The sequence below is a fragment of the Nomascus leucogenys genome, chromosome 8 (genome assembly GCF_006542625.1).
Source record: "Nomascus leucogenys isolate Asia chromosome 8, Asia_NLE_v1, whole genome shotgun sequence".
NCBI lineage: Eukaryota > Metazoa > Chordata > Mammalia > Primates > Hylobatidae > Nomascus > Nomascus leucogenys.
In genome coordinates this window covers 38,871,648-39,015,826 of record NC_044388.1, presented here as the reverse complement: position 1 = coordinate 39,015,826, position 144,179 = coordinate 38,871,648, and positions in this window count along the sequence as shown.

The window sequence follows — 144,179 nt, the reverse complement described above, 5'->3', positions numbered from 1 at the left end:
GGCATACATATGGCCAACAAACATAAGAAAATGCTCGACATCACTAATCATCAGAGAAATGCAAATCAAAACCACAGTGAGATACCATCTCACACCAGTCAGAATGGCTATTAATAAAAAGTCAAAAAACAACAGATGTTGGTAAAGCTGTGGAGAAACAAGAATGCTTACATACTGCTAGTGGGAATGTAAATTAGTTCAACAACTGTAGAAAGCAGTTTGGAGATTTCTTAAGGAACTTAAAACAGAATTACCATTTCACACAGCAACTAAAACAAAATAAATGGTTCTACCAAAAAGACACATGCACTTGCATGTTCATCGCAGCACCATTTGCAATAGCAAAGACATGAAACCAACCAAGATACCCATCAGTAGTGGACTAGATAAGTAAAATGTACATATACACCAGCCACAAAAATAGAACTACTACACAGCCACAAAAAAGAGTGAAATTATGTCCTTTGCAGCAACCTGCCTGCAGCTGGAGGCCATTATCCTAAATGAACTAATGCAGGAACAGAAAGCCAAATACCACATGTTCTCACTTACATGTGGGAGGTAAACATTGGGTACTCATGGACATGAAGATGGGGACAACAGACACGGGAGACTACCAGAGGCAGGAGAGAGGGAGAGGGGCAAGGGCTGAAAAACTAACTACTGGGTACTATGCTTACTACTTGGGTGATGGGATCAATCATGCCCCAAACCTCAGCATCACGCAATATAACCTTTTAATAAACCTGTCCATACTCCCTGAATCTAAAGTGAAACTTGACATTATAAATAAAACAAAATAAAATAGGAAAAAATTTTTAAATCATCTTCCAGGCTGGATGTGGGGGCTCACACCTGTAATTTCAGCACTTTGGGTGGCTTAGATGGGCAGATCACTTGAGCTCAGGAGTTCAAGACCAGCCTGGGCAACATGGCAAAACTCTGTCACTGCAAAAAATATGAAAATTAGCCTGGTATGGTGGTGGGCACCTGTGGTAACAGCTACTCAAGAGGTTGAGGTGGGAGGATGGCTTGAGCCCAGGAGGTGGAGGTTGCAGTGAGCTGAGATCATACCACTATACTCCAGCCCAGGCAACAGACCCAGACCCTGCCTCTGATTAAAAAAAAAAGAATCACCTTCCAGATTCAGAGGTGACAGAGGCACTTCTTCAAAGGGCCAAGACAGACCGAAATGTGAAGTCTGCTTTTCGATAAGAATGCCACCAGCTCTAAGGGAGGGCAAGAGGCTAAATGTCCACAATGTCTAGCCAGACTCATGGCCAGGTGAGAAGCCTCAGACCAGGGCCAACACCATGCCTTGTTATAGGACCACTAGGTTCAATTGCCTGTTGCACAGTAACATACCAATACATCAAAACGGCAGGAGTTGCAGCACAGAAACAGTTTAATAATTGAAAGGCAGCCAAAAAAAAAAAGAGGTGGGAGAAACTTCAAATATGCTTCCCCAAGAAGTTTTGGCATGGAGTTTAAAAGGGAATTTTGGTGGGTAGTGGGCTGAGGGTCTGGGTGTTGCTGATTGGTTTGAGCATGAGGCGTGAAATCATAAGAATACAGAAACTGCATTCCCATGCTGAGTGTGTTCTTCAGTGGGGGTCTTCAGACTGGCTGGCATCAGTGGACCCATTGGAATGCAGGATCTGAAAAAATATCTCAAAAGGAAAATTTGGGGTTTCTTAATGTTAACGATGTTATCTGTAGAAGGTAGGACTCTATGACAGGGTCTATGTGACTTCTAAACAGCAAGCAGCTATAAGGAAGTGGGCTATAGAGCAAGCTGGTTAATGCTTAGCTACACTTCTAGTCGAAGTTTTATTAATTTCACAAGGACAGTTTCAACCTGATTTCTGGAACTGGCAGAGCAACTTCTCTGTCAAAAAAGTGGTGCTCACCATCACCTGAAGACCAAGCCCTTCTGCTTGAAATTTTGCCTCAAGGCCTCTGTGAATCTACTCAGATAGTTTTGACTTTGAGTAATTCCCGAGCCAACTAATTCCTAGCCAGAGCCCATGTCTATTCACAACTTTAGCTCCTCTTGTTCCTGCTGGTTCCTTACCTCCTCCCACAGCCATGCTCAAGAGTGGTGGCCCAGTTCTCAGGTTCACTCTATGACAGAAATTAGCATGCAATATTGCTGCTTCTCTCTTCTCACAGCACAGAGCAGCTAACAGAGAGTTAAAAGTATCACTCGAAAAATGCACCTTATTTCATAAAATACACACATTAATGAACTTGAACCTCTTCTAATCCCTGCTAGAAGGAGGGGATCTGATAAAACATGCATAGCCACATCTTTCCCTATGTTAAGTCCCTCATTTTAGAAGGAAGGAGGCAGGCTGCAACACTTCGGGTTTCCTCCAAAGGTGACTCCCATCTCAGTTCTGCTGTTGATACAGTATCATTAATGCACCTAAACTACTTAATTGGTTATACAGACATCCAAAAGAGGGGAAAAAAGGGAGACTCAGATTCTGTCTGATCACTCGTCCCAGACCACTCCTCCTTGAATTTCTCCTCTTCTACTGTTTACTTCTGTTTCTTCTTTGACTCCTCTGTCTGCATCTCCCAGAGTCTAATTTATGATGAGGCAGAAAGTACACGTTGTACCAGTCTCAGACACTTGAGCTGCCAGATCTGATTTCCCTGGTAGATGTGGAAGATTGAGGAAAGAACAACTGTAGCTGACAATTAGATTTATTTTTCTGCATATGTCCCAACCCTTGACATGGAGCCCAGTAGGCCGCAGGTAACCTACTGTCTTCAGCAGAACTGGGAGGATTTTATTGGCTCCATGAGTGGGGAGACAGAGTTTCCCAGAGTCAGGTCAGGCCCTCCCTGCTGGCTTGTCAGCTCGCTCAGCATCAGTCATAACAAGTACGGCACATCCTTGAAGAAAACACAGGGAAGAAGGCAGTGGGATATCTCTGGGAGGCAGAATGTGCTAGAAGAGGCACATAAAACTTCCGTTAAATGTTGCATTTTTTTCTCTTATTCCTGACTCCTTCATCATAGACTCTACTGGCCAAAGTGTTTTACAAGCAAATACGACAGTGACTGTACTCCACAGCATCATTCCCGAAGTCCCTTTCCACTCCCCATTCTTGTCACTTGGCTCCTTAAGAACACTTATGGTTTGGGCAGTCATTAACACATTAGTGAAATGTCATAAAAATTTCCTTTGGGTTGGAAGGAAATCAGAATATGGAATATAGAAAAGCAACAGTACTTTTTTATTATTTTATTTTGCCAAAGAAAGTGAAAAGAAAGAGAGAATCAATTTGTTATTCACTCTGCATCAGGCACTGAAATGGAGGAAAGGGGCATATCACTTTTTTTTTTTTCAATAAAAGGGGTTCCTCCTCAAGGAGAGACTGAATGTCAAACAGAATTAAAGAAAATGAGCAAAATAAGCAAAAACTAATGAGGGTAAAATCAACCTGAGATGCCTCTGCTAGACAGATATAGTGCAGGGCTGCTTTTATTATTTGTTTCTGCTCCTTGATACATATTTTCTTGCTAAAATAGTCTCACATTTTGGCTTATTCATACTCAAATTTTATCTTAGTCTTTTAGAAAAACTAAATTTGGCCGAGGGGCCATGGGCCCTCCTTCCTTTCCCATACCTCCCTGTTCCTACTAGCCTCTAGCTGGAGATGCAGCCTGACTCACAGAGAACTCCTCCAGTGTCCCCCTGCCTCTGAATTTTGAGTGGCTTTGCCTCCTGCCAAGGTTAAATAGATTTTAGATCTAGATATTATATTTGAGAATTATAACTGGACACTAACTCTGTGGCTCACGTTTATCTGATTTGATACGACTCCAAAGGCTGAGGACTCCAAGGAAAAGGGCACTGTCAGAGCCTTAATACCAAATGCTGCAGCCTGTAAATGGACAAAATGATATCTGTTTTGGTTGCTCATTTTATATAGTAAACACACTTGCCCAGAAGACGCAGGTCTTTTTATATACTTTTCCACTATTATTTTATGCATCAGATGCTTCTGAAACCTAATCTGAGATGCCCAGATTCCTATTCATTTTTCATCTTTAAAAATCAAGTACCCATTAGAGAATTCTGCCATTGCTCCACAGAGACTGGAATGGAAATGAATAAATAAACTTTTAAAGATAATTGGCTTCTAAAATATCCTCATGTCTCTCCTTCTCTGTTTTTTGACAACCCCTCTGGGAACTGCATGATAGCAACCTGGGAATCTTTGGGTGCATGATGTGTGAAAGAGAGCCAGTCCACAGAAACTAATCTCTTGGGAATTAGTGTAGTCTGCACTTGGCTACTGCATGCTGGTGGAAATGCACTAGCCCTGCTCAGATGCCTGATTCTGATCTGCTTCTGCTAGATTCTTCTTATCCACATCTTGCTCCAGTCCACACTAGCCACTTGTTCTGACACAGTTCAAAACACATATTTTGAATCCTCAAATCAAAAGGCCTTCCTGCAGTTTATTTACCATAGGATACATTTTCCATTTGTTTCTGTTTAACGTGATGAAGTGAACTGTTTACAATCTTTTTTCAGGAAACTCTCAGGACACACAACTCATTCACTTAACACATATTTGTTGATTAATTATTTTGAGGCATTTTCTCCAATTGTTGAAGATACAGCAGTGAAAAAGCAAGTGATGCTCCTGCCATTAACAAGCTTGTGTTCTAGAAGAAGTGGTCAGAAAATAATCAAGAGATCAAGGAAATAAGCAATAATAATTTCAGATTATTCAAAGTGATAGAACTAAAATGAACAGGGTCTTATACTAGGAAGTGATGTTGAAGAGAGGGTGTTTGCCGTATGAGACAATACCAGAACATTTCAATTTTAGATCTGGTAGCAAAAAAATGGCCCCTCTGCAAAGGTAATATTTTAACTAAAATATGAAAAATTTAAATCATTGAGCTCTTCAAAACACAGGGGACAAGGACTGTAGGCAAATGTTACAATAGTGCAAAGGACACCAGTCAGAACAGCTATTATTAAAAAGTCAAAAAATAACAGATGCTGGCAAGGTTGCAGAGAAAAGGGAATGCCATTGCTGGTGGAAATGTAAATTAGTTCAGCTGCTGTAGAAAGCAGTTTGGAGATTCCTCAAAGAACTTAAAACAGAACTTCCATTTGACCCAGCAATCCCATTACTGGGTATATACCCAAAGGAATATAAATTGTTCTGCCACAAAGACATATGCATGAGTATGCTCAGCACAGCACTATTCATAGTAGTAAAAGTATAGAATCAACGTAAATGCCCATCGATGGTGGATTGGATAAAGAAGATATAGTACATATGTAAATGGAATACTATGCAGCCATAAAAAAGAATGAGATCAGCCAGGCATGGTGGCTAATGCCTGTAATCCCAGCACTTTGGGAGGCCGAGGCAGGCAGATCATGAGGTCAAGAGATCAAGACCATCCTGGCCAACATGGTGAAACCCCATCTGTAGTAAAAATATAAAAATTAGCTAGGCATGGTGGCATGCACCTGTAGTCCCAGCTACTTGGGAGGCTGAGGCAGGAGAATTGCTTGAACCCAGGAGGCAGAGACTGTAGTTAGCCAAGATCACACCACTGCACTCCAGCCTGGCAACAGAGAGAGACTCTGTCTCAAAAAAAAAAAAAAAAAAAAAAAAAAAAAGAGAGAGAAAAAGAAAAGAAAAGAATGAGATCATGTCCTTTGCAGGAACATGGATGGAGCCATTACCCCAAGCAAACTAACACAGGAACAGAAAACCAAATACCACCTGTTCTCACTTATCAGTAGGAGCTAAACATTGAGTACACATGAACACTAAGAAGGGAAAAATAGACACCAGGGCCTACTTGAGGAAGGAGTGTAGGAAGGTGAGGACTGAGGATCAAAAAACTACCTATCTGGTACTATGCTCATTACCTGCATGATGAAATAATCTGTAGGCCAAACCCCCATTGCACACAATTTACACATGTAAAAACCCACACATGTACCTGCTGAACCTAAACTAAGTTGGAAGGAAAAAGAAAGTGCACAGGCACTGAGGAAGGGAAGATTGACAGTGTTAGGGCAAAAAGTAGGCTTCTCTGGCTGAAATATTGTGAGAATGGAGAAGTAGGCAGTAGATCTTGCAGGACTTTGCTTGCCATAATGAAGAGGTTAGACATTATCTAAATATTATGAGAAAATATTTTAGCAGCTATATAACCACCAGCACATGCCCACGGTTAGCTGAAAGTATCTCAAATACACGTGCCTGTAACCAAGTTCAGGGGAGCCACCATCTTACAGCGCTGCTCCCACTGAAATTGACAAAAACTAAATGAAAACGAAGAGGGATTGTAAGATGTATAAATGAACATGTCTCCACATCATTTTCCATTTAGCCTGTAAAATGAGTTCGTCCATTGTGGCCAAACATCTCTAAAACAACATCAGTTTTTAGTGCTGAAAATCATAGAACATCCCTTAACCTTGACTAATTTGGACTGCTTTAGGGCATGTGTTATTGGATAATTTTGTCAATGATAATAAAAAGTTGCTGTTTAATTAGCAGGGAAAAAGCCAAAATTTGCAGCAAGATAATAAAGGAATCCAATAAAAGTCCATGATGATCATAATAGGAGACAGCTGTCCCCAAATTTTCCCCATCCTAGGTATCGTTATTGGCAAGCTGCCGTGCACCTGCTGAGCAAGAGGAAACACACCCTGGCCAAACACCTGGAGAAAGGTCTTGCTGGTGAAGATCAGCTACAAAATGGGGAGGAATAAACTCACAGTAAGAATACTTTGAACTTTTGTTATGCTTTCCACCAGAACATACTCCCCAGATGATGTGAGTGAGTCACAGAAATGGAGCAGCACAGGAGCTGAGAGTTTGGGCTGTGGGATCAGGCAAACCAGGTTTACACCCTCACTACCCCACACTTACTAGCAATGTGACCTCATCTTGCACTGCTCCTCATTTCAGCAAATACCACCTCCATATTTCCAGGGATTTAAAGTCATCCTTGACTCCTCTTTGCATCCCACAACCAATCTGTCAGTAAATCCTATTAGTTTGTATTTTTACCATATATCCAGAACCCAACTATGTTCCCCTGCCTCCACTGTGCTACCCCAGTCAAAGCCACCACAATCTCTTGCTAGATTTGTGCAGTGGTTTCCTAGACTTTTCTCAGCACCACAGCCAGAACAATCTGTCAAAAAGTAGGTCAGGGAGGTATAAATTAATTCACTTCCCTTTAAGTGTGGGCTGGATTTAGTGACCCAAATCCAAAGAATAGAGAAGGCAAAGACACAAATAGTAACCTTACAGTAGAGAAATCAGGCAAACACCACCATAACCAAATGATCATATTGCATCTATTATATGTTTTATTTATTTTGTTTATCCTTTGCCTCTCCTGCTATAATGTAAGCTCCAAGAGGCAGAGATTTTTCACTGCTATATTGACTGCTATATCCCCAATTTCTAGGGCACATGGTAGGTACTCCATAAATATTTTCTAAGAAACAAAAAGACCTTGGGTATTTACCTAACCTCTGAATCTGTTTTCATATAGAGTGAAATAATTACCTGTACCACAGGCTTATTGTAAAATTTAAATGTGCTAAAAAATGGAAAGTGTTGTACACAATGTTTAGCATGTAAAAGATTTAGGAAATTATACATTACCACTTGTTACATTTTCGTTGCTATGATCACTACTATTACTAGCTACTATTTCCATTATTGATTGTTCACAAGTGACTATAGATTTTACATTAAATTGGGACTCAGCTGGAAGATTTATAAACTTCAATTAACCCCTAATACACACAGGTCCATAAATGTGGAAAAAAATCTATGGCTTCTTCCTCCATCAGAATAAATGATGGTCTGCCTGTGTCACTGCTATAGGAGAGAATGTTGAGGGAAAGGACTGAGAAATGTGAGTTTTAAGTGAAGACTTTAGGATTTATTTCTGGACATTAAAAAAAAAAAAGTTCTGTCATTCTTCAAATGGTCTCATCCCCTAGTGAGCTCCTTTTCAAAATGGCAATGGTGGTACCCACCCTGACTTCTAAAAATGAGCCCTAACTTGTTTGTGTCTGTCCATACCTACCTCATGCATAACCATCTAACTGGCACCCTCTGTCCTAGAGTGGCTTATAATCTAGTTTAGGGGCATACATGAGTGAAAAAATGAATTTAATGTTATCATACAAAGAAAAGATTAAACAAATTGCCTTTGTTTTGAGAAAAAGAAAGAGAAGAAAACTATCTCTGTGAGAGTCAGAAAGACTTCACGTCTGTGACTTTCTCTTAGGTCTTTGGAAAAACAGTTGTGTGTGTGTGTAATGATATATTTTGTCTCACTTCTTGGCCCTTGATAATGACGATAATGATAAAAATGTTTATTATTAATATTCTTATTATTGGTATCCAGGGATGTAAATAAAAGATATCATTGCATATTTATTATTAATTGTTAATATGTTATTATTACTGTTATTATTCTATTATTAAAAACTATGTACCAGGCCCTGTGCTGATACATTGCATGCTATGTTCTCATTTAATACTCTCACCAAAGTCATGAGACAGATACTACTTTTATCTTCAGTTTGTAGGTAATAAAACTGAAGTTTAGCAAGGTTGAGTAACACGCCTAGAGGGAGGATGGAACTAGAACATCTCCTAGGCTCCAGTCGCTTCCCCTGTATTTCGGGAGTACAAAGTTGAGCCCCAGTGCTTGGAGCACAACTGTTTATACATGCTAATTGGGATTACGCTTACATTTATTCTGCTTAGGTCACAAATCTTATTGTCCAGGCATACATGTCAAGTCTGATCAGCAACAACTGGAGCTTGGAATTGAATTTCCTGTGCTCTTTGCCCCCAACAGCTTGCAGGTTAAAGCTAAACGTATGTGTTATCCATCTCCACAGCTGGGATCCAGGGACATTTATTGGCCTAAAAGTTAAATAGCACAGGAGACATTCTCATCCAAACCAGACTCTTTTGTCTTCTTTAGTCAGACTCGTGGTGACATTCAAGGAAACTGTGCCCCAAGCAAAGTAAAGGTACTTTTCCAGGGATCTTCTCTGGGAAGGAAAAAAAAAGGATGCCTAGACAGAAGCACAATCATACAGTTTTGGTAGTCTCTTTCCCTTCCTGATAGAAGAAACTGAGAAACAAGGTGAAACTAATTTATTGATAGACATCAGATACAACCAGATTTACGTTGCATAAATGAACGCAGATCTGGTGGTCCTGGCCCTTCCCCGCAGGACGGAAATGTTAGTCCACAGCTCATAGTGCCAGGTGATTGATTGCAGGGTCTGACAGAGGCCTTCGTCAGGGTCAAGAGTGAGTTACAGAAGCAGAGTTCTATGTGTGTGCTCAGTACCAATGATGGTCAGCCCATAAACCTCAGGCAGCTCCAGCCCACATTCGCTCCCACATGTGAATACTGATTTCGTGCTGGTTGATTTTATTCTTATGGGCCTAAAGAGAGGACAAGAATGAAGAAGAAACCATACAACTAGAACAACAGAAATCATAATTACCAGTGTATTCTGCACAATATTATACACCCTAAGAATGGCAGAGAGAAGACAGAACTATTCCTCATTGGTTTCATTCTTCTCTATCAAGGTTAGTTTTTAAAATACATAAAGTATGGGAACAGAAAACAAGACTGAGAAGGAATTACAGCCTGATATGGTTTGGCTGTGTCCCCACCCAAAGCTCATCTTGAATTGTAGCTCCCAGAATTCCCATGTGCTGTGAGAGGGACCTGGTGGGAGGTAATTGAATCATGGGGGCGGTTTCCCTCATACTGTTCTCGTGGTAGTGAATAAGTCTCACAAGATCTGATGGTTTTATAAGGGGTTTCCCTTTTTGCTTCTCATTCTCTCTTGTCTACCACCATGTAAGATGTGCCTTTCAACTCCCACCATGATAGTGAGGCCTCCCCAGCCACATGGAACTGTGAGTCCATTAAACCTCTTTTTCCTTATAAATTACCTAGTCTTGGGTATGTCTTTATTGGCAGCATGAAAACGGGCTAATACATACCCCTAGCTAGAATAGAGCTTCATAATATGATGTAAACTGATCTCCAGTCCCAGAGGAACCTCCTAGGTTTAGATGAGGTCACAGGAACGTTTTTGGTTAACCTTGTTGACAGTGAACTCTGGCATCTCTCCAAAGTTGCATACTTATTCAGACAAATTTTGCCCCAATTCTTAATATACAAATATAGAATCTAAAAATATTACTTTATAATCTCATTTCCAGAAATAATGGGAGATGTATTAGTGAACAAGTGTGGGAACAGAGGGACCCTATACTGCTTTTCAATAATCATTATGCTTTTTCAGAAACACAATCTACCCAAGTCCTGTCATTCCCTTTTGTGTGGCTGTGATGGAGCCAGCGAGAGGAATGCTGTGTGTGGACACCATCAAACATCTTGCTGAGATCTGGAGACAAGGAGTCTCTCCAAGTGTTTTTGTGAAAAAAAAAAAAAAAAGAGAGAGAGAGAGAGAAAAACATTCATGAAAGATAAATCACTAAGTTACATTTATTAGCAAACTGAATTGAGTCTATGTTTCTTGTTTTGCATTTTTTAAAAAGTCTTTCAAAAAGGTATCTTTTGTCTAATTTGCAACTGAGGCAAAGTTGAAAATCAAATAATAAAGTATTGAGAAACAGGATGAAAAAGGACTGCCATATTTGTAAAGTAAAATCATGAATTAAAAAACTGAAGTTTAGCAAGGCTAAGTACCATCAAATAACACTAAGCTAAGAAACATACTTGTAAGAAATGCACAGGAAAAGAGACAATATTCATAACAGGTAAAGTTTTCCCACAAGCTAATAAGAAAAATACTAAAACTCCAATAGATAAAAATACATAATTCATTAAAAAAAGATTATATACTAAGCTGTTCGGGAAATATGTTGAACTATACCAATTAAATAGTAAAAATAGTAATATCCTATATTCTCCCATTAAAATATCAATATATCAGGAACTTATGATGTTTCATTTTAGTAAAGATAGATTTGATGAACTTATGATAGAGAAATTTAACAAATCCCAGTCAGTATACTTTTGGCACAGCACTCCTTTGACACATTTTTTCACTTCTAGGAATCTTTCCTAAAGATATATAAAACCAGGCCAAGATTTACATGCCAAAATGCCCACCTCCAGCATCACACATGCAAGCACAGAGAAAGAAGAGAAGGAGAAGGGTGTGGGAGAGAGAAAAGAAGGAAGAAAGAAGAACAGGTGAGAGGATGAAAAGAAGAAAAACAACATATCCAAACTTAAGAGTATGGTTAATTAATTATAAGACATTCATTAAATGGAACTTTATAGATGACCATAAACCCAATGCTTTTCAGTATGTTAAATTACATGAGAAACTACTATGATTAAGTGTTATTTAAATCCTAGTGCCAAATTTTCATTAATCTCTATTAAAAATCATCTCTACCAATATCATTTAGCAAAGCTGTGATTTAACAAAATTTTATATGTAAAAGATGAATAATTTATTCATGCTACTAGACTGTGAGCAAGTTTCCAAGTAAGTGCCACAGCTTTTCGACAAATTATCTAGACTGCATGAAAAGCACTTAGTTAAGTGTTTGTCGCATAAATGATTACAGACTCAGTATGTGGCTTAGCCCAAGCTCCCTAGAAGATAAAGCCCAAGACAAAGCTTAGATGCTTTGCTCTCATAGAAATACTAGGGCAGCAAGATTGGACATAGGGACATGAGGCGGGGAAGGAGAAAACCAAATAAAAGGCTGTGAGTAATAATGTCACCCATATTGGCACAAGAAAACTTAGCTGATTGTTCCTTCATGCAGAATGTCTCCATGCACTTTGAATTGATAAACACATTAAAACATCTCATCAGAAGAAGGAAGGACAAAGAAATATACTGGCTCTCTTCTATCTTTCATCTGTCATTGGTCAAATTTTATCCTGGGGGGGCATTAATGTTCTCACACATCTATCTGTATCACCTGGCCCTTCAAGTGTCCACTGGAGAAGCCAGATCTCATGCCCCAGGGCACTTTATCTGGGTCCTGAAGCCATGAGTTGAACCAGAGCTTCTCTTGCTGTAGATGGGTTGAGTCTGAGTATTTGAGGAGCTGAGACTTCTGCCAACAGGGGCAACAACAAGGGTAGTGCTGGAGAGCAGCCTAAGAGAGGGGAGGGAGAGACGGCTGGAGAAGTCATGAGAGGTGTCACCTGCATCAAGACCCTACAGAGCAAGTGGCAGAGACACCTGGAGGCAGGTGGAACCAAGCAAAACTGGAGAGGTACATAACTTGGGTCTGATATAATTTGTGTTATTATTTTGATATCACAAATCTGACATATTTAACTGCAACAGTAGAAACTATATCCTGGACAAATCTCATAATCAGCCTCTTGTGACTCTCTAAAGTCAAACCATAGATGGAGCACTGGGTTCACTTCCAGTTGTCCTAATATAAGAAAAAGTAAACAGAAAAAAGACATAAAAAGCAAGTGACAGCCATAATAAGGGAAAGTCAAAAACACACTATTTGGGTAAATGTTGAAGGCACTCTGAGTATGTATCAAGGAGAATAAGAGGAAGAGGAGGAGGAGAGAGAAAAAGAAGGGAGGAGGAGGAGAGAGAAAAAGAAGGGAGGAGGAGGAGAGAGAAAAAGAAGGGAAGAGGAAGAGAAGGGAAAGAAAAAGAAGAGAAAAAGGAAAAATTGTTAATAGTGTTTAAATTCTCTATTAGCTATTATATTACGAGGTTATTCAGATATTCAACTGTGAAGTATGGAAGTAAAGAATTTGAAGCCTGGCTAATTAAATGCAAACAGGATCAACAGGATGTGTTTCTTATTCAGAGAAGCTAATAAAATTTTTACCATTGCTTTGCTTTACTGGGCATCAGTTACCTCTGACAATATATAATGCTATTTCCAGAAAGAACATAAAAATAGTAAAATAATAATAAAATACTAATAATAACAACAACAATCATGAAATAAGGTGATTGTTTTGCACACATACAGTATACCAGAGGTACAAACAATACTGATGCCCTATATCTTTTGTTTTTTAACAACTATCCTGTCTTAAGCAGAAGAGATGAAACTTGGAGTGACATAAAAATAGGAAGAATAATTCTGGAATACGGGGATTGTAAAAATGACTGCAGCCTCAGGAATGAGAAAACTACGTAATTATTTGTTTTCTGTTAATCTTACAGGCAGCAATGTCTTTGTTCCTGGGTTAAATGTGAGAGTCTCAAATCATCTATTTCCTATCTTACCCTCTCAGGCTGTCAACTGTAATACCCATGCTGAACTCCAACTAGTCATTTTCCTAGGCTTCTAAGAGACATCAGTCATTTCTGATGGGACAATTTCTGCAAACTTCCTTGAGTATTTTCATGCAGTTTCATTCAAGTACTGATCACCTCTCCATCCTCACCATTTTTCTGAGCCCCATCAAGATTGGATTATATTCCTCTTTCCTTGACTATCTCCAAAGCTTAGCATCTCTTATCTGCCTCTTGTCTAATGCTTTGGGAGAATTTTCTCCAAATCTGTTTTACCCAGAATCCATTAGATGTAATGTTAGCTTGCCTGATCTCAAATTTGAATATTCAAATTGAACCTATTATCTTTGCTGCTGTTGCCTTTTTTTTAGTGGTATATGACATTTTTAGTGATATATGACTGTAAAGCAATTAACCTATTGTATTAGTCCATTCTCACACTGCTGTAAAGAAATGCCTGAGACTGGGTAATTTATAAAGAAAAAAGGCTTAATTGGCTCATGATTCTGTGGGCTATACAGGAAGCATGATGCTGGCATCTGCTTGGCTTCTAGGGAGGCCTCAGGAAACTTATAATCATGGCGGAAGGTGAAGGAGGAACAACAATTCACATCACCAGAGCAGGAGGGAGAAAGAGAGTGGAGAGGGGCCACACACTTTTAAACATCCAGATTTCATGAGAACTAACTGTTGCCACAACAGCACCAAGAGGAGATGATGTTAAACTATGAGAAATCATCCCCATGCCCAGCTCCAGCACTGGGGATTACATGTCAACATGATATTTGGGTGGACACAGAGATCCAAACCATATCATCTACCACGATTTAAATTTTGCAAGACGTATCGCCTCCAATAAACTATGTGCTCCTACTCGGCTGAGAACTGGTTTTATTTTAACCTATATTTTAGGTTCAGGGGTACAAGTGCAGGTAAACTTGTGTCATGAGGGTTTGTTGTACAGATTATTTCATTACCCCGGTGTTAAGCCTAGTACCCATTAGTTGTCCTCCCTGATTCTCTTTCTCCTCCCACCCTCCAGCCTCTGAAAGATCCCAGTTTGTGTTATTCCTTTCTGTGTGTCCATGTGTTCTCATCCTTTAACTCCCACTTATAAGTGAGAACATGCAGTATTTGGTTTCCTTTTCTTATGTTGGTTTCCTAAGGATAATGGGCTCCAGCTCCATCCATGTCACTGCAAAGGACACGATTTCATTCTTTTTTAATGGCTTTATAATATTTCATGGTGTATATATACCACATTTTCTTTAGTCTATCATTGATGAACATTTAGATTAATTCTATGTCTTTGCTATTGTGAATAGTGCTACAATCAACATACATGTGCATGTGGCTTTATAATATACCCAAAAGAATACAAGCCTATTATAAAGAACTGGTTTTCTTTAAATACTTTCTTCTCATATCACTATTCAGACAAAGCCTCTCATAAGGCCATTACACCTGCAGAATGACATCCCAAAGCCTGAGCTGGCAATTCAGGCGCTCTGCGACTCTTCTGCCCATTCATCAGCACCCTCCACATTGCCCAACTAAATATGTCTGATCACATTAGACCTGCCGCTGTTGTGCCTTGATTTGTGCCCTTCTTCCTTCTCATGGTGCCATCATCTTCCCATAACTTTCTAAAGTCTCCCAATTCTCCAAACATCACCAAGTCAAATGTCCTCCTGGCAGCCCTCCATGATTCTTTTATCTCACAGTGGTGTCTCTCTCTCTGTCTCTCCCTGCTTAAGATTTGTTACATTTATTTTTCGGACCATTCCTATGATAAAATGGTCAAGTTCTGCTTGGTTTTGCAAAATACCTTTTTATGGATATGAGTTTCATTTGTGTCTACTAGATTTACTGTATGATATGTTTCCTTATAATCTCTAGAAGCTGTAGCAGATATTTGTTGCATAGGATTCAATTTAGAATTATTCAGGTGTTTATTATTTTTATGCCAAAGTTTAATCATTTTATATATGCCATACAAACATACACACACACACACACACACACACACACACACACACATACACACATCAATAAGACACATCTAAAAGTGCAATTTATTACTCCATTCTCTCACTACTATAAAGAACTACCTGAGACTGGGTAATTTAAAAAGAAAAGACGATTAATTGGCTCACAATTCTGCAGGCTGTATAGGAAGCATGGCTGGACAGCCTTCAGGAAACTTTCAATTATGGCGGAAGGGGAAGCAGGCACATCTTACATGGCTGGAACAGGAGAAAGCGGAGGTGGGGTGGGTGGACACATGCTTTTAAAAAACCAGATCTCGCAATAACTCACTCACTATCATGAGAACAGCAACGAAGGGGAAATCCACCCCCATGATCTAATCACCTCCCGCTAGAACCCACCTCCAATATTGGGGACTGTAATTTGACATGAGATTTGTGTGGGACACAGACCCAAACCGTATCATGCAATAATAGTAGTCTTTGGGAATGAGAGGGAAAAAAAAATTCTCCTCCTTCCCAAAAAAGTCTGGCCTGAAAAACTATTTACCAAATGAGCCAGTTCTTAATTGTTTTGCCTATATATAGTATTATCTAATTTAACCCTCACTCTAAAGCCTAAAACACAAGTCTTAATCTCTCCAAGATTCCGTTCCCTCACCTATAAAATAAAGATAAGAATTTTATCATTACACAACCAGTATACAACAGAGCAAAGATCTGAACCAACTTTTATCTGACCCAAAGTCCCTGCTCTGCACACCATACTATGCCACTGCCTGTGAGAATTAGGAAACTTAAATTCTACACTTACCTTTGGCCACCAACCTTCTGGGTCATGTCCTTGAGCTTCCGAATCCTGAATTCTAAAATAATAGAGGCTAGACTACATCAACAGCTTTAAAATATATATATTTTAATATGACCCACAGTAAGAAATTTTACATTAAATTTCAATCTCTCTCTATATATAAATACCTATAAATATGCATATATGTACATATACACACTATATTAGCCCATTCTCATGCTGCTATGAAGAAATACCTGGGACTGGGTGATTTATAAGGGAAAAAGTCTTAATTGACTCACAGTTCTGCATAGCTGGAGAGGAAATGTGAAACTTACAATCATGGAAATTTACAATTATGGCAGAAGGCACCTCTTCAAAGGTGGCAGGAGAGAGAATGAGTGCCAGCAGGGGAAATGCCAGGTGCTTATAAAACCATCAGACCTTGTGAAAACTCACTCACTATCATGAGAACAGCATGGAGGAACTGTGCCCATGATTCAATTACCTCCCACTGGGTCCCTCTTGCGACAGGTGAAGATTACGGGGATTACAACTCAAGATGAGATTTGGGTGGGGACACAGCCAAAATTATATCACATGCATATGTAAAAATACACAATTATATGGAGAAAATGTAAACCTTTTTATTAACATTTACTATATGAATATGATCTATTTCCTATTATTCTTTTTTTATCCTATTCTATCCCATTTTTTAAAATGCTTATCTACAATCCACTAAGTTCATTTTAAAACCACTTAGAATTTGACCCCAGACTAGAACACTTCTGAAATCCCTTTTTTCTATACAGTGTAAGATTCTGACTTTCACCTGGATGACAGCTGCAGGGTAGAATCCAAGTCCATGGACCCAGTCTGCCTTCACTTACCAATAAAAATACAGGTCAACAAACAGATGAAGCTCTGGGCCATGAGGTTTCATGCAAGCTCAATCGCTGACATATCCTGTGGACTAAGGCATACCACCTGTATCTAAACCTTTATCTATAAATTGAGAAGAATGAAAACCCTCACTGATCTCACAGAATTGCCACAGGGAAAACTCAGGATGTCTGCAAGCCCTTTGGAAATGCCAAATGACTCCTTTCGAAGTACTTCTTTCAATGCAACAAAAATGTTCTATAGCGGGCACCATCATAAAAGTGAATAGAAAATATACGGTCTATATCTTATCAAATTCTCACCTCTGGGTCCTTGGCAAAACCTAGGTAGATGTTTTCATAGTGCTCTATCCTAAAACAAAAAAAACACATGATTCCTTTATGCTAAAAAAAAAAGGGTAGAAAAATGAGAAGAGGTGATCCCTATTTCAGAAACCTTGTGTATAACCTCAGAAAAAAATTTCTTGTTAACTCTATTATGGATTTGAGTATCTTTTCAATATTTTATGAAAAACAGAGCTCTGAGGAGGTAAAGTAAGTTTTGAAATCTAATTCAGTCTATTGGGTCCAGAGGAAGTAGGCTACAATTGAAGGTAGTGTTTCCTATTGCATGCGATGTTCAAGCCAAGAGTGCGTGACCACTTGGTTAAGAAATTGTGAAGAGCTTCAAAATATGCAATGCTGGGGAACTAGGTGCCATTTACTATCACTGATTCATCTGGCAAAAATGTATTTAGCACTATCCAATGCCAGTTGGAAAGAGGGCCAGTTATTCCCTTTTCTGTAGTCATGTCCTTTGCCACGCAACTGCGTCTCTTCTCAACACAGCAAAGCCTTCCCCCTTCCCATGCCCCTGAATCTGGACTGGTGGACAACATTGTGCCCATTCTGAGCCTAGCCTTTAGGAGGCCTCACTCTGTTATGACCCTGACCAGCTGCCATGAGAAAAAGTCTGGACCAGCCCACTGGATGACAAGCAATAATCACCCTCATCACAGCAGCTAATAGTCATCTGACCACAAGACATGTGAGTGAGGCCATCCTAGACCAGCCAGGCAGTCCCCTATTGACCCACCAGCTGACCACAGATAGATTATCAAGCCCTGCTGAGATCAGCAGAGGCTTACCTAGATCAGCAGAACTAACAGACCCACAGCTTTTTTCTTTTTTTATTTTTTATTTTTTTTTTGAAACAGAGTCTCACTCTGTTGCCCAGGCTGGAGTGCAGTGGCATGATCTCAGCTCACTGCAACCTCCACCTCCTGGGTTCAAGCGATTATCCTGCCTCAGCCTCCCCAGTAGCTGGGATTACAGGGGCGCGCCACCATGCCTGGCTAATTTTTGTGTTTTCAGTAGAGACAGGGTTTCACCCTGTCGTTTGGTCTCAAACTCCTGACCTCAAGTGATCCGCCCGCCTCGGCCTCCCAAAGTGCTGGGATTACAGGTGTGAGCCACGGCACCCGGCCTAGACCCACAGACTTTTATACAATAATAAATACTTATTGTTTAAGCCACTGAGCTCTGGGGAGTTTTCATATACAGCAAACCGCTTCCCAGCCAGACCCTGGGCTAGGCTAGACAGCATTGAACAGGATGAACAACTAAAATGTCTTTTCAACCCTAAAACTATTTTATTTTTAAAAATCCCAAGCCCTATAACTTTAAGTACCACCAGTACATGTATATTTGTCTTTCAAATGAGTTAAAAACTAACCATAAATCGAAGCTCTAATGTATTCTCCCTGCCGGCCAGTGAGCATAAGCACACTGTTGCAGAGACCACTGCTCTAGCTTGCTTCAGACCTTGTGTTTCCACAGGTGGCACTGTGATCCCAGCACCCAGAAAAGGCATGGCTGCTGCTCACTTTCACTTCTCCCATCAGGCTTCCAATATGGGAAACCACACAGATCCTCAGAGCAGCTTTGCCACTACACGGATGTCCCCTGCCTTCCCTGTGTTGTTGGATTCTGCTGAGCTCTGCCTCCATTTAAAAAGCATTAGTGCATGTCCACACTGCCTGGAGGGAGACTGGGGCCTGGGAGAGGAGGTCAGCTGTAGACAGACTCCTTCATTTACATCTCCCTTGAGCCCAGGATGGTGTTCATTCAAGCTCTGAATGCTGTTACAGTATAATTAAGAGGATAGCTTAGGATGCTCTGCTTTCTAAATCAAACTAGAAATCTCCCCTTCTTTTTATCTCTATATTATTCTTCCTTACTTATGCCAAGTCGGGGACATCAGAGAATTCTTTTTTAAAATGTGCTCTGTTCTGTAACAACAAAGACAGAACAGCCACTGAGAGAAAGAAACAGAGCTGAGTTCCTCCTGGTCCCTCCCACTCCAGGTGCAATGAGACAGCTCTAGGCTACCCAGGCCTTCCTGTCTCCCATTGTTTCTGGCCGCCTGCATGATTTTACCTTCCTGAAACACTTTGTCTTTGACTTTTCATGAAATGATGAGGAATTAGCTTAAGTCTCATTCAGATATAAAAACAATATCTGTCTCTCTGCTCTGTCTGAATAGGAAGAAATACCTAATATTTTCAGACAGGGAAAAGGGAAAAATAGATGAACAGGATGGACAAATAAACTTTGTAGTTTAAGTAAATTCAAATCCACTTGACATTTCTCATATGCTCTGCAAAGGACAGGGCTTGTGTAATAAACCTGTTACCGGCCACCTTCCTGCCACTGCTTTACAGGAGTTTGTTCTCTAATGATATTGTAAGTGTTGAAATGGCAGTTGCATGCAATATTTTACAAAGTAAATAGTTCTAAGCTCTTGAATAAAGGGAGAAGTTGATAATTGGAAAAAACTATTCACTCAACATTCATTCGGTTATTGGGCATAAATCACATACAAGTGCATTATAGAGGCTGAAGGCACTACAGAAAACGATATTCTAGAAAATGGAAAGGACCCATTCATCCTTAATTCTCTTCCCTAGAAAGAAGGCTTTGGGCAAGGGATATTTAGCTCAGAACAGATGCAGGGAATACATATTTTGGCCTAATAAAACTAATGTCTTAGTTTATAAGTAAAGATATTAATAACAGCCATATTAAATAGCTATATCATATAATTTTACGGCAGGCACTGCTCTAAGTAGCTATATTCTTTTTATTAACAAGAAATCAGACCTTGCTCTAAGGGCTTCTGGTGGATCATTCGTGTGAAATGAATACAAAAGGTAGATTTTGATAAATTTTCCATGCCCTTGTTTTTGGTGGAGTCCAGCCACGAACGAAGCCCAGGCAGCTTGACTTCGGAGGCTGCACTACACATTGTAATGGCTATAGTACACTGCCCCATTCTAGGTTTATTTGACTTAAATATTGTCAAAGATATAATAATATGAGAGAGATTATTTTTTCCTATAGATAGGAAAGGAAGGGGGGTTCTCAGAAGAAAATTAATCCTCCTGATAGGGAGATGTGACAAATTTTAGGGAGTCTAGTGAAAAACTAACGACAGCATAGAAAAACAGACACGTTGGGTTCATCACTTGATACCATATTCACAAAACCAGAGGTAATCTCCCATCCCCATCCTGCCCCCGCACACCTCAGGTGCCAGACTAATTTTTGTCTCTATTAAGCAGCAGTGTGGTATCAGAATAACACCTGAATAGGCAAAATAAAGAAGGTACAATGGCTCTGCACATCAGAGTCACACAAATGTAAATTTGTGAAACCTCATAGAAGCATCACTAAAATTTATGACTATTTCAAGAAGTCTAACATGTTTAAAGACCTCATCCACGAAGTTCCCTATCATATTTCCCCCATTTCTGATCTAGAACTCAATATTGGAGAATAATGAACATTTCCTCCCTCTGTCTGATTAGAAATATTCTCTTTTACATTTTGGGGCCGACCGTAATTTGAAGTGTTATCTCTGTTGCATTTTTCAAATGAAATTACTTTATAAATACCTCACAGGCTATTGTGAGAATCAAATTAGATAGCAGATGTGAAAGTATTTTGAAAAGTTCAAAATGTTATAGAAATATAGTTATTTGACATGCTGTTGCAATGATAACAACCTAAGTGTGCTAATAGGCATTGCTTTCTCATTATCGAGGCATACTGGGGTAGAAATCACACTAGATCGAGTCAGCCTTGTCATGTTCAGATTTCAGCTCTGCCACTATCTAACGAGGTGACCGTAGGCAAGTCTCTCACCCACCCCCAAACTTGATGTTCTCATTAGCAAAGTGAAAAGGTGGAACTAGAAAATTGGTGAGGTCCTTTTGAGTTCTAAATAAAATTTCTTGTTGACACTTTTTCCAACACAATTTTTCAATTATTTCAGGAAGACAAATTTTATATATATATTTGGGGAAGAAAAAAGATATATATCTTATATATATATATATGGATTATAAAAATATGGATTTTATGTATAAAATATATGGAGAGAGATATATATATCTTTTATGTATATAGGGAAGTATATATGGAAGCCACTTTTGAAGCCTGGTTCTAAAACAACAACACAGTAATTCTTATGTTGGAGTTAACTTCATTCCAGCCATTTTGAATCTACCTTCAGTCATCTGGGTACATTTCTTTGTACTGAAATCTGGGTACATTACATTTGACTGAAATGACCCATTTCAGTCATCTGGCCTGTAGCAACTATGTCACCCACCTCTTCTGTGAAGCTTTCTTTAATCTCTCTAATCCTAGTTTAGGGCTTCCTCCTTGATTTTCCTATAGCTCTTTGAGCTGCTTCATCAGCAGTCTCACCATCATCACCATTACCATTTGGACAACAACAATCATTCCTGGGAATCTGTCCACTCTATACTAGGTGCTGTTGTAAAAGCTAATGCATTATCATTCATGCTCATAAGAACTCTGAATGGCTGGCTTAATTCTCCTCATTTCATAGATTAAGAAAATGAGCCTCAGAGGTTAAATGCATTGTTCAAATTCACACAATTCAGAAAGAGGTAAAACCAAACATCACACTCAAATCTAACTGCAAAGACCTTTTTTCTTACTAAATCATAATGTCTCATGACCTCTAGTCTACCAAGAATGTACTGTAATAATTTGGAGGTGGAGCTTGCAGTGAGCCGAGACTGCGCCACTGCACTCCAGCCTGGGAGACAGAGCGAGACTCCACCTCAAAAAAAAAAAAAAAAAAAAAAAAACTCCCTTCTAGGTTGTAAACTCTTTGGTGGTTGAGAATATTTGTTCATTTTTATATTTCTAGTAAATGTTACTATCCCTGATCTGAAATGCCTGGGACCAGAAGCGTTTTGGATTTTAAATTTTTTCAGATTCTGGAATATTTGCGTTATACTTACCAGTTCAGTATCCCTAATTAAAAAATTCAAAATCCGAAATGCTGCAATGATCATTTTCTTTGAGCAACATGCCAGTGATACAGGAGCTAGATAGAAATTATTTAGGCAGATAGGGTAAAGGAGTCCTCAGCAAAGCTTCCCTTTTAATAAAAAGAAGCCCCTCAATTATTTGTTTTCTAACAAAGAGCAGCCTGAAAAACTGAGCTGTAGACATAGACAAGCAAGCTAGAAGCTTGCTCGGGTGAATGCCCGCAGCTGTGCCAATAGAAAAGGGCTACCTGGAGGCTCAACATGGCGGTTCCACCTTCCCTTTTCTTTGTCACCACGTGTACAGTAAGGAACAGGCAACATGGTGCTGGCCAGGTAGAGAACCCATCTGCATAATAAAAGATTAAAGTGGAAGTGGCCAGATTTTCGTGCACTATGCAAATAGCACAACTGGTCTGACCAATCTTCTGTGCCCTATGTAAATCAAACACCGCCTTCTCAAGCTTATCTACAAAACCTGCTACTGTTCACTGTGGAAGCGGCAACCCATTTTCTCTGGGACCCCCCTCTCTGCAGCAGAGAGAGCTTTTCTTTCTTTCACCTATTAGACTTCCCCTCTGAATCTCATCCTGGTGTATCTGCGTCCTAGTTTTCCATGCCCGTGGGACAATAAACCTCAGGTATCACCCCAGACAATGATTCCACTTCACCAGCACTCAAAAAGTTTCAAATTTTGGAGCATTTCAGATTTTCAGATGAGGGATACTCAATCTGTACCCAGCACAATACCTGTAACATAGAAGATGCTCAATTAATGTTTGTCAGTTGAATAAATTATATCAAACACATGGCCATTTTCTTCTGAGTATTATATTTAATACACAGTAACATGATTCCCTATAATAATGCGCCGTTTCATAGTGGCATTTTAAATCAAGTTCTTAGGCCTATAAATTAAGTAGTATGGGATTTCTAGCTGCAGATATTCTAAAAAGCATTCCTAAGTGCTTCAAAATAAATTCTTTAAAGTCTCAACATTACCATAAGCTCTCACTTAGTAAAGCAAGATCTTCAAACAATTATATGCTTCACTGTAATATCACAAGCACATAAAAAATAACTGTAGTACAAAGAATTATCTTTTATCTGTCACAGGTATTATGGTTTCACCTTCAGACTTGCTTCACTGCTAATGTAACCTCTTTCTCAAGCTCACTCATTTTTTCCCAAGTGAATTCTGGACATTTTTATTCACCCTTCCAAGAATTATTTCATGTCTAAAGCCAATCTTAGCAACTTCCTCCCTGCAAGCATAGTTTGTGGAGTTTGTCTTTTATGGTTCCCTGCTACTTGGCATTAAGGAGCTGAATAGATACATGGTTTGATTAAATAACAACAAATAACAGTACTGGCTTTGCTGCTGATTATTTACCTTAATTACATCACTTATCAATGAAGAACAATATGATTTATATCTATTGTTGACTTTCAGGACCTACCTAAGAAAACTTATAAGGACTACATCAGTACAGATATTTTTACTCAGTTGCATGCTGCACATAAATCTGAGTATTTACTAATAGAATACTCTAGGCTCAGCATTGTCAAATACTACAGCAAATATGAAAGGCAGAAGACATGGTCCCTGCTCTTATGACCAGAGAGAGAAGAGTTATACAGAGAGAAAAAAATTAGAGAACAATGCAAGGCAGAATATAATCAAATTCTCACTTGTTTAGAACAGATAATTATCCTGTAGCACTTCAAGAGGAAGAGATTATATTGTCACTATTGGAGCCCATGAACACATGGGAAAGCAATAAACTAATTCTTAGGCTAATGCTTCCTAGAGAAGGCCTATCTGATATAAAACTATTCGGAATCCCTAGGCATAGCAAATGCTGTTGTGGTTGTGTTTGTTTTTCCCATAGATGCCTCTTCCTCCTCATAGCTTCAAACTACAGTAATTCTCAAGGCTTAGCTTCCAGAACTCCATTGATTTGTATCCTCCTTTCTCTCTTAGGGAACTATTCCAATTATAAGCCCATGAATTTTTTGCCAAATCTTTGCTTCCATATTGTCAATCTAACCTCTTTCTCAAGTTCTAGTTGTGTTTCTGAACATTATCATTCACACTTTCAACAATTATATGTAAATTAACAAGTGCAAAAATCGATCATGATGTGTTTCTCCATACAAGAAGCCCTTCTTCCTCACATTGATATTTCTATCAGCCAGGCAATCTGAGGTAATTTTTAGTCCCATCCATACAACTTCTATCCATGTTTTTCATACATTTCATCTTCCTCCTATTGTTTTGTCTACAGTCCTTACTAAGACATTGATCACTAAAATATACTCTTTAACTAGTCTCCGTACATCTGATTTCTAACTCTCCCACCCTTGTTTTCCCAAACCCTCCATCTGTCTCCAGAAATTTATCACCTGTGATGTGCACCAAGGCAGGCAAAGAGGTGGGACTGAAAAAGGACATGCCCTGAAGCCAGGTAAAGATGCATTCACATCTCACCCCAACTTCATTATTTGCCCTGTAAAATCTCAGAGATTTATTCTCATCTCTAAGCTTGGAATAGTATTATATATCTAGCAATACTATGAAGATTTAAATGAGATAATCTATAAAAGCCCAACACAAAAGAAGAGCCTAACTAGCAATCCTTACAATAATAATTATTACTAGAGGATGTAGTAAGGTACTCAAAACCCTCCATGAGATACCTTCAATCTACATGTTTGCATTAGAGAACAATGCAAAGCAGAATATAATCAAGTGTTCACTTGTTTTGAACAGACAATTATCCTGTAGCACTTCAAAAGAGGGAGACATTATATTGTCACTACTGGAGCCCATGAACACACAGGAAAGCAATAAACTAATTCTTAGGCTAATGCTTCAGTACCTAAACCAAGAATGTCTACCTTCATATTTCTGCTTATATTTTTTTTACCATAAGTGAGATGTTTCCCCTCACATTTCTTTCAACTAGAACAAATATTATTTATTCTTCAAGACACTTGTCTTGTCACTGATATCCTTAATGAGGTTTCCATGCCCACTCTAGTCTAAAGTGAGCCTTCCCAACAGATGACTGGATCATTTGTATTTGTTTTCTATACCAGCCTTTCAATTTAAACACATAGTGACTTGTTACACATTTTTTTTACTGATATTTAATGCATGTCATTATATTGGCTTCCCAATTAGAATAAAAGCCCATGAATGTACGGATTACCATTTATACTCATAAGCCCAGTGCTCTTCTCAGAGTAGGCACTTGATAAATACTTGTTGAATTGATAAATATAGGACTACATTAATAAAACAAAGAAGCGAGAGTTGGCACAATAATTAATGACAGAGTCATATTTTTGTGGGAGCTGAATGCTAAGAAAAGGCAATGGCATGATTAAAGTGGAAAGTGGAGAAGTCTGATACATCATTGCTCTCTACGGTAGATTCTGACTGAGGACTTGAAAAGCAGAGAGATTAGACAGGAGTCTTTGTTAAGAATTATAAGAAAGGAACTCAATCTGGAATAACAGAAACATGGTAATAGGATAATTCAGTGAGTATTTTAAAAAAAGAAACAAGACAAGGTGAATCAATAAATACATCTTGAAATGTAAGCAAAAAATAAATGAGTCAATGTTTCAAGACTGAAGAAAGCTGACCCTGTGAAAGAAATGGGAAAAGTCTAAAGACAGTCTTTAGTGAATAAGAACACATTTTTTCATATGCTGTGAATATTGTAAGACATGCAAATATGGATGTCTAATGTGTAAGCTTTGCAGTCAAATTAAGAAAACGCTTTATAAAGTATTGGTGGAATTGGTGAAAACCCCAAAAAGATGGAATTCTGTCTGTCGTCTTAATGCTTTAGATAGTTGCATGATCTTTAAACTTGTTCAACTATGAGACAAGAAAAAGCCTCACAATCATGCTTATTAGTTACCCAATTCAGACCTTCAATTTGTGTAGCTAGTCTAGAAAACCGTAAGAACAGAGAATGTAAATACAATAGTATCATTGTTAAAAGTAGTTCTCTCACTTTCAGACTTTCTCTACCCTTTTCTACCAAAGTTACAAATGGTTGGGCATGGGTTTGCATGGGAAAGAAAGAAATTTACCTAAGCAACTTCTTACGGCTAAAAGGAGTAAAAAGGACTGCATTTACTCTCCTACCTGAAACAACCAAAAAACAGACAAAAGATGTGCAACAATCGTTTTTAAATACTACATATGGACGATAAGGATAGTAATCTCTGAGAAATAAAAAACTATAAGGTGAACCTTACAACTGTCCCAGTTAATTAATGGCCTGAAACATTTTTTAAGAAAACAACACAAGGAGTTTGAGACCAGCCTGGCCAACACAACATGGTGAAACCCCATCTTTATTAAAAATACAAAAATTAGCTCGGCATGGTGGTGCACACCTGTAATCCCAGCTACTCAGGAGGCTGAGGCAGGAGAATCGCTTGAACCCGGGAGGTGGAGGTTGCAGTGAGCCAAGATTGTGCCACTGCACTCAGCCCGGACAATAGAGCCAGACTCTGTCTAAAAAAAAAAAAAAAAAAAAAAAAAAAAAGAAAGAAAGAAAGAAAGAAAGAAAGAAAGAAGAAAGGAAAGAAATACAACACAGGGAGAAGGAACCCAAAATATGGTACAGTCCCAGGGTCGAGGAGCCAGAGCCGAGAGTCCTAGGACATCAAAGCAGCTAGGAGAGGGAAAGCTATCCAAAGAAAATGCCAGAAACCTACAGATGATAATGAGAAAGTCCTCTAGGGCCAAGGAAAGAACCATCCAGAAAGATTCCAGGAAACTGGACCTGGGCTCGAGCAGGTCCAAAATAGTGCCTGTTCCCATCATTCAGAATGAAAAACATAATGACTGACAGGATGTTGTAGTACTTAGAATAGTCTTGTCCAGATAGTGGGAAATAATTAGTCTTAGGCCAAGCATGGCTCACCTAACAAACCTTAAAAGTGAGAGATGAAAGGAACAGATTGTTTCCAAGTAATTTACCTGCAACCCAAAACAAAGCTTAAGAAATAAATGTAAGAATACAAAAATACCTAGTGTCCAAAAAAGTAAAATTCACAATATTGGATATGCAAAGAAGCAGAAAAACACAGTCCTGAATGAGGAGAAGAAGTAATCAATTAGAATGAAACCAGAATGGACACAGATGTTAGAATTAGCAGGCAAAGACATTAAAACAGCTATTATAACTGTGATCCATATGTTCAAATGTTAAGTAAAGACATAGGAGATATTTTAAAAAACCACCCAAGTACAACTTTCAAGGTGAAAACTGCAATACATGAGATGAAAAATACACTAGATGGGATTAACAGCAGATTAGATATTGCAGAAGAAAAGACTAGGGAATGCAGCAATAGAAACTAAAATGAGATTCAGAGAGAAAAAAAATCTTTTTAGAAAATAAAAAGAGCATCAGTGTGCTGTTGGACAACTTCAGCTTCAAGCAGCTTAATAGCTGGATGATCAGAGGCTGTGGAAGAGGAAAACAAGAAGTATCTGGAAAAGAATGGCTAAAAGTTTTCCAAATTTGATGAAAATTATAAACCCACAATTCCATGAAGTTAGATGAACTCCAAGAACAAAACCATGGACAAAATGAAATAAAAGTGCATCATAATCAAATTGCTTAAAACCAGTGATAAGGAAAAAACTTATCAAAATTCAAGCAAGACTTTTACCGATATAGGTAAGATTCTAAAGTCTAGATGGAGAAGCAAACTAACTAGAATAGCTAAAGCAATTTTTCAAAATCAAGAATATAGTGGAATGGCCACTCTACCCAATATTAAGATTTATTATGTAGTTACAGTAATCAAGAACAGCACAAATATGCCCAACTGATTTTTGACAAATACCACAAAGGCAATTCCATGGAAGAAAGACAGTCTTCCACAAATGGTGTTGGAACAATTGACATCCCTAAGCAAAAAGACAAATCTCAAGATCTTATGAAACATACAAAAATGAATTGAAAATAGAACATGGCTTTGAATGTAAAATGTAAAACTATAAATACTAATCGACTACTTCAAAACATTTACATGTGGATGGTCTGCTTCCTCCCACTCGGAGAATGTTCATTACATGACAGCAGGAATTTTATGTTTTATTCACTGCTATACGCAACATCTATAGCTGCTGACACTTAAGTGGCATTTAATAAATTATGTTTAAATATTACACAGAGACTAGAGTATTAAGAGTATTAAATTACTATTCTTTGCAATGCTTTGCAAGGAATTCCAGACTTCTGAAGAACTCTATTCCCAAACAAAGATTAAGGCAGGTTGTAAGGAGAAAACATGTATTAGATTATCAAAGTCTAGAGGCCCAATCTCCCTTCTAGAGAACCAATCTCAGGGAATATAGAAGCTCCAGAGAACCTACTTCCTTTCCAGAGAATCTACTGCAGGAAATATAGATGTTCCAGAGAACCTTCTGCAGGGAATGGTAGCCAATCTTCTAATCCATCTTCTAATCCACTGTGGTGTTCACACCAGGACATCCTTCCCTGAGCTGCTCCTCACCAATCACTGAGAATAAGGAATTACTTGAAGCAGGCAACTTTTGCCTATGGAATTCTTCCAATGGGCAGATTTGGCTTGAGACTCCCCATCAGTCTGGCCAAGACTTTCACAGAACTGCACTGCAATATGAGGCTATTTCTGGCCATTCCTTCCTTCTCTCCCTGTTCTCACAGGTGTCAAATCTGCATAGTGGTCTCAGGGCTCTTTTTGATTCTTCCTGACATTTCTTTCCAGACATCCCCCCACAAAAAAAAAAAAAAAAAAAAAAAAAAAAACCCTGGCACCTCTAATCCTGTTTTCATATCTGATTCTTGGGAGAACTGATCTAACACACAAAGGCACAGTAAGCCTGTTGGCCGTGGAAAAACATCAGTTTCTTCACATAATTATCCTAAACGCAGGGGTCATCACATGACTGCAAAAGGAAGGTTTGCAAAAGTCAGGGAAAGAGTTTTCATTAGAGAGTGTATTAGTCCATTCTAACGTTGCTAATAAAGACAAACCCGAGACTGGGTAATTTATAAGGGAAAAAGGTTTAATTGACTCACAGTAAATTAAAGGGGACATGTTTGCCTCCCCTTCTGCCAGGACTCAGGAAACCTACAGTCATGGCAGAAGGGGAAGCAAACATGTTCTTCTTCACAAAGCAGCAGCAAGGAGATAGTGCCAGGCAAAAGAGTAAAAAGCCCCTTATGAAACCATCAGATCTCATGATAACTCACTATCAGGAAAATGGCACAAGGGTGACCGCCCCCAGGATTAAACTACCTCCCACTGGGTTCCTCCCATGACATGTAGGGATTATGGGAACTACAATTCAAGATGCGATTTGGGTGGGGACACAATCAAACCATATCAGAGAGTTGCGAACTAACTAGACCACAGGGCTTCATTTATTTGGGAGATCAGTCCCAGGTAGGGTGTTCCTGCTTTGAGTTTATCTCAGCATGCAGAATGGTTTTTCTTTCCATTCATGGTATGTGATGTGATTATTCTTTATCCAATAGGGCAAGGTGTAGATTTTGCTTTCTCAGAGGATACCTCTGAGAAGTTTCATTGCCCTGGGTTTCTTCACACTGGTTCCAGTTTGCTGGTTACCTTTAATACACTCTGAGGCAAGTCCACTGAACACTTCTGGGCCACAAATATCATCTGATCAAAATCTCTACTGTTAGAGATGAGATACCCTAGGAGCCATTTTGCTGATTCTGCAATCTGTAAGGCAATAGAAAATAAAACAGCTAGTACTATCAAGATCTTGCCATTTTGGTAAGCATCTCAAAAGGGTAAAAATAGAAAAGTGTTTTGAAGCAAATTGTGGCAGTAGTGTTTTCTATATTGTGTTACTCTGAAATGTGTGCACGTGTTTCTGGTGGGGGTAGGGGGAGGTAGGCATTTCTCAAAGCAAAGTCCTCTCCAATTCCTAGTGATGCTTATGAACACAGGCAACCCAGCAAGAAACCCCTGAATTAGTTTCTCAAGCATCGTGACCCCTGACCGCCAGACTCTCTGCATTAGGCCCCAACTAGCATTAAAACTGCATTGTCTCTTGAACGCCCTCACAGAACTCAGTATGAGGCCTTCAAAACCATTGTATTCCAGCCTTTGTTTGAATGGGGTTGTCTTTTCCTCATTCAGTCTGCGGTACACTGTCGGAGTGAATCCCACTGTTAGCCAGACAGGGGTCCCGAGAGAGGACATGTTGGGTTCTGTATGTTTAACTTTTTATCCTTTGTGTCAACCAGTTATGTTTCTAAAACATTTCCAATCCCCTAGCTTCACAGAAAACAAATAACTGTGCACAGCCCCGCTTCTTCCTTCATCCCTCATAAATAATCCCCAAGAAGGAAGACGGCCGCAGAGAAAGGGCCTGAATGCTGACAAGCTTGGTATAGCCAGCTCTAGCTCCACCTCAGAGAATCATTTTGCAGCCAGGCCATGAAGCATAGGAATGAATTCCAAACTTCTAGTGTGAAACAGAACAGAGTACTACCTTCCAGGCACAGTAGCAATAATTTTTTTAAGTCAAAATCCTATGTCATGGGAAGAGTTCAGGGCATAGAGTAATGGTTCCAATTTGGTTAAGTGTTTTATATATGATTGAGACAAGCTAAGATGATTATCTCTCTAGGCCTCAATGTGTCTATGTGTTATGAAGCAGTATTACATACTGGTTAAATATGTGACTTTGCAAGCCAGAATGCTTAATTTTGAATCCAAGCTTTGCCACCAGGAAACCTTGGGCAAGTTACGTGAAGTTTTTGTATTAAGTAGCTTATTCTTTCTTATGCTGTATAACAACAACAAAATCTCAGTGCTTATCACAATAAAGGTTTATTTCTCACTCATTTGCATTATGGCTATAGAATACCTATAGCTCTGAGGCTTGGCTCCCCATATCTTCCTCACTGAGGAATTTAGCTGAGATAAAGCCTACATCCTGGCCACATAGCAGATGTGTGATATAAAAAAGCCAGGTCCAGCCATGTGACGGCTTTTCCAGCATTTGGCTGAGAAGGGCCTATTATCTCTTCCACTCACATTTCGTTGGCTTCAACAATGATATCAAAATGCAAAGGAGTACCATCAGATGTCACTTAACAATGAGGGTATATTCTGAGAAATGCATCATTAGACAATTTTGTCATTGTACAAACATCTGAGTGTACTTACACAACTGTAGATGGTGTAGCCTACTACACACCTAGGCTGTATGGTACAGCCTTTTGCTCCTAGGTTACAAACCTGTGCAGCATGATACTGTACTGAATATTGTAGGCAATTGGAATACAATAGTATTTGTTTATCTAAGTATAGAAAAGGTACAATAAAAGTACAGTATAAGAGATAGAAAATAATACACCTGTCCAGGGCACTTACCATGAATGGAGCTTGCCGGAGTGCAAGTTGCTCTGGGAGGGTCAGTGGATGAGTGGTGATATTGTTTGGATTTGAGTCCCTGCCCAAATCCCATGTTGAATTGTAATCCCCACTGTTGGAAGAGGAGCCTGATGGGAGGTGATGGGATCATGAGGGCAGAATTCCCCCTTGCTGTTCTTGTGCTAATGAGTTCTCAGGATATCTGGTTTAAAAGTATGTAGCATCTCCCTCTTCTCTCTCTTCCTCCTGCTCCAGCCATGTAGGATGTGCCTGCTTCCCCTTTGCCTTCCGCCATGATCATAACTCTCCTAAGGCCTCCTCAGCCATGCTTCCTGTACAGCCTGCAGAACTGTGAGTAAATTTAACCTCTTTTCTTCATAAATCACCCAGTCTCAGGTAGTTCTCATTCATAGCAATGTGAGAACAGACTAATGCAAGGGGTGAGTGAATGTGAAGGCCTAGGGTATTACTGTACACTGCTATAGAATTTATAAACACTACACTTAGGCTACACTAAATGTATAAAAAATATTTTTCTTTCTTCTATAAATTAACCTTAGCTTACTATGACTTTTTTACTTTATAATTTTTTTAACTTTTTGGCTGTTTTCTAATAATAATTACCTTAAAACACAAATACATTGTACAGCAGTACAAAAAGGGTTTTCTTTCTTTTATATTCTTATTTTTAAAGTTTTCTATGTTTTAATTTTTTTTTTTTTTTTACTTTTTAAACTTTTTTTGTTAAGTACTAAGACACACACCCACATACACATTAGCATAGGCCTACACAGGGTCAGGATCATCAATATCCCTGTCTTTCACCTCCACATCTTGTCTGGAAGGTCCTCATGACAATAATACACATGGAGCTGTCATCTCCTCTGACAACGATGCCTTCCTCTGAGAAACCTCCTGAAGGACCTGCCTGAGGCTGTTTTACAGATAACTGTTTTTCAATAAGTTGAAAGGGTACACTCTAACATAATGATAACAAGTATAGCAAACATATAAGCCAGTAACAGTCATTTGTTATCATTATCAAGAATTACATACTATACATAATTGCATGTGCTAGACTTTTATGACTGGCAATGCAATGGGTTTGTCTACACGAGCATCACCACAAATGTGAGTAACACACTGCAGTACCACATTATGTTGGCTATGACAGCACTAGGCAATAGGAATTTTTCAGCTTCATGAAAATCTTATGGGACCACTGTCCTAGATGCAGTTCATCAGTGGCACATGACTGTATATTCCCTTCATATGAAGGATAAACAAACAGCAAAGGGCAGGGATCCTTGGTCCTCTTACATGAAAAGAGGTAAATGCTTGTGTACAAAATGTAATCTACCTCTTGCATCTCACTTCCTCTATCTGTAAAATAAAACTCATAATAATAGTACCCATTTGATCAGGTTGTTATAAAGATTAAATGAGTTTTCATACGAAAAACATTTAAAACGGCACCCAGAATACAGTTAACCCTCATTCAATGTTAGTTGTTATCCGTCCAATAGGAATAATGTAACTTTTTTTTCTACCTCATGGGGATATCTAAGGAGATTATTATTAATGTTTTTGTTAGAGATACTATGTGAGATGAGAGAAATCCTATTAAGTACCATATAAAACTAAGAAATTTTATTATATCAATGGCAGTTAATAATGTAGATGTGTGCCCTTTACTCATCTCCATGGAAATGTTCATGGAGAAGGCTTCAAAGGGTGTTGTTAATAGCACAATATATCTTGGAGATACCATCATCATCATCATCAATAGCAAAATAACTCATTCATGAAGTCTCTATTATACATGAAGGCTTATACTCAGCGTAAGAGATGTGAAGATAAATAAGATCCAGCCCTCTACGTGCTTACAGCCTTCTAAGAGAGACCTTTTTTCTTTATGTGCCTTAACTAAGTACCCACAGAAGAGCTCCATGGGTGGTGGAGCAGGCCATAACTGCTACTGGAAGTCAAAGGGGGAATGACCCAGAGAGCCACAAGCTGGGAAATAATTCTCAGAGAACAAGACACTTGAACCAGCCTTTTAAGGAAAATGGGATTCATCTAACCAGACTAGAATAAAGACAAATAAGGAGAGGAAAACATAAGGTACAATGTCCCCATTTTCAGGAAAAATTGAAACCCTGAGAAAGCGCAAAAGATGTTATCAATTGGCAAAATGAAAAAAAAAAAAGGATAAAACAAAATTAGGTTCCCTGGCACCTGGTACTGGATGAAATTCTCCTCTAGACCTCTGGGTTTCTGGATAAAAGTGTCTCATCTTCTGCTGGTTTACTTAATGTATTTCTTTCAAGACTTCGTCTTTCTCCCTGTTATCCATCTTTTTATACTTTCATGTGACATGTGAAACACATTTTAATTCAGTTACAATAGTATTTATCACCTGTAAGCATCTATAATGTATCTTTTATAAATAATATTTTTTAATCCTCATAGAAACCAGTGACTTATTTAACATTATCTCCAAATTCACCTACTAAAGGGCCACATGAGTTTTCAGACAGAGGCACTTTCTCCCCAGGGCTGGTGCTCTTTTCCACATCACTATACTCTCCCACTAGAACAGAAGGCAAAATGTATGTGTGTGCATGTGTGGGTGTGTACACATGTGTGTGTGTGCAGATCCATAAGCATGTTCTGCCACATGTGTGTGTATCTTCATGTTCACCTGTTTTGACATGGCCAAAGCACCACTGGAAATGCCTTCAGTTGGTCAAATGCTTCTTCCCACTTGTTAAATGTCAGTGCATCTGACCCTGTTGATTGATTGCAAGTCAATTGCTGACTCTGAAGAATACAGAAAACCATAAGAATAATTTTCTTGTTAGTTTATGTCAAAGCCACCGATGATTCTGCATCATGGTCACATTTTGGAGGCTAATGAGCCTAAGTGATCTAGGCAAGGGCAGTGGATTACAGGGAGCCTGCTTGGAAGGCAGAGAGAATTGTTATGCCTCAGGTGTCTCATCAGGGATAATGGGGAATACCTCAACTCATGTGTGTCTCAGCGGTTCAGTCTCTCTGGTGAGAGCAATTTAGTAACAGCCAAGTAATTCTTGCTGTCACACAGCTGCCTTGTGATCATGCGTAGCCCTTTAATATGAACCCAAGAGCATATGGGAGAAGATCTGAAAGTCAGTTCTAATAAGATTCCCGGCATTGTCCACCTCCATCACCAAGCTCTCAGTGCATGTGGGTGCAGTGAATGCACTGTGCAGACACATGCACACATACAGAGCATTCCATAGGTCTCTTAATCATACCAAGACCTCATAAGCTCATTAAGTTCATTATTCCCCAGATTTTGTTATATAGTGCCTGAGTTTTAATTGGAACTTAAAAAATTTGTGGAGGGAAGAATGAGAAAAAAGGAGGAAAAAAACTACTCACACAATGGAATGTGGAAAAAAAAAGGATTTAGAACCCAGTGCTTAATCTACAGTGAGATTTTTCATTATAATGTCAAGTTCTTTACTCATGAAATTTTCTATCTCTTTCCCTCAGGCCACTGCAGATCTGCCCATCCGTTTTAATTTGGATTACCACAAAAGCAGAACTTGATGCAGGGCATTTGAGCAGGCAGTTTATGTGGCAGGTAAGCCAAGCAGAGTGAGAAGCTGACAGAGTAAGACAGGGCAGGAGGTAAAGCTAATATAAGGGTGAGATACCAAGGTCACCCCTGTGTAATGGGAACTAGATTTTTCCGGGATCTTCTGAAACATACTATTGCCATAATTGCCAACCAGAAACTCAATGGAGCTCCATTGCCAAACTGGATCAAGGTTTGATCATGCACCGGGAAGGCTGAGTGGGCTCCTTCAAGCATCCTACATGACAGTACCAGAAAGTTCCTAGGGAGTAAGCAAAAAATCCATTGTGTAATTGAAGCTCAGTGAGGTCATCAGAGACAGAAATCTAACCAAGAAATCTATCAAAGAAGTCTAACACAGTCCATTCCTTGAGCCACTTGGATCTAAGTTTACGCCCTAAATAGATTCTTGCCATCACAGAGCCCTTAGGTTGGTAGTAAGCTTACTCTTCACAAAGGACCCAACATGAAATGATTAAACGAGTTAGTCGTTACTATGGCAACTAGTCCCAGATCCATAACTTATATTTAATTCATCATCCTCTATTTCCACCACCCATTCCAAATGATCCTTGCCCTCAGCCAGAATTTCAGTGGATCTAGATGTTTTCCTGTTAGGGTAACACACATCTTTTTTTCCTGAGAAATTTCATTTTCTAATTGCCCTACACTCAGGAGGCTGTGTTTACTGCAATTGTCCATTCATCCTTTTTACTGAGCATGAAAAATACCAAAAGACACTCCAGTGTACCATTGAGTTCCTTGAATAATCCTCCCCATCACTAAATGTAGTAACAAAGCTAGATCTTTATAAAAATCAGGGTGAATAACATCCCATTGGAAAACCTTATTCATCCCCTCACGTAAATGTTTTATTCTCTGGGAACCAGAACCTCCAAACTAAAAATGCCTAAGGTTGTTGCATGGATGAAAAAGATAAATTCCACAAGTGGATCACTTACAATTATTGTAAGATGAACCCATCCAAATTTCATCTTTTGGTTCTTTGAGCTGTGTTCCTACCTAATGGGGACACAGTATAAGATATTGGTTTGTTGGATATACTGAATCCTAGAGGAGAACACTCCAACTCCACAGAATTTGTCTTTAAATTGTCATTTTATTTTTTTAAATATAATTTTTAGTTTTTATTTATGAAAATACTGGCAGCAAGAAAAACAGGCGTGGGTGGGTTTAGGCACTGGGTACAGTAGCTCTCCTATAGGAGGTGTTCACATGGCTCACAGGGAACTGCCTACGTCTCTACTTTTGCAGATAGGGAGGGGAGCAAGTCTGATTTTTATGCCAAGAAGAACTCCAAAGCCTCCTTTTCCTAGACATAGGGTTTGGAGACCTTTGTGCCAATCAGCTGAGCTGGATTTTCCAGCTGGCCTAGGTTCAATATATGTCTATTAGGTAAATAAGTTGTCATTTTAACTGACCTTTTAGAAGCCTATTTCATTATTCCATAAAGCTAGCTAGTTCTGTGTGATATGGAATAGGATTGAACCAGTGATTTCCATGGTTATGCACATCTGGTTCCATTTTCTCAAACTGGCAAAATGCACACTCATAGGAAAATTAAGTGTAGTTAGGGCGAGAATGAGGAAGGAAACAAGTGGTCCTAAGAACAGATGATAATCAGTTGGAACAGATACTGCATCCCCTGAAAGGAGGAATGATTGACAGACTCAGGTAAAGCAAATGACAAAAGGAACCCAGTTTTTGAATTAATATAAGGGAATTAAAAAGATTTTCAGAGCATTTTAACACCCACATCTTGGTTTCTGCCACGACTTTCCAATAAAAAGAACTAGGACATCTTGGAGAAATAGCAGATTTTAAGACTGTGGCAGAAACTTTACAAGATAAACTGGAACATCTTGTAAGGTAACAATGTAATACAACACACAATGATGGAGTTATGTGGAAAGGACACAGAACACAACTGAAAGAGCTCCAATGCTCAAAGAAGAAACCACTTGTGCAAGAAAGTAATATTGGATTACAACCCAAACTATAATAAATGTCCATGAGTCCATGGTGATATAAATAAATAACTAAAATAAACAAATGGGGCAGAATAGACCAATCTTCTGGTCAGAAGAATTTCAAATAATTTATCCAGATAGTTTTGCCTCAAGGAGATGGAGCATATCCCTCCTATGTGGGCTATGCATAAAGACTTCCTTCTAAAGAGCAAAGTGTAGAAAGTGGAGAAGAAAAGCAATGTTACAACGGAGAAATCTGACGAGTCTAAGGTGTAATGACCACTAAATGTAGTGAGGCATCTTGCTTGGGATCCTGAAACAGAGAGAGTATTAGGTAAAAACTACGGCTATCCAATATACTGAAGACTTTAGTTAATAGTAATGTATATCCATTCATTCATTAATAGCAAAAAAATGCACCATACTAATATAATAATAGGAGAATCTGGATTGGTATAAGATGGAGAAAGGATCCCAAACATAAAAATAAAGAAAAATCCTGAAATTCCTTCAAGAAAAATTCCAGGCATCCAGCTAGCCCCAGAAGTGATTGAGTAACTTGTTAAACAAGAAGGTAATAGTAGCTGAAGAACAACAGCCAAGGAAGTTAAAGCTGCAGAGATAGATGTTTGCTTTCACTATAGAAACTAAAGATAACATCATAACATATGTCCCTTAGTTGCCTTTCAGAGGCTTTCATTTAGGAACCCCACCAAATGGATGGGCCTGCTCTTCAACCCCAGGTAAGGAGGCAATGAAGACTGAACTTTAACCATTGTTCTTTGTTCAAAATTTCTTCCTGAGGGACTTGGAGCAAGTCACTCCCTCTAGCCAGTTAACATTTTTCTACAAATATTACCCCAAATTTTGTAAAGAATCTTCTCTTCCTTCACCAATTGCAAATCAGAAAATTGTTAAATTTATCTCTGACCTGTAACCCCCATTTCAAGGTATCCCATCCTCTTGAGTGTAAATCAATGAGTAACCTCCATGTATTGATTTATGAGTTTGCCTGTAGTTTCTGCTTTCCTGAAATGTATACGTACCTTTACAAATCTTTGCCTTCAAGCCATTTGGGAAGTCAGGATTTGAGCATTAGCTGCCTGGTTCTCCTTGCTTGGCACCCTGCTGTGAAAGCCTTTTTTTTTTTCTATTACTGCAAACCTTGGTGTAGTTATCTGACTGTACTGTGCCAAGTGAGTGGACCCCAGTTCAGTCCAGAAACAGGTATTTGGCAGGTTTGTGAGAACTCTCTGTGCTATTTCACAATTTTTCCATAAATACAAAACTGTTATTAGTTTATTAAAATAAATTGATTATTTTTCTTTTCACAAAGCTTTTTACCAGAGAGGATAGAAAAGGGAAAAGAACACTTGAACTTGGAAAAGGAGAATGAATGAAGATCAAAACTATCTTAGCTAGATTTCCTTGACAAAGGAGAGAATGAGGCAAGGACTTACATTGTTACAGGAAAAGGGGCTCCGATCCAGACCCCAAGAGAGGGTTCCTGGATCTCGTGCAAGAAACAATTCAGGGCGAGTCCACAGTGCAAAGCAAAAGCAAGTTTATTAGAAAGTAAAGTGGTGAAAGGACAGCTGCTCCATAGACAGAGTAGGATGTTCCCGAAAGTAAGAGAAGGAACACGTCTACCCTAGGTACAATGCTGCTGTATACGGGGAGATGTGTTTTGTGATAAAGGATTACTTTTCTTAATTACTATATTTTGCAAGAATTGATATTATTATCTTTAAAGCAAAATTAGGAATGCCTTAGTTTTCCAGATACCAGGATATCTGGACACTCCCAAGTCTGGGTCTGTTTTAGTAAACATTATTAATTTTTTCCCTTAACCATCAACATCTAGAGGCTAGGAACACCTAACTTTCTGGGAATGTAGCCCAGCAAATCTCAGCCTCATTTTCCCGTCCCTCACTCAAAATGGAGTCACTCTGGTTCAAACGCATCTGACATATACCCCTCTCCCTTTACAAGAGGACCCTTAATCCTAAGAGATGCAGAGGAATGAAGATCCATCTTCTGTAACTTCTTCAGGCTGAATAGGGGCAATGATATTCCTGCCTAACTATTAGGGTCTCTTGCATTCAGGGTAGAGCAAAGCTCAGTCAGAGCATTGGTATGGTGAAGGTTGTTCATAACTCCAAGTTCTTACAAAAGGTGATATCTGGAAGATTAATAAGTGTCCAATTTAAGAAAGCATTGAGTAAGCTTGTTTTACATTCCTACACAAAGATTATAACCACAATATATTCCACAACAGCAAAGCAAAATAAGTGAAATCATTCCAAGTAAACTAAACAGGAATGCTTTCCGAACAGTGGGCAGTTGTTGGAACCAAGCCTATATACGGTCAACTGATAGTGCATCAATGGCAGAGATGTGAGTGTCTAAAGCTTTCATAGCCTGGGTAAAATTATGTGAATAGTCTGGAACATACACACAACATTCAGTTTTGATCAAAGCACAAGTTCCCCCTTGGGCCACTGTTAAAATGTCCAAGTCATAGGGTTTTGTAAGGCTGCCTGCCTAATCTGAAAAGTTTCCTCAGTTAGGAAGGTAAGGGCATGGGATGTATTATTAAAAACCACAGCCATGTCCTTGGCTAAGGCTTAAACTCATAACTCAATACTGACTGCAGCTGCCAGTAGGGAAAATATAGCCATTGGACAGAACCACCAAGATCCACATTTTTGTTGCTTATGGCAAGCTTTTACAACTTCCCAGTTAGATGGGAGAGAGTCCAATAAGGTGAGGATACAACCCAGCAGATAAGGACAACCCCACATACACCTTCCCGTACAGTTGTAAGGTAAGTATGACCAGCCAGGAGTTCCACAAGCCCATAACCATTCCCAAGGAGAAGGATAGGCATTCATTTCTGGCAAATTTTCTTGCCACCCCATCCACATCTGGTCTGTTACAAGAAGGTCTGATTACATTGTTGAAATTGCAGCCATCTCATATCATGGGCTTCTGTCTGGTGGTGACTATTATTGTGCCTTTCAAAACACAGAGGCGCTTTGCCTGATACCTGCACTTGAACAGCTGTCATTCACTCAAGTTCATTACATATAGCATAATCTAAAGTTGGGTGGAGTTTAGCTGTTTTCTAATTAGATTAAAAAGGTACCTTCTTGTCTCTTCATAGGAAGGGAAGGGGCTAAGGTGGCTATGATACATGGGAAAAGAGGGGCTATGTTTATAATGTTCAGTTTCCCAATCATAATAAAATCCCCATAACCTTAGGTTGGCTGGTTGAATATGCCAGGGCAACCCAGAAGTAGAGGAAAGTAGCAATTCTCCACATACCCAACAGTTTGTCTGATTATGAAGCAAGGCTAAAGTCTATGCCCACTCAGTAAATAAGTTACTTTCTGCATGATTTCAGCTTATACCTAAAAGTAAAATGCCAATCCATATCTTTATGTTATGCATCCCTTTTATTTCTTCTGAACAGGAGTTGGAGGTCACTGATTGACTCACAGGAATAAATGGGATTATTCTCTTGTGTTCCATCGGTCTGTGGGACTTCATGAGCGATAGGTTTAATTCGAGACAAGTGGACCCAGCTGTTTATTCCCAGAAGTTTAACTGCGGTTGGGGTACTAAGGAGAACTTGATAGGGTCCCTTCCATATTAGGGAAAGTTAATCTTCTGGGGATCCTTCCTTCAAAGTTTTTAATAGGACCCAGTCTCCCAGCTGTGTTGTAACAAGATTCTCTTCCTTAGTGGGGGAAGAGAGTTTTTTATTTCCATATTCAAGGAGTCTATTTTGCACTTGTCCTAAGTTGATCACATAATTCTGTAGCTTGAAAGTATCTATGTCTATTAGGAGGTCTGTAGTTAAGAAAGGCCTTCCACACATAATTTCAAAAGGGCTGAGCTGCAGATTTCCTTTAGGGGCCACTCAAACCCATAATAAGGCCACAGGTAATAAAGACAGTCAGGTTTCTGATGTCTCTTGGCATAGTTTAGCAAGAGTCCTTTTTAGAGTTTGATTTGCTCTTTCTGCTAATCACTACTTCAGGAGGCCTGAAGACTGTGGCCTCCATGCTGAGTAAAGGCGGTACTGAATTCTTAGGGCTGAAGATATGTTTTGGATAATTGTCGCTGTGAAAGATGGGCCCTTATTGCTCTGTAAGCTTTTAGGCAGCCCAAATCTAGGAATCATTTCCTTTAGTAAGAGTTTGGAAACCTCAATTATCTTTTCAGACCAGGTAGGAAAAGCTTCAATCCAACTGGTAAAGGAGTCAAAAAATACTAACAAATATTTAAATCCTTTACATGGGGCCATCTGAGTATAGTCTACTTGCCAATCTCCACCAGGGTAAGTTCCCCTAAGCTGAACAGGCCTTACTAGAGCAGGAGGTAAAGATTGGTTATTTGGGTTATTCCAGGAAGATAGTTCACAGGCCCGAGTTACCTGATTCACTGTTTTAAGTAAGCCTTTTCCTATAAAAAGCTGGGACATTAATTGAAACAGAGACTCTCTTCCCAAATGAGTAGAATCATGCAAATGCTGAACTATTTTCCACTGATTAAGCACCTTGTATTAACAGTTTGTTGCCCTGTCTCCCTGGTGCACAAAGCTACTTCCATCTGTAAACCAGGATTATCTAGAGGCTCATCATTTAAATCTGGATGGCTGGAGTAAACTTGCTCCATAACTTGTACACAAGAATGATCTAGGGTGCCTGTGGGTTCAGGCAAATAGGTAGATGGACTCAAACTCTGGCATAGTTTAAGAATTATATCAGGAGCGTCTAGCAACAAAGCCTGATATTTATTCACAGGAAAGAAGGAGGAGCAACTTCTCATCTACCTTGTGATTTCCTAAAGATACTACTGTATGCAGCTAAGTTAACAAATCGCTTCCCAACAAAGGGGTGGGGCATTCAGGAAAAAACCAAAGCCCCTGAAGAGCACCTTAAAGGACAGGTAAAATGGCACATATGGGCTTGTCCATCTATCCCCTTGACCATACAGTTTTGGGGTGAATAGACCCATTATAATGGGTCAAAACAGAGTAAGCATTCCAGAAGGAAGTTAATATTCTTACCTGCCATGTCAAGGGTTACCCATGTCTCCTCGAGAGATATGGCTAATTGTCTCACAGGAGCTGTGGCGGAAGGTCTCGGGCCCCATCACTCTTGGGCTTGCCTGGCTATTTCAGCCATCATTGGTTTGGGTGCCAATGGCTCCCTTCAAAATGCTGGGCAATCCCTCTTCCAATAGCCAGTTTTCCTAGAGTGTACACACTGATTTATGCCGAAGGCACAGTGACTCAAACACCCAACTTTGGGCTTCCCACCTTTCAGCTTCCCTTGCTTAGGCCAAGGGTCAGGAGGGCAGCCCCCTGTGGGAGGTGAGCTTAAGGCTGCAGCCAAGAGCTGCACCTTGTGGAAGGTCCTTCTTGCTCTTTCTGCTTCCTCTGCTTTGTCCCTGTTATTAAAAACTAAAAATGCCACATCCAAAAGCTGCTCCATAGGAGTTTGGGGACCCATAGCTGCTGTTTGTAGTTTTCTACAGATATCAAGAGCAGACTGGGTTATAAAATGTACTCCCAAAAGGATTTGTCCTTCCCTTGAGGCAGGAAAAGTGTTAATATATTTCCTCATTACTCAACGAAATGTTATTGAAACAAAACTGGATTCTCATTTGTACCCTGAGAAACTTCCTTAACCTTTTCAAAATTAACAGGCTTTTGCATACATTTCTTCAACCCTTCCAACAAACAAGTGACCCTGTGGTCTCTCCTCCCCAAGTCCTCACTGCTCCTTTGATAGTTCCACTCTGGGTCTCGATCTGGAACTGCTACACCTACTGCTTGATATATATTATAGTTCGGGTTATGAGCCAATACCTCCTCTGCTTGGGTCCTATCTGTCCCCAAAATGCATTGTTTTTCTTCCACTGTACAACACAGATACAACAAAACATGCAGATACTGCCAAGCTAAACTATAGGTCGGAATTAATTTCTCAAACTCATCTATGAATTTTCCTGGATCTTCAGAGAAACCACCAAGCTTTTCTTTACATAGAGTCAAATTGGACATAGAACAGGGAACACGTACTCTTCACAGTGCCTTCCTCCCCATTTGCTGCCTCTTTAAGTGTACAAAGGTTTTTCTTTGGAGGTTGATAGGAGGCTCCACTAAGAGTAGTACTCGCTGGCTAAGTTCCCCAGGGAATGGTGGGTAAAGAATGGGACTAGATGGGTAAAGAAGGAGGGGACGAAGGGTTCTCAATAGAACTTTCAGGTTAACTAGAGGGAGAAAGGACTGACACATCTGAACCTTCAGAGCTGACAGAGGAGGTTTTGCTCCACCCAAAACTGCCCACTGAATTGGGGAAGGGGGCTTACATTAATGGATCATCTCATATGTCTAGCTCTTTTTCTTCTTTTCCATTTATCAAACATGCACACACCTGCTGCAGGGTTTTATCCTGAATGAGCAGGAAAAATGCTTGGACATACGGTATTTCATCCCATTTTCCCTCCCGCTTACAAAACAAATCAAGTTAAAGTATAGTATTAAAGGCCATTTAATGGCAGGAGGCCATTTTTCTTGTTTTTCCGAATAATACCAAGGCCAAACAGTATTACACAGAAACACCAGTTTTTTCTTAAGCCCATTCCGTTTAAACTGGTCCCAGTGTTGAAGAATGCATCCTAGTGGCGAGTTCTTTGGAATCGATGCTGTCGTTCCCATGAAGGAGTCAGGTGACATTGAAAGAAAAGTTCCAAACCTCTGAGATTGGGTTGCCAATGGCCAAGTAAAGGATGATAGAGGTTTTTAGACTGGCTGCATTAATGAAGGGATCCCTGCTGAAAATTGGATTCTGTTATTCACATTATCCAAATAACATAAGTGAGCCAAGCCGTGAGTCTTAGATAAACCACAACATGGACTTCAACAAAAATATCAAATAAGGCAAAGAAAATAAAGAGGAGATTTAGATGGGAATGACTAAGCAGGTTCTGGGAAATAGTGGCAGCAAGGATTGGACAAGAAAAGCTGGTTTGCCCAAATCCAAGAAAAAATTGTTTTTTTTTTTTTTTTTTTTTGGTTGTGTGTGTGTGTGTGTGTGTGCGTGTGCAAAATGAAACAAAACAGCAAGAAGAAAAGTCCCCTGATTTCTATCCTAGTGCTTCTCGATCACACCTAGTCAGCATAGCAGCAACAAAACATAACCACATCTAATCTTATTGCTCATAGCTACTAAATACCAAATCTCAATCAGCAATTTTAGAGACAGAGCCTTCAATGCTTTTTGTTCCCAATGTTTCACAAGCAAACAGATGGGAAATTGGGAGGGACACGGAAGAATAAGTTAAAATCTCTAAGTCCAGTTAAATGAAATCTCCTGAAAATGGCAGTGAAACAGAGACAGCAAACCAAGAAATTGATTCATGCTGCAAGGAGGACAAGGCAGGTTAATACCTGTTCTCATGAGAGTTCATGAAGGAGATTTGCAGGCATGCTCTTTTTTTTTTTTTCTTTTTTTTTTTTTTGAGACAGTCTCACTCTGTCACCCAGGCTGGAGTGCGGTGGCACGATCTCCGCTCACTGCAAGCTCTGCCTCCTGAGTTCACGCCATTCTCCTGCCTCAGCCTCCCGAGTAGCTGGGGCTACAAGCACCCGCCACCACACACAGCTAATTTTTTGTATTTTTAGTAGAGACGGGGTTTCACCATGTTAGCCAGGATGGTTTCCATCTCCTGATCTCGTGATCTGCCCACCTTAGCCTCCCAAAGTGCTGGGATTATAGGCATGAGACACCGCACCCAGCTGGCATGCTCAATTTATGACAAAGACACAAGGCATTATAGGTCATTCTAGGTGAGAAAGAAAGGAAGAGAAGGGAAGTAGAAACTGATTCAAGATTCATTCAAAAGGGCAGATCCAATTCAATGAAAGGCTTACTCCAGAGGTGTGAGTAGGTTGGCCAAGCACCTTTTCATGGGGACACTATTTTCTACCAGAGGTTTGGAAGCCATTGCTACAGTGAGCAGCACAGAGTAGCAAAAGACCCAAGCAGTTCTTTGCAGGTAGTTCATCATGTGCTAGCTAACATGCACAAAAGTGGCAGGAAGAAAGGTCAAGGCAAAAACTCTAATCCTTGACAGGCTTCTCAGTTGAGGTGCTGTCCTGAAATAAGCCAGCACACTAGGAAAGAGGCTGGCTGAAATCTAGAGCAGCAGCTGAGATAAAACTTGCAGTGATCACCAATTTTTCCAGTTCTATTCCTTCTGGATACACACCAGCATTCTATTGCCCCATCAGACTTCAAGTCATGCTGGCCATGTGTCTTGCTGTGGCCAATAAAAGCGATGTGAAGAAGAGACAGATACAGGACTTCAAAGAAGAAGTCTACAAATACTAGTGCATCATTCAATATATTTTTTTTCTTCCTCTGTCCCAGTGACTGATGACATTTCAGATGGCACAGGCGTCTGTGGTATTCACATCTGAGTAAGATATGGAGCAGAGCTCCCAGCAATCTGAAATGGGTTCTCCAGGGGAAAAATAAACAGATTTTTTTTTACTAAACTGCTAAGATTTGGGGGCAGTTTTTTACTTAAACATAACCTAGTCCATCCTGAGAGACAGAGAAAAGCAGGATATAAGCTCAACCAACCCAAAAAAGGGGAGCACAGTGAATTAGAGTGAGCCCTATGTCCCAGGACTTAGAAACACCAGGTGGCTCATTTTCTTGGCAGCAAAACATCTCCAAGAGAAAGATGAGAAGCCAGCAATCATAACTGGGCCCCCGGAGCCCAGGCCTTATTCTATGCTCCTGTGCATGTGTCCAGCAGGGTCATATGAGAAAGGTACCAAGGTTGCCACTACACTGTCCATCTCTGGCCAACCTGGCGATATGGTTAGCCTTTGTGTCCCCACCCAAATCTCATCTTGAATTGTAATCTCATAATCCCTATGTGTCTAGAGAGAGGCCTACTGGGAGGTGAGTGGATCATGGCGGTGGTTTCCCCTACGCTGTTCTTCTGATACTGAGTGAGTTTTCATCCACGAGATCTTATGGTTTTATAAGGGGCTTCCCCCTTTGCTCAGTACTCATTCTGCCCTGCTGCCCTGTGAAAAAGGTGTCTGCTTTCCCTTTGCCTTCCACCATGATTGTAAGTTTCCTGAGGCCTCCACAGCCATGTGGAACTGTGAGTCAATAAAACCTCTTTCCTTTGTTAATTACCCAGTCTATGACAGTTCTTTATAGCAGTGTGAGAATGGACTAATACACCTAGCCATGAAACTAGGTTAGTATTTTAATCCACAGATGGGGACAAATCACCAGCTTACCCATGAGGACCTGGAAAAAGCAAGGTCAGAAAATAAGAAAAATTAGGTGGTGGATGGCCGGGCGCAGTGGCTCACGCCTGTAATCCCAGCACTTTGGGAGGCTGAGGTAGGCGGATCACGAGATCAGGAGATCGAGACCATCCTGGCTAACACGGTGAAACCCTGTCTCTACTAAAAATACAAAAAATTAGCCGGGTGTGGTGGCGGGCACCTGTAGTCCCAGCTACTTGGGAGGCTGAGGCAGGAGAACAGCAGGAACCTGGGAGGTGGAGCTTGCAGTGAGCCAAGATCATGCCACTGCACTCCAGCCTGGGCGACAGAGCGAGACTCCGTCTCAAAAAAAAGAAAAGAAAAAAGAAAAATTAGGTGGTGGTTGATATTTTTCCTCCACTAAATTTGGTCACCAGTCTGTTCTTGAGATCTTTTCTCTCTTTAAAGTTTGCCTTCCCTCTCTTTGGTTCCAATTTCCCATCTAAAGTGAATCTCATGAATGCCTGTGTGCTGCTGTCATCCCCAGGCCAACACCTTCCAACGACCAGAGGAAAACTGGATAAACTCTAGTTTCAAAGCAGCCCATCTTTTTAATGTGCCCACCAAGTTTCTCCTCCCTGTGTAAGGATAACCTTCATGGGGCAGAGATGACTGATCATCAGTGATCCCAACAATAAATCAAGGTGCTCATTCCACTCTGATTACCACCCACTTCTCAATCTCTGTGTGAAAACCCACCACTCACAGGCATCTCTCTCCTTCCTTCTGTCTGCTGCTTCACTTCACCCTCACACTTCTCTACTTTTTCAATATTAGAATTATGTATATAAAAAACAACAAGCCATTTTCAAAAAAAGGAAAAGAAGGTCATTCATTCTTTCACAGGCCCAAGAGAGGGAGCTGGGGAAAACAGCCCCAAAGCATTTTACCTTGGATTGGCTCTCTTAGAATCCTTTAGGTTTTCCTGTTACACACTAAGGACCTCTTCAAAATGGCAGTCTCCATCCTCCAAGAGTCACAAACATAATAGGTTTCTCATATTGCCTGATTTTTCTAAGCTTCCCAGTTCCAATAACCTCTGTCTTCTCTTGCATCTGGAACCTTTTGACTTTACCTATTGATCATGTGACCTCTTCCATTGTGCATCCTCAGCCCATCAGAGTCCCCATCTCTCAAGAGCAGTGAGGACCACTTTGGGTGACTCTTTCAGGCTTAACTTTGCAAGTTCACTTTTCTAGTAGGTTTTGTAATCACGACTCCAAAAAGACAAGCTGTTCTTTACATTTCAGTTTCTACAACGTAAAAGCCAAAGACTTTCCAAGTTTGAGGTACGTCAGTCAGGGGTCACTTAGAAGCCCAACTTAACAAGATTGCTTTCCTCACTGTGTGAGCTATTTAATTCCTTTTAGCTCTGTTCTGCTGCTGACTGATTGGCAGGAGAATTGTTTCAAGGTGACTTCCAAGGGACTGTATGTACCCACATGCAGCATGTTTGCTGGAAATGACAATCGAAAAGAACTATGGTTTAGGTCATTATTTTTACCCAAGTAAATAAGAAAATAAACATACCTATCTGTACTTTTTAATTTGGCTTCATATGTTTTATATAGCCCATATTACTATTATTTACTGTGGTTTTCTTTTGACTATTTCTCTCTAGCTGTACCTAAGTGCTGGAGTTTTCCAAAGTATATCCCTGTTCTGCTTCTTTTCTCCCTTGACATACCCTTCCTTTAAGCTTCTGCACTTATGTCTGGCCACTTACAAAATATGAACAGGTTGATGTGTATCTGTTTTTTCATGCAAACAGATGAAAGAGCTGGTACATAATTATCCATGCTGCCTCTTTCAGACTTACTACATGGAAGGAAATGTTGAAATGGTGGCATGGTAGCAACCTCTCTCAACCTGGGTAACTTAGTGACTGTGATGCACTAATCTCCCTGCCAAATTGACTTAAAAAGAAATAAATATTAGTGTTTTAAGGCTCTGTGATTCGCAGCTTGCTTGTTAGAACATAGTAACCTACCCTACCATGACTGGTTAGTGGGATCCACTTACCTCTGCAATCGAATATCACTAATGCTTTCCTTTCCTTGACTTTCTATACCCACGTGGTAAATAAATCCTGGTAGTTCAAACTTCCTAAAATTCCTTTGACTACTGGAGTATTTTTTAAATCTGGTTTGTTTATTCATTTTTGTTTAATTTCTAGAAAATCCTTATGAAGGATTTTTTATATAGTCACCTATTTTAAATAATAAGTCTTCAAGAATATCAGCATTATTTTATTTATAGGACATGGCAATCTTAGAAATTGAAGCATGTAAAAGCATATCCAAAACATAAGAAACTTCATCACAGAAGGAGAGTAACTCTTCCCAAACCACTACTTTATGAGATAGATATGCCCATCCTTAGTATATACTTCCGTCAAGAGAGATTGCAGATAGAAAGGAAAATCAGGACAAGAGGATGACAGAACAGAAAACGACCTGCTTTCCCAAGCCTTGCAGTCTCTAGAATTTATGACAATCTTACTTTCCAGAGTGAGCCCAAACACTAAACCTAACCAGAAGCTAACTCATCCTATTTTTCTCAGCACTCTTTCCCTCCTATAGTTAACCACTCCCTGTGAACGCAACAAGCCAATGTTATTATCCCTAATTTAAAAAAATAAATGTAAATAAGGCAGAATGACCATTTAACTAGATCAATTCTGCACATTTATAGCCCAGCAAGGTTGCTTCCCAGGGATTCTGGTTAGCAGCTAATTTCTCCTTGCACATGGACTGTCTCCTGCTGTCTGCCTCCCATTCATTTTGGTGTGGACCTGTAAGTTTAGAGAAAAGTGCTGCCTAAAAATAATATTACTAAGTATTCTTTTTATTAGTTCTCTTTTTATTCCTATAAGAGTCTCTCTAGGGAACCCCATGTTATATTTGGAAGACAGTAACATGGATATGCAAAACAGAATGAGTGGTGGCTGTGTTTTCTCCTCAGCTACTAAGCACCCAGGAGTCTTACCTGGAGCAGTATTTAAACTCACATATTTAAATCTAAAGAATAATTTTTAATGGCTGGTGCCCTACAGGATTTACTATTATTCCCACCTTAGACATAAATAACCAAGTGACAGGCAAAAGAAGAAAATTAGTTGCTGGTACGGTCTCCATAAAAAACTATAGAAATTGCTGAGATTATATTTTCCTAAAGTAAAAATTAATAATAGTAAATTAATATTAATCATTGGTTGATTATTGTTTTAAGGCAAATTCTTCCAAGATCGAAATGCATTTAGGCACCTCAGATTGCTTTTTCTTTCCTATAATTTCATTTTTGAATACTTATTTAACCATTTTAAACAATTTGAAAAATTGCTAGCTATTAGGATTCTATAATTTTTTTCAGAATGAGTATTTTTAAAGTTGTAGATTTAAAAACATAGAAGGAAAATGCTGACATTTTCTTTACGCAAAAAGTTTTTTTTCTCCTCTCTAGCTCCCTGTTCCTCAACACCTCCCCACCTTCCCAACTCTCCACCCCTCAGGAATCTGTATTCCTGTATAAGAGGGTGTGATTGAGGAAGGTCAGAATTTAAAAGATTAAGAGAAAACCCACCTGAAAAAAAAATCCTTGAGAAAGTCTTCCTCAAGTATGCCTACTTCCTCTGTGACATGCAGAACTAACTGGAGGTCTCCTGAAGAAAGCTGATAGAGTTCTCAGGTAGTCATGGAATAGGTGGGCTCTGGCCGGGGAATCACAGCCATAAATGCTGCCAGTAACAGGTTGAGCTTTGGAACTCATTATCTGAGTGGAATGGAAAACCAAATATTCTATGTTCTCACTTATAAAACAAAGGCATAAGAATGATATAATGGACTTTTGGGACTTGAGGAGGGGGAAGACTGGGAGCAAGGTAAGGGATAAATAAACTATATATGAGGTACAGTGTACACTGCTCAGGTGACAGGTGCAATGAAATCTCAGAAATCACCACTAAAGAATTTATGCATGTAACAAAAAAACACTTATACCCCAAAAATTAAAATTTAACATTTTAAAAAATTCATTGAGTGATGAACTAGGGACAAGCTTGCATTACCACTAGAAGTAAACTAAAACCTGTACCCTACTGTATCTCCCTCTGGTCCATTTTGCCTTTGAACACTTGGAAAGTGATCGCAGCTGCTTGAGGCTGTAGCTTCCACACATTCCAGGAAGCACTGCACTCACATCCATCCCCGCTCCCCTGTATAAGAAGTCCCCATACCACCTCTAAAGTCTTCCTTTTTGAACATACAAGTGCCATTTTACGTGCAGTGTTGGCCCTAGTTGTTCGCTACTTTGGGTGTCATTTTCTATCATGGTGTTATTTCACTCATGGTTGCTTTCTCTTATATGTGCTTGGATGAACATTAAGTAGAACTTTCTAGAAAACAGAGGATAGGCCGGGCGCGGTGGCTCACACTTGTAATCCCAGCACTTTGGGAGGCTGAGGCGAGTGGATCACGAGGTCAGGAGATCGAGACCACGATGAAACCCCGTCTCTACTAAAAAAATACAAAAAATTAGCCGGGTGTGGTGGCGGGCGCCTATAGTCCCAGCTACTCGGAGAGGCTGAGGCAGGAGAATGGCGTGAACCCGGGAGGCGGAGCTTGCAGTGAGCCGAGATTGCGCCACTGCACTCCAGCCTGGAGGACAGAGCGAGACTCCGTCTCAAAAAAAAGAAAACAGAGGATAGAGCTATCTGGAAAATCTGGCAACAAGAAATTCAGAAATAATCATGAAGAGAATGGAGCAGAGCTAAGAGATGCCATCAAGAGAAGAGTGACTGTCCAGAAACCTGGGAATCCCCATGGGAAAACATCCAAGTGCTTAGCATGGTCCTCCCGCAACACAATGCAACCCCAGGCTTCCTCCTCACCCTCCCTTTGTCATGCCACCTCTCTTATTTACTAGAGTCAGGTCACATTTTCTTTCTCTGTTTTGTAAATATGCCTATTCTTTGTTGGGATATTTGCACATGTCTCTGTGCTTAAAATACTGTTGCCCCCACAGTAATATTCTCTTGTTTCTATCTATCCTTCAGGTCCCAGATTAAGAGCCACTCCATGTGGGAGGCCTTCCATGACCCTCCAATCTGAACAAGATTCCCTGACTTATATGTTCTCATAGGCCTCTGCACATCTTTACACTTAACTACAGTTTATAATGATATGCGTGTCCTTCATCCACAGCCACGCAGTAGTACATGTAATTTCTACCTCTTCACTATGCTATCAGCTTCAAGAGGTGTGGGGCATTTGTTAGTTTTGCTAACGAATAGAGCTCTGTAAAAGCACAGTGCTTGGTACTTACTAGGATGAGTCATGGTTGTTGAATGAAGAATAAACACTTGAGCAAGCAAGTAACAAACTAGTAAAGCAACAAAGGAGATTATATTGGCAAGAAAGAGTTAGTAGGCAAAGACTATTTTAAATGAAAGCTGCAACAATAATCCTAGTTATGTGCTTATCTTTTTGTACTTCCCAATAAATTTAGCCTCCTTCATTTCATTAGGGACCCAGAAAGAGAAGTATAGTGAATGGGTACATGAAAGGCAACTGGCAGCTTCTGACCTACTCTGGAGATCCTTTTTGTGTGTGTTAAGTGGTTATTTTTAGTAACAAAACCTTGCATTTTTGTCACATCTTAGGCTTTCCAACAAGTTTTTCTATGACTTTTTGACATGTTCACACCTGAGACGTTCTGGTTCCAGCTGGATTTTCAATGTTTCTATAATAGGTTTTGCAGACTTTTCCAATGTTAATATCTCTTAGGAATTTAAATCTTGTCTGTATATTAGTTGGGTTCACTCCAATTTGATCATTTCTGTTCTATTAATACTCATTTTTTTTAAACATGGAAACTATAAAAACAAATGATTTAATTAAAAGTAAAAGGTAGGGTGTGTGCCTTATTACACTAACATCAAACATAGATTTCTTTCTGCTATATCCTCACCTTCCCCAGGAACTGCTAAATCTCACTCTTGGTTATGGTCTTATGTGGCATCAATCTATACTAAGATCCTATAATTACCCTTACCTAATTTTCTTTTTTAATACAGTCCTAATATTTTCTAGAGCTCTCTCCAAAAGGTCAGTACAGACTATCACTGCATTTGTTTAAGTCCACTTAGTAATATTTAAGACTTTCCACTTTCATTGCAGCCGCAATTGCTGCTACATTACTCTTTCCCTTTTCATCCATCTCTGTCTCTTTAAATTTGCGCATCCATGCATTGTATTACATTGTTGCCGGGAAGAGCAGTGTTTTTGTCCAATCTGAAAAACCACCACACTAATTTTTATCTGATGTACTGTGCACATTTGGCTCCTGGCGTTATTCTGTGCTGAGCTCAGTATTCTGTGCACTACAGTAACTGCTGTGGTTCCTTTGCAGTCTTCATTGCAGCCCTCAGGTACAGATGATTCTTTTCAATCTTGTTGGCCACCATGACTACATGGCAAGGAGGTATAATTGTGCTGTCTGTTATGGCTTCACACTGTCACTGTCTCTGGTTTTCCAAGACTCCTGGGTTTCAACAGTCACTCCAGTTTGGTTAATCCTTGGGTCCCAAGGATTTTCATAATCTGATTTAAGGTAGGAAGGAACAATTTATAGGAAAGGTACATTGGGAAAACTACTATTTTCTAAAGAAAAAAACATACACCTCTTTTTTGTATGCTGATTTTATACCTTTTGTCAACATGTAAGAACCCTGAATCATGCTGAAATTGCTACTTTCATAACAGAAGTCCTTAACTATTTTTTCTTTTGATTTTAACTCTTTCCTGAAGTGATCTCTAATTATATTTTCAACTAAATTAACATATTTGATATTTACGTCCATTCTATGTATCAAACAGGGCAGGTACTACTATTTTCTTTTTCAGATAAGAATACTGAACTCAGGATACTTATTTATGTATTAGAGTTGGAGTCCTGCTCTGTTACCCAGGGTGCAGCACAGTGGCATGATCATGGCTCACTGCAGCCTCAAACTCCTGGGCTCAAGCAATCCTCTCACCTCAGCCTCCCAAGTAGCTGGCACTACAGGCATGAGCCACCATGCCCAACTGAACTCAAGATACTTAATTTACCAATGATTACACAGCTTGTTCAAGACAACTAAGAAAATGCAACTCAGTCCTGATTCTAAGCTCAGTGTTCTTTTGGCAACATTATGTAATCACTGTGCTAGAACTAAAATTACTCCCTTTATCAATGGCATTCTGTGCCTTTCCTCATGCACCCAGGCATTTCTTAGGCTTTGGGGACATGCATGGATATGCATGAAGGGAAGAAATGATAAGGAGCAAATAATGAAATATTGATAAAAAGGTAAAAGAATAGAAGGATAGTGGTCTAGAAACTTTAGCATGGATTAGAATTGGGAAAATAAACTTAGAGCTTTCAAAAGAAAAATAAAGCATGTGATTGTGTTTTCTCTCATATATTTCCAGTATACACACTTATTTCAATGGTATAAGCATTCTGCAGGCAGAGGCTTCTTGACATCTTGAAAACTGATGAAGCTAAAATGTACTGATGAGCCAATAATTGTGTGTGGCATTTCTGAACTCTAGTCCTAACTCTGTCACTAGATACATGTCTTCCCATTCTAAGATATTCTATTTTTAACACATTTTCCAAGAAGGAGAAATAATTTTTTTTTCTCCAAAGGAAATGTAGACATTAACAAAATGTTTTGAACAAAACTGGAAAGTCTTTAACATCATTGCTATATCAGTGGAGTACTCCTAAGCCCAATAACCATGAAACCATGAAATTATTCAACCTAACTTATGTTCATCTCAAGAGAACTTATCACACACAAAGCCTGTGTGCCCTTGAAGAGCTTTTCTGTTGAAGTGGGTTGTACTGATTATATACTGTTCTGTTTCAAAGAAATTTCTCAGTAAGGAAACGATAATGACAATGATGAGGGATTTCTGTTTGTTTATTTCACTGTTTTTGAGTTATTAAAATGGTAGCTGTCACTGAAAAGGTGTGGGAGGTATAAATGGGAGGAAGTAGATTTAATAAATAAATGACTAACAGAAGGCTGTTAGAAACTGTAGCCATCTTAGTTAAAATATTTCTCAAGAGCACTCAAGAGAAGGACTGATCAAGTATTACCAAAGGTCAAAGATAGCCATCATCTTTCTTCTCATAGTACACTTAAAAATAAGCTTGACAGTGTACCACAAAAGTCAGTAAACAGGGATTTACAGATAGAAATAACTCTGTCAGTTTTTCTGATTCATCAAATGAGATCCTAGCCTAACAAATGATTCTGGTGAGAATGGTCAGAACCTAGCTGGAAGAAATTGCCTTAGTCATATAGCTTCTTCGGATAACTTTTACTTTTTATTTTCTATTGCCAGGTGTTGGCTGCAGGTTTGATGGTGCTCTAAGAAAACTGCTGACCTAGCGTATGACTCTTAAGCAAAATCAGGATCATTTGGGATTTATTAATGCTGATTTCACTTTGGGCAGGAGAGCCAGGAAGAGTTGTCAACTCATGTTTGTCTCTGTCCCATGACTGAGTAAATGTATGTTATTCTCTACTTACAGAAAATCACTTGGCCTGCTCTTGTGTTGCTAAAATGGATAAGGATGAATGGTGCAGACAGTTCTGTCAACCATACTTTAAGCTGTCTAAATGGTTTCTACAAATTCCCACCTATAATGGACAAGGTCAAAAGCATCAAGGAGGTGTCACCTCATTAAGACTGAAATGCATCTGGCTCCAAGCCCCATGCAACGAACCCTGATGCTAAAATTAGGTGTATATATACTTGAGTACTCCATCTTTCTATCTCACATTTGGTCCCATTAAGCACAGAGGACAGTTAATAAAGGAAGAAAAATTATTCCAGCTAAATTAATTGAGCTCTAGTACAAAGGAGAGTGAGCATTGCCTTTCAGTCTATTTCTGAAAGAACAATGGGGCTTTTATTGTCCATAATGCTGAGTGCCTGCATTCTTATTTAATTCTTTCTTAGGCTTCAGGTATAAGATTCCCCCAGTGGAGGAAGCTCAGAAGTGTGTTTCTGCCTTAGTTCCTTCAGGAGAAAAGTGTGCTGCGTACATCTAAGCAAAAGAAAACAAACACACACACAACTCAAGCACATGAAAAAAAAAACAAGATAACTCATGGTTCATCATATGCTATCAGCGAACTTGCACAGTGCCTTTTTCTGTAGCCATCTGGGGGCAGGAAGTTTAATTAATATGTTCATGACCCCCCCAAAAAATACACAATACTTTCTAAGCATATTATCATCAGAAGAACAAGTTTATCTTCATGCTTACTTATGAAAAGAATAAACCAAGTTTAAGACTGGGAGAGACATGGAGATCATTTAGTTCAACACCATCTCTCAAAAAGTTTAAGTCAGTGAGGTTTGAAGACTCACCCAGTGATCGGCTAGTTCATGAGAAAGCACTGGTCAGACCGGGAGTGGTGGCTCACTCCTGTAATCTCAGCACTTTGGGAGGCCAAGGAGGGTGGATCATGAGGTCAGGAGATCGAGACCATCCTGGCTAACACGGTGAAACCCCGTCTCTACTAAAAATACAAAAAATTAGCCGGGTGTGGTGGTGGGCGCCTGTAGTCCCAGCTACTTGGGAGGCTGAGGCAGAATGGCATGAACCCAGGAGGTGGAGCTTGCAGTGAGCCGAGATGGCACCACTGCACTCCAGCCTGGGTGACAGAGCGCGACTCCATCCCCCCACCAAAAAAAAAGCAGCACTAGTCAAACCCTAGGTCTCCTGGAAGCTGTGACACTGCAATTTCTGCTATTTTCACTGAACTGCACTGCTTCTGGACATACTAGAAAGAGTTCCCTAACATTTTCCTTGAATGTAAAAAAATAATGCATTTTCTATGGCCAAGTTTTCACACTTCAGCAGGCCTAAAAATCACCTGAGGCCTGTAATAAAAATTCAGACTCTTGAGAGATATACCCCCAACCCACCCTCAGATATTCTGATTTAAGAGGGTGATGCCAAAAAAAAAAAAAAAAAAAACTACTTTAAAAATCTACTTTAACAGGCCCTCAGATGCTTTTAATGCAGGTAGACCATGAAACCCACTTTGAGAAACACAGTTCTACATGACTGATTATAACAATGATGAACAGGTTGAGAAACAATAAGATTGTTTTTCTACTTTACGAAATGCAATTAAATAACCTCCCTGTCTTTACCTCATTCCCTGAGTAAAAGTAATTTTTATCTTCTCAACAAAATCTATAATTAGAAAGATTTCAAAGGACTTCTTGTCTTATCCTCTCTGCTTCCTTTCAAATTCTATGCCATTGACTCTATTTTTTTCAGTCACATTCTGATGCTAAAACGAGATTTAGGGATGATCAAAATACAAATATACCTGAAGCCATAATTTCACTTTATCACTCTATTTTCCTTAAGTTAGTTTGACCTTGCATACAAACAAAATAAGTTCAATTATCTGTGGCAGATTCTGTGAGGATACTTAGAGCAGGAGTTCCCAACCCCCAGGTACCCATCTGTGGCCTGTTAGGAACCGGGCCACACAGCAGGAGGTGAGTGGTGGGTGAGGACGTGAAGTTTCCTCTGTAGTTGCTGCCACTCCCCATCGCTTGCATTACCCCATCTACCTCCTGTCAGATCAGCAGTGGCATTAGAATCTCATAGAGCATAAACCCTATTGTGAACCACACATGCAAGGGATCTAGGTTGCACACTCACTATGAGAATCTAATGCCAGATGATCTGTCACTGTCTCTCATCACCCCCAGATGGGAACAATCTAGATGCAGGAAAACAAGCTCAGGGCTCACACTGATTCTACATTATGGTAAGTTGTATAATTATTTCATTATATAAAACAATGTAATAATAATAGAAATAAAGTACACAATAAATGTAATGTGCTTGAATCATCCCAAAACAATCTCCTGCCCCCAGTCTGTGGAAAAACTGTCTTTCATGAAACCGGTCCCTGGTGCCAAAAAGTTTGAAGACTGCTTACCTAGAGACACTAAAATTAGTCCCTTACATAGCTTCAAGAAGTAGGGGAGGTAAGGCACCAGCATCTCTTAGGACATTTACCATTCTTATTGCTGTGATAGAGCAATTGCAGTACAAAGACATGAAAATTCAGAGTGGGAAGAATACTTTTAGCTCAGGGAAACAATGCAAAGCATGTAACAGCCATAGAATCTGAGCTGAGAATTGAAGAACAAGTCAGGAAGGGTAAAGGGGAAGTAGTAATTATTGAATATGTACAAAGTGCCAAGTATTTTGACATGATAGAAAAAGGGAAAGAACAATGCAGTATTATTCCTCTGGGAAGAAAGAATAGATCTCCATTTAGTGATGCTCTGTCATTGATGAACAATTTAGATACTGTGAAAATAGTCTATCTGTGCATGGCCAGGATAAGCTAGGAATGGGCTCCTAGGGAGAAAAAAACCACAGTTTTTACCTTTTTGAAAAATGTATTTGATATGGTTTGGCGCTGTGTCTCCACCCAAATATGATGTCACACTGTAATCCCCACATCAGGGGAGGGTCCTGGTGGAAGGTGATTGGATCACGGAGGCAGTTTCCAATAGTTTTGCAACATAACCGTAGTGCTGTCTCATGATAGAGTTCTCATGATATCTGGTTGTTTAAAAGTTTTGGCACCTTCCCCTTTGCTCTCGCTCTCTCCTGCCACTATGTGCAAAAGGGGGCTTGCTTCCGCTTCGCCTTCCATCATGACTGTAACTTTCCTGAGGTCTCCTCAGCCATGTGGAACTGTGAGTTAATTAAACCTCTTTTCTTCATAAATTACCCAGTCTCAGGTAGTTCTTTACAGCAGTATGAGAACAGACTAATATAGTATTCTTTAACAAAATCAGAGAAAGTTGATCTGCATAATGAAGTTTTTGTTTTTTTGTTTTTAATTTTCTCCAGGTAAGAACAGAAAAAAGTGGGGGCAGCAGAACAAAGTGTTACGTAGATCTGAGTTCAACAGTGAGGCAGAACCAGGGATTAAGGCCAGAAGGCTCAAGTAAAACATGCAAATACTCAAATCCTGAAAGATACCAGGAGGGATGCTAGCCTATTTAATATATAACGGGTGATGTTAATAAACTAAGATTGATTAATGTTAAATTTTAAAGGATGGGTTAATACCAACTGAATGAGTTAACCACACCCCAAGGCCTGACATCCAGGTACCATATTCTGTATCGTCCCTAATACTAACAAACAAGGTAAAACTTATTGCTGTATTTTGTGCAAGAGGAAGCTGAGGTTCAGGGAGTTAAAATGACTTGTTCAAGCTCAAACAGCTAGTAAATGATGTCACTGTACAGTTAGAACCCAAAATGGTCTGACTCTAAACATCCTTACTCTTTCCATTATTTCCTGCCACCTAAGATATTTGAACTTGTGGAAATACAAAGTGAAATATTTTGTTTTGCTTTATTAAGGTGCTGAGTGAGCAAAGCTCTGCCCAACACAGTAGCAACATCAAGAAGACGAGAGAGAAAATATACCACAAGCAGGTTAAACCTCAGTCAGCAGAGTTAAGACTATGGTGACACCAAGAAAAGGACATGGGCACATTTTAAGAACTTTTTTTTTAGTCTCTCAAGAAAAAGAATTAATGGGTTGATAATTGCAGTGTTCAAGCTATGAGCTCCTTAAATGCAAAGGATTAAGTTCTCACACCTTGCAGGATAAATGATAATTTACCAGTAAAGAGAGACATATTAGACCTGTCATAAATGGGTTTTGTAATATTCAGGGCCACAATGGCAAGCGAATGAAAGTTCCACATTGTCGGTTTCAGCTTTTCTGATTAAATTAACATCTCCAACAATACACCCTTCTGGAAGGAGAGGAAGAAAGGACCGGGGAGTTGGTGGGGGGAATATATTCTGATGATGAAAATGTGCTACTAAATTAATCTAACTTTATTTGTTATGAGTAAGAAGAAAACACTGAGACCAAAACACAGCTGCACATATTTGATTATCTAAGCTTGTCTCTGTGTTTCTTTTGTAAGTTGCTGCCACTTCTCTCTACTTCTCCCACGCAATGGCATGACCCTGGAATTATCACTCTCTAATCTTCCATAAGCAATCCCACTCTCTCCACTCTGCCTCTTCTTCCTTTTCTCCCAGAACATCTGTTCAAACTGCAGCTTCCACATCCTCAAACCTTCCCTAAACACCTCAGCTTAACGGTAACCTTTGCCCTGGTCCCACAGCCACCTCTCTTCAGTTGCTCTCTGATTTCTTCCTTACCTTTATTTTTCTTCAAATGTGCCTATCATTAGCTAGAATTGTTTTACAGCTCGATGTGTCTGTTGAGTGTCTATCTTCCACCCACCCAGCCACAAACTCAAGTGCCATGAGAGCAGGGACATTTTCTGCATTGTCCCAGAATCTAGAATATTTTCCAGGACTCAATGCCTAAAAAAAAAAATTTTGAGCATTAAATTGATAAGAGAGGTAAGTATATGACTAGGGAAGGGAGAAGTCACATGCAGAGCCACTGACAATTTTTCTGTTTCCCTTTGAAAAGTGACAGCGTGCTAGCAGCCCTCGCAGCCCTTTCTCGCTCTTGGTGCCTCCTCTGCCTGGGCTCCCACTTTGGTGGCACTTGAGGAGCCCTTCAGCCCACAGCTGCATTGTGGGAGCCCCTTTCTGGGTTGGCCAAGGCCGGAGCTGGCTCCCTCAGCTTGCAGGGAGGTATGGAGGGAGAGGCGCGAGCCGGAACCTGGGGATGCGTGCCGAAATTACGGGCCAGCTGGAGTTCCGGGTGGGCGTGGGCTTGGCGGCCTGCACTGGGAGTGGCCAGCCGGCCTGCCGCCCCGGGCAATGAGGAGCTTAGCACCCAGGCCAGCGGCTGCGGAGGGTGTGCTGGGTCCCCCAGCAGTGCCGGCCCACTGGGGCTGCGCTGGATTTCTCGCTGGGCCTTAGCTGCCTCCCCACAGGGCAGGGATCAGGACCTGCAGCCTGCCATGCCTGAGCCTCCCCCACCTCTGTGGTCTCCTGTGCACCCGAGCCTCCCCCACGACTGCCGCCCCCTGCTCCAGGACGCCCAGTCCCATCAACCACCCAAGGGCTGAGGAGTGCAGGCGCACAGCATGGGACTGGCAGGCAGCTCCACCTGCGGCTCTGTGCGGGATCCACTGGGTGAAGCCAGCTGGGCTCCTGAGTCTGGTGGGAACTTGGAGAACGTTTATGTCTAGCTAGGGGATTGTAAATACACCAATCAGCACTCTGTATTTAGCCCAAGGTTTGTAAACACACCAATCAGCACCCTGTGTCTAGCTCAGGGTTTGTGAATGCACCAATGGACACTCTGTATCTAGCTACTCTGGTGGGGACTTGGAGAACCTTTGTGTGGACACTCTGTATCTAGCCAATCTAGTGGGGATGTGGAGAACCTTTGTGTCTAGCTCAGGGATTGTAAACACACCAATCAGCACCCTGTCAAAACAGACCACTGGGCTCTCTGTAAAATGGACCAATCAGCAGGATGTGGCTGGGGCCAGATAAGAGAATAAAAGCAGGCTGCCCGAGCCAGCAGTGGCAACCCACTGGGGTCCTCTTCCACACTGTGGAAGTTTTGTTCTTTCGCTCTTTGCAATAAATCTTGCTACTGCTCACTCTTTGGGTCCACACTGCCTTTATGAGCTGTAACACTCACTGCGAAGGTCTGCAGCTTCACTCCTGAAGCCAGCGAGACCACGAACCCACCGGGAAGAACTGACAACTCCAGATGCACCGCCTTAAGAGCTGTAACATTCACCGTGAAGGTCTGCAGCTTCACTCCTGATGCAGTGAGATCACAAACCCACCAGAAGGAAGAAACTCCAAACACATCTGAACATCAGAATGAACAAACTCCGGACACGCCGCCTTTAAGAACTATACCACTCACTGCAAGAGTCCGCGGCTTCATTATTGAAGTCAGTGAAACCAAGAACCCACCAATTCCGGACACACCTTCACTGTAATCTCCCTGGACTAAGAAGCCAGTTGGGCCAGCTGTTACCCTCCCAGCCCGTAGAACAACATGAAGTTGTGTGTTTGGAACATCTTAGTACACTGAGGGTTAATAAGGCTATTTCATAACCTCTTGAAAAACCCATGGGTTACTTGTACATTTGTTGAGGTAATTTTGCTTAGAAACCCCTGGCAAACAAAGCAAAACATAATGGTGTCCAAAAGATATAAGAAATGGATGGATTTATAAGAAGGGAAAGTCTTCTTATCTTCTTCACTGGTCTGGCCACATTCTGTCTTGTCTGAGGTCTATTTATGTTTTAAACTCTTCAAGATTTAGAGAACTTTCCTTCCCCAAAACCTGTTTATAGCCTTAGATGACCATGTAATGTTCCAATTTGTCCTGTGCCAGCCCATGCAGTGCTGTTTGCTGCACTTTTGTGGGCTGTTGCCATGGCCTCTATAGATTAATGGGGGCCTGGAACCTTAAACAGGGGAGCTAGGATGGGGTCTGTATGCAGATACTGAAGAAACTACCTTGACTCTTCTGACAGATCTCTTTTGGCCAAGTCATTCTCCAGTGGGAAGAGAATACTCTTTCTTAATCCATTTCTTATATAATCCCACGTCTAAAACATAGAAGCAGGTCAGGGAGGAAATATTAAAGAGGAAATTTCATCTCCCTTCATGACATTAAAGTTTTTTAGATGTGAATCTTGGGAAAATTAAATTTTCTAAATTTTAGGAAATTTATCTCCATCATTGATGTAATGATTATTATATTATAGGATTGAGAGACTACAGTGATATTTCTAACATAACACATACATAGTAGGCACTGAATAAAAACATTTTTTTCATAACTTATTTGCCCAGGTGTTTGAAGTTAGGTGTACTCATTTATGAAACCTCTCCAACCCTGCTCTTGTGTTTAAGTGAGAATCTGATTCCTCTTTCCATGTGTTCCCTTAGGCACCATGTTTCCTGAAATTGGTCGGTGCAAATAGTGTTGCCTTCCCCTACATCACAACTCTACCCATTCCAAACCCAGTACACGTACTGTCTTGTGTGGGAAGAGTGCATCATGCATGAATAGCTCTGCCTCTTGGCTACTTTCCTTAGCAGAGATTAATAAAGTATCCTGTAGCAAATGATCAAGAGACACAAACCCCAATAACCTCACTTTTCAAATTAACACTTTATATGCATTCTCTCATTTAAGCCTCCCAACCCCGTGAGGTAATTATGTTATTGGAATTGAGAATTTCTGCAGTTCAAATAATTTGACCAACTTGACTCAGTAAATGACAGAACTGGCTTCAGTACAGGTCTGCCTGTCACTAAAGCCCAAATTTGAAGTTCTCACTCTATTGCCGTTTTTGATAACTCACCATTTAATTACTCTCATGAGAAAACAGACCACATTCTCAGGAGAACTTAATAAAATCCATACTGAAAACAATATTTCAAATATTTTGGATATTATTAGGCCTTTATTATGTTATATAATGTAAGTAAAATGAGACTCATTTAAGACAAATAATCTCATTAGAATCACTGATTCAAGAATTGGAAGTAGCCATAAGACACTGAGTTCCTGTCAGTACACATGTCCAAAGCAAAGTATTAAAACCTAATGAAATACAAGCTGCCTCATGAATGAAATAGGGATTTGACTTACTTGTGGTCAGCTAATCAATTGAGAACATTCATTGCCTGAGAGCTAAAGATGTGCACTTATAAGCATCCTGCAGGTGTTATCTTGTGACTAGATTGTAATAACAAAAGTTCTTTTTCCCAGAACTTAAAAATGGAATGCCTGCCTGACCTTGGAAAAAAAGTATACTTAGTCACATCTAAAATACCTAGGAGGCATTCTTATGTCACTTCTGTTCCAGAAGCACTAAAGCTCTGAAATGCCTCCATATTTGATGAGTGAACAGCTGATTGCCTAAGTAGACAGTCACCATCAAACATTTCTGCTAGTCTTTTAATTCCTGGTTGTTTATGGACTCAGAAGGCTATTCAGAAAAGTCATAAAGATAGTACTTAGAAGATATAAGTCAGATAATGCAAATTTTTTGATATCCTTTTGGTAATCTATGGGGCATCTATAAATTAATGGAAGAATTTCACTATTCCTAAACTTCTGAAACTAAAATCTGTAAGTCAGACTGGCAATAAACAGAACGCTTCCTTTCATTACAAATTATGTCCATTTAAACTTCATCAGAACAGATTTTAAATAATTATAATAATTACGCTGAGCATGGTGTTTCATGCCTGTAATTCCAGCACTGTGGGAAGCCAAGGCTGGGGGATCACTTGAGCCTAGGAGTTTAAGACCAGCCTGGCCAACGTGGTGAAACCCCATTTCTACTAAAAATACAAAAATCATACAGGTGTTATGGCACACGCCTGTAGTCCCAGCTACTCAGGAAGCTGAGGCACAAGAATCGCTTGAACCCAGGAGACAGAGATTGCAGTGAGTTGAGATTATGCCACTACACTGCAGCCTGGGCAACAGAACAAGACTCTGTCTCAAAATACTAAAAATAAGTAAAGAAATAGTTATAATAATTATAATCATGACATTATAGCATAAAAGTTAAAACAGTACTCCTAGCGTTCCTAAAATAATGTGATAATATGCCACACATGACAAAAAAGATAATTAGTTTTTGAAATGACAGCTGCAAAAAACTCTTCCTTCTATATTGGAGAGAAAAGACATGTTTTTCAATTGTGATGTGTGCTGTTTCTACTTATAAATTTCTTAAGAGATTATAAAGAGAATAACACCAAGATTTCAAAGACAGAGCATGAAGCAACACACTTGCCAAAATCACTCTTCAACTGAGTACAACTGTAAGACGCAGCAAAAATTGTAGGGTGTGAATATTGAACTATGGAAGTGCCCATATCATCCTATCCCCAGGCTTGATTCAAGCCTGAATATGGACTGAAAAAAAAGGAGCCCATGGTGCTACAGCCCAATGGGTTCTTTCTGTGTGCTGCACAGAAAAATACAATACACCAAGACAGCAGGTATTACAGCAGAGAAAGAGTTTAATTATCACAAGGCAGCCAAGCAAGGAGGACAGGAGATATTTCTCAAATCCCATTCCCAGAGAATTTGGAGACTAAGGTTTTCAGGGATAGTTTGGTGAGCAGGGTGCTACATAATGGGCACTGCTGATTGGTTGGGATAGGGATGAAATCCCAGGGGTGTCAAAACTGTCTTTGTGTGCTGAGTCAGTTCCTGGGTTGGGGTCACAGAACCAGTTGAGTCAATTTCTAGATATGGGTCACTGGTCTGGGTGGCATCAGCTGGTCCACCAGAATGCAAAGTCTGAAAAATATTTTCAACACCAGTCTTAAGTTTCACAATAGCAGTGTCATCTATAGGAGCAACTAGGGAAGTTACAAATCTTGTGACCACCAGCTATGTGATTCCTGAGCAGTATGCAATTATAAAAAGCAAGTTAGGAAACAATGACTAGTTATTGTTTAACTATGCCTATACCTTAGCAAAATTCAGGCATCTATTATAATACTAAGCTTGTGGCCTTGTATTGGCTCCACAAAGGCAGTTTTAGTCCCTGAACAAGGAGGTTGTTAGTTTTGGGAAGGGACTATTATCCTTGCTCTAAGGTAGAACTGTGAACTAAATTCCTCCCATAGTTAGCCTGACCTACATACAAGATTTAAGCAAAAGCAGTTAGCTTCTGAAGCTAGAAGCAAGATGGAGTCAATAATGTTAGATTCCCCTCATTGCTATAATTTTGCAAAGTTTCAAGGAATTTTGACATTCCCAGCTTGTGTAATGTTGCATTTTTACTAAGGCCCCTCAGGGGTTATACATCTCTAATTTTATGAGATGTCCATGGGAATTCACAGAATATTTATAGAATTTGAATTATTTCTTTCTCCTTGTTGGATGGGAGGCTTGTAATGGCCACAGCCTATGCCTTTTCCTCATTAAATGTTGATTGAGATTAATTTTTTATAACTTAGATGACATGTAATCTCAGGGAAGTGAATGTTCCTGTTTTTTCCTCCAGTTTTCTACAGACAAAATAATCTCCCAGATCATCCAATGACCATAAATGCTCCCATCTATATCATAAGACTTTCTCTCTCTCCTGAACGCTAGAATAATATTTCCAGCTGTTTTCCATACATTTCTAAAACTCAATTTTAGTATAATGAACTCTTTAACTTCCTCTTCTGGAAAACTGCCTCTCTGCTGAGATTTTCTATCTCATTTAATAAAGCGCTTCTATTCTAATTACAAGCACACATTTTAAAGTCATCTACAACAGCTTTCTATTCTTCATCCACTGTATCCAGATAGTAAGAAAATCCTAATAATTCTGGGGGGTTTTGCAACATTTCTGCTCTTAAACATGCTCTTGGTTGGTTGGTTGTTTTTATTTTAACCTAGACTACTTCAATGGCCTTCTAATCAGCCTGACAAACTCTAAACATTTGCCTCTTTGCCCATAATATCCCTATCCCTTATCAAGCAACCATATAGATCTGGTTATTTCATCTCTCTCCTCAAAAACTGTATGGCCTCCTCATTGCTTCCAGAATAAAACCCCAAGTTCTTGGGTTTTTAAAATAACCAATTGCAAATTATCATTCTAGTCTGATTCCTCTGTATGTAACACTGTATGCTAGTCAATTTCAAAACACACCTTTAGCTTGTGTGTCTTAACATTTTTGCTCCTGTTGCTCCTTCAATTCTCAAGTCTTTATTAAAATCCATCTCATCCTTCAAGACCCAATTCAGTTGCCACTATGCCTTTGGATTGTCTAACCCCATGTCAGAAAAAAATGCTTCTTCATTTGGAAGCCTATAATTTATTTATACATACACTTAGCACTTACTTCATTCTACTTCCATGCTATCTCAAAAGGCAACATAAAGAATTTTAAGAGGGTATGCTAATGATATTAGAAAGATATGGGTTACAACTGCAGCTCTACCCTTGCTAGCTGTATGACCTTGGGCAACATACTTAGTTTAAACTATCTCGACCTCTTTTCGTCATCTCTAAAATGTGGACAACAATAGCTACTCCATATAATTATGTCAATGAGAAATCTATATGCTTATAAATACCTGCTGTCATTTAAATAATAGGTATCAGAAGGAAATATTTTCTCTAAACAGTTTTCATTAAGCAAATTCCTCTAATATTTTTATTCTAAAGGCATAAAGAGAAGCAACTTAGAAAATCTGAGATAACAACTCAACAAAAAAATTGTTTGAATTTTGCAGACAAATTAGATAAGGTTCATAGATTATTTTATCCTTTATACATCCAGAGGTCACAGAAAATATTCTTCAGGATACAATGAAGGGCATGACATATATCTCCTAAGAGAAACTGGTATAATTATCACTAGTTGTTTATGTGTGTATTTACCCATCTCCACTCCTGCCTGCTAGATTGTAAACTCCTTGAGGAAATGAATCTTGCCTTACTCATTCTTGGATAATCTCAGTGCCTAAGTGTAGTGCATTGCAGAGTTAATAATGTTGAACTGAGTTAAATTAAATTAAACTGAAGCTAATCAATTCTATGCTGCATGCATCAAAAAGAGAAAGATTTGCAATTTGCAAGTCACTTCCTTCCTGCTCTGTTCCATCCCCTTGATCTCCTGCACTTTGTTTATATTAGCACAAGAAGCATCTCATAGTCTCCCTTTTCCTTTTCTTCCATTAGCTTCCATCTGTTGCTTCTGCTGTATTGCATCTTCCTGGAAAGTGTTGCCTTCTCTAATTATTTGACTTTGGTATATTCCCCCCTCCTTCGTGGTGGACATGTTATTTGTACAATCTGTAAAGTGTTTCATTAGCAACGATGTGTACACCACAAAGGGGGCGTGCTTATTATTCACATGTGTCATTATGCTGGAACTGCAATTGCTTTTCTCGTTTTGGCACTCCCACACCTCCTCAATTTGTCTTCCTTTTGCTCATCTCCCTTCAAAAACAGCCTGACTCCAGTTATAGTTGTTTGGATTTGTAACAGATTAGTTGGGCCTTGTGATGTCTGTATAACTTCACAGAAAAGGGAAATATGCACCAAGACTTTTCAGCCAGGGGGGCTTTTAATTGTTTTCCTCAGCTCCCAATATCAGATAACACAAGGCACTTCCCAATATTAGTCCACAGCATGTTTGCTGACCTATTATCCATCTCCTGAAAGCAATCACTAAACTCATCCATCTGCTCTGTCAGTACATATTCCTCTCCTTTCCACAGTGAAGTTAAGAAGACTAAAACCCATGGGTAATTGTAACCTTGTTATCTATAACAGCTCTTTCATAGCATATTATAGTCAAAGTATTATTTCTACCAGCTTGAAAGTTGGTAGTCAATAGCAGAATTTTTAAATCATTTCTCTTAAGTCAGTATCTAAGAACCACCTATCAGGCCTAATCAGCACACAGAATTCTGTTCCACACCCCCAGAAATTCTAATCAGTGGGTCTGAAGTGGGGCCAAGAATGTGCATTTTTTACAGATTCTCCAGATGATTGTAAAGCATGTAGTCTGTACACAATATATTGACTAATACTTTTAGAAATGTGTATTTAACAGATATCTGGCTGAATGTGGTGGCTCACATCTATAATCCCAACACTTTTGGAGGCTAAAATGGGAGGATCACTTGAGTCTAGGAGTTGGAGACAAGCCTGAGCAACACAGTAAGACCCTGTCTCTACAAAAAAATTAAAAATTAGCCAGACATGGTGGCATGTTCCTGTAGTCCCAGCTACTCAAGAGGCTGAGGTGGAAGGATCACTTGAGCCTGGGAGTTTGAGGTTACAGTGAGCTAGGATTGTGCCACTGCACTCAGCCTGGGTGATAGAGTGAGACCCTGGTATATACACACACACATACATACACACACAAATATGTATATACATACATATATGTGTGTGTGTATACATATACGTATACACACACACATAAATATATATTCACACATACACACACACACACACACACACCAGGTATCAAAACAACCATAAAATTTAAAGAAAAAAAGAAACTCATTCAAATAATCATTAGGGAATAAGACAATAGGTAAAATGATTAGATTTTTAGCCAATTTTTTGTTAGATCATGAAGGCTAGAGTCAGAATCTAAAGTTTAAATTGTGTAAATGAGTGTCTGAGACAACTCTTAATTTTCTGAATTTTGATGTGCCAATAAGTAGAAAACCATGACTCTTTTCTGAGCATCTGTTGCTGTGTAATACATTAACAAAAAAACTTAGTGACTTAAAAATCAGTTTGGGTGTTTCAGTTTCTGTGGGTCACGAATTTAGGAAACATTAGGGTGAAAAACCATCTGGTTTGCCCACAACTTAGAGGATTCTTAGGAAACATGACTTTAAGTGATCAAACCAGGAAAGTTCTAGGCAAACCAGAATGAGTTGGTAGATCACTTTAGACTTCACTGGATGGTTCTGGCACAGGCTGTTTCAGGTAGTTTTAGTCAGGATGTCAGCAGGATCTACCATCATCTGAAGGCATAACCAGGACCAGAGGGTCTGCTCTCAAGACAGCACATTTACAGGACTACTGGCCAGGTGCCTCAGTTCCCTGCTGGATGTTGGTAACAGACTTCAGTTCTTTGCTACAAGGTCCTCACCATAGGTCCTCTCCATAGAATCCTTACAACCTGAAAGCTCACTTCACTCAGACTAAGCAACACAAGAAGATAGGTATTAGGAAGGAAGCTGTAGTGATTTTTTTGTGATCTAGTCTCCAAAGTCATACATCATTACTTCTGCTTTATTCCATTTGTTAGAAGACAATCACTAAGTCCAGCCCACAAGGGAGAAAAATTAGGCTGTATCCCTTGAAAGGAGTATCAAACAATTTGTAGTTATATTTTTAAATTTCTATTTCAATAGTTTTTGGGGTACAGGTGACATTTGGTTACATTGATAAATTCTTTAGTGACAATTTCTGAGATTTTGGCGTACCTGTCACCCGAGCAGTGTACATTGTACCCAATATGTAGTCTTTCATCCCTGACCCCCTTCTCAGCCTTCTCCCCCCAAGTCCATTATATCATTCTTATGCCTTTGCATCCTCATAGCTTAGCTCCCACTTATAAGTGAGAATATACGATATTTGGTATTCCATTCCTGAGTTACTTCAGTTACGATAATGGCCTCCAGCTCCATTCAAGTTGCTGCAAAAGACATTATTTTATTCCTTTTAATAGATAAGTAGTATTCCACGGTGTATATACACTACATTTTTTTATCCACTTGTTGGTTGTTGGGCACTTATGTGGGTTCAATATCTTTGCAATTGCAAATTGTGCTGCTATAAATATGCATGTGCATGTGCCTTTTTTACATAATGACTTCTTTTCCTTTGGCTACATACCCAGTAGTGTGATTGCTGGATTGGATGGTAGTTCTACTTTTAGTTTTCTTTAAAGAATCTCCATACTGTTTTCCATAGTGGTGTTACTAGTTTACATTCCTCCCAGCAGTGTAAAAATGCTCCCTTTCACCACATCCATACCAATATTTATTATTTTTGACTTTTTATTTATGCCCTTTCTACTAAGGTGATATCTCATTGTGGTTTTAATTTGCATTTCCCTGATAATTAGTGATGTTGCAAACTTTTCATGTTTATTGGCTGTTTGTATATCTTCTTTTGAGAACTGTTTATTCATGTCCTTTGCCCACTTTTTGATAAAATTATTTGTTTTTTCTTGCTGAATTGAGCTCCTCACAGATTCTGGATATTAATCCTTTGTCAGATGCATAGTTTCCAAATATTTTTCCCACTCTGTGGGTTGTCAGTTTACTCTGCTGATTATTTCTTTTGCTGTGCAGTAGCTTTTTAGTTAAATTAGGTCCCATTTATTTATTTGGGTTTTTTTTTTTTTTGCTTTTGCTTTTGTGATCTAACTCATGTATTCTTTGCCTAAGCCAATATCTAGAAGAGTTTTTCTGATGTCATCTTCTAGAATTTTTATGGCTTCAGGTCATAGACTTAAGTATTTGATCCATCTTGAGTTGAGTTTTGTGTAAGGTGAGAGATGAGGATCCAGTTTCATTCTTCTACACGTGGCTTCACAGATTTTCCAGCACCACTTATTGAATAAGGTGTCTTTTCCCCAATTTATGTTGTTGTATGCTTTGTTGAAGATCAGTTGGTTGTAAATATTTGCCCTTATTTCTGGGTTCTTATTCTGTTTCACTGGTCTGCATGCCTATTTTTACACCACCATGCTGTTTTTGTAACTATAGCCTTGTAGTATAATTTGAGGTCAGGTAATGTGATGCCTCTAGATTTGTTCTTTTTGCTTAGTATTGTTTTGGCTATGAGGGCTCTTTTATGGTTCCACATAAATTTTGTGATTGTTTTTCTAGGTCTGGGAAGAATGATTATGGTATTTTGATGGGAATTGCATTGAATCTGTAGATTTCTTTGGGCAGTATGGTCATTTTTGCAATATTGATTCTACCCATCCATGAGCATGGGATGTGTTTCCATTTGTTTGGGTCATCTCTGATTTCTTTCAGCAGTGTTTTGTAGTTTTTCTTGTAGAGATCTTTCACTTCCTTGGTTAAGTATATTCCTAAGTCTTTTATTTTATTTTTTGCAGCTGTTGTAAAAGGAATTGAGTTCTTGATTTTGTTCTCAGCTTGGTCATTGGTGGTATATAACAGTGCTACAGATTTGTGTACATTTATTTTGTATCCTGAAACTTTACTGAATTTATCAAATCTAGGAGCTCTTTGGATGAGTCTTTAGGGTTTGTAGGTATACAATCATATTATAGATGAAGACAAGAGTGTGACTTCCTCTTTTCCAATTTTGATGCCCTTTATTTCTTTTTCTCATATGATTGCTCTGGCCAGGACTTCCAGTACTATGTTGAATAGAAGTGGTGAAAATGGGCATCTTGTCTTGTTTCAGTTTTCAGAGGAAATGCTTTCAACTTTTCCGCATTCAATATGATGTTGGCTGTGAGTTTGTCATATATGGATGGCTTAGCACAACTTTTGCTGTATCCCAGAGGTTTTGATAAGTCATGTCACTATTATTCAAATAATTCAGATTGAAAGAATTTTTAAACTGCCATCTTGATTTCAATATTAACCCAAAAATCACTGAAGAGCAAATTATTTAACTTCCATGTATTTGTACGGTTTAGGACTTTTTTTTTGGAGCTGCTATCAGCTTTATTCCACTGTTGTCTGAGAAAATACCTGATACGATTTTGATTGCCTTAAACTTACAGAGACTTGTTTTGTGGCCTGTCTTGGAGAATGTTCCATGTGCTGATGAATGGAATGTATATTCTGCAGTTGTTGGAAAGAATGTTCTGTAACTATCTGTTAAGTCAATTTATTCTAGAGTATAGTTTAAGTCCATTGTTTCTTTGTTGACTTTCTGTCTTTATGATCTGTCTAATCCTGTCAGTGGAGTCCTGAAGTATCCCACTATTATTGTGCTGCTGTCTGTCTCATTTCTTAGGTTAAGTAGTAATTGTTTTGTAAATTTCAGAGCTCCAGCATTAGGTGTAAATAATTTAGAATTGTGATATCTTCTTGTTGGAGTAATCCTTTTATCATTATATAATTGTCCTTCTTTGATTTTGTTTTTTGGCGTTGTTGCTTTAAAGTCTGTTTTCTCTGATACAAGAATAGCTACTTCTGCTCATTTTTGGTTTCCATCTGTGTGGAATATATTTTTCTACCCTTTACCCTAAGTTTATGTGAGTGCTTATGTGTTAGGTGAGTCTCTTGAAGATAGCATATATTTGATTGATGGTTTTTTATCTATTCTGCCATTCTATATCTTTTAAGTGGAACATTTAGGCCATTTACATTCAATATTAATATTGAGATGTGAGGTACTATTCTATTCATTATGTTAGTTGTTACCTAGATACTTTGTTTTGATCATTGTTATTGCTTTATAGCCCCTGTGAGATTTATGCTTTAAGAAGGTTCTATTTTGGGCCAGGCGCGGTGGCTCACACTTGTAATCCCAGCACTTTGGGAGGCCGAGGCGGGCGGATCACGAGGTCAGGAGATCGAGACCACGGTGAAACCCCGTCTCTACTAAAAAATACAAAAAAATTAGCCGGGCGTGGTGGCGGGCGCCTGTAGTCCCAGCTACTCAGAGAGGCTGAGGCAGGAGAATGGCGTGAGCCTGGGAGGCGGAGCTTGCAGTGAGCCAAGATTGCGCCACTGCACTCCAGCCTGGACGACAGAGCGAGACTCCGTCTCAAAAAAAAAAAAAAAAAAAGAAGGTTCTATTTTGATGTATAATTAGGTTTTGTTTTAAGATTTAAAACTCCTTTTAACATTTCTTGTACTGCTTGTTCAGTAGTGGCAAATTCCATCAGAATTTGTCTGAAAAATACTTTATCTCTCCCTCATTTATGTAGTTTAGCTTTGCTGGAAACAAAATTCTTAGGTGACAGTTCTTTTGTGTAAGGGGGCTAAAGATAGGACTTCAATCCATTCTGGCTTATAAGGTTTCTGCTGAGAAATACACTGTTAGTCTGATAGGCTTTCCTTTATAGATTACCTAATGCTTTTGTCTCACAGCTATTAAGATTCTTTCCTTCATCTTAACTTTAGATAGCCTGATGACTTTGTGCCTTGGTGATGATCTTTTTGGAATGAATTTCCCAGGAGTTCTGTGAGCTTCTTGTATTTGGATGTCTAGATCTCTAGTAAGGCCAGGAAAGTTTTTACTCAAATATTCCCTCAAATAAGTTTTCCAAACTTTTAGATGTCTCTCCTTTCTCAGGAACACTAATTATTAGATTTGGCTGCTTGAAGACTTGATTTTTATTTTTCGTTCTTTTTTGTCTTTATCTGATTGAGTTAATTTAAAAGCCTTGCCTTTGAACTCTTAAATTATTTCTTCCACTTGTTCTAATCTATTGTTGAAACTTTCCACTGCATTTTGTATTTCCCTAAGTGTGTCTTTTATTTTCAACAGTTCTGATTGTTTTTTTCCTTATATCTATTCCTCTGGAAAATTTTCCATTTATATCCTGGATTTTTTTCTTTAATTTCTTTTCATTGGTTTTCACCTTTCTCCAGTATCTCCTTGAGTAGCTTTATAATCAAGTTTCTGAATTCTTTATCTGGCATTTCAGAGATTTCTTCTTCGTATGTTTCCATGGCTAGGAGCTAGTGTGATCTTTTGGGGGTACTATACAACCCTGTTTTGTCATATTACCAGAAGTACTTTTCTGGTTCATTCTCATTTGGGTAGACTATTTCTTCAAATTGTCCTTGGATTTATTTTTGATTGAACTGTTTCCTCCTCCTCCTCCTCCTCCTCCTCCTCCTCCTCCCCCTCCCCCCTCCCCCTCTTCCTCCCCTTCTCTTCTTCTTCTTCTGACTTCAATGCTTATAATTTATTTTAGCCTAATTTGATTCTTGGTACTTGTAAGGATGAAGATTCTATATGAGTTCCTTAATTATATAGAGTCATTGTGTGCTGGCTTTCCAAAATGCTGGTTGTAGTAGTTATGTACTTGGTGTGTGGACAAGTTCACTGTGTCCTGTGGGATTGGAATGGCAGGGATCTCTTGAAGCTTACCTTATTCTGTCGTGGTGTATACTTTATTTATATATTTATTTACTTTATTTTTTCCCCAGTATTTTATTTATTGAGTTGATGATTCAGGCTTCAGGCCAATAGGGAAGGTATCTCTGGGTAGGCACTGGTTATGGCTAAGGCAAGTGGGTAGATGTAACACCCAATGGTGAGCAGAGGTCCCAACCCTGATGAAGGTGCCTGGAGGAGCTCTCAATTAGATGTTCTGTGGTTTTGTCAGGGTAAAGGGTGAGAACTAACTCAGCTCCCCTGCCAGGCCAGCAGAAAAGCTATCCACCTCCCAGTTTCACTCCTGTTCCAGTGTTCTGGCTATTCACATTGCACAGGCACCTCCTTTCATCTGTAGGGATATCGATGTTCCAAGTAGAGAGGAATTGTGACTGCCTCTCATGCAGACCTAAATCTGGAGAGCATCTCTCTTGCGGGTCTGCAACCACACTGCATTCTCACGGGAGAAGCCCCAGCTGTGCCTGCAGTGGTGTACAATGCAGGGAACAAGGACTCTTTCTCCATGGCCCTTCACCATCAGAGAGGCTGCCTGCCTGTTGGGGTAGAGATGCAGACTTTCCCTACTGTGGCCAGCATTGCAATTGTGTCTCTGCTATAAGAAACTTCCCACCAGCAGAAAGATCTGGAACTCAAGGCCTGCTATTCAGATTCTATTGTCCCACAGGGTGTTCCCTTGATGAGGTACTCTCCCCCTTTCCCTAGGAATGATACTTCCTGAGAGCCAGACTACAGTGATTCTTATTCTGGGTCTAGCCACCCAGTGGAGCTACCAGGCTCCAGACTGGTGCTAGGGAATGCCTGCAAAATATCCAGTGATATGACCTGGCTTCAGGCCTCCTAGCAGTGGATACCAGCAGAGGCTTTACCGGAGGTGGCACGGGAGTGATGTAGACTCTGTGAGGTTCCTGGTTGTAGATAGGCTGTTAGTGTGCTGGCTATATTAATTGTAAACTTGTCATGTGAACAGACTCAGGATCTCTTGTTAGCCGGGGTGTTCCAGGAAGTGGTGTTAGCTGAGATCCCACAGCCATTTTATCCTTCCCAGGTGCAGTGTTATTCTGCCAAGAGGTGCTGTAAGGACCTGAGTTGGTTGGCCTCCAGCCAGGAGGTGGTGTTTTCAAGAGAGCACCAGCTTTGGTAGTAGCAATGGGATTTGAGCTTGCCATAAGTTGTCCAGGGGAAGTATTCTGGTTTCTCAGATGACGGGCAGGGCCATAAAGCCCCCAAAAGTTTATGTTCTTCATCTAAAGCTACAGGGTGGGTAGAGAAATACCATCAGGTGTAGGCAAGATTAGGCAAGTCTGAGCTCAGACTCTCCTTGGGCAGGGCCTGTTGAGGCCACTGTTAGGGACAGAGGTGGTTCTCAGGCCACTGGGGTAATGTTCCAGAGGGGATTATAACTGTCTTTGCTGTGCAAAGGGAGTGGGAAGTAGTAGGCAATAGTAAGCCTCGCCCAGCTTCCACACAGTTGGTGAGGCTGGTCTCACTCCTGCAATGTACCACCAACAGTGCCAGGTTCAGATCCAGGCAGCATGTTCACAGAATTCAGACCTGCACCAGGCCATAAGCTCCCCTGCAGAGATAGCAAGCATGTCTTTCAGCCCTTGTCCCTCCCCATCTGTTCACAAGGCCAGGCACCTAGCTCCTGCATTCATGTCTGCAGTGCAACTGCTGCTCACCCCTGGGTTCTGTTCAAGGGAATTCTTCACCCTCAAAATTATATCACAAAATTCAATTGGAGGCTTCTTTCACCCTGTAACCCCTCCGTGTGTTCATTTGCTGACTTCCCTGAGGGTCCCTATGAGATACAGTCAGAAATGGCTTCTCTGGGCTCACACCAGAGACTGGGAACGCCTACAAGGCCTTTTGCGCTGCAGCTTCTACTTATATATTTCATGCCACTCCCTAAATCTGTTCCAGCTCTGGGCAGGGATAAGACCTTCTCCTCTGATTTGGATTTTCAGATTCCTTGGTAGGGATGTCTGCTAAGAGGCAGGCTCTCCCCGTCCCACACTCTGTTTTTTGCCTGTCTGACAGAGTAGGCTGCAGCATGCTGCTTCTTTCAAAGATTCTGTGGATACTTTCAGTTTTCCTGGTAAGTTTCTGTGGTGGTTTTGGAGGCAAAATATCCAGTGTGAATCTCCCCACTATTCTGTCCTTCCAAGTGGGAAAGGCACACTAACACTGCCTCCTATCCACCATCTTGGAAAAAAACACTGTAGTTATATTTTAAATAACTACAGCTCCTAATATTTTCTTCAAAATCACAATTTTCCAAGCTGTTTTAATGACTGCTATTCCTATCCTCCAAAACTGAAAGAATTTCATGTTAGAAAACAATAATCTTTTCCAGACTTTTCTTTTCATAGCTGCATTATAACTGACCTTTCTGACTTTTAGGAAATATGTTCTTGTTGCTTTAATAAAATAAAATAAACTTTAATGCTATTTTACTCACAGAAATCTCATATTTCTAAGGTAAATGCCAGAAGGTTTCCTTCATAGCTGAAGGTAACATAGAAACTTGGCAAGTTCACAACTAACTAGATCAATGTGGTCAGTCAAACCAGAAAATGACAGTATCAAATTTATTTTACCATATTTCCATTTTCATTTTATTTTTCTGTTGAATCTTAGCTGAGCAAAGACAAAAGCTAAACTCTAACAAATTAGCTATGTGACCTTAGGCAAGTATCCTTTCTTGGTACTTTTTGTACACATAAAATGAAAAAAAAAATGTCTAAAAGTTCTTTAAGGTTCTTTCTATTTGTACTATTGAACGATTATCTGAACCACTAGGAAATTTGCCAGATCTTCAGGCAAAATGAACCAAGCCTATTTCCCTTTCTCTTATTGCATCTATGAGGGTGGAGTATATATTAGTGTATCTGCCCACCCAACTGATGAATTAGTATACTACTCCAGTTACCCCATGAAGGTAATACAGTGCCATAGAGATAATAAAATTATCTCATGACAGCCGGGCACGGTGGCTCACGCCTGTAATCCCAGCACTTTGGGAGGCCGAGGCAGGCAGATCACGAGGTCAGGAGATCGAGACCATCCTGGCTAACATGGTGAAACCCCGTCTCTACTAAAAATACAAAAAATTAGCCAGGCGCGGTGGCGGGCAGCTGTAGTCCCAGCTACTCAGGAGGCTGAGGCAGGAGAATGGTGTGAACCCGGGAGGCGGAGCTGGCAGTGAGCCAAGATAGCGCCACTGCAGTCCGGCCTGGGCAAAAGAGTGAGACTCCAACTCAAAAAAAAAAAAAATTATCTGATGACATGGATGAGTAATATATTATCAAAACATGGCTCTAGTAACATAGTACTCCCAAAAGCAGACCAATTATCTTTGAAAACAATAAATTTATGAAAAGTGTGACACAGTCACAGATGCTACAAATCTTCCTTACTATCCAAATCCTGGAGGCTACACAAAGGTATGCACTGTAAAGTCCCTTTTGTTCATTACCCATTTTCCATGCCACATATTACAAACTGATATTTCATACATATCCACTCAATTCTTTGGTCAAAGTTCCTCTGCATCATCCAAGAGAGTTATAATATTTACTTAACAATAAGTACTAACAGCCTTAGTGCTGTGATTATTTTAAATTTTGTTTTAAAATCTTCTTTCATATTGATGCTCCTTCTCCTTTGTGTTTGTAAAATCTTCCTAATATCGTCTAATATGGTTAGTTGGGTTTCTTTTTCCCTTAATTGGTTTTTCTTAAAATGGAGTAGTTTGTTCTAATATTTAAAAAAGCTTTACATACATAGAAATATCAATAAATAGTTCAAAATAGTATCCTAAGCTGGGTGCAACAGAAGACACCTATAACCTTAGCGACTCAGGAAAGTAAGGTGGGAGAATCATTTGAGCCCAGGAGTTCAAGACCAGCTCAAGACCACCCTGGACAAAATAGAAAGACCTCATTATCAAGGAGAAAAAATAGTGTTCTAAAAGTATAACAAAAATTCATATATTCATCATAGGAAATTAAACATCTCACAGTCCCACTCATTTCACATAAGTGCTTTCCCACATGTTGTTTTATTTAATCTTTACAACAAATCTCAAATTTATGAAGCAAGTACTTGTATCTCCATTTTACAAGTAAAAAAAATAGAGCAAAGACACAATGAAAAAAGATAACTAGAGGCCAATGTCCCTGATAAACATAGATACAAAAATCCTGAATGAAATACCAGCAAACCATATCCAACAGCACATCAAAAAGTTCATTCACCATGATAAAATAGGCTTTATTCCTGGGATGCGAGGTTGGTTCAACATATGCAACTCAATAAATGTAATTTACCACATAAACATAATTAAAAGCAAAAATGTGATTATCTCAATAGATATGAAAAAAAAAACCTTTTGATAAAATCCAACATCCTTTCATGATAAAAACCCTCAAGGAACTAAGCATTGAAGGAACATACCTTAAAATAATAACAGTCATCTATGACTAACCACAGCTAATATCATAACGAATGGGCAAAACTGGAAGCATTACCCTTGAGAACTGCAATGAGACAAGGATGCCCACTCTCACCACTCCTATTCAATATAGTACTGGAAGTGCTAGGCAGAGTAATCAGGCAAGAGAAGGAAATAAAAGGCATCCAAATAGGAAACAAAGAATTCAAACTATCTCTCTTTACAGATGCTTTAATTCTACACCTACAGACCCCAAAGACTCCTAAGCAAAAAGAACAAAGCCAGAGGCATCCCTTTACTCCACTTCAAACTACATTACAAGGCTGCAGGAACCAAAACATGTTACTGGTACAAAAACAGACACATAGACCAATGGAAGAGAATAGAGCACTCAGAAATAAAACTGCATAGCTACAACCATCTAATATTTGACAAAGTTGACAAAAATAAGCAATGCGGAAAAGACTCCTTATTCAATAAATGGCAATGGGATAGCTTGCTAGCCATATGTAAAAGAATGAAACTGGACCCTTAATTTTCACCATATACAAAAAAAATTAACTCAAGATAAATTAAAGGTTTAAATGTAAGACCTCAAACTATAAGAATCCTAGAAGAAAATCTAGAAAACAGAATTCTGCACATCATCCTTGGGAAAGAATTTATGCCTAAGTCTTCAAAAGCAATTGCAACAGAAACAAAAATTGGTAAGTGGAACTTAATTAAGCTAAAGAGCTTCTATACAACAAAAGAAACTATGAACAAAGTAAACAGACAACCTACAAAATGGGAGAAAATATTTGCAAACTATGCATTTGACAAAGGTCTAATGTCTAGAATCTATATGGAACTTAAACAGTAATCAAAGAAACAAATAACCCCATTAAAAAATGGGCAAAAGACATGAACAAAAACTCAAAAGAAAACATAAAAGTAGCCAAACATATTTTAAAAAAAGTTCCACATCACTAATCATCAGAGGAAAGCAAATCAAAACCACAATGAGATACCATCTTACACTGATCAGAATAGCTATTATTGGAAGGTCAAAAAACAACAGATGTGGAGAAACAGAACACTTATATAGTGTTGGTGGGAGTGTAAATTAGTTCAGTCACTGTGAAAAGCAGTTTGGAGATTTCTCAGATAAAACAGAACTGCCACTCAACCCAGCAACCTCATTACTGAGTTTGCTGAGGAAAATAATTTGTCCTACCAAAATGACACATGCATTCACATGTTCATTGTTGTGCTATTCACAATAGCAGACATGGAATTAACCTAGGTGCCCATAAATGGTAAATTGGATAAAGAAAATATGAGATACATATATAGATAGATATAGGTATATAATGGAATATTAAGCAGCCATAAAAATAAAAATGTAATAATGACCTTTGCAGCAACATGGATGAAACTAGAGGGCATTATCCTAAGAGAATTAATGCAGGAATAGAAAACCAAATACTACATGTTCTCACTTATAAGTAGGAGCTAAACACTGGGTACTCGTGGACAGAAAGATGGTAACAACACACGGTGGGAACTACTAGAGGAGGGCAAGAGGCAAGGGATTAAAAACCAACTATTGGTCCATGCTCAGTATTTGGGTGATGGGATCATTTGTTACCCAAACCTCAGTATCATGTAATGTACCCAGATAACAAACCTGCATATGTACCCCATGAATCTAAAATTATTGTTGAAAAAAAAAAAAAAACTTCAACAATTCTGAGTCAAAGAATGATTCAGTAAGGATAGATTCTGGATACAAAACACTTTTAAGAATACCTCGATTTGTATTTTCCTTTTAATATATGCACAAAAGTGTTATATGATGGAAGAATTAATGTCTAGCTAAGTCTAAAACGGTTCTTTCAATACGTATGCAAGAAAATTCTATTTGATAACAACGCATTTAGCAATAACAAATAAATAAAGGAATTGAGGCCTAAAAAGTTTGTGATGTCTCCAAAGTCACACTATTTAGAGTTAAAAAATAAGCGGCACATATTCTAAATCAACACTGAAATATGTAAGTCTTCTATATCCTGATTCCTTTACAAAATGCTAGGTATACAGTATTTATATCTCATACATAAACACAATCCTTCATAAACACGGAGAATGTAAATTTTCTCCCCACAGATAAAGAACAAACAACTTTGAGAGAGCTGTTACTAGGCAGAGTAAATGAGTCAATGGTTAATGACAGAACATGATATACTATTTTATCTATCATGCAGCAAAGGAAGTTCAGGGAACTCTAATGCAAGAGCTCTCCAACTTGTAAAATGTGCCTAGCCTGTAATTCCTCCCTACTGTGTGACATCCTTGGCAGTACACAATAGCCTAACCCTTCTGCCTTAATCACAGGATAGCTCAACATGTTCCTATCAGTTATCTTCAACATGTGGCACATACACCAGGTACAAAGCAATGAAATTTAACTAGTGCAAATTCAAATATGCAAGGCCAAGTAAAAACAATAAATAAACCTATTTAGACCACATGGTTCTAAACACAAGCCAGCCACTTCATCTGGCAGAAAACCCAAGGAAACAGAAATTTCTTTCAACACTGAAGGAAAAATCTGGCTTGCATTGGACTTACTAGGATGGTGCGCTATGCATAAACTCATATAGTGTGTTCCTTAGGGGAGAATTTGAAGGATTGTTCTAGAGTAATTGTTACTACATGCGAGTTTTGTCACATACCATGACTTTGAAGCCTAACTCCAGAGGAAGAGAACAGGTGGTGGGAAAGGTGATACACAAAAAGTAGTCAAAGACAGTGTCTATCTTTCTAGGGAGTTAAGCTTGACTCTTAGAAACACATCTAACTTGCAGGCATTAACAATACAGAGGGAACCCAGGTACCCCATGTTGGTCATGGTGACCATCATCCCAGTGAGATAGACTCATAAGAAGACCTGGCTCTGACAAATGAATTATGGTTCACAGACACACATTACTGTGTTTTCTGACACTGAAGTAGATGCAGAACTTCAGTTAGCTAGCTTCCTCTTTATTAAACAGAACATAAGAAAAGAGCACATTGAGTTACACAGGATGACTTCACAAAAACTGCAAAGATCAAGGAGTCATGTTTTCAAAGAGTTTCCCATAAAAAATCTTGCACATTCGTCTCTTCTCTGCACCCCCACCCCCATCCCATTCCCTTTTCTTACTGGAAAAGACAATAATTGCATTAAGTGATTCAGTGTTTCTTTCTTCTGACTCATAGTTCATAAGACCACAGCATGAATTTCAATTAGCTTTTCTCACTGTGTGAAAGGGAAAAAGAAGAAAAAAGAAAAATCAGACCTTGGAGAACAGGGTTGTTGGAAAGCATTTTCAGTGCCTGTGCATAGTTTTTACACCAGGGCAAAACTGCAATAAGATGGAGAATGGGCCCAAGAATCAAATGCTCTTTAAGTTAGCAGTTCTGATGTTAGTTCTCTATTTGAAGAAAAGTGCTACATGGAGAGATTATTTGTGGTTAGAAATCTTAGTTCCAAGTTCCAGCTGGATGGCTACTAGCTGTGCAACTCTGAAGAACTCCTAAAACTTTCTGAAACACTGTTTCCTCATTTATTAAATGAAAAAAATATCGATACATCACAAGCTGGCTGTGAGAATGAAATAAAATTGTATATATAAACTGCTCAAACACTATGGATAAAAGACAATTGTTGCAGGAAGTCAGGGACCCTGAACAGAGGGACCGGCTGAAGCCATGGCAGAAGAACATAAATTGTGAAAATTTCATGGACATTTATTAGTTCCCCAAATTAATACTTTTCTAATTTCCTATGCCTATGTTTACTTCAATCTCTTAATCTCATCATCTTCATAAGCTGAGGATGTATGTCACCTCAGGACCCTGTGATCATTACGTTAACTGCACAAATTGTTTGTAGAGCATGTGTGTTTGAACAATATGAAATCTGGGCACCTTAAGAACAGGATAACAGCAATTTTCAGGGAACAAGGGAGATAACCTTAAAGTCTGGCTGCTTGTGGGCTGGGCAGGACAGAGCCATATTTCTCTTATTACCAAAAACAGGTAAGAGAAATATCACTGAATTCTTTCCCCACTAAGGAATATTAACAGCCCTGGGAAAAGAATGCATTCCCAGGGCAGGGCCTCTAAAATGGCTGCCCTAGGAATGTCTGCCTTATGCACATGTAGATGGGGATGAAACACGCCCTAGTCTCCTGCAGCGCCCCCAGGCTTGCTAGGATTAGGAAATTCCAGCCTGAATTCTAGTCAGACTGGTTCTCTGCTCTTGAACCCTGACAATGCATGCACAGTGGGACATGGAAGTTCATTAGTGATTCTAGTTTCGCCCTGACCTTCTGCCTTGTGATCTTTTGTTGCCCTTGAAGCATGTGATCTCTGTGACCCACACCCTATATCATACACTCCCTCCCCTTTGAAAATTGCTAATAAAAACTTGCTGGTTTTATGGCTCAGGGGCATCACAGAACCTGCCCACATGTGATGTCTCCCCCGGACACCCAGCTTTAAAATTTGTCTCTTTTGTACTCTTTCTCTTTTTTTCTCAGACTGGCCGACACTTAGGGAAATAGAACAGAACCTATGTGAAATAACATTGAATTATTGGGGGTGGGTTCCCCCAATAGACAATTGTGCATAGTGGTCAAGACTGAGGACTCTAGAGATGGGCTGCTGAGGTTTAAAATGTGGCTTCACTACTTGGTAGCTGTGTGACTGAGGGATACTTACCTAACCTCTCAGTGCCTCAATCTCTCTTCTGTAAAATGCCAATGTTGTGATGCTGTGATGATTAACTACACACTTAGAATACTGCCTGGCATACTGGACACACTACTTAAATACCAGCTACTATTCCTATGTAGCTGGTATTGATGCTTGTTTTGAGTCACAATAATGACAGCAGCAAGAGTAAAGGGAGAAGATATAAGGAATAGTGCTATGGTTTGGATATGATTCATTTGCCCCCCACCCCAAGTCTCATGTTGAAATTTGATTCTTAATATTGGAGGCGGGGCTTGGTGGGAGGTGTTTGGATTATGGGGCAGATGACTCATGAATGGCTTGGTGCCAGTCTTAAAAAGAATGAGTGGTTTCTCACTCTTAGTTCCCACAAGAGCTGATTGTTAAAAAGAGCCTGGCACATTCTCCTCCTCCTCTTACTTCTTCTCTCACTGTATGATCTTTGCACACAGTGCCTCTCCTGTGCCTTCCACCATGAGTGGAAGCAGCCTGAGACCCTGAGCAGAAGCAGATGTTGGTACCATGCTTCTTGTACAGCCTGCAGAACCATGAGCCAGATAAATGTATTTTCCTCATAAATTACCCAGCGTCAGGTATTCCTTTATAGCCACACAAATGGACTAAAATAAATACAAAGGAAATAATGGCACTGCCCAAAGTAAAGTCTCTCTTAAGAAAGGAAATAGTGTATTTAAGTAATCCAGATGTATTAAGAATTTAATAATTCAGACCAAGTATTTAAAAGTAAGGCCCAATTGTTTATAACTACTTTACAAGGAGGAAGGAAGGGAGTGTTTTCCACTTAGAACATTGCCCAGTTCCTCAACACCAATTGTTCAGTGTCTTTTTCTAGTGAGTACATCTCAATACACACTTTTAGGACTGTCCTGTGGTCACTGGGGAGGAAGGATGGACCTACAACACTTAGGTAAGATTGATGAGACCACAAAACAGATAGTTAGTTTATGATACTAACTAGGGTAAAGAGGCATAATCCTTTATTTATGAGTCAGCAATCCTACACCACCCCTCAGAGCTATTTAAGAGGATAACATATATAAACATTCTCATGGTATTTGTCCAGTAACCACTTCAGATCTATAAATGGTAAAAGTGTTTGCATTAGAGGATGCAGAGTTTAACCTTCTCTGACTACGGGCAAATAGTGCAGAGAGGACAATTTCTCCACGAACCCTTCTGTGCTTTGGAATTTTCCATTTAAATTAATCCTAATCCCAAAGGAAGGGAACAGGCTATGGTGGATCAGGACAAAAGTGATAACAGTAATAGTAGTAATATTTTCATGTACTGCACTGCTACAGTGTGCAAGCACTGTGATAAGTGTTTTACATGCATGAGCTCATTTAATCCTCCTAAGTACCCTATGGAAGTAGGTCTGTAGAAGGAAACCAAGGCTTGAAGAAAGAAGCAACTTGTGCAAGGTTATATAGTTAGAAAATATTGAATCTGGGATTCGAGCTCAGTTCTCCCTGACTCCAGAAAAGGGTTCTTATGCCCATACGTTATGTCAAAGATAGGAAAGTCCATATCTTTTTTACACACAAGAGGCCATAGCAGCGACTGGTCTGGTCAGTGAATCAGTAACATTTGTTTTGTGCTCACTGTTGTACAAATTTGTTGAATGAGTGAGTTCATATGGGAATCTGCTTTTGTTGCTTCTGCTGCTGCTGTTGCATTTTTCTTTGGTAATTGATGACATGAAAAAAAATCAAGAAGAGTGAAAATAAGCCCCTTTTCTGAGAAAGCTAAAACCCCTAAGATGCAAATGAAATATTAAAGGAAGAGAAGGTGCATAAAAAGAAAAGCTAAGGCCCTGCCTGCTGCAGGCAAGCGTGCTCCCTGATGGGTGGGCTGCAGAACCAGAGGTAAGACATCGGTTCCTTTAGCAGTGGCCCACGGCGCAAGCCCTGTGGAGGGGCTGTTGGCTGTGGCTTCCCCTGCAATCTACCATAATGCAGGGAGAGAGTGTCATTAATAATCATTAGCGTAAGGCTTACAGGTGCTACAGCAGATGTTGCCTGGCAGGAAAATTGGCAGCATCTGAGAACACAAACGGGAGGTAATTTTTATCATGGGACAATTCTCAGAAGATGTCCAGCCTAATTCAAAATGTGTTCACTCTCCCAGCCTTCACATGTTATGGGATCTTAACCTCAACTGACCTGCCCAGGAGTTAGATGCCCCTCCTATGGGCTCCCAATACTGTACAACCTACTTCCATCGAAACCTCGATTCCACTGAATTATGATTTTTTGTCTGTTTATTCCTCTCACTAGATTGTGAGTTCTTTGAAGAATGAAGGCATCTTTCATTGATCTTTATGTCTCTAGCACTCAGCACTTGATAAGTGCTCAGTTATTGTTGAACGAATGAGTGAATAAATGAATGAGTGAACCAACAGATGGATGAATGGATGGATGGGTGGGTGGATGGATGGGTGGGTGGGTGGGTGGATGGATGGATGGATGGGTGGGTGGATGGATGGATGGATGGACGGGTAGGTGGGTGGGTTGGTGGATGGGTGGGTGGGTTGGTGGGTGGATGGAAAGGGTAGCCTACATGCAAAGTGTTTCAACCAACCTTCACCCTCAGAAGCAAACCTCTCAAAAATAACCTTGAAAGCACTCTACATTCACAAGAATATCACCTTACTTTAGGAAAACCTTTTATTATTTTACCGTGCTTGCACAGCCACAACCCTATTTAATTCTCAAAAACAGCCTTTTATGACACATTGGGAGAATGTAATCAACTCATTTCACAAATGAGGAAAGTAGCTCACAAAGGAAAAGTGACTTTCCCAACGTCAAGCAGTAGGAAGGTGGCAGAGTTGGATTTTCAATCACACTTCCCGATGACCACCCTGTGGGCTCTTTCTGCCACTACACCACACCATTCGCAAGTATTATTTCCCTGCAACTAGGGAAGCAGCTTTCATTCAGAATGAGGCTCTACCATGTGATTACTAACCTGAGCAGACTTCTGTATACTTGCAGCATAGAACCCAGAATCCTTAAGCCCTCCTGCCCATTCACTGTTAGAGGAAACTGGCATTTCTGTTCTCCTAGAACTGGTGACTAGAAACCAGAGATGAGGACAAAGAGGCAATAAGCATCCCACATTAGACTGAGATTCTTTAATGATGGGAGCCAGGCACCTTCTTGAGGAAAGAGTGTGTTCTCTCTAATCTCCAGAGTCAAGTGCCCTAGTAAAGACTAGCAAATGATTGTGAGTAGAAGCAAATGGCATTCAATCTTCATTTGCTTATCTAATTTAAACAGAGAACTTTTTATTCTGCTCTATACCTAGATAAATATGAGAAGCTTCACATATTAGGACACAGAGAAGGAAAAAATGTATAGCAGCTCTATGACCAGTAGCTATATTTGGCACAGCAAGAATGAGAGGGTTTCCTGGGAGTCAAGTGGAAAAGTAAAATGATAGCCTGATTTTCAAAGATAATTGAATGTTCACGAAAGGCCAGGTTGTTATTCTAAGGTTAGAGCCCTAGTTGGGGAATGTGGCATCCTGATACATGGGAAAGTGTGATGGTTAATGTCAGGTGTTGAAGTGACTGGAAGGGGGAATGGCTGTTTCTGGGTGTGTCTTTAAGGTTGTTTCCAGATGAGATTAGTGAGTGAGTCAGTGAACTGAGTGAGAAAGTCCTGCCCTCAAAGTAGGGGGCAGCATCGGATGGGCTGAGGGCTCCACTAGGACAAAGCTGGTGGAAGAGAGGAGATACTCAGCTTGAGGCCTCTTGCTTCCTCTCTGTCTCAGAGCAGGATGCCTTTTTCTCCTTCTGCTTTTGGACATCACACTCCAATTTTGTTGGCCTTTTGGCACCAGAGGCCTCCCAGGGCCTTTCAGGCCTTCGGCCTCAGACTAAGGGCTGCACCATCAGCTTCCCTGGTTCTCAGGCTTTTGGAATTTGACTGAACCATGCTGCCAGCCTCTCTAGTTCTCCAGCTTGCAGGTGGCCCATCAGGAACTTCACTTTTGTGATTGTGTGAGCCAATTTCCCCTAGTCGGTTTCCCTTCATACGCATCCTAGTGGTTCTGTCCCTCTGGAGACGTATCCTAAACACAGATAAGTGTATGACCTTGAAGATATTGGCTTCCAAACTCTCCTGAACATTCATAGTTGCAAACCCAGAAAATCTGAGAGAGATCTCATTTAATTTAGAAGGTTTATTTTACCAAGGGTAAGGACGCGTGCCCATGACACAGCCTCAGAAAGTCCTGATGACCTGTGCCTAAGGTGGTCAGGGCACAACTTGGTTTTATACACTTTAGGGAGACACGAAACATTAATCAATATAGTAAGAAGTACACTGGTTTTGTCCAGAAAGGCGGGGAGAACTTGAAGCAGGGAGGGGTCTTCCAGGTCACAGGTAGGTGAGAGAAAAATAGTTGCATTCTTTTGAGTTTCTATTAGCTTTTCCCAAAGGAGCCAATCAGAATATGCATTTATCTCAGGGAGCAGAGGGATGACTTTGAATAGAATGGGAAGCAGGTTTGCTCTGAGCAGTTTCCAGCTTGAATTTTCCTTTTAGCTTAGTGATTTTGGGGGCCCAACATATTTTCCTTTCATTTAGTCTATACATACATCTCACACCTCCCTCTTAAGAACTAGCGGCCAGGTGCAGTGGCTTAGGCCTGTAATCCCAGCACTTTGGGAGGCCGAGACAGGTGGATCATGAGGTCAAGAGATTGAGATCATCCTGGCCAACATGGTGAAACCCTGTCTCTACCAAAAAATAGAAAAAATTAGCCAGGTGTGGTGGCACATGCCTGTAGTCCCAGCTACACGGGAGGCTGAGGCAGGGGATTCACTTGAACCTGGGAGGTGGAGGTTGTAGTGAGCTGAGATCACACCACTGCACTCCAGCCTGGTGACAGAACAAGAAAAAAAAAAAAAAGAAAAAGAAAAAAGAATTAGCACTGACTTGGCAGTTCCTCAAAAAGTTAAAAAGAATTACCATAAAATTCAGCAATTCCATTCCTAGATATATACCCCCCAAAAAATGAAAACAGGGACTCAAACAGATAATTGTATTTCAGTGTTCTTTAGAACATTATTCACAATAAATAAAAGGTGAAAACATCCCCAAAATCCATCAACTGATGAATGGATAAACAAAATAAGGTATATGCATACAATAGGTTATCCAGCCATTTAAAAAATGGAGTCCTGACACGTGCTACAACATGGATGAAACTTTTAAACATCATGCTAAATGAAATAAGCCAGACATGAAAGGACATTTTGTGATTCCACTTATATATGCAGAATAATCAAATTAATAGAGACATAAAGTACATTAGAATTTGCCAAGAGCTGGCCAGGCACGGTGGTTCATGCCTGTAATCCCAGCACTTTGGGAGGCTAAGGCAGGTAGATCACTTGAGGTCAGGAGTTAGAGACCAGCCTGGCCAACATGGTGAAACCCCATCTCTACTAAAAACACAAAACTTTGCCAGGCATGGTAGGCACCTGTAATCCCAGCTACTCAGGAAGCTGAGGCAGGGGAATCGCTTTAACCTGGGAGATGGAGGTTAACCAGTGAGCCTAGATTGCACCATTGCACTCCAGCCTGGGCAACAGAGTGAGACTCCATCTCAAAAAAAAAAAAAAAAAAGAAAAGAAAAGAAAATTTGCCAAGACCTGGGGGATGAGGGACTGGAGAATGATTGTTTAATGGGTACACAGTTTCTATATGGGGTGATGGAAAAGTTTTGGAAATAGTAATGATAGTACAACATTGTGAGTATACTTAACGCTGCTGAACTGTACACTTAAAAACTGTTAAAATTGTATGTTTTACGTTATGTTATGAATTTTTATAATACTAAAATTTGAGCTTTTAAATATTAAAAATAAAACTACCACTCCCCTGTGGCCCTGTACTGGGAGACGCTGCAGAAGCTTCTGTCCTGCAGTTAACAAGGTCATCTCTCAAGATGCTTCCACTTCCTCTCCTGGCTATAACTGGAGTTAAATCTCAGCATATTATAGCCAGAATTAAATAATCTAGCTAAGAAAAAAAAGATTATACTTTAAAAGAGTTAAGACTTTATTATATAAAGTTCAAAATTATGATTCTGTTCCTTGTAAATCTCAGAGAACACACCATTTACCAAAGCCATCAAGAACACACTGGGAAGAAGGCACAAGGCTCCCTCCCCTCTGCAGGCCAGAGATGGTGGTAGGTGGGAGAGGCCATCATGGAATAGCGCTTCTGAAGCAATAGAGTTTAGGTGGCAAAAGCCAGGAGTTTGCAATTATTGTTACCGCAGACAAGGTCAGGGCAGTAGCCAAGGGTCTTGATCTCAGAGTGTTGTGCAGATGTTTAATAAAGCGTCCTAGTGTCAAAAAGGGTCAGGGGAGCGTTGGGCAGCCAACGAAGTCACTGCTTGAGACATACAATCAAAAGAAAGCAAGAATGAGTGAACAAGAGGAGTCTGAGGAGGTGAGTCCAGTAAAAAGTCACCATCACTTGCCCAGACACGATCCCTAAGCCAGTTTTCAGAACTAGAACTGATTGCCTATATACTGGCAATACCAGGGCAAGCACATATCCTAATGATTCCCCTAGTCCTTCCTCAAATGGACCTATAGCCATTTAGTTGGGCTAGAGTTAGCTTCACACTGGGATTGTGGCCTTTGAAGTAAGAGCTATAGAAAGTGGAGTACCACATAGAAGTCTCTGCAACTGTCTCCCTCCCTCCTGCCTTAGACATAAATTAAAAACAATATTGCATCCTGGGGGAAATGTCAGAGATTAGTTATACCCTTAAGCATCTAAATAAACCAGAAATGGCAATCCTTATATCTTCAATTAATTCCAGTTGGTCCTTGCAAAAGCTGAATAATTGCTGGAGAATGAAATGACAGTATACCACATGAACTCAAACATTAGCCCCAACATTGCCACCACACAAAATGTTATCTTGTTGCTGGAGCAGACTATTATGGAATCAAATAAATGATACATAACCATGGATTTGGTGTATGCATTCTTTCTATTGCAACTAGAAAAGAGGATTCAAAACAGTTCACATGAAATTAACATGGAATAGATAATAATATACATAAACACTTTTGTCCCAGGGCTATGCTAACTCTTCCACTTGCCTCATGGTCTGTTCCAAATGCACCTGTACTGCCTGAATATCGCACATGATATCACATTTATTGATACATTATATTGATGACACTATGCTTACCCAGCAAACTGAACAAGAGGTAGCTAGTATGCTAAAAGCTATGTTAAGACAACTACATCCTGAGGTCTCATTGACCTTTCACTGCAATAAAGTGTTTAGGGGTCCGGTGGTCAGGAGAATGCTGAGATAACCACTCTAAAGAAAAACACAGAGTACATGCAAGGGAAGAAAATTTGACCTTATCTTCCATCATACACAAAAATCAACTCAAAATGGATTTAAAAACTTAATCCTAAGACCTGAAACCATAAACCCCCTAGAAGAAAACAGAGGGGGAAATCTTCTCAACATTGGCTTTAGCAATAATTTCTTGGACACAAAAGTCAGAGGCAACAAAAGTAAAAAGAGACAAGAAAGTCTACATCAAACTAAATAGCTTCTGCACAGCAAGGAAAACAATCAACAAAATGAAAAATCAACCTACAGAATGGGAGAAAATGTTTGCAAACTGTTTACATCTGTTAAAAGATTAATAGACAAAATATATAAAGAACTCCCCTACAACTTAACTGCAGAAATAAAAATAAAATAAAATAACCCGGTTTTTAAAATGGGCAAAGGAATTGGAGAGACATTTGTCTAAAAAAGAGACACAAATAACAATAGCCAAGATGTGGACTCAACCTGAGTGCCCATCAATGGATGAATGGATAAAGAAAATTTGGCAAGTAAATACAATGGAATATTATTCAGCCTTCAAATAAAAAGGAAATTCTGCCATTTGCAACAACACGGATGAACCTGGAGAATATTGTGCTCAGAGAAATAAGCCAGACAGAGAAAGACAAATACATGATACCACTTACATGATGAATCTAACATAGCCAACCTCATCTAAGCAGAGAGTGAAATGGTGGTTGCCAGGGATTGGGGAATCAGGGAGGTATTATTCAAACAATACAAAGTTTTGCTTATACAAGATGAGTAAGTTAGAGATCTATTGTAAAGCATGATACCTGTAGTAAACCATACTGTACTGTATACTTTAAAATATACCAGAAGTGTAGATCTTATGATAAGTATTGTTATCACAAAACAATAACAATTATAATAAATAAGAAGGGCATTGAATCTATAAATTACCTTGGTCAGTATGGCCATTTTCACGATATTGATTCTTTCTACCCACGAGCATGGAATGTTCTTCCATTTGTTTGTATCCTCTTATTTCATTGAGCAGTGGTTTGTAGTTCTCCTTGAAGAGGTCCTTCACATCCCTTGTAAGTTGGATTCCTAGGCATTTTATTCTCTTTGAAGCAATTGTGAATGGGAGTTCACTCATGATTTGGCTCTCTGTTTGTCTGTTATTGGTGTATAAGAATGTTTGTGATTTTTGCACATTGATTTTGTATCCTGAGACTTTGCTGAAGTTGCCTATCAGCTTAAGGAGATTTTGGGCTGAGACAATGGGGTTTTCTAGATATACAATCATGTCATCTGCAAACAGGGACAATTTGACTTCCTGTTTTCCTAATTGAATACCCTTTATTTCCTTCTCCTGACTGATTGCTCTGGCCAGAACTTCCAGCACTATGTTGAATAGGAGCGGTGAGAGAGGGCATCCCTGTCTTGTGCCAGTTTTCAGAGGGAATGCTTCCAGTTTTTGCCCATTCAGTATGATATTGGCTGTGGGTTTGTCATAGATAGCTCTTATTATTTTGAGATACATCCCATCAATACCTAATTTATTGAGAGTTTTTAGCATGAAGGGTTGTTGAATTTTGTCAAAGGCCTTTTCTGCGTCATTGAGATAATCATATGGTTTTTGTCTTTGGTTCTGTTTATATGCTGGATTACATTTATTGATTTGCGTATGTTGAACCAGCCTTGCATCCCAGGGATGAAGCCCACTTGATCATGGTGGATAAGCTTTTTGATGTGCTGCTGGATTCGGTTTGCCAGTATTTTATTGAGGATTTTTGCATCAATTTTCATCAGGGATATTGGCCTAAAATTCTTTTTTTGTTGTGTCTCTGCCAGGCTTTGGTATCAGGATGATGCTGGCCTCATAAAATGAGTTAGGGACGATTCCCTCTTTTTTTTATTGATTGGAATAGTTTCAGAAGGAATGGTACCAGCTCCTCCTTGTACCTCTGGTAGAATTTGGCTGTGAACCCATCTGGTCCTGGACTTTTTTTGATTGGTAAGCTATTAATTATTGCCTCAATTTCAGAGCCTGTTATTGGTCTATTCAGAGATTCAACTTCTTCCTGGTTTAGTTTGGGAGGGTGTATTTGTCAAGGAATTTATCCATTTCTTCTAGATTTTCTAGTTTATTTGCATAGAGGTGTTTGTAGTATTCCCTGATGGTAGTTTGTATTTCTGTGGGATCGGTGGTGATATCCCCTTTATCATTTTTTATTGCGTCTATTTGATTCTTCTCTCTTTTCTTCTTTATTAGTCTTGCTAGCAGTCTATCAATGCCTAAAACACCAAAAGCAATGCCAACAAAAGCCAAAATTGACAAATGGGATCTAATTAAACTAAAGAGCTTCTGCACAGCAAAAGAAACCACCATCAGAGTGAACAGGCAACCTACAGAATGGGAAAAAATTTTTACAATCTACTCATCTGACAAAGAGCTAATATCCAGAATCTACAATGAACTCAAACAAATTTACAAGAAAAAAACAAACAATCCCATCAAAAAGTGAGCAAAGGATATGAACAGACACTTCTCAAAAGAAGACATTTATGCAGCCAAAAGACACATGAAAAAGTGCTCATCATCACTGGCAATCAGAGGAATGCAAATCAAAACCACAATAAGATACCATCTCACACCACTTAGAATGGCGATCATTAAAAAGTCAGGAAACAACAGGTGTTGGAGAGGATGTGGAGAAATAGGAACACTTCTACACTGTTGGTGGGACTGTAAACTAGTTCAACCATTGTGGTTGAAGTCAGTGTGGCGATTCCTCAGGGATCTAGAACTAGAAATACCATTTGACCCAGCCATCCCATTACTGGATATATACCCAAAGGATTATAAATCATGCTGCTTTAAAGACACATGCACACGTATGTTTATTGTGGCACTATTCACAATAACAAAGACTTGGAACCAAGCCAAATGTCCAACAATGATAGACTGGATTAAGAAAATGTGGCACATATACACCATGGAATACTATGCAGCCATAAAAAAGGATGAATTCATGTCCTTTGTAGGGACATGGATGAAGCTGGAAACCATAATTCTCAGCAAACTATCGCAAGGACAAAAAACCAAACACCGCATGTTCTCACTCATAGGTGGGAATTGATCGATGAGAACACATGGACACAGGAAGGGGAACATCACATACTGGGGCCTGTTGTGGGGTGGGGGGAGGGGGGAGGGATAGCATTAGGAGATACACCTAATGTTAAATGATGAGTTAATGGGTGCAGCACACCAACATGGCACATGTATACATATGTAACTAACCTGCACGTTGTACACATGTGCCCTAAAACTTAAAGTATCATAAAAAAAAAGAAGGCCAGGGGAACTTTTAGAGGTGATGAATAGGCTTATGGCACAGATTGTGGTGATGGTTACATGGGTATATGCTTATCTCCAAACTCAAATTGTATAAATTACATATGTACAACTTCTTATATGTCAAACATACCTCAATAAGGTGGTATGTTAAAAAAGCAAAAAGAAATGACTAATCACTGCAGCTTTTCTATCTCTACTTCTATATCTACCATTACAGAGTGAAGCACACACCTGCTAGGCCTCTGTTGAGTTTTGGAGGCAACACACTGCACACCTAACAATACTGTTCCAGATCAAACACTGGGAGTCATGGAAACTGCTGAATGTAAGTGGAGCCTGAAGCAGGAAAGTTGTCATCATCAGGTTTGGGTTGCTGTGTAAATAGCCCTGCCACATGGAGAATAGGTTCTCACAGACCCTCTGGTGTGTGAGGTGCCAAGGATGGAAAAAAGATGTATTTATGGCAAGCCCAGGGGGAGAACTACAAAGCAGAATCTGGGTTTCTGGTACAAAGCCTTGACTTCTGCTGTGGAAAATTATGTGTTGGGAAAAAAAAAAAACAAAAAACAAAACAAAAAACAGCTCTTGACATGCTCCTCAGCTCTGGTAGAGATAGAATACTTAATCAGGAAACACCCAGTAAATGGGCATGCAGAGCTCCCCATCATAAGCTGGGTCCTGTCTCACCCACTAAGTAATGAAGTCAAGCTGGTCCAAAGGCAGTTCAAAGGGAGCTTTACTGGGAACAGAGGACACGGGCAAGCTGTATGAGCAGGGAGTACCATGTTATCCATAATAGTTACACCACCATATCTCTCTCAGCTTACACAGATGGCCATGGGAAGTCCTGTAAGATGACCTAAGGAAGGAAGAAAAAGCCCAAGTCTGGATTATGGTTGGAAAGACTTGCTAGGAAGGTAGAAGCCAAAAATGGATAAGAGCTGCCTTACTGTCTCACTCAAAGGTAGACTTGGTAGTCAGTGGACAGAATATCTTCCCAAAGGGTGGTTTGGGTAGTGCACTGATCAACTATTTTGCATGAAAAAAGAAAAGGCCTGAGGGATCTGTAAACACACACATACAGACACACACCACATACATATTTATACACATACATGTATGTGTGTGTATATATATATATATATATATATATATATATATAACTCATGTCAAGGCCAAGAAGGTAAAAGACTAGGGGAACAAAGATTTCTGATAGAAGCATGTAGAAAGTAATGTAGGCACAAATATTAAATGTGATGCCACCCATTTCCCATTAAGATCCATCAGAAGGCATCTACCACAGAAAAGGCAGTAAATTTCCAACCAGATGAAATGAATCAGTCAGTTGATATCAGTCAGCCTTTGTCAGCTGCCACCCTCAAGCACTGGAAAAAGAGGCAAATGAACAAAGTGGCAGAGACAGAACTTTGCATGGAACAAACACCATGGACTCCCACTTACCAAGGTTGATCTGGCCATTGTCACCTCTGAATGTCCAACCTACAAGCAATAGAGACCAAAGCTGAGACTGGCACTATTCCTTGAGGAGACCAACTGGCCACATGGTGGCAAGTTGGCTACAACGGGTGCCTTCCAGCCCAGAAGAGTCAGTAATACATTCCCACGAAAATAGACACTTATTCTGGGTATGAATTTGCCTCAGCCAGCATCATCATCCAAGGACCAATAGAGTGCCTCATTTATAGGCATAGAATTCCACACCAATGTAGTGTTTAACCAAAGGAGCCACTTTACTGTGAAGGAGGTTATGAGGTGTGCCCACAATCATGGGACTTGCTGGTGGTACATGATCCTGCACCACCAGAAGCCCCCATCTTGGTATAGTATTGGAACAGCCTGCCCCCACACCTCCCATCTCCCTGGCTATAAGCCTGACATATGATAGCAAGGAAAGCTTGGGATGATATATGAGATGAAATTTTAAGCTGGTGTTTTAATAACTGAAAATATCTGTAAAATTATGGAATCTTTCCAAAATGAATTAAGGGATTTGCTCTCAATGGGAACGGGAGATTTGGCATAGCATGGTTAGGAACTATAACCATAGAGAAATAAAGCCATTTCGTGTTTGTATCTTTCTTAATTGAGAGTACTCGATAAACTGGTTGCATTTGTTGTTGTCTACCCATCAGCAGCAGGGCCCATCTGGGAGGGCACAGATGTTGCACCCATACTGTACAATTTGGTGTCCACAGATTGACATTCTCCAAAGGTTTCCTTTTCTCTAATGGCTGCTGAATTATTCACATCCCCAAGTGCTTTCTGAGCCTGGATTGTCATTATTAAGTGTCCTTTCTGCAACACCCATCCTCTCTCCCTTCATAAAAGAACCTTCTTCCCTATTGTCTTCCTCATTTGCAATTCATTCTCCTAATCACCACAGCTTTGTCTGGACCAAAGAGCGTCCTGGACTCTTTCCATATAATTCTCCCTCACTTCAATTATGGGAGGGAGAAGCAGCAGCTGACTCACTTCAAAGATTCACTCTTTAAAAAAATATTTATTGTTTCCTGATTGGAAAACACTTTAAATAAAGTGTCCTAAATATACTTAACTGCTCTCTCATGTTAATTTAATACCAGAAGGAAATTTTTAAAAACAGACTAATTCAGCTTTAACAATATGCCTTTGAAAAGTCAGAAATTTTTAAGTGGTTTTATAATGCTATGGAGTTTGGAAATCTCTCAGAAGAATTCATTTATTTGTTATTGTTTTCCACCTTACAGAGAATAAGACTACGTATGTATGTATACGTATATACACCTATATATATCACTAAATATGTATGTATGTGTGCATATATGTGTGTATATATATCCCAAATTAACAATCTTTGTATTGTATATGTTTGTAATACACATATATGTACACATGTGTCAAATACATATGCATGCATACCTCACAGCTATTATTTACACACACACACACAAATACACCCCCATTACAGAGAATATACATATATATTACCAAAAACAAAAAAAAATTTGAGCCATCTTTGGCCAAAGAAGGCTAAAAGAGTCAGTACAGATACACTTGGACTTCCTCTAACTATTTATGAACCACCTTCTCCATATTTGCACAAGATCCCATACCCCCTCCTACACAATGACGTTTAAACTGCATCTGTCTTATGTCTCCCATTTTTCATCTCTACTGGTTTTTCCTGTCAGCATAAAGTATGTTATTACTTCTCCAACTTAAGAGATGATAATAATGATAATAAACCTCTCCTTAGTTCCTCTTCCCCCTCCAGATGCTGCCCCATTTCTCTGCTGCCTGTTACATTAAAACTCTTTGAAAGAGTTACCTCTGTTCAGTATCTTTCATTTATCTCACCCAACCATCCCCAAACTCATTTCATTTAGGCTTTTGCCACCAAAGCTCCACTGAAACTGCTCTTGTCAAGGTCACCAGAGATGTCATATTGTGAAATTCTGGGTCCATTATTCTCATCTTACTTAACCTACCAGCAGCTTCTAACAGTCACTTTACTTTCTCTTAGATACATAAATTTTTTTTTTTTTACTTTTCCTCTAGGACCCTATGTTGTTCTGATTTTTCTCCAAACTGTAACTATACTTTATTAATATTTTTGTTAATTTTTATTCTTTTTTTCCTGACTTCAGGCCTTAAAGGTTTAGTCCTTGAACTCTTTCTCTTCTTGATATCCTCTTCTGGTCTCTCGGTTTTATCATCTGAGAGACCAACGTAGATGCCCCTTAATCAACTAAGAAGAACCCTAAGGTTAAGGAAACAAAAGGGACCTATGAGTTGAGGGTTCAGGGTCTGGCTGGCACAGAAAATTTCCAAATTCCTACAGCTACAAGAAAAACTGCACTCTTGCTAAACTCCCTAACAATAGGAGCTATCAGGAAAATTATCAGACCCTTCCTAACTCTGATCTACAACCCAGACCACTACAACTCTGCTGGACAGAGGACTGACCTTAGATTCTTTTCTAATAAGCAACTGCAGACCGTAAGCTGATTTCAGCCAGCTTTTAGAGGTTGCACCCAAATCGTTTTGTGTCCTATAGTTCACCTTTTGACATAAGGAGCCCAATTCCACTTCATTTTAATGCTAAGTACCTACTCCCAAATTGCCATGAGATGTATGTTACATGTTTATCCATTCCACATAACTCACCTCCCCTCATAAATATATATAGCTTCTCCACCAAATCTGCTGAATTTGTAGGACTCTATTTTGTAATGCAGACCCTGTGAGGCATAAAACCCAACTGGCCCTTCTCCTCTTCAAAGAAAGAACACCTTCGGTTCACACCAGAGACTATCTCTTTTCAGTTTGTGAACTGATATTCCCAGTAAAGCTGTCCTTTTTATCTTTTAGCCATCCTGGTGGTCTTTTGGATGACATTTTTGAGTTCTACCAAGAGGCTGATCATTCCCAATTATTATAAAAATCTCCAGCCCAATCCCCTCCTCTGAATTCCATGTTCCCATATCTAGCTGCCTACTAGACGCAGGCCTAATCAACATCTCAAATTTAACATGTCTAGAATAGAAATCCTGATCTTCTCCCCAAAACCTGCTCTCTTAGCAGTCTTCCCCAGCTCAGGTTATAGTAGCCCCAACCTTCCAGTTGCTGGGCATCATCTTTGACTCTCCTCCTTCAAATCCTGTTGGTTCTCCTGCTACTTTCCTGGCTCCAGCCACCATCATAACTTGCGTGGATTATTGCAATGCCCTCCTAATTGATCTTTCTGCTTCCAGCCTTTTTTACTCTATAGTCTGAGCTCAGTCATAGTAATCCTTTTAAAATGTAAGTCAGATTATTAACACTCTGAAACCTTCAAAAAAACTGAGCCTCAAAGTCCTCCAGGGGCTTTCCATTTCATCAGAGTAAAAGTTAGAGAGATCCTGTGCGATGCACATCCCCAAACTCTCTGACCTCATCGCCTCCTATGTTCCCACTTGCTTATTCTGCTCCAGCCATGGGGACCCTCCTTGCTTTTCCAGAACAGATTAGGCATGCTTCCATTCCACCTCAGGGCCTTCTCTCTGCCTGGAACATAACCATAATGGTTACCACCTTCACTCTTTCAAGTGTCTATTCAAATGCCATTGTTTTATTGAACTCCCTTCACTCAATTTTTCTTCTTCTTTATCCTGCCTTGTTTTCTTATAGCACTTACCATTTTCTAATGTGTGAAATAATTTAATTATATTTTGTATTAGGCTCCTCCTAATCGAATATAAACTTCATGTAAACAACACATTTTTTTCTGTCTTTTGTTTTTCTACCACCTTACCTCTTGTGCCTAGAAAAGTATCTATCACAGAAATGTTTTATAAAAATTTGGTCAGTAAATTAAAGATTCAGTTCAACTGTCCTTTACTAAGGACTCACTTTGTGCAAAGCACCATGCCAGGCAGTGATGAGAACATATTGGGATGAATAGAACAAGCTCCCTGCCCTCAAAGAACTTATTGTGGTCAAGTATTAATAGAGTTAGCCAAGCAGACTGCCCATGAGGCATGATTGTTGGAGCCCTACAGAGGTTCCTCTTTCCCCAATTTACCTCACATACAAATTCACTGATGCTTAAAATCCCATAATTACAGATAAACCACTACACCTCTGTGATCTTGAACAAATTATTTAACATTCCTAAGTCTCAGATTTCTTATTTGTAAAGTGAAATAATAGTGCCCATCTCATAGGTTGTTGTGAAGACTAAATGAGATAATCCTTTTATAAAGGCTTAGTGAAGTCTCTAGCATGTAGTAAACATGAAAAGATGTTAGCTATTATATCCATTCTCTTGATTCAAAATCCTTATCCTTATTAAAATGCAAAATCTTTTCATAGAGATACTGGATATTTTTGAAAACCAAATACAGCAATTGCTGAAACCATGATGCAGAGTTTCTTTTAGGCAAGAAGAGGGCAAAATAATCATATATATCATGTTAATTACCATCCTCAAAGGGAAGATGTTTGTTCTTGACTAAGTTCTCTAGGAGGGATTCACTAAGGACCAGAAGAGGTACAGGAAAAGAGAAAAACAGAGAAATGATCCCACCTCCTTATGTAAAAGCAATGGACATTTTCACATGTGTCCTTGGGGCTGCTGTTTCTCATTTCTTTTTAAAACTAAGAATAAACAGAAGAAAACAATGATAGACATCACATTACTAAAGCATTTGCTTATAATACTTACCATTTTCGAACATGTGAAATAATTTACTTGGTTCTAAAACATTTGTTGGGCCACTATTAAGTGCTGGTTTTTCTCACATATTTTATATATTTCATTTTCTGAACACCTCTGAGAGTTACGTATTATTCTTATTTTGTAGTCAAGGACAAAAAGGCTCAATGATATTACATTGTCCAAAATCACAGTAAGTAACAGAGAAATCCAGGATTCCAAGCTAAGGTTCTCCATCTAAACCCTATCACTACCCTATCTTATAGTCAGTAAAGTTAACCATGAAAAAACAAATGCAAAAAAACATACTGGACAAATTCCCTAAAAAGGGCTAGGGAAAGACTCATAGTGGCTCACAGCAGCAAATCGTGAACATCTCTTTCCAGCTTGGTGATCAGTGACTTTATGTTAATACCCTGAAATCAGTAGTCATGGGAATTGTTCTGCCACTGAAATCAGCAACAGCTACAAATCAGAGCCAATTTACCAGCACACTGTAGAGAGTGCTTAGGCATTCTTGGAATCCAAGAATGCCTGATACTAGTGTCTCTGGGAGCTATTCACAGATTTTACACAACCAGAGAGATAGGCCCAATCAGCGTTCAAGGTGTAACAGTCTTCCATTACCCTAGAAGATTCCTGCTGTCAATATTACATCATGAACAATCCATCAGATCCCCTCCTGAGAGCTGATCTCAACAGGGCATAAGGAGAGAGGATCTGAGGACCCTTGTTTAACTGAAGGGATGAATGGAAGGAAACCCACCTGTGCAGCAAATAGACTCAAAATGGGGAACCTGGGAGGCGCTGAGGACCAACATCACTGGCCTCAGCATTGCCTGTGATCGCTTTGGCCACACAAGAAGCCAGCGTTGGCATCCCAGCCTGGCAAGAGTAGGGAGGGGCCAGGACTCATGACCTACACTCAACTCCAACCAATTATGCCTTTCATCACACCTTTATCTTTCTTCTATTTTACCTGTAGGAAAACTGAAGCATGAATAAGCATACTCAGTAAAGCCAACTTAAATGCATATAGATAGGGATTTAGCTAGAAAAAGTGATCTGAGGTTCCAGAGGGCTGGAAGACTCTGGCAGAATTGAGCCATTTTCTCTTCTGGTAAACAGAGGAAATATCCCTCCTCAACCCAATAGTCACTCCCTGGCTATCACTGGATAAATGAAAAAAGTCTTTACAGAAAGATTATCCAACCTAGCCTCCAAATATAAACAGGTTTTGCTGTTTTTTGTTTTTGTTTTGTTTTTTTCTGGAGGTGGTGGTGAGGGGAGGGTTACTGTTTTCTAAGTTGCTGTTTCTTATTACACTAAGGAAAAAGAGAATATCAAAAGAGTTTGGTTGGTTAAAATCCGCTAGGGACGTATTTCTTCCTGACACCTAGTATTATTCAAATGACAGCAGATATGACTAAAAGCATTTATCACACTCCCTGACTTGCTTTAATCTCCCACAAAGGGAAGCTGTGCTCATTGCACCAGGCAGGGGGGATAATGAGGCAGCCGCCCAGGCTGTCAGAGTGGGGCATTGATTTTAGGTACCAAAAATAGAACCTGCTGCCGTTTCCAGCCGGCTGCCCTGTGTCTAGAAGTGGATTATCAGCTGAACAGCACAAGTACAGGGAGATGTTTCCAGGCAATCAGATTGGCTTATACACAGAGTATTAATTCTCCAGAAATATGACGTGTTGACCAATCAAAATGGCTTCCTCTTCAAATAAAGTCTATAGTCTCTAAGGCAGCATTTGCAGCTTCAAATAGCAATAATGGCCCCTGCTTACAGGGCATGTTCCAGGAATTAGCACCTGGGTCGGGTTAATGGTATAAAGCACAGCTGCTCCTAACTGGTCATTAATCCCAAGTAAATACTCAGCAACTCAATTTTTGTGGGTTTAGGATAAACCCAAAATCAAATGGCCTAGTCAGACCAAGCAGCTTTAATACAGAAAAAGCTAATGACCACAAAAGCCTCTCCCTCTGGGTATAGCGGGGGTGCAGTTGAGGGGGGAGCTAATCCAAAAAGCATTTTTTCTTTCATGATGTGCGAAATACTGATTTCCAAATAGATGCTTGTCACTCTTACTAAGTAGAGAGATGTCACCAACCCGCAGTCAGTGAGGAATGAGCTGTAAGTTGTTTTTCTAGTTAGTGATGATGGATTTTGAACTGATTCATTCACATCCTCTGACCTCGCTCGTCCCCCACGCTATGATCAAATAGCAGATGTCTACAGAGCTACTAGTTCTTCTTAGGCTGCTGTCTGTAACTACGTAGCCAGCCAAGTTAAGAAGGGATAAAGACCTGGCTGGAGTCTTGCACTGTGCTGATGGGGTCAGCAGAACTACCCAACTGAAACTCAATGGATATGACTGATCCTTGTAGAATGCATTTCTTTTAGCTCTGTAATTCTCTTCAATCATCATGCCTGATCATTTTCAAATTGTATCCTGTGATCTTTGGGGTTTCAGAGAGATGCATTATAAACTTCGGAAGGGTGGGGAGCAGTGAGCAATGGAGGGACAGATTGGTGAGGGAAGATCAAGTGAGCTGACTCCAGGTTTAAACTTCAAAGAATCTGTGCTTTCACCTGTTTCATAGATTAAAGGTCTCTGTAAAATTTCATTTACAAAAATAGTTCTGCTGCTAAAATTACAGTTCAAAAACATCTGATCGTAGCTGGCTTCCTCATCTTCCAGATGAGAAAATGGCTTCCCCACACTCTATGGTTTTGGTAGCCCTCCAAGCATGTAAAGTTCAGCCTTTCCTCCTTCCCTTCAGTTCCAACAGCTCCTGTTACCTGTTTCACTCTTGAAAAATTTATATCACTGCCTTGTTTTGCTAATTACCATTTTCTCAAAAAAGCTGTATCTTCCTCAAGGGCAAGATAATAGCTAACATTTCTTATCCTCTATAGCGCTTAGCATAATGTCTTATACAGAATAAACATTGATTTCTTGGAGGAATGACCAATGGCAATGGTATTGAAGGCATTTGTCAAAGAAATATAAGACCTAGCTAACAGTGGCTTAAACAGTTTTATTTTTGTGGGTTTGGGGATTTGTGTTGGTTTATGCTCATTTGTTTTTCTTTTGTCTTAACATTATCAAAAAGTATTAAGGTGGTAAGGTACTGACATTTGTTAAATGGTTCAATGACATCAGAATTCATCTTTACCTAATGACCTCAAGATAGTTGGCATAACTCCAGGCTTTATTTACAACCATGTGCAAGGGGGAGGAGGAAAGCAAAAAGTTATGTCAAAAGTTGTTCCTTTAAAAAACAAAGGTCAAGTTGTTTCCAGAAGCTTTCTAGTGTAACCTCTTATAAATCTCTGTCAAGAACTACAAAGTGTCTGAGATTTTACCCAACTTGCAAACTAACATGTCAGCATGCCACAGATGCATGAATGTAGGAAGAAAATATAAGACTGCTGGTCAGAGCTAAAGAAGTTTATCACTCATCGCAAAGCATGCAGCATGTGTGATATGTTTTGGCTCTGTGTCCCCACCCAAATCTCATCTTAAATTGTAATCCCACATGTCGAAGCAGGGAGGTGATTGGATTATGGGGGTGGTTCCCCATGCTGTTCTCGTGATAGTGAGTGAGTTCTCACCAGATCTGATGGTTTTATAAGTGTTTGGCAGTTCCTCCTTCACATGCTCTGCCTCCTGATGCCTTGTAAAGAAGGTGCCTGCCTCCCCTTCTGCCATGATTGTAAGTTTCCTGAGACCTCTCCAGCCATGTGGAACTGTGAATCAATTAAACCTCTTTCCTTTATAAATTACCCAGTCTTGGATATTTCTTTATAGCAGTGTGAACATGGACTAATACAATGTGCATCAGCATATTTATGTCAGAGCCCATTGCTCCCAAGTCCCACAAGGGTGACATCAAGGGGCCCAGATAGATGCCTGCACCAGGAGTGGTTTGCATTCCAAGAGAGGAAATCTGAGCTTAGAGAACCCAAATCTTTTATAATGGGCAGTAAGAATGCCTATTGTTTGCTCCAGAAAAAAAAGATACTGTCTCTTTCTTCTATGACTGATTACTATGCAATCTGGAAAAGATAATCCAGAGAAAAAGGGAGAGTCAGTGCCTCTGCTCTTGAGATCTTCAGAGACACGAGAACCCTATGAATTGTCCGTCTACATCGCCTCATGAGCAAAGACTAGAACCTATGGCAATACCTGTCTGTATTTTAATGTGATGATAGAATAATCATCCTTTGAGTGACATAGTGGCAATGATATTACATCCAAAAATAAATTCTATCTTATCAGATGGCTCTGAAGTAAACTTTCTCTACATAGCTGTAATAATATCAACTCTTTATTAATTTTCAACTTTCATGATTAACCAACAAAAACATCGAAGACTTCATTGTAAACTAGAAAGAGTAACTGTAGCCACACCAGGCCAATCTGGTTGAACTTTTACGTAACAGAGTTGTGGGTTGTTTTTCAGCTGTCACGGACCCTCAGACTGAAGGTCACGTAACCTAAGCCTAGATGAACCAAGCATGCAACCACAGCAAGAACCTAAGTGCTTGGTCAGAGAAGCATAGACTGAATTAAGAAGTGGACATTGCATGACAGGATTCAGGATCCAATAAGATTGAGCTCTGGCATCACCCCATGGCAGGATCCAATTAGATAACACTCCTTCACTTCACCTCACTGCAAGATCCAATCAGATTACCCTAATTACCCTATGCTTATAAAACCCAACCCAGGCCCCAGTTCAAGGAGACAGATTTGAACATTTCCTCCTGTCTCTTTGCCAGTTGACTTGCACGAAACCTTTCTTACCACAAAAACCCAGTACTTTGGTGTTCAGCATTGCCCATGGACGAACAGATCCAGTTTGGTTTGGTAACATAAATATCATCAACCAAAATATTTCTGGAATGGTGTATTAGGTTAATGGAAAAATATACACACACCACCACTTCAAACGAACTGAGAAAAATAGAATAAAATATAACATTTAAGTTTTCGAAACCATAACTAAACTTGGCACCAAGAATAGAAAATTCTCAGGTGATAGAAATAAAAGGAGGCTGAAGTCACAGAGTAGCTACTGTGGACTGAAAGCAAAATACCTCACAGTATTTTGGAAACCACAGTGGGTTTTAAAAACCTGGGAATGGGATACTGTCTGTTCCCTGCAGAGAGGGGAGTCCAGTCCACTGCCCTCATGAGCATAGGAATCCAGAGACATGATTCCTGCATACGGCCAGGAGTCACAAAGGCTTCTCCCAGCTGTAAATAGGGTCTAGAAGAACCCCACGTGACACCCTGGGATTTGACAAGGAAGGCTCCCATCCATTCAGATCCACGTTTATAAAAAGTCTGAATGCAGGCCAATGCCATTTGCAGGGATAGGATCTGAATTCATATGCTCCAAGGACACGTGAATTCCAAGCCAAGGAATTTACATGAAAAAATGGATTCAGAATTTATTAGAGACCAGTACAAAATCACACTGTAAGAATGCTTCTACAAACAAGACTTGTAGCAAGGACTCCCATGGAAAATGGCCATCGCTGAAAATGGGTTCATAGCCAAACATGATAAATTACGTGAGGAAATGAAGTACACTAAAGAACCACTAGGAAATGCAAGTAGACAGGAAAATGTACAGTCTAAAACTAGAAATAGTAATGCAATATGAGAGAGGCTTTGAAATTAGTATGTTCAAAATGCTTAAAGAGATAAAGAAGAAATGGAAGCAGGAAAGTGTAGGACAAGTATATGAAAAAAACTGGCAGATTTTTCTAAAGAGTAAAAAGAATGCCATAAATAAACAATACAATCAGGGAAATTGAAATATTATGGGTGGATTTAAGAGTACACACAAAAATAAAATTAATGAATTAAAAGAAAAATCTGAGATAATACATAATTCAGCACATAGAAAAGGAAAAAGATAGTTATGCGATATGTAGGCTAGAAAGAAAAGGCACAACACACATCAAATAAGCATTCCTAATGGGGAAAAATAGAGAAAAAGGAAGAATTATTAAAAAGACTAAAGATAGATTTTTTGGAATTTAAGACATTAGAAAAGCACACCACATCTTCTGCAGAATAAGTCAAAATAAATCTATACCTAGCCATACCACAGTGAAACAATAGAACATCAAAGAAAAAAATTTTAAAAACAGTGGCATTTGTTTTGGTATATATATGTTTAGCTACAAAGTAAAAAGAAATACAATGCTTTCAAAATGACTGAAATTCATTTTCTTTTCTCATGTAATAATCTAAAGCACCTCTATCAAATAGAAGTATAAAGCAAGCCACATATATAATTCTAAAAATTCTAGCAGCCACAGTAAAAAAGTTAATGTTAATATTTTACCTTCTTTAATGCAATGCATCTAAAATATCAGTTTAGTTCAATGTATAATCAACACAAAAATAATTAGATACAGTAGTCCTCCCTTATTTACAGTTTCACTTTCCATGTTTTCAGTTCTCACAGTCACTCTTAGTTTTACTTCATAATGGCCCTAAAGCACAAGAGTAGTTTTGCTGGCTATGTGGACCTGCCAGAAGAGAAGCTGTGAAGAACTTTTTTTGGGGGGGTGGGGGGAGGGATGGAGTCTCGCTCTGTTGCCAGGCTGCAGTGCAGTGGCACGATCTCAGCTCACTGCAACCTCCACCTCCCAGGTTCAGGCGATTCTCCTGCCTCAGCCTCCTGAGTAGCTGGGACTACAGGTGCGTGCCACCGCACCCAGCTTAATTTTTGTATTTTTAGCAGAGACGGGGTTTCACCATGTTGGCCAGGATGGTCTCAATCTCTTGACCTTGTGATCCGCCCACCTCAGCCTCCCAAAGTTCTGGGATCACAGGCGTGAGCCACCATGCCGGCCCGAAGTACTTCTTTTAAATGAAAACATGAAAGATCTTCACTTAATAGGAAAAGAAAAAAAAATTGTATACTGAGGTTGCTAAGATCTACGGTAAGAACAAACCTTCCATATATGAAATCGTGAAGAAAGAAAGAGAAATCTCTGGTAGTTTTGCTAGCCCACCTCAAACTGCAGAAATTACAGCCTCACTGTTGTCAGTGGTAGTCTCTAAGTTCCCACCACAGGCTGTTCGTCCCCTCTCTCTGCTTCACTCTTTTCTCTTGCCTGTGCTTTAGGCCTCAAACTGGTCTCCTGGCAGTGCTCAGCGCATGCCCTGTGACTTTCCCATCTTCATGGTCTGCCAGGGCATACCATGGGGAAGTGGACCAAAGACCCAGGCCTTTACTCAATAGGCAATCCTAACCCTCCAGTTGTCTTTTTACCAATTCAGGCTGGGAGAGAGAAAACTGCAGCACTCCAGCATTTGAGCTACTCAAGTGTTTGGAGCCAGAAGGGACAATGTGTTTAAACAAGCTTCAGAGCTCTGACCTTAAACCTGTGGCCACCCCAAATCTGGAAGCCTCACCTCTTTCTGGCAGTCATGTGGGCAGGGGGTCCTCAAAGGGAAAACATATTTAGACAGCTGTCCCCAAGTCTACTAGCCATCTGCAGGGGGGAGTGATGTGGCCCTCGCCCTCCTCTAGAATGTTCCCCATGGGGAAGAGGAGACTCAGCTGTCCCTCAGCACCTTGTGCCAAGATCCCAGACAGAGGCCAGGGCGGAAGCTTCCACAGGAGCCCCTTCCCCTTGCTCAAAGCCACTTTGTGACGTGATGGGAGCAACACCGTTTAGGGGAGCCCTGCTTCTCGGCATATCCCAGTATCAGGTCAGATCATCATCATCAAAAAATGTTAATGAAGTTTAGACCCAGCTTTTGGGGAAGCAGGACAAACTACCACCCCACCACGTGTGTGTGACTTCAATATCCCACTGCAATTTCCATTTTTTAAATAGGAACTTTCAATCCCTTGTGCTTACCTAATATCTGCTTTAAACAGTTCGAGACACTGTTAGTGTTTTAAAATGCATGTATGTTAAGATGACTCTCCAACCTGAGGAAAAAAATAAAACTCAAAAAGCTTTATGTGGAAAAAAAAATACAACCACAGTGCATGGTAAGAGCTTAAGATGGAAAAGGCATTACATTTGTTTGTGGAAGATATGACAGAAACGTGTTCCAATTTCAGGCATCCGCTGTAGGTCTTGGAACATATCCCCTGTGCATGGATAAAAGGGGGGATTACTGTATTTTACATGTTTTTGCTAAGTCTTTAAATTCTTCACATTTATAGAAGATCTCAATGTGCACATTATATTTTCATTTACTGTGAAAAAAGTACATTCACATACCCAAATTGTTACAAACATTTTCAAAAGTTTTCAACTCCCAAATCAAATATTAGCATTTAAATTTAACTTATTGAAAATGAAGTAAAATTTAAAATTCAGTTCCTTGGATGCACTGGTCGTATTTTAAGTAGTCAATGGCCACATGTGACTACTGGCCACCATAGTGACAGCATAGCTCTGTAGGTAAGTGTTTTAGGACTGGTTGGGTATCTGGGTCCAGGATAGCTTCTGCAGTTCGTGGCATCCCTGGAAGTAGGAAGCAAGGGTCCATATATATTTTTTAAAGCCCCTTACTAGAAGGTGCATACGTATGCACCTTGGTATAACTTAACCATATAGTTAAACCAATCTGTGAAGGTGATATCTGTGAACCCATATACTAGCTGTTTCTTCTTCTTCTTTTATTTTTTTTTTTTTCTGAGATAGGATCTCGCTCTGTTGCCCAGGCTGGAGTGCAGTGGTGCTGTCGCAGCTCACTGCAACCTCCACCTTCTGGGTTCAAGCAATTCCCCTGTCTCAGCCTTCTGAGTAGCTGGTATTACAGGCATATGCCACCACAATTGGCTAATTTTTGTATTTTTAGTAGAGACAGGGTTTCACCATGTTGGCCAGGCTGGTCTCGAACTCCTGACCTCAAGGGATCTGCCTGTCTCAGCCTCTCAAAGTGCTGTGATTATAGGCATGAGCCACCGCATCCAGCTTAATTCTATTTTTAACTAAGAAAAAAATAAATAGCCACAGACAACTCACAGGATCTGCTACCACACCAGAGATTAAAAAATCAGAAACACATCATCTAACAGGAACAACAAATTGGCAACAGACACCCCATTGATAAGACAATGCAATCATATTTTCAAAGTACTTAAAGAAATAATTATTATCCTTGATTTCTACTCTAAGTCAAACTATCACTCAAATGTAAACATAAAAAATACATTTTCAGAAAAAGGTTAAGAATGTACTACTCTCGAAGACCTCATAGAAAAAAAATACTAAATGGTTTACTTTAACACAAGAAAGCTAAACATGGAAGAAACAGGCTGCAAGAGCAATAGAAATAGGGGAAAAAAAGAAATTTTTCTCAAAATCTTTTCTATATATTCACTTTCTAAATCCCTCTTTTGTTGAGATAAGATAAGCGAAGAAATAAATGTTATTCATCCTAACAATAAAAAAAAGGTAGAGGTAACAGAGGTTACGTGGGTGGTGGGAACAGGGACAATCAATATACCCATGGAGAAAATAATTGTGACTTAAGTCACCTTTTTGCAGTTGCAAAGTTAACCAGTGAAGATGGTTAAATTCAGAATATTTGTCTAATTATATGGGAGAGAGGCCATGTAAGTGAGATCATAAGGTTACGGTTAGCACTAGGGTTGATGTTGAGGTTAGGCTTCCAGCAGAAAGTCTAGCAACATCTATAGTAAATATAACAATAAATATATACCAATAAAGAATGGTATAAGGGCTGGGCACAGTGGCTTACGCCTGTAATCCCAACACTTTGGGAGGCCAAGGCGGGAGAATCACTTGAGCTCAGGAGTTTGAGACCAGACCAGCCAAAATGGCAAAACCCCATCTCTACTAAAAATACAAAAATTAGCCAGGCGTAGTGGCAGCTGCCTGTAGTTCCAGCTACTCAGGAGGCTGAGGCAGTAGAATTGCTTGAACCTGGGAGGTGGAGGTTGCAGTGAGCAGAGATCGCATCACTGCATTCCAGCCTGGGCAACAGAGTGAGACTCTGTCTCAAAAAAAAAAAAAAATGGCATAATCTTACCGTTTTGAATTTGCACATTTAGAAAAACTAAAAGGGAGTATTGAAAGTAGTTCATTCCAGGAAACAAGACTGGGATTAGTTCAGTTGGAGCAAGAGATTGCCGCTTTTCATTGAAAATCATCTGTACTAATTTTTTACATATCTGTATAATTTTATTATATATAATTATAATTTTATTTTTAAAATTTTTCATAAGCTGGGCGCTGTAGCTCACGCCTGTAATCCCAGCACTTTGGGAGGCTGAGGCAGGTGGATCACAAGGTCAGAAGTTCTACACCAGCCCGGCCAAGATGGTGAAACCCCGTCTCTACTAAAAATACAAAAAAAAATTAGCCGAGCGTGGTGGTGGACGCCTGTAGTCCCAGCTTCTCGGGAGGCTGAGGCAGGAGAATGGCATGAACTGAGAGGCAGAGCTTGCAGTGAGCCGAGATCGTGCCACTGTACTTCAGCCTGGGCAACAGAGTGAGACTCCATCTCAAAAAAAAAAAAAAAAAAGAAAGAAAGAAATAAGTAGAACAGAGGATACTAGTGACTGGGAAGGGCCAGGGAAGGGACTGATGTGGTTTGGATGTGTGGCCCTTCCAAATCTCATGTTGAAACGTTATCCCCATTGTTGGAGGTGGGCCTAGTGGGAGGTGTTTGGATCATGGGTGGAGGATCCCTCGTAAATGGCTTGGTGCCATCCCCATGGTAATGAGTCAGCTCTGCTTGGTAATTTTGTTAAAGGATACTCTAGTGTTTTATAGCACCATATAACTATAATTAACAATAATATATAGTTATAAATTGCTAGGAGAATATTGACTATTTCCAACACAAACAAATGATAAATGTTTGAGATAATAGATACACTAATTACCCAGATGTGATCACTATACATTGCATATATGAAAACATCACTGTCCCTCATAAATATGTACAACTATTTTGTCAATTTAAAAATCAAAGTTAAAATAAATATCAGACTGCCTCACTTCCTAAATTAATCTCCTTCAATGGCTTCCCATATCACACTGAGAATACAATATATTATTTCCACGGCCCAGCCTGCACAGGACTTGGCCTCTGCTTCCCTGTATAACTTCTTCTCATTCCATCCTTGCTTACTCAGCTATTTTTCTGTTTAATAGCCTAAGCTTTCTCCTGCCTTGGGATGTTTCCCTTTATTCTACTCCATGCCTGGAAATCTCTTCGACCCATTTCCACATGATTTGTGTCTTCCTGGCATTTAGGTCTCAGCTCAAAATTTACCTCCCAATCTTAAGTAGCCACGCTGACACCCAAGTTATTTTCTTATTCTGGTTCTTATTTTTATGAAATTTTTCACTTTACAAATAATTGAAATAATCATGCTCACTATTTTTTTCTTTGTTTTTCAGTGGTGGTATTTATCTCTCTATCACATTCTTGGCCCATCACCAGCAGGGTTTCTGCCTGTCCAGACCCTAAAAGTGTTGGACACATAGTAGGTGCTTAAATAATATTTTTGAAAGAAATAATGTTAGATAGATATCTTCTCACCTACCACTAGATTATAGTCAGATTTAAAAATTCAATGTTCTTATCTATAAAAACTAAAGAACCTACTGGATTAGGTATCTCATACCTAATTGTCTAGTAGGGTTAGACAATTTCCTTCTCTGTTCAAAACTTTTAAATACTGCCTTGCACAGCAATTAAAGTACAAATTCCTTAATATACCTTTTAATGCCATCAACAATGCACCCTCTAACTATTGTCTGTAACAGGAAAGAATCTGCCCTCAGATTTTCCAATATAAAACTTTGGGAGGATGTTTATTTAAAATGATAGGAAACGCCCTCCTTTGGTAAGATAATTCCAAAAGGTAGTTGCATTTGCTAAACATTGTTACCAGTAACGTAATACACCCATGAGAATAAATATTTTTACAAACAATTCCATGTAGCTCCGTTAGTTTCTATAGATTTAATCTTTAAACAGAATGAGCCTATGAATGAATGATTATGCCATTTGTGTATGCCAACACAAATCCTAACATGTATCTGGTTGTAGGTACTTACTATCAGTTTTTTTATCTAATTGAAAATAGAAAATAAAACAAGAGGAAATTGTTCACAGTACTTTAAATTTCCCTCCAACCATTCCCTCCTCCACTGGCCACAAACTAACCTTCTGCAGTTCAGCCCCTAGAAATCAGTCATATTCTTAAACATGTTGCCTGCTTTCTCACTTACCTACTCTGACAAACCTATCTGCTTAGAATTTTCTTCTCTAGAAACCTTCTTTGAAGCTATATAGGGAACTCCTTGCCCTTCATATCTGGGCAAAATATTCTGTCATGTTGGATTATATGTCCCTCCCCCATTGTCTCACTCCCAACATTTCATTATTTTTAGTAATTTTGTTAAAGATATGCAGGCAGATGGAGGGATCATGTCAAACCTTCAAAAAAGGTTTTTGACTGGACAAAAAGCTGTCTCTTTTTAGTAGTCAGACAAATGTTTTTCTCCTTCACAAAGTCTCCTCTGGTTTACCAGATCCAAAGTAATTGCTATCTAATCTATACTACATTACACTATTTATGCATACTTTTAAAATTGTCATTTTTCATAATTTATATGTCTTCTCTCCTCTATTATAAATTCCACTAATCCAGATAATATTTTAACAGCCCTATGTCTATAAGGTTCAAATAATAATGCCCATATTGTCTGCACCCTAAGAAAATGAAAAAATAAAAAGGCCATGTAGATTCACGTGTTTTATAAATTGCAGAGTGTTCTCCAAGTGTGGGTTAGGTTATTATTAATATAATTTGAAGGATAAATTAGATGCACCAAAATTTCCATTATGAAGTGAACTGTATATGCTTAGAAAAGGGCTGAGTGTGCAAGATACAACTCCAACAAGGCCTAAGGATAGAACTGATCTGAGAAAAATGGGGGAAAGAAATTGCTAGTTACTCTGGATAAGGAGGGAAGAGAAAGAGAGAGGAAGAAGCAGATTCTGTGAGATGTGAAAAAATTGAATATTTGCTGACATAATCCCTCCATCTGCCTGCCATCAGCCTGCATATCTTTAACAAAATTACAAAAAATAATGAAATGTTGGGAGACAATTGGGGGAGGAGCATGGAATCCAACATAATAGAATATTTTGCCCAGATCTGAAGGGCAAGGAGTTCCCTGTATAGCTTTCTGGTTACCTGACTGTAGGCTTTAATAGTGGTCACAATAGTAGTGATACTAGCCCAAAAACAAGCTCAGTGCTATTCACATAGCAGATTCATATTTTGTTAAATAAAGGATATTCACTTAGAAATATGGACACATTCTTGAACAAAGTGTTTCACTAGGGCATTAATTTTCCAATTTTCTTAAAAGTGTAATTCTTTACAATGGAATCTTTGCGGGTCCCATTCTATAAAAAGTTACAGATAATGAAACTCAGATTTAATCCCTCAGGATTAAATCTTTATAGTTTGATGGAAATAATTTATTGTTTTTGTAGTAGGGTGTGATACTGAAGTTTCAACAAAAGCATCACTATAAGACATATCAGATACCACTGTGAATGTGGGATGATTCTCATGTGAAAAATTTATATGGGATAGTTGAAGCATGATTTCATAAATCTTGGACCTTTCAGAAGGATCAAGGATATAAGCCAAATTAGAAAGTAGAGAAACAAGAAGGATTTATAAGATTTTCCTTAGAAAGACCTGTTGAACTGCAGAATCCTCCCCAATAAAGGTGGGGGCTATGGGGAGATGCAGTGTTGGTGAGAGAGATGCTAAAATTTAACCCAATCACAGCAAGAGGGAGCTTTGGAAGAGCTTTCTATTTGTTCCATGCAACCTTGATATGACTCTAAAGTAGCTGTCTTATGGCATCACTGGAATCCCCCTACACCTTCTTGGTCTTGCAAGCAAAATGGTTACAAGAGTGTGTCTTTGATGCAAATATAGACTACTCATGAGAAAGAGACCTGGGCCATAGCCCTTTAAAATCCTATCCAAGTCAACAAGAACACAAAAAGAACAGCAGCTGGAGTAAACCACCAGAGAATCAGGTGCTTAGAGGTGTGTGGCAGCCTGAGAAATAAAGTAATAATACCTATGTTTCAAGAGTTGACAATAACTGGAAGTTGTGAAGAATCCATTGAAGTACCAAGAAAGAGTCCATTCTAACCATTGTCCAGGCCCAGAGAGCTTGAAGTAGCCCAGTTAAAGTAAGGTCTGCTTTATCCCTTCACCTCTCAGTCTCCCATCTCCCAAACCAGAGGCCCAAAATAGTAAAAGTTACTCGCTTGTGAAGGAAGTGAGTGAGAGAAAAGAAACCAGCCCCGAAGGTAGCCTGCAACCCAAGTACATATCCAAGGAAAAGAGAGGAGGACTTTTAATGGAAGATTGAAGAAGACTGATTAATATCTTGAATGGAGTACTGAACAGTTACAAATAAAACAAAACAGAACAGAGTTAGTGCTTTGTGACTCATGATCTTATGACTATCAGTTACCTAAGAATGAGCAGAAAAATTACAGGATATGTCAAATTTCCCACCTAAGAACAAAGAAAAATAACTCACCCATGGATGGAATGTAAATTGGACAGGGTTGGTAAAAAAAAAAAAAAAAAAAAAAAAAAAAAAAATTATTACACCCTGAGAGTTCCAGATTCACTGTATCTGTTACATTTATAAAAACCCTAGAGCATATCTTTAAAGCCTCTAGAAGATTAGAATCCAGAATATTAGAGTTTCAGTTTAGGCTATTTAACAGTCATCATTTATTCTAGAACCATTTATAAAGTGTCCCTACTTTGGGCTGAGCACTGGATTACAAGATGTCTACGTTACGTCCATTATCCTGACAGCAATACTCACTCTCCGGTAATATAAGCAGCCAAGGCCCATTCACATTCTCAATATCACTTAATCCCCCCAAACACACTGCAATATGGTCAGGAAAGGATTATTATCTCCATCATGCTCCAAGGAAAACAAAGCTAGAGGCATTAGATAGCTTACCAAAGACAACAGCACTAGTGAGCTATGGAGCTACCTCACCTCATCACAGCAACTGACTCTGTCTCCTGAGCTCTGTTCAATACAGCTATCACACTCAACTTTTTCATCTGGCACTTCGCAGGCTTTTCTCAGAGATTCTGTGTAATATATCTTTATAGCTGACTGCATTTGTTTTATTCTATCTTGACAAATCTTCATATGTAAATTTCAACCGTTTTTCTATTTGTGGCCTACTTGGTTAACATTAGTGCTTAACTTTGGGCCTTCATCTACAAGGTAATGCAATAAAAAAAAAAAAAAGTTTGGAGACACTATTTTTTCTTTGTTTACAGCAATATTTTCTTACATCTTTTTTCTAACCCAAATTTAAAAATTATTTCAAAGAGCTCCTTTACAAGAAAGTAGGCATCCAACACAATGCAAATTTTTAGAAAGTAATCATTTTAATTCTAGGATCTGTCAGTTACTGTTGAGCTAGTAAACTCTTCATTTCTGCATTTTCCAGTATATTATCTGAGATAGGTGTAGTGTATTAATCTGCTTGGGCTGCCATCACAGAACGCCACAGAAGAGTGACTTAAACAACAGAAATTCATTTTCTCACAATTCTAAGGCTGGAAGTCCAAGAACTTGAAAGTCATCACTCCCATCCTCACAACAAGGAAAATTCTGAACAAACTGAAAATCAACAACCTTATTAGATCTATCAGAGAATTAAGGCCACAGGAAAAAATGCTGTCACCAAAACTGAAGACAGACAGGCAGATACAGAGATTCAGAACTTTACAGATCAGAAGCCCAGGAGGAGAAGTGCACAGTAAAAGCCATACCGGTGGGAAGATTTTAAATTATAATTGACAAATTACTAGAGGATCAGTATTGAATAGTTTGAGAATTAAAAACTCAGAGGGTGCCCAGTTTCAGGGTGTCCCCAACGCTTTTGTGAATTTTACCTCTAGTAGCTCTGTCATTTATTCAGTGATTATAGCTTATAGGTAAGTGAAATGAAAGACAGAAACGTTATAAGTGACAGGAGGAAGAAATTAGGGATACTCTGTTATAAGGTACTTGTACTATCAGTGAGGCATGTGGAAGAAAATTAGAATCTTGGGGCCACAAACTCACCATGCCAAAGGGAAAGTTAACCTTGGGAACTGAGCCACCAACACTATTTCCCTTTTGTTTTCAAACAGGTAGCTGTAATTTCACAGTCCCATGTCACAGCCTCATTTCCTCTACTCCCTCGTTTCACATGCTTACTTTCTCTTACATAAAATGTAGATTTACTGAGTGCAAGAAAATGCATAATTGACACACTTCTTTTTTCACATGTAGAATATAGATTCACTGAAGCTCATCAGAGCCTCACTAGAATGTAACCATCTGCCTCACAGCCTATACTCCTCTCCCTTTTGTCTCCCTCCTGCTTGCTCTTTTCCCTTTAAATACAAAAGTTCACAAAACCCTCTTTGGAAAAAACAGATCACAGATGCTCCTGTGATTTGAGTTTTTTCCTGGGCTTCCTCAACCTTGGTTAAATAAACCTCTAATTGATTGAGATACCTGCCTCAGTCACTTTTTTTTTCTTTTTTTTTTTTTTTGAGACAAGTTTCCCTCTGTCGCCCAGGCTGGTGTGCAGTGGCGTGATCACAGCTCACTGCAACCTCCACCTCCCGGGTTCAAGCAATTCTGTGCCTCAGCCTCCCGAGTAGCTGGGATTACAGGAACCCACCACCACGCCTGGCTAATTTTTTTGTATTTTTAGTAGACACAGGGTTTCACCATCTTAGCCAGGCTGGTCTTGAACTCCTGACCTCATGATCCACCCGCCTCAGCCTCCCAAAGTGCTGGGATTACAGGCATGAGCCACTGCGTCCAGCCCTCAATCACTTTTTGGTCTACAGGGACTATAGTGTTATTTGAAAGTAGATTTTGATTGGTCGTTAGTGTATATTGCAAACTCTAGCGTAACCACTAAAAATCATTTTTTTAAAAAAGGAATTATGTTAGGAAAGAAATGAAATCATGTAAAATGCTTAAAATCAAAGAAGGAAGAAAATGAGTGGAAGTTAAAAAAGGACAACAAATAGAAAATACATACAAATATGGTAGACATTATTTCAACTAGATCAATAATCACCTTAAATGCAAATGTTCAAATAAACCAATTAAATGATGGAGATTGTCAGAATAGATTTTTTTAAAAAAAAGATTCAACTATATGTTGTCTAAAGGAAACTCATTTTAAAGATCCAGACAGATTAAAAGTAGAGATGAAAAAAGATAAATCATGATAACCCTGACCAAATAAAGCTGAACTACATATATTAATTTTGGACAAAGCAAGCTAAGTATGATAAAGGCTCCTATTAGATTATGTTATAGACTTTCATAGAATATTTAGAATCCTAATCTTGAAAAAGAAAATTCTTGTGGGTTTTATATAATTTTCTCCTAACCCCACTTTGTCCTAATAGAATTTTTTTTGTCTGCTTACTTAAAAGTACTTTTTAGACTTCAAGTTCCTCCAATACAGAAGTCCCAGAGGGTATATACTGATTCCCCAGTATATGGCATGATTCAATTTTTAAACTAGTCAGGTTTATGACTTCAGGAAATTTTCCAAAGCACTCCAATCCTTGTCCTACCTGATAAGTAGATAATCCAGGATCAACAAGAAGGAATGGGGATCATACTGCTACCAGTGAGTAGCCATCACATGGCTAGAGTCCCATTCCCCAGAATCTGAAGTTGGCTCTAAGCTTTTAATCTGGGTACCTCAGTTAGCCACATTCAGCTGATGGACAGAAAGTATCAGCTGGTTACAGATAAGTCAGATCAAGGATGGATCCAGGTTTTGTAAGGCCTAAAAGCTTTTACAATCTTGAAGGCCCTAAGAAAAATAACACAAAATTTCAAATATAAAACTAGGGTACAAAAATAAATCAGAAAAGGATCATAACAAATACAAATTTTTAAAAGCTGGCAGATGCCACAAACATGACAAATTTTCAGAAAATAGCATAACAGTTTCACTAACTTTGTGACAAATATCTATGATATTTTCTTCACATTTTTGACTGCTCATACTTCGATCACCTTTTCATATAGAGTCAAGCATCTCATAACATTTAAATCAACCAGGGACTACGTATATGATGGTGATCCCATAAGATTATAACATCATTTTTACTGTATCTTTTCTAGGCTTAGATATGTTTAAATATACAAATACCATTTTGTTACAATTGCCTACAGTATTCAATACAGTAACAAGCTGTACAGATTTACAGCCTAGGAGCAACAGGCTACACCATATAGCCTAGGTATATAGTAGCTATATCATCTAGGTTTGTGTAAGCATACTCTATGATGTCCTCACAACAAAGAAATTGCCCAATGACACATTTCTAAGAATGCATCACTGTTGTTAAGCAATGTATGATTATAATAATTTTATAAAAATAATTTTCTATTAAGAAGATTTTAAATATCTCATTCAACTTCAGTTGTTTAAATTTTCCTTTTATTATTAATAGTTCAGAAGAGGTTCAGCATTACAACTCAATATTGGTAGATGTCACATATACATTTAGGATGGCCAAAGATAGAAAAGCCTTTCTTTTATGTTCATTTGTGTGTGTGTGTGTGTGTGTGTGTGTGTGTGTGTGTGTGTATGGGTGTATTTTAATTTTATTTTATAATAGTTTTTGATGTACAGGTGGTTTTTGGTTACACAGATAATTTCTTTAGTGGTGATTTCTGAGATTTTTGGTGCACCCGTCACCTGAGCAGTATACACTGTACCCAAAATATAGTCTTTTATCCTTCACCCCCACATCTTCCCCCCAACAAGTTCCCAAAGACTATTGTATCATTCTTATGCCTTTGTATCCTCCTAGCTTAACTCCTAACTTATAAGTGAGAACATATGAGATTTCTTTGGAAAAACCTCTCTTAAGTTTCTTTCATATCAAAGCTGTAAAATTTCAGAGCAATTAAGTTTTCTTGTATATTGACTAATTTAAATCTTCTTTTAAGTGATAACCCCATAACTAACTAGCCTACTCTGGAGGCAGCATAGCTCTGGTAGGAGTATTCCTGGAATCCTTTCCTAAACTGGGATGGCTGGCAGTAATTTAACTATCCATGGAAGGAACAGATATCACAAAAATGTAGCTAACTAAACACAAACTAAAATGTCCTTAATTCAACTTCTCCTTAGAGAAATCCTTAAAATGTCCAAGGGCCACTAAGGACAGTGGATCGCTGGGAAGGAGGGAGTAGGAAATGAACAATGACAGTTAAAAATATTTTTTGCAAATTTTGTAGAACATATAACCATGTGAACACATTGTTAGGCCCCCTCTCAGGGCCTTGGATAAGCCTGAAACTTAAGCTTAATGGTATATCTACCTCTAGATCAGAATTCAGCATTAAGTTGCCTTAAGGAAGCAGAATAATGTGGACATATGTTTCTGTGTGGCCAAGAAGCTGAAGATGTGTCAAGGATGTCACTATTCCATATCCACTTACATGGGAATACCTTCAAATCCTTTAAAATATCCAAGTTTACATATTTTTTCTCATTTTTTATTTTCCTATTTATAATCCCTCCAAACTCTTCCCTGTGGAGTCTTACAATCCCCCAACTCCTCTTCATGTTTAGTAGAGTGGAACAATGAGGTTGTTTGTTTGTTTGTTTGTTTTTAATGCAGACTGTTGATTTCTAACTAAGGATGGGGAAAAGTGAAAACAATGGAAATAAAAGGCCAAAGAATCCCTCAGGTGAGTAACAAAGCTATTTATATATTTTTTCAACTTCATGTCTAAGAATTGGCTGAAAAGTGATAATTCAGAATGGTTGAGTGAGAAGGAATGAAAAAAATCACAATTCTGCGACATGACTCAGGTTCTACACCCTGCCGGTCAATGTATTACAGAATTAGATAGCAACCCAGAGAGGGAGAAATTAGCCAAGGCTGGCACTGAAAAAGGCAAGACTGCACAGTGAGAGGAAATGGGACAGATAGGACCAATGAAGTAGGAGAATTTCCAGGGATGGTTACAGATCACAATTCCACACTTGGTCACTGCACAGATCCTGGATGAACCACAGGAAGGAAGGGGACAGAAGAAGGCCCAGATGGAACCTTCTGTGGTGTGAATCAACAGGGAGAAACTCCAGGCACAAGAGTCAAGGCCCTAACTTTCATCTGAAAATGATGCTTTTGTGGAAAAAGAGGCAGCAAAGCAAGAAAACAATCTCCTCTCAAGAATGACTACATTAGCATGCTGACACAAGAACAAATACCCTTGCCACAAAAAAAATAAACTACAATGATGCCTTCCATAGGGATTTGTTCCAGGAACCCCCTTAGATATCAATATCTGCAGATGCTCAAGTCCCTGATATAAAGTGGCATAGTATTTGCACATAACCTATGCACATCCTCCTATAAATCATCTCTAGATTATTAGTAATACCTACTACAATGTAAATACTATGTAAATAGTTGTTATATTGTATTTTTATTTATATTATTTTTGTTTTATCATTTTTTTATTTTTCCTGCCCTCCCACCCCAGAATATTTTTTATTCTTTGTTGGTTGAACCTGCTGATGCAGAACCCATGGATACAGAGGCCAAGTGTAACTAAAATCCAACCAAAAAATGCCCAACATTTCACTGTTATTTTTAAGATTGAAAAATAAATTCACCTTCCCCAACCTATTTTAAAAAATACTTTATAGCCTTAAGGAGCTCTGAACTTACATATACACCAGAGATTTCCTATAGATACACAATCTATCATTTACATAGTTTATGAGAAAAAAAGATATTTAATAGTTAAAAAGGCAAGAAAAGAAAGGCAAGATTTAAATGTAGTGGTAACAAATGTTTTTTGTGGTAATAAATGTTTTTTTCTTCCTCCCAGCTTTGTGGAAGTGTGGAAATTCACATTCAAAATGAAGAATTGTTTCATGAAATAATTTGCAGAGGCTCAATCAAGAGAAATGAAATTACTTAAAGGGCAATTTCAACATAGTGAAAGCCTGCTAGGGAGGTAGATTCAGGTTTCTGAGTCATCAAATGCCATGCTGACCCAGATTCAGGGCAGAGTGAGCACCAAGCATTTTGAAAGCTGATCGAATGGAGAGTCTATTTTAATTTTTTTAAGCTGCCATTTCTTAAGAAAAAAAGAAAAAAGAAGAAACCAAGCCCCAGGGCATGCAAAGAGTAAAATATACTGATCATTAAAATATTTAAATTCACCAACAGCAGTGGTTAATAAAACATCAAAATGAAAGTTTACAAAAAGTAGTACCAACTTGTCTAAAGTAGCACACTCACCCAGCCAGCTCATTCTTCTCAACCTCTTTTGCTCCTCACCCTCCAAACTTCAAGGGAACACTGGGAAACTTTCCCCAAAAGTTTCCTGCAATTCAACAAAAATGTGTAAGTTACTCCACAAAAGACACTCTAAGGTTAGAAGGATGATCCCATAGAATGTTTGCTCTCTGTAGATATTTGATTAATGATGGACATATTAAACTCTGACTTGTACCATTTATTTGTCCCCAAATTATATACAGTAGGGTCATAAACTAGGGAAATGGGCCAAACATAGTCTTCAGGAGAATTTTTGTTTTGTCTCCCCAGCTCTTCAAAAAAACATTTGAATTATTTACCAATATTTTTTAAACTAAGAGATCTCTCACATACACACAAACACACACATACACTCACACTCATATTAGTTTGGGCTTAATGCCTAGAATGTAGTGGTAGTTACCTATTAGATAAGGAGCTCAAAAACTCACCATAATCTTAATACGTTTTTTACATTCAACCACGTCCCTTATTTAAGGAACCAGGTTGGCTCATGCACATATTTCAGTTTGGAAAGCCAACCTAATTGTCCCATAGAACTGATATTTACAGGTTTTTTTTCCAATAATAAACATAGAAAGTATACCTCCCTGGTCTTAAAACTTGAAACTTACATTTGTCTCATTTGAGTTCCATCCTCAGGAAACCGACCCTCAAGAAAGGAACTGGAACTCACATTACTGCATCCAGTAATGCCTGATCCCTCACCCATCATAATTGCTTCTTTACCCTTCCCTGATTCTTGTTTTCCCACCTTCCTTGCTATATAACCCCCTCAATTTTAGTCCACTGGAGAGAAGGATTAGAGATTGTATCTTCTGTTCTCCTTGGCTGCAGCACCAGACTAAAGCCTTCTTCTCTGGCAATACTTTTTGACTCAGTTATTGGCTTTCTATTCTGTGAGCAGCAAGACCTAGAGCAAAACCCCTGGCTTTTTAGTAACTTTTGCAACCTGTGCTATAAAGAGGAAACAAAAGGCAATGGGAATACACATAATCAACAGGCAAGTGGTGGGCAGAAAAAAAAAATGGGCCATCCCATGGAAGAGCAGCACACGAGAAAGACATCGACAGACAGGCAAGATTTTACAGGTAGAAATGATGGAAAATGTCATTCCTAAAGGAGAGAGCCACATCAGCCACATGACAAAGATAGGAAAGGGCAAAGAATGGACAGTATGTCTGGTAGTCTGGTGTGATTTCATGACCCATATATAAGATGAAAAATAAGAAGGCTGACATGGCAGGAAGCAACCACAGAATGAAATGCCTTGACCACAATTGGTAGTCTGAGTTTTAGAGTATAGAAGCTCTGAAATCAGAGCTGTTCTTTACGATAACTTTGCTATTAAATTCTAATAACCTATAAGAACCCTTGAGTTACTGTGACAACTATCCCAAACAGCAGACTCATTATCCTTAATCATATTCTGTGTCCCTTCTGCAGTATGAACTCATCAATAACATGACATTCAACTGACAGTTTAGAACACAAGAAACTGCCTTCCCTCAGAGTGAAGATAGAATACGGATGTGGCAAGGAGGGTGTTGAAGATCAGGGTTCTCTTTTCAAAGCCTCCCATAGCTATGTGCTCTTGGGCATTTTCTGTAAAATATTAATGATAATAACCTTCTTCCTAAGGTCATTGTTACAATTAAATGAAACAAATGGTATAGTATTTTAAAACACTTTGCAAACAACACAATGTAGTGCAAATAAAAGTTATTATTATTATAGACACATGCAGCTGGTCTGATTCTAGCCCCTTTCTAGGGCAGTTCTTTGCCTTCTGTGTTCTGCAGTCTACCTCTTACTATCTATCTCTTACTTTCAATCCAAGTCAGGGCCCTTTTGTTCTATTAATATGGCCTTTGAAGGGTCATATTAAATTGGTTCTCATGATAACATCCCAGTTTTTAGTCCTAATTGTTGTTCTCAAGTGGTGTTTCTGTAATAGAAAAGAAACACCCATTTTCTGGGGAGAAATTCAAATCTTCCCCCCAAAGACCTACATATTGACTCAAAATCATCCTTTACAAGCTTTGAATATAATTTAAAATGCAGTTTTTCTTTTATCAACATGATGGCTTTATCAACATAATTATTGATATTAATAATACCAACTTTCTCTAACTTATATTCATATACCCAAAGTAAAATGCTGGGTAAAATTTGTCTAAATAGAAACACTAAAGACCTTAAAAATACAGTGATATACCTCAGGCCAATTTTGGGGGAAAGAAAGTCTGTAAGAAGAGAGGTAAGATAAAGATCAGAACACCAGAGCTGCATTTTCCCTTAGGGCAGTTGCTGATACCACAAACACTGTGCTCAAGTAGAGCAAATTAGCCACATGTAGCTAGAGATTTAGAGTTCAAGGGTGATATGGTTTGGCTGTGTCCCCAACCAAATCTCATCTTGAATTATAGTTCCCATAATCCCCATATGTCGTGAGAGGGACCCAGTGGGAGGTAACTGAATCATGAGGGAAGTTACCCTCATGCTGTTCTTATGAGTGAGTTCTCAGGATATCTGATAGCTTTTTGAAGGGCTTTTCCCTCTTTGCTCAGCACTTCTCCTTGCTGCTGCCATATGAAGAAGGATGTGTTTGCTTCCCCATCTGCCATGATTGTAAGTTTCCTGAGGCCTCTCCAGACATGCTGAACTGTGAGTCAATTAAACCTCTTTCCTTTATTAATTACCCAGTCTTGAGTATATCTTTATTAGCAGTGTATGAAGACATTAATACAGTCAATTGGTATTGGTAGAGTAGGGGGCTGCTGTAAAGATAACTGAAAATGTGGAAGCAAGTTTGGAACTAGGTAACAGGCAGAGGTTGGAGCAGTCTGGTGGGCCCAGAAGAAGACAGGAAAATGTGGGAAAGTTTGGAACTTCCTAGAGACTTGGAGGGCTCAGAAGACAGGAATATGTGGGAAAGTTTGAAACTTCCTAAAGCCTTGTTAAATGGCTTTGACCAAAATGCTGACAGTGAAATGGACAATAAAGTCCAGGCTGAGGTGCTCTCAGATGGGAGATGAAGAGCTTTTTGGGAACTAGAGTAAAGGTCACTCTTGCTATGCAAAGATTCTGGCAGCATTTTTCCCCTGCCCTAGAGATCTGTGGAACTTTGAACTTGAGAGAGATGATTTAGGGTATCTGGCAGAAGAAATTTCTAAGCAGCAAAGTGTTCAAGAGGAAGTAGAGCATAAAAGTTTGAAAATTTTGCAGACTGACAAGGTAGTAGAAAAGAAACACCCGTTTTCTGGGGAGAAATTCAAGCCAGCAGTAAAAATTTGCAAAAGTAATGAGGGACCAAATGTTAATTTCCAAGAAAATGGGGAAAATGTCTCTAGAGCATGTTGGAAATCTTCCTGGCAGCTCCTCCCATCACAGGCCTGGAGGCCTAGGAGGGAAAAATGGTTTCCTGGGAAGGATCCAGGGACCTCTGCCATGTGTGGCCTCAGGACTTGGTGCCCTGCATCTGAGCTGCTCCATCTGTGGCTAAAAGGGACCAAGGCACTTGAGCCGTGGCTTCAGAGGTTACAAGCCCCAAGCCTTGGTGGCTTCCATGTGGTGTTTAGCCTGCAGGTGCACAGAAGTCAAAAATTGAGGTTTGGGAACCTCCACCTAGAGTTGAGAGGATATATGGAAATGCCTGGATCTTCAGGAAGAAGTTTGCTGCAGGGACAGAGCCCTCATGAAGAACCTCTGCTAGGGCAGTGTAGAAGGGAAATGTAGGGTGGGAGCCCCCACACAGGGTCCCCACTGGGACACTGTCTAGTGGAGTTGTGAGAAGAGGGTCATTGTCTTCCAGACTCCCAAGTGGTAGATCCACCAACAGCTTATACTGTGCACCTGGAAAAGCCATAGATACTCAACGCCAGCTGTGAAAGCAGCTGGGGTAGGGGGCTGTACTCTACAATGCCACAGGGGTAGAGCTGCTGCTCAAGGCTGTGGGAGCCCACCCATTGCATCAATGTGCCCTGGATATGAGACATGGGGTCAAAGGAGATCATTTTAGAACTCTGAGGTTTAATGACTGCCTTATTGGATTTCGGACTTGCATGAGCCCTATAAGGCCCTTTGTTTTGGCCAATTTCTCTCACTTGGAATGGCTATATTTACCTAATACCTATACTTCCTTTGTATCTAGGAAGTAACTAACTTGCTTTTGATTTTACAGACTCATAGGTAGAAGGTACTTGCCTTGCCTCAGATGAGACTTTGGACTTGGACTTTTGAGTGAATGCTGGAATTAGTTAAGACTTTGAAGTATTGTGGAAAGGGTGTGATTGTGTTTTGAAATGAGAGGACATGAGGTTTGGGAGGGGCCGGGGTGGAATGATATGGTTTGGCTGTGTCCCCACCCAAATCTCTTCTTGAACTGTGGTTCCCATAATCCGCACATGTCATGGGAGGGACCCAGTGGGAGGTAATTTAATCATGAGGGCGGTTACCCTCATGCTGTTCTTGTGATAGTGAGTGAGTTCTCACAAGATCTAACGGTTTTATAAAGGACTTCCCCCTTTGCTTGGCTCTCATTCTTCTACTTGTTGCTGCCACGTGAAGAAGGATGTGTTTGCTTCCCCTTCCACATGGTTGTAAGTTTCCTGAGACCTCCCCAGCCATGCTGAACTGTGAGTCCGTTAAACCTCTTTCCTTTATAAATTACCCAGTCTCGGGTGTATCTTTATTAGCAGCATGAGAACACAGTAATACAAGAGGAACTTTGTGAGACCCTCCTGATACAGAGCTGGGGCCCCAGGTGTCACTCTATCAAGGTAAGCGTAAACTAGATCTAAACAGTTCCTCTTCTTTCCCCAACCAGTGAAAATTCAGAGAGGGCTGCCTTGGTGGCAGACCTGAAAGGGAGAAGAAAAGTGAAAGGCAAACATAAATCATACCTAGTAGCTGCCCACTTGCCCTTAAGAGGTGTTCAACGGGCCAGGTATGTTGGCTCACGCCTATAATCCCAGCACTTTGAGAGGCCGAAGCAGGCAGATCATCTGAGGTTGGGAGTTTGTGACCAGCCTGACCAACATGGAGAAACCCCCTCTCTCCTAAAAGTACAAAATTAGCTGGGCGTGGTGGCGCATGCCTGTAATCCCAGGTATTCAGGAAGGCTGAGGCAGGAGAATGATTTGAACCCAGGAGGCAGAGGTGGCAGTGAGCCAAGATTGTGCCACTGCACTCCAGCCTAGGCAATAAGAGTGAAACTCGGTCTGAAAAAAAATAAAATAAAATAAAAAATAAAGAACAAAAAAATAAAGGTTGTTCAATGATCCTGGGTATCCTATGCATAGGCTGCTTGGGCCAGAGACTCTTCAACCCTGAATTGGTCCACAGCAGTTCATTCTGGAGATATCTATCAATGTCTAGCAGAAACAAACACAAAGCTTCTCTATTCTCACAAATAATTTTTCAAGAATATCCAGGAGCTGTCATATATTACCATTTACACAAGAAAACAAGACTGCACAAGAATGAGCAAAGTCACAGACAGAAAAAAACAGACCTACAATGATTTCATATATTTGAACTATCAGTCTAATAGGGGATGACAAGCATGTACACAACTAAAATTCAAAATAGAACAACATTCAAAATGAGAGAAGAATGGAGTGTCACTGAGAATAGGTGAATATTGCCTTGCATGCAGCAGGATTCTGCATTATAGTCAAAGCTCTGCCATTTGCAATGTTTCACGAAAAGGAGGAGGCTAAGAAGCCATCTGGCATTTAAAATAGAGCATTGAGCCAGGTGGAGCCATGGGAAAGGGTTATAACCCTGTCACTTACTAGTGTTACATCTTTGAGTCACGGTTTTCTCATCTGAAAAAGGGACAATGACTATTTCAAATAAAAATATGAAACTTAAATAAGTCGGCTCATGTAAAAACCTGACATATTGCCAGTGTTTGATAACATCAGCTCCTTTAGTAGAATTGTTCAGGCAAGGGTAAAATCACAGGGATCTTACTGCTATAACATAGGATGCTGTTTTAAAAAGTGGGGCAAAATAGATTTTCCTACCCAACCATAAAATCTCACCCAACTTCTGTAGCCTAAAAAGGGCACACTCAAGCCAGCAGCAAAGTTATAAGGGAAACACAGAAAAATATTTTAGCTCCCAAATGCAGATCTCAGAAACAGCACAAACCAATTTCCTGTTGTATAGCATTAGATCTGAAGAAAAAAAAAAACAAAAAACAGTCTATAGGAAGGACAATCTGAAGCTATCCCAGCAAGACTAAAATCTCTTGCAATTTCAAATGGCCAAGAAACTTGCAAAGCACAGAGACAAGAGTAATCCAAACTGATTATCCCAGGGGCCCCTGTTCTTTTGGAGACCAGGTCCTCTTCCCAACTGTAATACCCAATCAAGTAAGCAGAGTCAACATGGCTACAGGGTTCTTTACACCTGTAGTCATCATCTACATGAGAAAGAGTGAGCTGCAATCAAGGTAACAGAGACTGAGCCATTTCTAGCTGGTGCCCTTATAAATATGCTTCAGTTGTCCAGAATAATTGCCTCCAATAAAGGCCAAGCAGACAATTCTGACAGGGATGTCCTTATGAGTTTGTGCTGCTTGTAAACCTTTCAGAATAGATGCCTCCTTGTATTTCCATCTTTCCACCAAGCTAACAAGTCAGGTTATCTTTTAGGAAATCATTTCATATGTTTTATTCGAAGCCAAGTTTGAAAACTAGATCAGCCCCCAGTGACCGATGGTTTTAATTAGACTGGTTTCATGATGTCCTTCCATAATGCAGGGATTCACCATCTCCTTTACAGCTCTCTCTCACCCAAAATTACTTCTCCTTTTGTATTCCCTAACTTGTTAAAAGCTAACACTATTTATCTGGTGGTGCTGGAACCTGAGAGTTATCCTCTAATAGTTCCTGTTCTAAAATACCCACAACTAACTGGCTACCTCTCCTAACAACACTACTTTCTAAAAGTCTCTAATCTGTGACTTTATTTTCATTTGCATGATCACTGCCCATTCAGGCTCTCAGCAGTGCTCACCTGGAATAAACAAAAAACCTCGGCTGGGCATGGTGGCTCACGCCTGTAATCCCAACACTTTGGGAGGCTGAGGCAGGCAGATCACCTGAGGTTGGGAGTTCAAGACCAGCCTGATCAACATGGAGAAACCCCATCTGTACTAAAAATAAAAAATAAAATAAAAATAAAAATAAAAAAACATAGGCGTGGTGGTGCATGCCTGTAATCCCAGCTATTTGGGAGGCTGAGGCAGGAGAATCACTTGAACCCAGGAGGCGGAGGTTGCAGTGAGCCAAGATCATGCCATTGCACTCCAGCCTGGGTAACAAGAGTGAAACTCTGTCTCAAAAAAAAAAAAAAAAAAAACAAAAACAAAAAAAAAAACAACTCACTAGTGTCCCACCCTTCAGCCTCACCCTATTAGAACCACCACCTCCCTCCCAAAAAAACTGATCATTAGAAAACGCAGATTTGATCAAGTCACTCTATTTTTTAATATAATTCACTGGATCACCATTACATCTAAGAAGTAATCCAAGCTCTTCAGTATTTTAGCCAAGACCTTGCACCCTATCATTCTGTCTTTGCAGATCCTACAGGTGTTCAGGCTATAAAGAACCACTTGCCAATCAGTGATGATGCCAAGATCTGTCACCCCCCAAATCTGTGTGGTTCCTCTCCTTGGAAAGCTTTTCTACATATCCTCCTTCTCATTCTCTACTAATTCATCTGGTTAATATCTACTCATCTTTCATAACTCAACTCAAACATCAAATCATTGGAATGCTTTTTGCCATTTCCCTTTCACATTCAGGTAGAATTGATTTTTTTTTTTTTTTTTTTTTTTTTTTTTTTTTTTTTTGGAGACGGAGTCTCGCTCTATCGCCCAGGCTGGAGTGCAATGGCGCAATCTCGGCTCACTGCAAGCTCCGCCTCCCGGGTTCACGCCATTCTCCTGCCTCAGCCTCTCCGAGTAGCTGGGACTACAGGCACCTGCCACCACGCCCGGCTAAATTTTTGTATTTTTAGTAGAGACGGGGTTTCACTGTGGTCTCAATCTCCTGATCTCAAGCGATCTACCCGCCTCGGCCTCCCAAAGTGCTGGGATTACAAGCGTGAGCCACCGCGCCCGGCCCAGGTAGAATTGATTTGAAAGCTAGATGAGCTCCCAAGGACCTACTGTTTCATTATGTTTTTTTGTTCTATAACCAAGGGTTTGTCAACCTCAGTACTATTGACATTTGGGGCTGGATAATTCTTTGCCATAGGGCACCGTTCTGTAGGATGTTTAGCAAATTTCCTGGCCTCTAACCATTAGTTGCCAATACACCTTTCCCCAGTTCTGACAACCAAAACTGTCTCCAGACACTGCCAAATGTCCTCTATGGGGCAAGTCAATCCTTGTTGAAAATCACTGCTAGGGTACTATATTAACATCATTTCATGGCTCTGTTTTGTAGCATATTTGACCATTTCACCACTGAAAAGAATTTTTGTTGGCAGAAGCTATCTTTTTCTCATCAGTATAATCTAGTGCCTACAACAGTGTCCATCACATAAAAGATGAGTGATAAATATTTATTGAATGAATAAAAGTAAATGAATTATCAAACATTAAGTAAGCATTATGTGGAATGGCTCTACATTCTCAAACATACCTCCAGGAAATCCCAGGGTATAAAACGTGCCATTATGGGTCAAGAAAATAGTCTGTAACTGAGAATTCTCAGCTCTTAGAATTACACATAGAATCAAAATGGATTTTAGGAATGAATGAGTTCCACCACAAATTTAAGAGGCACACACAGATAAAGTGGCTTTGCATATGCCACACAGCATATATGCAATAGAAAGTCATCCTGAGGCCAGGCGCAGTGGCTCACACCTGTAATCCCAGCACACTGGGAGGCTGAAGCAGGTGGATCACCTGAGATCAGGAGTTTGAGACCAGCCTGGCCAACATAGTAAAACCCCATGTCTACTAAAAATACACAAAATTATCTGGGCGTGGTGGCAGGCACCTGTAATCCCATCTACTTGGGAAGCTGAGGCAAGATGCAGAGGTCACAGCGAGCTGAGATCACAGCATTGCACTCCAGGCTGGGCAACAAGAGTGAAACTCCATTAAAAAGAGAAAGAAGAAAGAAAGGAAGGAAAGAAAGAAAGAAAGAAAGAAGAAAGAAAGATAAAAGAAAGAAAGAAAGAAAGAAAGAAAGAAAGAAAGAAAGAAGAAAGAAAGAAAGAAGAGAAAGAGAGAAAGAAAGGAGAAAGAAAAGAAAGAAGCAAGTCATCCTGTAGCAGTTCTCTTTAATGTATCCTGACAGTGCAGCTGAGACTTCTGTATGACAATTTGGAGATGTTTTATCTTGGATAAAACCTTAGCTGATACATTGGGGCCTATCAATTTTCACTGGTAACTCTACAAGCTATTTATAGTAGCCCCATTCCAAACCATCTTCTCCTAAGCTCTTTGCCCCAACAGCATGTTCTGGTTTCAACATAATACTCAAGGATACTGGAGATGAGAGGCAGGCTCTGAATATGACACTTCAAGACACTGATGCTCAGCCAGAGGAAAATAAGCCAATCTAAACAAAGCTGTAAAATGCCCATTAGACTGGAGATTTCTACCCCCACATCCATAACAGTGATATTCTGCCCTGAGCAGCTCACTTATCACTGCATGCTGTAAGAGCAGCTCCATTTCTGCCCTTCTAGTACCCAGCACTGCAAACCAAAGCCAAGCTGTAAGAGTGATATACTTTTAAACTTCAAATGGACAGGTAGAACCATTAGGCATTTTCAAGACCATACAATTCATATTCTGATAGCCATGGGGATGAGGTAACCTTAGTATTCACAAAGTGCTGAGAACAGAGCCACTTAACTGAGAGAGTGGCCTGCTGAACAGTGACCTCTTTTATTTCATCTCCTCTGGTATAAAAGCATCCTCTCCAGTGTGCTAGCAAAAAAGATGGAGATTGTCTTTCATTTTTGCTTATACAAGCTCCCTGAAATGAAAGGAGAGGGGATTTTTTTACCTAGAGGGCTTGTCTGCAATTAGATAATATATTTCTTCCTCTTCATTTCTGGGAGAGAGAAAAAAAAATTAAGGCTGTAGAAGTCCATGCACTTTTTGAAAGAAGATAACATAATGAAGTATGGAACTCAAGGAGATTTCCAGACATTGCTTGGGTTAGTGATGATGAAGATAAATGCGGGTGATGCAGAACTTTTCAAATCACCTGGGTTTTGTTCAAGTCCCGAAACAGGCTTCAAGGCCTAGCTGAGGCAAAGCTGCCTTCACCAGAACTCCAGAAAGGTCTGAAAAAAATTCACCAATTGCTATTGCAGTCATTTTACCAATAAAGAGCCAAATAGAACTCGGAAACATGCATGGCACCGTATTTCCAAAACACCTCCTTTGCTCGAACACTTCCCATTCTCCTAACATTAAACCTTGAGGTCCTAAAGCCAGCTCTAATTGAAGTGAGAACCCCATCTGTGATGCATTAGTACATAACACATCTTCATAACTTTGTATTTGAAAAATCCTTGGAACCACATGTCTTTAGAGACACTCCTACTGAGGCAGGAAATTAACACCTTAAAGATGCTCATATAGGTAGACAAAGTTCTCTTAGACGTTTTTCTTCCTTGGATTTGTCACGCATTTATCATTCTATTTTCAGCTCTCATTTGGTTCCTTGATGGGCTTCTTCTAAGGCTCATATTCTTGCTAAAATGAAGACAACAAATTGTGATGTGTGCTGGTTATATAACTGGTTATATAAGATCCTTCAGAGCATGTCTGATTTAAGCTCAGATCTTAAAGAATTACAAAGCTCAGGTAATTATGTTTTGCAATGCCTGTGAGAAAGGAGTTACTAACCTTGTTCTAGGGCTTGGGATCTGAAGAGCAGCAATTCTTTGTTTGTATGCTTACAAGGATTTTATTTATTGTTTATGTACTAACTGTGTAAATAGTCATAAATTATTATTTCCCTCTTATCTTTAGCAAGATTATTTCCTTTTTTCCAAAGTGATCTTAAGTATTACTTTAGAGTTCATATTATCTACATCTCTAAATGGCATTTATGATATTAACATGTTGAATATGCCACACAGCATATATGCAATAGAAAGTCATCCTGAGTCTCCCACTGACCTTGACCAAGCTACTTGCTTACTACCTTAATAATTTATTTGTATATAAGGTAATGGACTCCTCGTTCTTCAGAAATCTCCATTATAGGACATGACTATCTTTGCTTTAATGGAGAATTTCAAATCTTAGCTACAGATACAAGCAGAGTGAGAGAAGTTTTGAGACAGAGCAAGGTCAGGAGTTCAATTTAACTTATCGAGAGTCTCCTTCTCCAACTTTGCTTCCTCTTTCAGCCCTCTTCTCTTCCAACTCCAAACATTCCCAGGACCTCTGTTATTATCTATCCACTGATAAATACCAAATGTATATCTCAAGCCCAGATCTCTTGCTTTTAAATACAAGCTTCTCCATCACACTTGGATAACCAACAGGTACTTCAAACTTAGCATATGTAAAACTAAATTCATCTGCCCTTTGGCTTACAGACTTTCTGTGCTCTGTAGCTCAGGGAAGGACATATTATTCCAGTCCATTGTCCAAAGAAAACAGAAAGTCATCTTTAACTCATTCTCTCCCTCACTCCACACCCAACCAATCACAAGTCAATTCTCCCTCTTGGGCATTTCTCAAATCTGTCCTCTGTTTCTACTGCCATTATTTAAGTTCAAACCACCATCATCTCTTGCGTTGCATGCGAACTGGTTTCCCTTCCTTCACCCTGACCAATTCTAATTCAGCCTTCACATTATTTCCAGGGCAGTCTTCCTAAAAGGCAAATCTAATATACCTTTGCTTTGCTTCAAACTCAATTACTCCCCTTGCTCTCTCGATAAAGTTTAACAATTTGGCCCTCATTTTCCCTACCTCCCTCAAGCATCATCACCCCCGATTTTTAACTCCCTGCCCCAAACATATTGTACAACTTGTAGTTAACCAAAAGGCCATACTTCCTCTTTCTCAGAGCCACTGACAACCGCTCCCTTTACCTGGAAAGCACTCTCTTGCTGCCCTCTCCCTTACCTAGACAATGACAAATCATCCTTCAGGTGTCCACTCAAGCTTTACCTCCTACAAAGGCATTTCCAGGCCACCAATTTTCCCTTCCACCCTTACCTCCAGAGCTGGATGATCTAGCGTCCCTCTGGAGTCTACTCCATCACAGCGTTTTTCACTGTCTAATAACAATTTAGGGGAAGCTCATTATGTGCCAAACCCTGAGCTGATGCCTACATGAGTTATATCAGAGGTTCCCAACTAAAGGCTTGTGGGCCAAATATAACATATAGGTATTTTCTTTGAGTTAAAAGGATTTAATATTAAACGTAAATTTTTTAATCAGGATATTTCTGACAAAACACTCCTAGATTTACAGCATTAAAAAAAAAAAACTATCAAATCTGGTAGCCCTGAATTCACATTTCTGAACACACCAACAGTAAGACATACCTGAATCATGACTACTCCTCTTAGTGGCTGTATTAGTTTGCTAGGGCTTCCATAACTAAAACCACAGACTGGGTGTCTTAAACTATAGAAATTTACTTTCTCACAGTTTTAGAGGCTGGAAATACAAGATCAAAGTGTCAGCAGGTTTGGTTTCTTCTGAGGCTTACTCTTGTTGGCTTGTAGATGGCTGCCTTCTCACAGTATCCTCACATTGTCTCAAAAAATAAATAAATAAATAAATAAATAAATAAAAGACAGTGTCTCACTCTGTCACAGCCTGGAGTGCAGTGGCACAATCTCGGCTCACTGCAACCTCCACCTCCCAGGTTCAAGCAATTCTTCTGCCTCAGCCTCCCAAGTAGCTGGGACTACAGGTACACACCACCATACCCAGCTAATTTTTGTATTTTTAGTAGAGACCGGGTTTCACCATGTTGGCTAGGATGGTCTCAGTCTCTTGACCTCATGAACTACCTGCTTCAGCCTGCCAGTGTGCTGGGATTACAGGCATGCGCCACCACACCCAGCTACATCGTCTTTCATCTGTGCACACACATGCACCCCTGTGTCTGTGTGTTCAAATTTCCCTTTCTTATAAGGTCAGCAATCAGATGAAATTAGGGCTTGCATAAAAAACCCTCATTTGACTTAATTACCTTCTTAAAGGTCCTATCTTCAAGTACAGCTACATTCTGATGTACTGAAGCTTAGGGTTTCAACATACGAGTTTGAAGGGATGCACTTTAACCTATAATGGTGCCTTATCCTCTCACTTGTACACAGTTCCCACCACAGTATCTAGTCAGTAAGACAAGCACTCAAATACTCCACCTGCATTACTCATTTGAGGTTATCTTCCCAGACCCTGTAGTCGTTTGAGTTCATGGCGCTATGTTATCCTCTCACTTTTATTTGTCAAACCTTCTGTGAAATTCTTTGTTGAAGAATTTCTTCTTCAAACTTCTGTGAAACTCTTTGTTGAAGCAAGTTCTCTGACTCCAAGTCCTCAGCTCCTAATAAATTACACTACCTTTCATCATGCTGTACGAATACTTTTATGTTTGTCTACTTCTAAATTTGAGTATCCCTTAAAAACAGGGACTTGTCCCTATTCATTACAGTAGCCTTAGGACCACAATGAAGCTTCAATGGTAAAGACAGAAAGCTCTGACACAAGATCGCTAGAGTCTGAATCATGACTCTCCTCCCTCCTAACTGTGTGGCTTTGGATAACTTATTTAATTTTTTTGTATTTCCTCTGTAAAATGGGGATAATAATAATGCCTATCTTCGATGGTGGTTGAGAGAACGGCATGAGTTAATGTATACAAAATACTCAAAACCTAACACATAATAGTTTCCCAATAGATACCGGCTAGTATTAGTGTTATAAGGGCCTGTTGTAGAACTGCATCCATTCGTTTAATAAATATTTATTGAACACGTACTACAAGCCAGCCACTCCACTGAGCATAAAAATCATAAATAAAACAAATTAAAAAATTGAGAGGCCAGTCACAGTGGCCCATGCCTATAATCCCAGCACTTTGGGAGGCTGAGGTCGGTGGATCACCTGAGGTCAGGAGTTTGAGACCACCCTGGCCAACATGACGAAATCCCGTCTGTAATAAAAATACAAAAATTAGCCAGGCGTGGTGGCAGGCACCTGTAATCCCAGCTATTCGGCAGGCTGAGGCAGGAGAATCACTTGAACCCAGGAGGTAGAGGCTGTAGTGAGCTGAGATCATGCCACTGCACTCCAGCCTGTCCAGCCTGGGCAACAGAGGGAGACTCCATCTAAAAAAAAAAAAAAAGGGAGAGAGAGAGAGAATATTAAACTCTGAACTCAGACCCTAATGGCAGCTTTGAGTCCAAAAAGCCACACTTCGAAATATTCTCTGAAGCTCCAAAAAGTATTTTCCATATACCTATAGCCCTTAAAACATACCTCAATCACTCACTCATCCTAACCTCAGCATTTGAAAAAAAAATTGGGACACCCCCTCCAACTTCCCACACTGGGTAGTTCTAAATCTGAATAATTTCTACATAAATTTTTCTTTAACTAGTAAGTCAATGGTACTGTGATGTCACCTTTCTCCTCTCTGGTCTATTTCTAAATAAGGATTCTCAACTGTCTTTCATATAAACGATTCACCTTTTGCCCATGCAGTTGTTTTTTACTGATGGATCAGGCAAAACAAAAGGCTATGCCCAAAACAAAACGTGTGAGAATTTCCCATTATTATTTTTGCCTTATGCCTAATCTTAGTCTAGAAATCCTGTTTTTCCTACCAAACTAGTAGTGTCTACTGGGACTAAGTTTCACAACTCTGAGCTGTGTCTTCAGCTGACAATCAGATTTTTATCTGGGCCATGTGTTCAGTTGGTTAGAACATGCTGATGGTGAAGCCAAAAGCCAATTCCTGTAGGAACCAGAGCGTTCACCCAGAGAGATCCCTGATGGCATCCTGTCCCCAGCCAGCCATCTCAAATGCCTGCTCCTGGGATCAGAAAGGAGATCAGTGTCGAAGTGAAGCACACTCTCTAAAAAAACAGAAAGCACTAGCTGTGCCATCTTAGTCAGCAATCATAGTAACTATCACTTACTGCAAATTCACTTTGTGCCAGAAACTATGCTAAATGCTTTTCATATATTATTTTATCTTCACAATGCTATAAGGTATTTTACTAACTTACACTTGAGAAAACCAAGACAAGTAATATGCCCAAGGTCACAGCGGCAGAGTGGAGAGTTGATCCCACATTGGACTTAAGACTCCAGAGCCTGTGTGGCTCACTCCCAACACACTCTGCAATATTAGCACCATAAGAAGGTAGAAAACAAGGTGATCTAGGGTCTTGTCCATTCAGTCTCGGGCATGACAAATTGATTCTGCTACGGCAATACATGAAGATGCCATTGCTTTTGAAATTTTATACAAACCACTCTTTCAGTCTTGATGTCTCTGATCTCATCTTTTCTTCCACATGTAGGTTCTTAATATTATTTTAGGTTTTCTCTGCTTGAAGAATTGGCTGGACATGTTCCCTATTTCAATCTGAAATTCTCCCTTTATCTCCACTTCTAGCCAGCCTGGGTCTTTCCTGCATGTTTCACAATCCCATCCTGAGAAGAGATTGGAAAAGTCGGTTTTACTAAATATCAGTTAACTTATCTACTGAATAAGGGATTTGAACTATATTACCTCTAATGCACCTTTGAGCTCTTATGAATTATCACTCATAAAATGATTAGCAGAATTTTTGCTGGAAAAAAAGTCTTCCCTTCACTGGAGAGAAGCACACACTCCGAGCCCAGCTCCTAGCTTTTACTTGATCACAGCAGTTGTATAATTGCATACCCACCTGTGAAGCACACAGTGAAAATGAAATTCTAAAAAAAAAAAAAAAAGACATCTTAATCCACCAGGATCACTATCTCTGTTCACCCAAATTTTAAAAACAAACCCTATTGTTATTCTTTGAGATGACTTCTGTCCCGAATGAGCACCCCCCAGGAACATAAAATGGAATAAAAAATAATGAGGGGAAGAGAATCAATTTGGAGCAATTCTACTCTTACATAATTGCATTTAACTCATTTTTTTCTACTCATTATTGCACCTTCAACTCAAAGTTTTCATGGCTGAAATGGGAAAAATGCTAGAAAGGATAATTTCCCCTTGTTCTATTAATGCAGCAATTCTCAACTTGTTATTCTGGATGTCTCAAGAGAGGCAATATGTTCCAACCATAATCAAGTAGATATAGAATTTGTTGGCGTGTAGGGGAGATAGTAGTGTGTGTGATGATATCCACTGTCTCCATAGAGTTCCACCCCACACGTTACTCTAAACTTCAAGTGCATTCTGGAGTCCTATATCTATAAAAGATATCAGAGAGACCTAGAGTCCCCTTGGGAGTGTCTGCATGCTTTCCTGCAGACAGGACCTATACCTATTCCTCCAAAATATCTTTCAACATGAGTAGCAGAAAAACAGTAGATTTATCACTTATCAGCTGAGTGAAGGTGTCCAAGGGATGTGCCACCCTGAGCTTAAGTTTGTCTTTAGAATGGGAATGAAGGTAATAAATGCCTCACAGGCTTGGTGTGGGAATCAAATGAGATCATGGTTTGGACCTACTTTGTAGGCAGTAAAGCAGAAAGGTTAAGAATCTGGACTACTGATTCATGCTTCCTAAATTTGATTCCCAACTCATCCTATATCAACTCTGTATACAATCTTGGGCAATTTTCTTGGACCCTCTAATCCACAGGTTCCTTGTCTAGCAGATGGGAATAATAATAGCAGCACCTATCACATAAGTAGTTGTGAAGATTAAGTGACGGAATGCTGGCAATGCCTGGCATAAAGTAAAAGGTCAGTAGGTCAGTACATGTTAACTATTATTAATGCCAGCATGGAATTGGATAATGAGCACTTAAACCTATACAGTCAGCAGGACTTTTGCAGGAGTTTGTGCATCCTTAGTATGCATATTAAGTGGCAAAAAGGAGAGAAGAAGAGGGAAGAGAGAAAATACATATTTCCTTGAATGGAGAAAAGAGGGAAAAATCAAAGAGTAATTTTCCCTTAATTGATGTGCTTGTCAAGGACAAAGAAAATAAAAATACTTCTTTTATCTAATGAGGCTCAAGGTAGCCAATGCTTGCCATTCATCATTCCCTAACCCGGACCCTGTCCCTCTTAGCTCAGTGGATTTTGTTCACATTTCTTTCTCGTAAACAATCAACTGAGGAAATGCAGATGGAGTCCCTTTGTAAGTATTTAAGGGTGCATCAGGGTCATAAAAACAGTGGTTCTATCTATATGGAAATGTAGATTTCAAATATATTCTTTCTAATAATCAAATTATAAGGGAAATGGTCCTCTAATAGGGAGTTAATAAAAGTTGATTCTTAAGGCTGCCTGGAGCTGTAAGCAATACAGAACAGATTTATAACATGAAGCATTTGTGTTTTCTTCTCTTTTTTCCATTTTCATAATCTATTCCAATAACTAGATGGCCTAAGCTTGTGTTAGAAGAAAATAGATTAAGCAATCAGAGTTCTCATTTGATCAACCTGTTGCCCCAACTTCCATACACACACAGTCTTTTAAAAATTCATGTTAAGGGTTTGCCTAAAGATGCCAAATTTACTTCCTTGTTTGACTGGAGTTTTCCCCTTCTGTACAATATGCAAATGTTCCCTGTGGGACAGTTGATTAGCCACTGATAGTGGGTTTTAATAATGAGGAAACTTATCAGAGCACAAAAACACGAATTTGGCAAAACAAGCTTTTTATATAATACATAGGGGAGGGAAAGGCAGATTTTTTAACCTCTTAATTTGCTAGATGCTTTCCCTGAAAATATGGCATTTTAAACCTAATGTAGCTTAAGGAACTATGCACTGATTACTGCAGAGAAACGGGAAAGCAAGCTGGAGAGGGGGAGAGAAATAAAAACACATCCCTGTCTCGAGGGCTACAATGAATTGTTTCCCAAATGAGAAAATATAATAACCAGCCACTCACCTCTGGCTGTGACCAAACACAGATTTTTCCCACTAGTTTATTGTCACACTGATAATAAGGCAAAGAGTACAAGCTGGGACAGGAGAACGTAGGAAATAACTTAGCCTTCCACTCAGCTAATTTTCCTAAATGCTAAGAAAGAACTCCCCTATGAGGTCACATGGATAAAACCTTTTCATCCAGGGAAAAACACCTTTCCCACTTTTGTTTGTCACCACGATAAAAACTCTCACCGTAATTAAGGAAGGAAAATATAGCATTACCCACAGGATGATCTCCAGTCTATGTATTTTAACATATGGTGTAAGGGGAATACTGTAATCATGAATTTAAATGGCAATGCCCCAAGCTATTGATACCAGAAGGTGAGGCTGGCATAATAGTATGGTGTAAGAACATTAAGACACTATTATCAATGAGCAAGGAATACATCAACAAATCATAATAGACAGTGATACCTGCAGTCAAGAAAGGCTTAATATAAAATACTCATTTGTTTTGCTTAAATAAAATGTTGCTCCTGTGAAATAATTCGGGTACCAAAGATAACACAGACATGTCAGTTGGATTATCTAAGGGTTAAATACTGTCCTAAAAAATATTTTGGACTGGCATAAATGCTTTTTTGGTTTTGGTTTTTAATTTTGAATTTAAGCAGGGCCCACGTTCAAATTCCTCACAGGTCCAAGCATTTCTTTCATCTTACCTGTAGCCAAATTCACACATTTGCATGACCTACTGCTTCCTTTGAGATTTAAGTTTGAGACCAGGAGAGAAACAGGCTATAGTTGGATACTTTTTAGAGCACATTTAAGAGCACCTATGTCTTCTGCTGAAATCCACTGATGAGATGGTTGGGGTGAGAGCCTGCTTTCAGCAAGTACACAAGTAAAGGTTAAGACGTAGTTATCAAAGCTTGAAGCAGGCAGTCATATGAGACCCAAAGATGAGAGTCTAGGCCTTCAAAATGACAGCCACTTATCACACGTGGCTTTGGAGCACTTGAAATGTGTCGAGTCCAAATTGAGATGGGCTGTAGCAGAAAACACACGCCAGATTTTGAAGATGTAGTACAAACAAAGTAAAATAGTTTCTGTAATTTTTATACTGATTACATGTTGAAATGATAATGTTTGGAGTATACTGGGCCAAATACAATATATTATTAAAATTTATTCTGCCTATTTTTATTTTTAGTGTGGCTACTAGAAAAGTTAAAGTTACTTTCATGGTTCACATATTTCTATTGATAATGATGGTCCAGAGACAACCATAATTACTCCTTTAAGTGTATAGACTTGCTAATTGTCATCAGAATTTCCTTAGGGAAGAGAAACCAGAGATAGATTGGGAGAAAATAAAAAAGAAAGAAAAGAAAATAGAAACCACAGTATACAGCTATTATGGACTAAACTGCACTACCTGCAAAATTCCTGTGTGGAAGTCCTAATACCCAATACCTCAAAATGTGGCTGTATTTGGAGATTGGTCCTTTAAAGAGGTAGTTAAGGTAAAATGCAATCATTTGAGCAAGTCCTAATCCAGTAGGAGTGGAACCCTTGTATTTATAAGAAGAGAATAAGACACGGTGTGTGCCCAAGGAAAATTATCATGTGAGAAGGTGGTCATCTGTAAACCAAAGAAGAAACCAGAGGAAACAAGTCCTGTAGACACCTTGATCATCAATTTCCAGCCCTAGACTGTGAGAAAATAAGCTTCTGCTGTTTAAGCCACCCAGCCTGTGGCATTTTGGCACAGCAGCCCAAGTAGAATAGTTTATAGCTTACAATATAAGTGTGTGTAGTAAACCATATATGGCTCATTATGTAGAATAGATTCAGGCATTCTGTATTTAGTATATTGGAGCCAGGAATTAGATGGGCTCTGCAGGGCTATTTATTAATAATTACACAATCCTAATAATTCATTTAATTCCCATAGAGCATGCCACCCACATTTCTGTAGGTTCTCGGGATTTTGACCTGGGAAGAGATTTTGGTTTTTGAAACCCCCATGACTGCTCTGCAGAAGGAACTTTGGAGGAGAGGGAGCACTGGGCCTTCGTTCAGATGATTGAAGTTTATATCCTGGCCTTCCACTGACTGTGTGACCCAAGACACCTCGGTTAACTGCTTCAATACTCAGTCTCTTCAAATGGAGTATAAGGATGATAATGCCTGTTCCATCTGTGAGAATTACAGGGTATAAAGTATGTGAAGGTGCTTTGTATACTGTACAGTTTCACCTAAAAGCTTGGTGTCATGAGTGGAGTTGGATACTGCAGTCACATCTGCCTCTAGGAGCAGAGCCTCAAGTAGGTGTGAATCACCATCATCCCAGTGTCTTGGTGAATGGTGCTCCTTTGCAAGGTGCATTCATTCAGGTAGCAAGTCATGAAGACAGAGTCTGTGCACTACCAAACAAAGCCTGCTAAAAAGTTTGAAATGCTGCAAGGTTAAGTAGTCTGTCTTCAGTGTCAGACAACTCATGAGATAAAATTTTTACTGAGTTAGACATTGTTTGAGAATGTTACCCAAGTCGGTTAACATTGTTCAGCAAGGCTGCTTGTGACAAATGTCACTAGAGCACTGGTGGCAAAAGTGTTCAAAGTGAGACACCACCATATACTCTGTCTTGCCTGCTTTCAATCCTTTAAGTTTAGGAGACTCTACTCTGCCTGTTTTCCAGTCTTCTTTCATTAAAAAATTATAATCTACATGATTCTAAGTTGATTCTTCCAGCTTCTTCACTACAAAGAATTGTCCCCTGACACAGTCAACATCTCTTGACAGAGATACTAGTGATTTTATAATCCAAGTTCTTACAACATAATGCTTATGTGGGTTGGTTCTTGTCCTTTCTTCTGAATCTACTGGCTATAACAAGTAATACTTCACTGATTATTTTTCTACATTAATTTATTGACAACTGCTTTATACAAAATGCTCTAATAGCCCCTATGTGTCATAAGAAAAAAGAATAAAGCAAGTCTCATTCTAAAGGAGTTTCTAATCAAGTAGTCTTCTTACCCCAACCCCCACAGACCCAGTATGGGTCTCTTTCTCTCTTCTCTATCTCCATGACCCTCCACTCCTTAAACATATCCCTTTACCCCCTTGACAGGAGGCAACTTGCCTCTTATGCTCATATTTACCCAGTTACTAATTGTCATGTATACAAGGATTTACTGATATGTCCAGTAGGCATCCCTTTTCCTGGAGACCATGCCTGAGCCTTGCAAGAAGCTGGGGAATATTGTACAAGCTACTCAACCTCTCTGTGTTCTCAGATTCTTTGTGAAACAGACAGCAATAGCACCTACCTTAAAAACTCGTTGTGAAACATACAGTTAGAAGGAATAAGTTCTAATATTCAATAGCAGAATGAGGTGATTATAGTTAACAATAACATACCATATATTTTAAAATAGTTAGAAACTTAAAATGTTCCTAACATGTAAAAATGACAAATACTTGAGGTGATAAATACTCCAAATACATGTTCTTGTCACATGCATGTAACAAAATATCACATGTACTCCATAAATATGTACAAATATTATGTGTCAATAATTTTTTAAACTTATTGTGAGAATTATACATTTCCTAGCATTCTGTAAGCACTCAAACATTAGGCACTCCTATGACATCAATGGGATCCATGAGCTACCTTTGAGTATCCAACCATCTAATTAGAGAAGGGTGTCTATAGCGACCATGTGCTATGTTCATCTCTAATATTAAAATATTTACTTTAGTGTAATAGCCTATATACTTGTCTACCATATTAAACAAAATAAATTATTATTTACTAAAAGTTTATTACATATGTCAGCTACTTTGCATATATTAACTCATTTCATCCAGCCCAACCCTATGAGATATTACCACAATCATTTTCATTTCTTCAGCTGAAGAAATTAAGATTTAGGCCCAGGTCACATACTCAAGGACACACACTTAGTAAATATGAGAAGCAGGACTTGAGCCCAAAGTTCACACTCTCAACC